The sequence below is a fragment of the Chelonoidis abingdonii genome, chromosome 2 (genome assembly GCF_003597395.2).
Source record: "Chelonoidis abingdonii isolate Lonesome George chromosome 2, CheloAbing_2.0, whole genome shotgun sequence".
Classification (NCBI taxonomy): Eukaryota; Metazoa; Chordata; order Testudines; family Testudinidae; genus Chelonoidis; species Chelonoidis abingdonii.
Window position 1 is genome coordinate 8,525,902 of NC_133770.1, and position 125,147 is coordinate 8,651,048.

Sequence of the window (125,147 nt, forward strand, 5' to 3'; positions counted from 1 at the left end):
GGTTTGGAGCTGGGCTTAAGAACGTCATAGCAGAGGTGATGTGCACTGAGCCCATCCCATTTGCTCTCTCAAATGCTCCTGTTTCTCCTTCCAGCTCTCTTCGATCAAAAGCTTTCCGTGCCTTGTCTCAGCATGTACATTCATTGCACTTTCCAGCAGCCCCTGTTTGAAATGCACCCCTCATCTTCAGGACCTGCTGCACAAAACCATCCTGCCTCAACTCTCCCATGGCTCACAACTTCATGACATTCAGAGCATGCCCTGCTCCTTCTTGGCCCAGCTTTGTCGGTTTTTTGGGAGTCAATCCCAGATTCATAAAAAATTCATGAAAAAATGCAGAGGAGTAATGTTTGAAAAGGCCAGTCCAGTCATCACAACACCTGGTGAAAAGAAAAGAATCTACTCCATTTCCTCCATCTTTCACCCTGTTGGCTTGGTCTGCAACATTTCATCTCCGCGTCAAATGCAGTGTCAGCAGTAGACCATCGGGTGTTAGATGGTTCAAAGGATTGGTAATTGCCTACAAAGCCTTTCACCACTGCATCAGTGGTTTAAGTCCAGCTCAGATCCATCACCGTCAAAAATCTTCAAACACATGATGGCTCCTTTATGGCCTTCATAGAATGAGCTAGGGCATCCTAATCCCAATGGATAAGTAATGAGATCACATGACGTATCTACACTATATACTAAGCCTGGAGTCTGACTCAGGTTTGAGTCCAAGCCCCATTTCTGTCCATACACAAATCAGTTTGACTCAGGATCCAGGACAATGCTAGATGGTTGGTCAGAGCCTGAGTCAGATCCTCACCAACAGACTTTGGTCCATTAAAAGATATTACCTTACCCACTTTGTTTCTGTATGATCCAAGCCCTGTCATTTTGCAGTGTGGATGCAGTTCTAGCTGCAGACCCAAGCCCAGAAGTTCTGAATAGTGCAGCATGGACATAGATCCAGGCATTGTAAAGTCAGGTTTACAATGCAGTGTGGACACTCTAGCATGGGTTTGAAACCACTGAGTCCACAAGCCCGGATCCCATAGACTTGGGTTTACAATGTACTGTAAACATACTGACAGAAACCAATAGGCTCCAGGTGCCCCCCTTAATGGGATCCCAGACAAACAAGCCCATGGCAGAAGAAACCCAACAGAATACACTGCTCCCTCAGCCCCAGAGGTGACCCCTCCACATCAGGGCACACTGCAGAGGACCCTCCCCTTGATGATATTTATGCCACATCCAAGGATTTAAAGCCTCAGTCTAGCACTGTAGAAAAGGTCACAAAGCCCCCAAATATCCCGCAGGCACTAAAGGGGGTTACAGACAGGGAAGCAAGAAAATATCTGTGTGGCCGTCACTCGAGGTCCTGGAGTGCCGTTGTCTCAGGCTTAGATTAATGCATGATCGTTTTGCCTCTTTGCAGTCCAGTCTGGGAGCCTCTTGTTGCTCAGGCTGGAGACAAGCCAGAGGCTGACGTGAAAAAAGACACCTTTCCCATGCGCTGTCAGCTGGAACGTCTGAGGGTTTGCTGGACCTGAGAAGAGTAGAGCAATTCAAGGGATGTCTCCCTCACTAGCACAGTCAATCAGGGGAATGCATTTCAAACTCCTCCTTCTTCTAATGGTCCTTGCCATTGCTGGGCAAAAGTGACAATGAAGACCCAACTCTGATGACCTAACAGCTCATTTTAACTCATTCAAGTCCACAGGCTGGGTACTGTTCATTGCAATACCCCGAGGACATCACCTCCAGGTTCCTGACCAGGGCTGTGGGGAAAACAAAGACAAGGATACCCTAAATAATTTGTGCCAAGTCTCACGTGGAGCCCAGTGCCTGCTAGGGTGGGATTTAGGAAGTTCAGTGTGAATAAATACCCCAGCAGTGCCGCTAGGATCCCCAACACATAGTGCTCGGTATGTTGGTTTCCAGCCTCAGTGCACTGTTCCTGGGACACAAGGTTGACAAAAGTTCTGCTCTCACTTACACACTGGTGTAAATCATGAACAACTCCACTGACGCCAATGGCGTTATGCCAGCATAAACTGGTGTTGATTGGAACGGAATCGGGCATGGAGGCTGAAAGGAAGGTTTACTCTGCCTCAGGACACCCCAATGCATAGATTATCCAATCCAGCCTTTAGCCTTCGTACATACCCTCCTAAAGAAATGCTGGTTTATCTTTTCTGGAAGGTGATAGGAACTGAAATCACCTGACAAATGGGCCATTTAGTCCAGGAGCCAGTCTCTGCTAAGGGATAAACCTGGATATTTCAGTGCAGGCATAAAAACCCTGCTTCTGAATGCAGCCAACCATGCAATTAACAGGCCGGATTGTGCCTTATTGTTATTATTATTTATTACAGCTGGTCAGACATTTTCTGAGCGAAGGCTTTGCGGTGAGAAAATGCTGATTTGATGGAATCAAAACTATCAACGGAAACCAGGCATGCAGGCAGGGTGGCTGGCTGCCAGCCCACCTGGCTTCCTGAGCTCCCAGCCTCCCCTGTGGCCCCCCTGGTGAGCTCCCAAGCTCTCCAGCTGCCCAGCTCCCTGCCTGGCTGACTGGCCAGCCTCCATACTGGCCAAGAAGCCATTTTCATGCATCTCAAACAAAATATTTTGGAATTTCTGTCCTGTGAGAAATGTTGAGATTTTTTTTGATGTTTTCTTCCGATTCCAGATGAGATTTTTGTTTGTTTGTTTAAAACTCTTCATTTTGTGGTGGTTGGAGATTCCATTTCCCAGCCAGCTGTATATTATTTCTATTCCTTAGCAGCTAGAGGACCCATCCAAGATCAGGGCCCCACTGTGGAAAGCACTGCATGGCCATATAGTAAGATGCAGCCATGTGCCCAGGAGCTTACACTCTTAAGGGACACAGGAAACATTTTTCCCATTTTACAGATGGGGAATTAAGGCACAGAGAGATTAAGAGACATGTCCAATATCACTCTGGGCATCCATGGCAGAGGTAGCCACTGAACCCAGGTCAGCTGAGCGCTGGTCCAGGGCCTTAAACTCCCAAGCCAAACTTTCTCTTTTACGTTTGCTGCTCCATGGCTACACAGCCAACAGAACAGCTATAAAGCCTCTTCCAAACAGCCATGCACAATTGCAGCCCCTGTTCTCGAGGGAGAGTAAGGCCTGCTCCTTTCTGCATGACCAAGACTATATACCGCCCCAAAGTGGTGAGGAAAGCCCCCCCGCACACACACACAAACACACACTTCAGAAGAGGTGAGTGGAACAAAACACACTGATCTAAAGAACATAATAGCCTGTGCATGCCCACCTGTGCACTGGGAAAAGGCCCAGCCATTTCGTTACCATATAGGATGGCGCGCTGATAAAGGAAACATGAACCCTGTCAGTCTAGACACACTTCCGCCTCCTAAGCACCAGCCGCGCTGAGTCAGAGCCCTCCAGCAGGGCCTCCCTGCCATCCAAGGTGGCTTCAACAGCTTGGCGTCTCACACTTTCCCACCCTCCTCCCCCGCACGACCCGATTCCCCTTTCTCTCCTGCCTCCCACTTAAGCCTGGTTTGAACCAGAGCCAACACTGTGTTTGATGGGTGAAATGTCAGAGGATTAACTTCTCCCTGACTCGGCAGGGCCAACAAGCAAACAGGAATTCTCACAAGACGGCAGCAGCTTCTCTTCTTATCCTTCCCAGACTCTCAGGAACGAGGCCTAGCAACGTCCACCTCCCAAGCCTGCAGCCTGGGGAGCTCTGGGCTTAGTGAGGCTCTTCGGCTGCCTTCATGGAAACAAGTGGGGTATTTTCCTATCCCTTCCCTTAATTCAGTCAGCAAACATTCCCCACACAAAAACCCCAGGGTGGGAAGAATGGCTGTATGCACCATCCTGCATTTGCCAAATGGATTAGTTACTAAATTGCTGACTCTCTCAAATGCTGAAGAGCTCCTGGGTCTTATGTCTTGGGCGGGATGCTTTTTAATTTTCATTTCCCCCCCTTGTGAGCCCTTGGATCCTGTTCCTAAATCCATCTTGCCTTTTTTTCATTAGCCAAGCAATGGACCTAAAAATGACTTTGGGAACTAAGATCTTAACCTTTAAGGGGCCTAATGCCGCATTACAACACATAATCCTGCATTCCACAGCATGTTAAAAACTTAAAAGGATAGCCTCGAAGAGCAAAGATCACCCCTCGGGCAGAATTTACACTCGCCGAAGGAAACAGAGATCATTTTTAGGGAGGGAGAGTGAGGACAAAACAGAGCTGGGTCAGGCTGTCTAAGCGTGGGACATTCCTAAAGAGCGGAGTGTTGGCTCCGGAGCGGCGTATTGAAATGATCGCTCCCGTACATACACACACACACCAACTACTTCCTCCCCAAACCACTTTGCCACTCAGTATATACTGCTTGTGTGGGGGCAGTGCTACTAACCCCATCAGCGTGAGCAGGGTTCTGTGGCACAGAATCACTGTAGCCTGTTGGCATCACAGAGGATTGAGAATGCATCACAATAAGTAGAACCATCCTTTTGTTCATGTTACCTAGCTGGCTAGCCCCTGGGGACATCTCAGCCAGCTCTATGGCTCTGCCCTGTAATCTCGCCACTTGAATATTTCTTTCCCTGCGTATTGGTGAGGACATCAGAGTCTCCGATTTCATGCAAGTGTGATACACGTATCTGAGCAATAAGGTCATCAGAATGATCCAAGACTTACTTAAAGATATTGCTATGCATCCAGTACACAATAGGAGGGTGGGAGCTGTGAAGAAGTGGGGTGGGGGGTTAGCAAGGGAAAAGCTGAGCAGTAAATTGAACTTTTGTAACAAAGAGAAGAAGAAAAAAGAATCCAGGTTTGAAAGCAACCTTATCTGAACATTAATTCTGCGAAATCACAGGGCACCAGAATCAATGTTCAGATAAGGTTGCTTTCAAACCATCTACAGTTAGGGTGCCCAGGCAGCAAATGTGAAAAATCGAGATGGGGGTGAGGGGTAATAGGAGCCTATATAAGAAAAAGACCCAAAAATCAGCACTGTCCCTATAAAATCAGGACATCTGGTCACCCTATCGACAGTGCAAGGCAGTGGAGAATCAGGCCCAAAGAGTGTCCAGGATCTAGGTTCCTAGATAGCTGGTTGGAAATGTTCAGATGCAATGTTTTTCTGATGGAAAATGACATTTTATCAAAGCTTCCTGAGGCAACATGCCCATTTTGATGATATTTCGTTTCAGAAAAGAAACGGGGAGACTGAAAAGTCAAAACATTGTGTTTTGACATTACCAGACTGGAGCATTTTCATTTTTCATTAATGAAACCCCTTACCTTTTATATTAGCAATTCTTTAAAAATATCAACATTGATTTTGATTTTTTTGTCCAAATGAAATAGTTCAACTGACTCCATTTATTTTTTCCAGAAATGTCACTTCACGGGAAATTTTGAAATTCTTTATTTTCATTCTGATTCAGAGCGAAACAAATTTAAAAATAGCAGAATTTCCCACAGAATGGAAATTCCAGTTCCCACGCTCTAGATTCCTATCTATTGACACATCTGCCTACCATAAATATATTGTCCCATTCCAGTAGCATCTGAGTGCCCGTTGACTGCACTGATTCAAATCAGATACATTGTGAGCTTTACCCATTGCTATAAAATGCCTCTGTGTTCATATTTCTGTGTCTCTTTCACTTAGGGTGACCAGGTGTCCCGATTTTATAGGGACCATCCTGATATTTGGGACTTTTTCTTATATAGTCACCAATTACCCCCACTCCCGGCCAAATTTTTCACACTTGCTATCTGGTCACCCTACTTTCACTTAACTGCTTTCAGTCGACAGGATCCTCCCCTTGTTTGAATGAAAGGGGCCTGACTGTTTATGTACACCTGTTTTAAAGCTGCATAACTCCAAACACTTAACTAGAGTTAGTCCTAATCTACACCAGCGTAAGTGAGAAGAGAATAAGGTCTAGCTGGGACAAAACCGAAGCGATCTCCCTAATGCACTGACCAGGGTTTTCATTTTGCAAAGCCAAAACCAGAAGGCAATTCAGAACCAGGTTCCCTTCTAAACCAAACATTCCAGCCCAGGTGCTGGGTTCTGTTCCAAAGCAAACACTGAATCCGCCAAAGTTCAGATACAAGTTTTCAGTTTTGTTGAACTCTGTTCCACCTCAGATACCAAATCCTCAGCTATTGTAAACTGCTGATTTACACCATCTGGGGATCTTGTACCCTTGCCCTCATTGGAGCTACTCTGATTTATGCCAACTGGTCCTACACGTGTCTCCTGCAATAGATATGCAGCATGGGAAAGTGTGCTAGCAATGCCTTAAAGCGCTTTTCAAAATATCTGTAAGAGCAAGGAGTGGGAGAAGATCATTGCTTTGCTAACGTATGGTTTGCAACAAGTACTCCAGGCAAGCTTTCTGAATGGAACCTGACACTAGCCCTGGAGGGAATCAAACCACAATGGTTTGTGGGGGAACGGGAATGGGTGCCACATGTGAAGAGCCAGGGGTTCACTTAGAAAGAAAAGTGTGGGGAGTGGGTTTGGGATTCCTCCCTTGGAAAATGGTGCAGTACCACGAGCAACTATCCTGAATTTCAGAACATTTTAAAAACATTGCAGATAAAGGTTTATGCCCCAAACGAAAGGACCTGCCTCAATGCTCTTTATCCCAAACTCTCTTCACTGGGAAAACTTGCCGGTGTAATAGGGCTGGGTAATTTTAGATGGCCAGTAGAGTCATAGAGTTTAAAGCCAGAAGGGACCACCAGATCATCTCGGGTGACCTCCTCTATATCACTGGTCACCAGTACCATCCAGCCAATCCTACATCAACAGCCAGAATTAGACCTAACACACACCAAACCCAACCACACCTCAGGAGTTACTTGATTGTACTTGGCAGCAGCTAGGAACCCCCAGACAAGGATCTCCATGCGTGCCAAGTGCTGTACAGCCAAGTAACGGAGAGCTCTCAATCCACACGTCAGACAGGACACACAACAGATGAGTGACAGACGTATGGGAGAGGGGAAGGAGGAGGTAAGGATAACATGAACAGAATTTGGCTAAAAAAACACAACCCATATGGATCTGATCAGACACCTCTGGAAACAGAGGACCAAAGATGCTCATATGCTAAGACGATAGCACCTATGTAAAAACCTAAAGAAGGAGATTGCCAAGGGACTGCCTGGTAGGGTTAAGTCAAAGCAGATTCTGGATCGCAGCGTACAAACACTTTCAAGAAGGTTTGTATGTCTATATACACACATCACATATATATCGATAAGTATCGATATAGATAAATACACACACACACAAAATGTAAAACCAAAGCAGGATTCTCCCTTCCTGTGCACACAAAGACAGATTTCCCTCAGGGCTGCCTGGGGGGGGGGTGAAAGTGGGGCAATTTGCCTCAGGCCCCGCAGGGGACCCCACGAGAACATAGTATTCTATAGTATTGCAACTTTTTTTAATGGAAGGGGCCCCCGAAATTGCTTTGTCCCAGGCCCCCTGAATCCTCTGGGTGGCCCTGGTCTCCCTTGCTAACTTCCCATTCATAACCATGGCTGCCCATTTAAATCCCCATGCTGCAATTCCCCCTTGTCCTGCACAATCTCTTCCACTTCCAAACATTCTACATATATAAAGGCCAGACCCAGCCCATACACTAGAGTCCCAAACCCTTAAAAATCTCTCTGTCCCACATGGGATTCACTGCTACAGCTGGTCAGGAAATGGTTTCTCGTCCTATTAAAAATTTTGAGATTTCAAAAAAATTCCCATTTTGTATCAAGACAAAACTGAGACCTTTTGACATTCTTTGCAAACAGTGTGAAAGCCCCATCCTGAATTAGCCAATAGCTGGGTGCTATTGCACTCCCCTAGCATGTACGAGACCCAAGTTCAAGTCCCTATTGCAAGAGTAAAGATTTGATTCTGGGTCTTCTGCAGTGTTCTCCCCACCGAGAGCCCTAATGAGGGGGCTATTCTGGGGCCTCACTAGCCAGAAATTCCATCCTGGACCTGAAGGACCATCCCAACAAAAGATTTTTTGAAATGGACTCTTTTGCAAAAAGTTTCAACAAATTGGCATTTTCCGACCGAAAAAAAAAAGTCTCAGAGAATTCCCCACTAGCTTCGTTCCCAACCCTGCAGGGTAAATTCCTTGGCCTACCATTGAGTTCTTGCTTCAAACACCCTCCCTTTCTCCAGGAAAGGTGCAATGTTAAAGTTGTATAGATTTGTACTGGACAGGCAGGTCATACCATCTGCAGAGAGACACTGATCAGCTAGATCATGCAAAATCATAGATGTGTGGGACTGGGAGGGGCCTCAGTAGGTCATATGGTCAATCCCCTGCACTCAAATGCCCTAGAATGGAACTTTGTAGTCAGGGTCAGCTCTACTCGAAATGGCATCCCAGGTGAGGCGCGTCTTCTGCACCCACCCCCTTCCATTTATTAAACTTCTGAATACCCTGTTTTTACTGCCTTTGTAGCCCATTTCACAACTTTGATGCACGATTTGCATGCATGATTTATCCCTGTCTTATAAGATGATACATTTGCATGCTAGGATCTGTAAATCTATATTTGTTCATGCCTTATATAAGCAAAATGTAGTTCTCAGAAAATCTGGAAGGTTCCATGAGATTCTACAAAGGTCCAGAACATTCTAGAAGATTAGTGAAAAATGAATCCACATATGGAATACCTGAAACATGTAACTTCAAACATTTTATTTTTCCTTTTATTGCTGACAACAAAAACAGCACCCTGAGCCTGGCATCCCCCAAGCCTGGAACCCCAGGTGTTTGCCTGGGTCACCTGCCCCCAAATCCAGCCCTGGTTGTGGCATGCTCAGAAGCACAGCCAAGCAGCAAAGTAGCAAAATACCCAAGATACATTCTTAACACCTAAAAAAATTGGGAGCGGGAACTCAATGTGATTTACTAGCAGGTGCAATGCACAGAGAACTACCTCTTCTTGCTTTCCAACGGCCAATAATTCATTGGATTCATCTGCTGTCAGGTCTTACTATTTTATATATCAGATTGCCGGCTAATTTATTATCTGCAGCCAGGCACCCATCACACAGGCCCCTTAAAAAACAACAACCCACACAAGACTAAAAGAACCTGCCAACAACTGACAGCAAAGAGATAATCCTGAGATTAATCTCTAACAACCCCCATGATTTAAAGGCCTTCGGAAACACCTTCTTCTATCAGTCATCTGAGTGCTAAGAGTCAAGTTAATTTTCGGGGTAGCTCCACTGAATCCTGTAGAGTTACACTCCAGGGCTGAATTTGGCTCAAGATGTGCCCTTCCTAAATTCTGCCCAAAGGCTTTCTGTAAAGGGATAAGCCATAATGACAGGCTCCAGGGGATTCCTTCACACCAGGGATATGGTTGATGGGATGATACGTCCTGGTAACCATGTGGGGCTGTGCTGACAGAGTTCTGTGGGAACTGCTTGACACCCCTGAGAGCACCGTCTACTGACCTTCCTCTCTTCCATCCGGCTTGGAAGAGCAGACTGGGGTGGGGCGAAAGAAGGCCATACATGGAATCATAGGCCTTGTAATGAGGTATCCCATCAGGCAGCCCCACAGAGGCACGCAGATCTGCTTACTGAAGTCAGTGAGGGCATCTCCATTGACTTCTGCGGACATTAGCTCAAGCTCTAAAAGAACCTGCACCAAAAGCTCCCAGACTTTGGCCTCCAAGAACCTGCACCAGCAGACTGTTCACTGGAGCACTACAGCTGTTTTCAGCTGCCAAGATGGCACATGGGGGAGACAGGGGGTCAAACGCAACCATCCCAAAAGCAAGAGCAGGGCCCACTGATTGGATCAGGAATTGAGCCAGTTTAAGCCAGGTTTGGACTGGATCCCCAGTCTCTAAAGTAGCCAGAATCCAGGCCTTTCTCAGAATATTTCAGCACATCAGATCCCGAATTAACATGTCTAATCAGAGGCACTTGGAAATTATAAGAAGCAACAAAACCAAGTTATCCAAATTGTATTCCCCCCCGCCCCACACACACACACAGACACACACACAACCCTCTTAAACAACTCTAGCTTGGTTTGGGTTGAAGGTGAAGGTTCAAGCCAGTCACTAATTAACAGAGGGTTGTCTGGTTTTCTGGTATTTATGTGCCATGAAAATTAATAGGGGATTTCTTTGGGCAAATAAACGGTGAGTTGGAAGGTGCCATTTTTGGCCTTAATGTTTTTTTCTGTTGAGTCATAACCTCTAAGTGAGGTTTCCTCAGAATTTTGAGTTAGTTTCACCCCAGGAGCCTATACTGGCTTCCCAAAGCCTATGCTTAGAATGGGGAATGACCACAATCTCAGGTATCGTCATGCAGTCACTCTGGGGAAAAGTTAATTCTTTCATGTTGACCTCAATGGGCATTAGTTCCCCAATCCTACAGAAATGGGGAAGGGAGGCACAGGTTTTCCGAAGTGGCCTGTGTCATGTCATAAGGTATAATTCCCAAATCTGAACCTTAGCGTCCAAAATTTGGGTACCTGCATGAATCCTCTAAGCTTAATTACCAGCTTAGATCCTGTAGCGCTGCCACCAACCAGGAATTCCAGTGCCTGGTACACTCTGGTCCCCCCGAAACCTTCCCTGGGGACCCCAAGGATGCCTTGAGGTCAGATGCCTTGAGTCTCACAACAAAGGGAAATAACCCACTTCCCTTCCCCCCTCTTTACCTCCTCCCAGGCTTCCCCTCCCTGGGTTACCCTGGAAGATTACTGTACTTAAACTCCTTGAATTACAAAACAGAGAGGACAATTCACCTTCCCCCCTCCTTCTTTTTCCCCCTCCCAGTCTTTCCCCGAGAGAGACAGTAATCCCGGCAACAGAGATTGCTATCCCCTTGAGCCTCAACTAGAAAAGAAAATCAAACAGGTCTTAAAAAGAAAGCTTTTAATAAAAAGAAAGAAAAGACATAAAAATCATCTCTGTAATCAAGATGAAAATATTACAGGGTCTGTTAACTTATAAAAAATGAATAAACAGCCTTATTCAGAAAAAATATAATTTAAACATTTCCAGCAAACTACACACTTACAAATACAGAAAAACAACGTAAAACCCTATATTGTCTTTCTACCTGTACTTACAAATTGGAAACAGAAGATTAGAGAGTCTGGAGATAGTGTGATCACCCTCAGAGCCCAGAGATACAACAGACCCAGAACAAAGGACCCACACCCAAAACTTCCCTCCACCCAGAGTTGAAAGTATCTTGTTTCCTGATTGGTCCTCTGGTAAAGTGTCATTTGTTAACCCTTTCCAGGTGAATGAGACATTAACCCTTAGCTATCTGTTTATGACAGCCTGTCATTTTGGATGCCTCCATTTTTTTTTGGATACCCAAACTGACACAGCTACAGTCCAGTTTTCAGCAATGCCAACCATGTGCGGAACCCATATTGAAGTCAATGGGTGCTCAGTTCCTCTGAAAACCAGGCCCGGAGGGGTTTAAAGCTGGGCACTCAACAATCAGGCCATGAAAAAATTGAGATCTCTCTCGAAAAAAAATGACCCTATGTGATTTACTTAAGGTCACACAGCCAGTCAGTGATAGAATCAGGGATCTAACCTAAATCCCCTGACTCCCAGCCCTGTGCTTTAGTCCCCAGCACCAATCTTAACTAAGAGTATACCAACTGCTGGGTTTGGGATTCCGTTCCCTTACAGCTACTTTACATTTACATCTGTAATATTCAGCAGCCTCCACCAAAAAACCACCATTAGTTCCATTCTAAGAGTATGGAGTACTCCATACTTTGAATATACTCAGAATTCAGAGAAGGGTAAGCTTCAGAACATCATGAAGAACATCACCGATACTACTCCAAATCCCCCGGTGGAGTAAATGGTCAGCATAGCTCTGTTGATGTCAATGGAGTGACACCAGTTTACATCAGCCAATCCTCTTCCCCTCCACACACACACTGAGTTATGAACCATTCTCCCTAATGAATCCCTTTCCTCTAATAACGTAGCATCGAGAAAGAACTCCTGTTGGATAGAACATTTCTATAGAGCTAGTTCTTCTCTGAGGCCCGAGGAGAGCTGCAGGTGTCTGGCATGAGATGAAAGCAGGCAACTAACAATACTGTTTTATTCCTGACACTAGTCCTGATATTTCACTGGGCTGAAGTATGTCAGTGATGTGTGAGCCAAACCTTAAACTATATATGTAATACAGAACCTTGGGACCGATGTAATGGATTAAAAGGACACGATTATTATGGTTACCTCGACTGCAGTGCCAGCACTACCGAGTCATGTTCAGCCAAGGAAGTATCATGGAGACAAAATTTACTTCTTTATATACTTGAAGGTGGGAGGAGGGAAACAAATGGCTCCAATTTGAAGGATGAAGACACCAGCCAGGCAAAGTTTGCTTCTTGAATGATCCACTTTCTGAAGCAGCAACCACAAAATACAATGTTTAATCCATTAAAAGGGCCAGTCTCCAAGATTCAATATCTGGATTTTGTCAAAGCACCAGACTGCAACTCGCTGGGTGGGCTCTGGCTGGCTAGGTGATACTCTTGCATATGGTTCCTTCAGGAAAGACCAGGGTGCCACTAGCTTTAGTCTGGTTATCCAAAAACCTTCACTGATTGATTGTCATCATGAGCACGATGGGACAACATATCATTATCTTAGAGTAAGTCAGATCAAATCTCTCCTCATCAAAGAGGGACAGGATGCTCTTTCAGCCAATGCAAAAGCCGTAGGCGAAAAGAAATCTGGATTCTCTATACCTGGCTCTGCCAGAGTCTTCCTGTTTTACCTTAGATACGTCACTCAGAGCCTACCGGTGTTCTTAGCGGGAGGAAATAGGGGAGAGCTGAGCTGTTGAGTGGTGAGTGCTTTTGCAACTCTGGCCAAACAAGTACTAAGCACCTCCTGAGAGTGGATAAGTGCCCTCAAATAGCACTGAGGTAAACTGGAATATAGGGTACTCAGCACCTTTCAGGATCAAGCCATGGGCTTCTCCACACCTTGGCGTCCCCCTTCCATAAAATAGGGGGGGATAAAACCAGCATCACGTGATGATTCGGAGGTGTTATTCGTTCCTGAGCAGATCCTGGCCTGGAAGATGCAAGGAAAGGTCAAAATACTACGAGACTAATAGATGTAGCATGAGAAGCAGGACACAGAACCAGAGTTTACATCGCTCTGGTAGCATAGAGAGCCCATGGAGAAATCACATCCAAAGGAAAGTTCTTCTGGCATAGGAGCTATGTGAGGTCAGTGGACATAGTTTTCTGCAACCCCAAGGTAGGAAGCATGTTTTGGGCGGAGTTGGGGCCAGGAAGTGGAGTGGTCATAACCCAGAGCTCTGCACAGCCCACTGATAGGTGTCAGGAGACTGCCATAAGTTATGAGAGCAGGTCTGTACAATCATGGATGGCGTGGCGAAAGTGCATAAGGAAGTGTTAGTTACCCCTTCACATAACACAAAAACTAGGGGGAGTCACCCAATGAAATGAAGAGGCAGCAAGTTTAAAACAAACTCAAGGCAGTACGTCTTCACAACACGCACAGTCACCCTGTGGCACTTGCTGTTAGGGGATGTTGTGAAGGCCAAAAGTACAAATGGCTTCAAAAAAACAAATTAGATGAGTTCAAAGAGCATAGGCCCATCAACGGCTATTAGCCAAGATGGTCAGGGATGCAACTCCATGCTCTAGGTGTCCCTAAACCTCCAAATGCCAGAAACATCTGGCACCGGCCACTGTCAAAGACAGGATACTGGGCTACGTGGACCACTGGTCTGACCCGGTATGGATGTTATATTCTCATAAACTACTCTACTACTTTACTGTGGGAGCCACACAATCCCCCCATGTAGCACAAAGATAGCTTGAAGCCCCCTTCCCCAGCTCCCATCCATACTGGGTCTTGGACAGAGTCTAGTCCATATCTTATTGAGGCTATGATTATAGGAGAGAGCTGAGTTCTCATGGGATGACTTTTAGAATCACAACTCCAGTTGCACAGGAAAGCAAGGTCAGTATAATTGGCAGGACAAAAAATTATAAAATAAATGAGCTTTTTTATGTTTGAAATTTTCTGTGAAATTTTCCATTTTTCAACACAAAACTTCATTTTGTTTTGGTCAGAGTTGGGGAGAGGGGAATTTCCCCCTTTTTCCTCCCCACTGGAAAAAAATTGAGGTCGTAGGAATTAAAAGTAGTGGGGGAAGGATCTGGGGGTCCACCCTGACTTTGCCTGGCTGCCCCTAGCCCAGCCCTAACACATCTCTGGTTTCAGAGACAGGGCCATGGACAGCCATGCCTAATGGTTAGAGCAGGAGTCGGTCATCACTAATCAGATCCCAGGGTCATAGCCAGAGCCGGAGGCCAGATGCCAGCCAAGGGTCAGAGCTGAGTTAAGAATTGGAGTCAAGGGACAGAGGCAGATTACCTAGAATGAGGCAAGGAATAGGCCTTGGTCTGAAGCAGGATCAGGGCTGAAGCAAGACTGGGAACAAACAGGAGATCTCACAGCCAGGGCCGGATTTCCAATCAGGCGCAGTAGGGATGTGCCAAGGGGCGCCAGCTTTCTGAGGGAGCCTAAAAGTTAAAAGTGGGTTAAAAGTTAAAAAGTTCGTACACACGCCAGTGGTTCTCAACCTGTGGGCTGCATGCCGCCCAATAAGCACACAACTGCGGGCGACCCAGCTGCATGCTAAAAAAAATTCAAAGTCTGCTGCTCCCAGGTCCCAGCAAGGGATGGGACTGGCTGAGACGGAGACGGCCCCACACAGCCCTGCTGGAGGGCTACTGCCATCGGGGAAGGCAGAGCAGCTCCTGTGGCAGGGGAAGAGCTCAGAGCAGCCCAACGCGGGAAGCCCTGCTGAGCAAGTGGGTGCTGAGGAGCCCAGCCTGGGCAAGCCCCAGTCCTGCTCCAGCCTGGCTGATCACGCCTCTCCCGAGGGGCCAGACCAATTCCCGACTGGCCCCAGCCACGCTGCCAGCTCAGCCTGGTGGACATGGTCACCTCCCAGTGGGGCCGGGTGCAGGAGAGTGGGTCTCTGGGGGGAGTTGTGGGGGACTGGGCAGCCAGAAGGTGGGAGTGCTGGGAAGTAAGAGGCTTGTGGGGGGTGCTGGACAGTGGGGGAGATCTGTGTGTTTTGGGGCACTGGGCAGTCAGGGAGATCTGTGTGGGACACTGAGTGGTTTGGGTGGTGGGTCTGTGTAGGGGGTGATGGGCAGTAGGGGGTCTGTAGGCCGAGGGGCACTGAAGATGCTGTGCCTAAGGGTGCATAAGGTGTAAATCCGGCCCTGATAGCAGCCCAAGGCAAAGGTTTTGAGCAGCCACCAAACTGCTGCTACTGCCGGGCTACAGAGCTGATCAGCCAGTCAGGCCCTACGGGCAACCAGGCAGCATACTATGGGCCAGCTGCGCTCATGAGGTTGCCCAGAGACTGCTGCTGCTGCAGGCAGACACCTGGTCCTTCCAGGAGTTCCCCGTACACTGGGGGACTCCTGTAAAGGTGGCGCATAGCCAACCGAAGCAATTCCGCACCTGGCACAGGGAATCGGCTTTGCTGGGAGTAGACCCCAGAGGTCCTAACAGCTGCCCGGTAGCCGCTCTGCATCACTGGCACAAAGAAACCATGGGACACTAATTAAGTGGGCCCAAGGAGGGATGAGTTAGTCCTTCATTTACCAAAACCAGGGAGGGTTACCGGGCATCTGGTTTTCAGTGCAGCAGCTCCGGTCAGTGGTGCAGCGGGGATCCAGGCCTCAGGCAGACTCCCTACCTGCCCTAGCTCTGCAAAGCTCCTGGAAGCAGCTGCTAGGTCCCTGAAGCCCCTAGGCACATGGGCAGCCAGGGAGGCTCTATGCACGGTCCATGCCCCGAGTGCCGGCTCCGCAACTCCCATTGGCCAGGAACTGCGATCAATGGATGCTGTGGAGATGATGCAAGGGTAGCGCACAGAGCCTCACTGGCCACCCATGCGCCTAGGAGTTGCAGGGATCTGGCATCCGCTTCCTGGGAGCTACAGTAAGTGATGCTGGGACCCAACACTTCCTGTTGCACCCCAACTCCCTGACCCAGCTCTGATCCCCCTCCTGCACCTCAAGCCCCTCATCCCCAGCCCCATCCCAGAGCCTGCACTCCCAGCTGGAGCCCTCATCCCCTCAAATGCCCCCCTTGTGCCCCAGCCCTGAGCCACCGCCTTCACCCCGAATCCCTCAACCCTGGCCCCACCCCAGAGCCCACATCCCCAGCTGGAGCCTGCATCCCTTCTTGCACCCCAACTCCCTGCCTGGTAGAAGTGAGTGAAGGTGGGGGAGGGCAAATGACAGAGAGAGAGGAGATGGAGTGAGCAGGGGTGGGGCCTCACAGAAGAGGCAGGGCCTCAGGGCAAGTGGGGGCAGGAGTGTGCAGTTTTGTGCAATTAAAAAGTTGGCAACCTTAGAACCAGCCTGTGCACCAGCCCCCTGCCACAAAGGCATAGTGAACAAGTGAAAACGGGGAAATAATGAGGTTTTGAAAATGTCATAGGCAGGAAGTGCCATAGGCAGGAATGTGGAGCTTTTTGTTTGTTTAAAAAAAAAAGTCAGTCTTAGCTAAGGAGGAGTGTTTCAAATGTGTTCTGTTTCCTGAGTAAAATAAAGACAAAATCAGAAAATATCAAAAATGAAAAAATGAGGAGTCCTTATCTTGACATGAAAATATTATTCAGAATCTCTACAGATCGTTTTGCTAATTTCCAGAATGAATGATCAAATAGCGAGGGAGCCTTCTTCGGCTGCCAATATTTTTAATAGGCATCTTAGTCAATGTTAGTACAGCTGCCCTTTCAAATCAACTCTGGTGATGACTCATGCTTGGATTCAGAGGTTTCCCAAGGTTTATCTGCTCTTTTGCTGCTCTTTGGTGGACGCGTCTTTGTGTCCCGTAGCAGGAGAGTGCCATCCAAAACACACAGCCCCACTGGGTAATAAAAAGGACACACACAATGAAAGGAGGTGAGGATGAGCTGTTCTCCAAGAGCTCTGTATTTATACAGAGCACTCAGAATCCAACGCTTCTCCAGCCACTGCTCCAGCCTTACTCACGGCTAGTTCACATCACCTGTTTCCCCTCTGAGTCGACGTTTCCAAGAACTCCGGCTTCCTGACATGTCCTCGGAAAACTAAGAAAGTGAAGTCTTTGGAGTCACAAGAAAATACAGCTGATTGCAGAGCACTGGGAAAAGTGTCAACAGCCAATGCAAACAAAGAAGAGAAGGGAAAAACCTGAATATACACGAGGCATGAGCCTGGTGAAAAACAGCAACAAAGAAAACAATTCATGTTATTTTAGGAACCTGATTTCTCTTTTGTTCTACATTATCTTCATCACACTGGCCTGGTGCTTAATGACATTCAGTGGACTGGCACGATTCAGTAGCAGAGAAGGAAAAGCAATAGAATCAAGGATGCAGCCTTCAGCTGAAAAAGTGATCCTAGGCCCAAAGGTAACATGGGAAAGGCTTTGGTTCATTCAGTGATGTTGTTCCTCCTTACAGACCTGTCTAGATCCTCTGATCCAGGGAAGCAATCTCTGAGCAGAAGAGTCCAGTTTTGGAGCCTCCGGTAGATTGAAATATCTCCAAGTCTATTAAATCCTGAAACCAAAATAAGCATTTTCTCCTCCTTTCATGGAACCATAACAAAGACCCCTTAGGTCAACAACTTGTCCATTTGCCTACCAATAGCAGATTGTGCTCTAGAGTATGTTCTCCGGGTCTTCATCAAACCAACTTTTAAATGTGTAAAACAATGGGAAGTTCTGCCACTTTCCTGGAAAGTCTATTTCAAAATCTTTTTCCTATGCCCTTGTCAAATACGCACCATAAATTAAAGAGACAAAGCAATTGAGGTAATATCTTTTATCAGACGAACTCTCTAATATCTTGGGACTGACACTGCTACAACTACACTGCACAGCCGTCAATTTAAGGCATGTATAAGCTCCGATGTAATATCCAGCTAAGAATTAGCCTTTTGCTTTTGCATTGCTCCAGGGACTTAAGCTACTCCACTATTCATATATTAGGAAATGTGTTTCATAGGAGAGAATGCCTGTAGTGCCACTGAAGGATGCCTTTTTAAATTCAGTACTCCTTATATAGGGCTGGCTCCTTCATTTCTCCTAGGGTTTTATATACTGCCTGTTTTAGGATTTTATATTTGCATCAATATATTATCTAAGGGTGCTGATAGGTTTCCTATGGTCCTTATCCACTCAACAAAACTCTTAGCCATCTGCTAACTGTAAGCAAGTGAGTAGTCAATACATAATTTGGATTACTCAGGTCCTTAAAGTAAGTACGTGGTTAACTGAGTTTCTGAATCTTGGCCAAAAAACCTCACTTGACTTGGAGCCTGACCCAAAGCCTATTGAGGTTAATGGGAATCGTTTCTGCTGACTTCAATGGGCTTTTGATCAGGCCCCGGGTAGGTGGATATCAACACAGAGACACATGTGCTCTGTATTCATCATCTTATCAATGAAACATACATACGTCTGTTTCTAGAACACGTCCTCCTGCCTACGGTCTGGATACTACCATTGAGAACATATTCACTCTGCTATCTCATTGGCTCCTATCTTACGTTAAGGGCCCATTGCACATCTTTTGCAGGCTAAGCTTTCTGGCATTGATTAATAAGTATTCTGCATATAGTAGTTGTTTGCCCTGTCAGCTATTTAGTATTGATTTATAATTGGCCTTCAAGGAAAAACTGGGCAGTTCCAGGTCTTCAAGATGCCAGTGAAAATAAAGCTCACGTTAGCAGTCATCAGTTTTTTTTCTGGTGCTAGGAAGGGAGGGAGGGGCAGGATTTGTGCTCTGTTCACAGAGAAACTGATCCTCAAAGTTACCTAACCACAATCCGAGCAAAGGATCGAGAAAGTGAGGGGAAGGCTAGCTCAGTGAAATACAAACAAGAAAACAAGGCAGACGTTAGACTTTCCAGCATTCTGAAAGGGCAGGTTCTTTCCACAGTCAGGGAGAAAAAAACAGATTTACTAAATAGTGTGACATAACTTGTTTGCACAGCATTTGATGACGTCTATTTTATTACCTACACTACCTCCGTGTTAGCCCCCAGAGCCTTTTCCAGAGGGCTTGGGAAGAATGCATACAGTATGGAAAAGAAATAAAAGCAGTGAGAGACTGGATGGCACAGCTGGGTGAAAGGAAAAAACCACCAGAAGCAACCTGGTTGTGTGTAAATAATACTGATCGGTGGGGGAAGAAATATGGTTCTTTCCCTTACGCTCAGTGTCATTTGCCCACTGGGTATAATTGAGACTGAGGCAGGGCAACCGCAAGCTCTGCTCCTCATTTCTAAGAGGTGCGTGATTGCTGGCACAGCGTGGTACTCCCATGAATGCCCATCTGTTTGCATACTCTGGCTTTCCAAGACCTGTTTGCAAAAAAGGGCCATCGCTAACATGGCAGAAGGAGGGCACCTCGGGGAATGCTTTTTAGCAATTCATTTCAAATCAAGGCTGGGATGAGGCATAGACACTAGAGGCCTAGAGCTGAGCCCCTGAAGTCAAGTGAGATCAGAATCATGGTGCTAATTAAAAAATGACAACAAACAGGTAACATTTTCAAAAGTCTCTCTGACTTGCCATGTCCTTTAGGCATCTAAGTCACTTGGGCTTTTGAAAATTTTACCCTCTATTCCTAAAACTCATAGAAGCAAAGGAAAATTTGAAAACACTGACCTAAAGGTAACTGATGCCTGCCTGAGTTTGCAAAGAGCCTGAAACAATAACTCCAAGAGGTGTGAACTGTCCCATACATCTTAAATCTGAAACCTGCTGTCTCACCAAGAAGGGGTGGGAACACAGCATGGAGAGTGGGATGAGGGGGAGGAGCAGATGTGTTATGTCTAAGTCCTCAGTTGCCTTAATTTTGCTCTGTTTCAAGGAATTCAAAAAAAACATCCAATAAACATTCTCACTGTCTTCTAATAAAATACTGTGTTCAACTGGAGGAGGCTGAGTGGGGGAAGGTGTGGATTTTGCTGCCCTGAGGTTCCTCTCCCTTTAGGGATACTGCTAAACCACTCACTCAGCAATGACTTATCATCCCTTGCTCATCGAGGGTGAAATGCATCTCCCCTGCATGTGGTCTGCCCAAGGTCCAGACACTATTTTCCACATAAGCTCACAAAATATAGATCTTTGGCACAGGATAGAGTTTGCCCACAAATCTTGCTCACTTTGAACAAAGATGGCAATAAACCATTAGCAATACTAGCACTGCCTGAAAATCAGAATGTTGGTCCCCGGGAGGTGGGGCTGGGGGGAAATCCCTAGATTTCAAGATTTTGTCCCAAAATTGGATGAAAAGTCAAAATCTCAGAACTGATCATTTCAACCATTTATATTGTCATGTTTCACATTTTATGTTCTATTACATAACAAACATCAAAATGATGACGTCAGAATGAAAGGGTATCATTGAAACAAAACGTTTCGATGAAATCTGTCCATTCCCACCAAATGCTTCGATTCCTTCTAACCAGCATTTTCCAAAAGCCAGCAGTCATGGTGGAACATTTTCAGCCCTCGCTATTGAATATGAGTTGTTCTGGGGCACTAACACCCTGTTCTGTCCTGCAACATTGAAGAACTCAACAGGCAAGACCAATCAACATTCACATCCAGCCCAGGCGGGATGTTGAGTAGGGTGACCAGATGTCCCAATTTTATAGGGACAGTCCCCATATTTGGGGCCTTTTCTTAAATAGATGCCTCTTACCCCCCCATCCCTGTCCTGACTTTTCACCCTTGCTATCTGGTCACCCTATGTTAGAGACACAGCATGGTCCAGTGGATAGGAAAATGAACTGGAGATCAGGAGAGCTAGGTTCTGTTTCTGGCTCCATCATTGACCTTGAGCAAATCACCTCACCATTCAGTGCCTCTCTTTTCATTGTCTAGTTAGGCTGTAAGCTCTTAGGCCAGGTCTACACGACGCGCGAAAATCGATTTTAGATACGCAATTTCAGCTACGAGAATAGCGTAGCTGAAATCGATTATCTAAAATCGATCTACTCACCCGTCTTCACCGCGCGGGATCGATGTGCGCGGCTCGCCATGTCGATTCCGGAACTCCGTTGGTTTTGGTGGAGTTCCGGAATCGATGTAAGCGCGCTCAGGGATCGATATATCGCGTCTAGATGAGACGCGATATATCGATCCCTGAGCAATCGATTGTAACGCGCCGATACGGGGCGTCGTATAGACGTGGCCTTAGAGGCAGGCACTGTCTCTCACTATATATGCATACAATACCTAGCAGAACAGAGCCTGGATCTTGGTTGGGGCCTGTAGGTGCTGCTTAGAATAAAACTAAGAATAAATAGCTGTAGTTAGAAGATGTAAAGAGGAGAGTTGTGCATGAGCATTTAAGTAACTTTAATCACACGCAGAGCAGCCAAATCTGATTCTGTATTATATTATACCTGAAATGAAATACGAGCACTCTCTTATTACCACCTATGCCGTGTGTGGGTAAAAGGTTCTAAACGCTCTGCCTCAGATTGATCAAAAACAGGCCCACCACTAAACATGGATGGAGACAGTCTAACTCCAGCTATTTATTATTCATTTTATACTAAGCTACACCTACAGGCCCCAACCAAGACTGTCATATTTGATATTTTTCTGAAAGCTGCAGCTCCTGGACACAAGTCATTACCTCAGAATCTCAGTGTTTTTATTTTTTTCCCTAAGTGCGTTTCTAGCCGCCATGGTTCAAAATGGTTGGAATTTTTGTTTTGTGGGAAGTTTTGTGGAAATCTATACAATTTTGCGAAAAATCGACATTTTCTGATGGAAAACTGTTTTGATAATTTTCCGTCCAGTTTTACTTATGGTTGCAGAGAAAAGCTTGAAAACATGCCCCCTAGTGTAACCTAAAGGCTCTGAAATCATGAGGCAAATAAAAAGAACCCAACCGAGACAGGATATTAAACTAACTGGAACCCAGCTCTGATCCATTATGGTATTTCCTGTGTTCCCGAAAGGAATGAGATGGAAAGAACCCAGCCTGATGAGCTGATGTATTTGCAAGGCTGGCAGTGAAGAGAACACAGCTAAGCTCTCCAGGGCTGGCGTTGTCTTTTTGAGATGTGTTTGCGTAGCGCCTAGCTCCACGTGTTCCTGATCTCAACCCCTAGGCACAGCTGCAATGCAAAATATTAAAACCAATGAGCACATACTATCTGGAACTGCTGAGAAACAAAGCAAATACAGAGACACAAAGTTACTTTCCAGACTAAACCCACCCTTCAGAGCTTCGAAACGTCGGCGTTGCCTTTTTTGTTGCTCTTCTCACCCAGAGCATCGGTGAGCAGGAAGGGAGTTGAACAAGTCTTCGAACCAATATAAATATTAAATCTCACTAAAAGTAAAACAAAAGGGAAGCTACTGAATCTTGCTGCAAGGGGAAAAACAGGGAGGGGATTCTTCCGATGAGAGGTGAAAACAAGAGCACATGGGGTGACGTCCTGTTTAAAATAATACCATCACTCCAAGTTGTGTTTGTTACAGGAGAGCGGAGTCTATGCCTTCAGTTCAGCCAGCAGAGTGTAACCTGGGCTGGGAGAACCAGTTTGGATAAGTAAAGATCAAAACCTTTGTCCCCATACTGGAACCAGCCCAAACCAAGCATTAGAAATGAATGTCCCAAGAATGAAGAGCTCCCAGGACGACCCTTGCTGAAGAAATATTTGTTGCAAGTGTTTCTTTGCTGGCAGGGAAAGAAGCACACCCATAGATTGCCCCTAATGGAGGTGGGCTTCACCCAGAAGGAAAAGGCCCTTGTCTGAGGAAGTTCAGGGAGTGGGGGGTGCACTTGTGCTTCCTGATGGGGGCGGGGGAAGAGAAAGCCAAATTCTTTTCTACATCAATGTGAGCAGCAGGAGAGGAGCTTCCTCTGCAGTTTCACCAACTCTCCTGAATCTCACAATATTTGGTGTTTTTCTTAAAGCAGCAATTGTTTAAATCAGGACTTTGTAGGAGAATCTCCACTTTTTTGAAAAAAAAAAAAGTAAATGTCTAGCCCTTGCTGTTGCAAAGAAAAGCTTGAAAGTATGAAGCGAGAGCAACCCAATGGTCAGAGATCAAATAAAAAAACCCATCTTAATTTTTTTTAAATCTCAGGATTGCTAATCCAAGATCATGATCTATGTGTGTGGGGGGGAATCTGACTCACAATCTTTCAGTGCTTGGGGCTGGCACTTCTGTACCCTTTTCCAGTAATAAACAGATGCTGTTCTGTTGTTTACTGGGCTTGTGCCTGTGTCGTTATTCGGAGGACACTGCCTGCTTGTGATGATCCACCCAAGAGAGAGCACGATAATAATAATATTATTCAACATAATAATATTCAACACTACCCTGGCCACTTTCAGAAGCAACTCCAAGCCCAGGTCTTCCCAACTGATGCAAATGTTGCTCTCATACTTATGGTAAAATTACAGGTATTCGATCACTCTTATTGATACCCCAAGAGTCGTATCACGTGTCTAGTTACCAGGGTGATGGGCATAACACCGTTGTTTGCAATAACAAATTAAGTAAATAAAGAACAATGAATAATTATACCTTAGCTGCAGGAAACCTCCCCACCCCCTACCTTCATTTATCTGAACTCCGAACTCGTGCATTATTTTCTTTTCATCAACACGGCCTCAGCTTACCTTACCTGCCATACTTGGCATGAAACCTTCTATCAAATGCACAAAATAAACAGTAATAATAATGTGGCTTTAGCTTTCCCTCCTTGCTGACAGTCTGTCTTTGAAGTTCATGTGGCTTATTTGGTTTCCAAGAGAAGATTTACACCTCAGCTGAACAGAATTGTTTGAAAACAAGACCAAACCTGACGTGTTTTTTTTTCCTAAGATTTTTTCTTATCAAGAAGAAGAAAATGATTTTGCTGGTTTCTCGCAGGCAAGGGTCACTTCAGTGTGGCTGTTTGACAGTCCCTATAATTAACTTCTCAGAGTCAGATACATGGATTTTGTAATTCTCTGAGGACGTAGCGCACTGGCCCTTTAAAAGACAACCATGTCCTTCTCCTGTAACGCCATCTAGTGTTGGACAGGAAAGATACACTTCGGGTTTAGGCACTGAATTGGGTCTCAGGAGATATCAGGGTTCAGTTTCTAGCTCTGCCGCTCCACTTTGGGCCTCAGTTCCTCATCTCTAATATGGGGATAAAAATCCTTCCTTCATCTGTCATGTCTCTTTAGACTGTAAACTCTCTGGGGCAGAGACTGTCTCTTGTTATTTTTCTGTACTGCACCTAGCACAATGGGGCCCTGAGCTCAGCTAGCGCCTCTAGGAGCTATCATGATAATAGCAATGGAGAGGATCAGAGAGTGCTGTGAGACAGCAGGGAGAGTCTGGAGCTGGCTGCCCCTTCTGTGTGCTTCTTCTGTCTAGCCTGAGACCCTCCTGACCTCCAAAGACTATGAGAAAGTCTTCTTAGGCAGTGGTTGGACCTGATGACATGTTCCATGCCCGAAATTTGGGAGACTAATAATCGGATGGCCAAGAAATCTGATAAATGAGGAGGTTAATGGGAGTCTTTCTATATAGACTTCCATAGAAATTGGATCAGGCCCAGTGTTTATCTTATTTGGGGTTGTCACCTGCTTCTCGCAAGTTGGTGGAACAAAATAGACCCTGGTGTCTAATTTGCGTTTTTCTCAGGGGGTGAGCTAGGTACAGAATCGCAGAATCATAGGGCAGGAAGGAACCTTGAGAAGCTATTAAATCCAGCACTCTGTGCTGAGGCAGGACCAAGTAAACTTAGACCATCCCCGACAGGTGTTTGTCCAACTTGGTTTTAAATGCTTCCAATAATAAAGACTCCATAACCTCCCATGGAAGCCTTTTCCAAAGCTTAGCTACTTCTATAGTTAGAACGGTTTTTTCCTAATATCTAACCTACATCTTCCTTGCTGCAGATTAAACCCAATACTTCTTGTCCTATCTTCAGTGGACATAGAAAACAACTGATCACAGTCTTCTTTATAATAGGCCTTACAATACTGGAAGACTGTTGGTTGCCCCTCGTCTTCTTTTCTTAAGGCTAAACATGACCACTTTTTTCAACCTTTTCTCATAGATCAGGTTTTCCAAACCTTTTATCATTTTTGTTGCTCTCCTCTGGATTCTTTCAAATCTGTCTACTTCCTTCCTAAATTGTGGCACCCAGAATTGGACACAGTACTCCAAGTAGGGCCTCATAATCCAGACAAGACAGACCAAGGACATATTGTAGATGGGGATCTACAATTTTAAAACTTAAAAAAAAATTAGACCAGATTTACAGCTGCTTAAAAAAACACAAGAAGAAAATGTTATGGAAAATTCTCTCAATTTTTTTTCTGGATATCAAAATATGAGCAAAAAACTTGACCAGCTCTGGTTGGTAGCTAGCTTGTTAATTACGATGGGGTCAAACCTAAACTTCAAATGCGATGGATTTTTATGTAAAGCTACTTACAAATACCAGCACTGACATTCGTTGTTGCAGAAGATGCTCTCATGAGGGCACATTCAACTCTATTAAGGGCACTTGCCTCACCTTCCAAACACCAGCGTAGATCTGATTCCAAGCATTTGAAACCGGAACACACTGGAGTAGAGGGTACCTGTAGGAGAAGCTTCGAGTCTGGAGGAGGGAAATCTTTGGTGGAAGCTCCATGCACAGCAAACCTGAGGCATCAGACTTCCATAAACGGCCCAAGCACATATTAACAAAAAAGCCAGATCATGCGTGCCTGGAATCTGTTGGCAAACAGGTCAGAAATGTAGATGTTGTCCTAATCTAACCTCCACCCACTAGTAATGTAGTGCCAGTTTGCTGCTGACTGTCCTCCACCCACTGGGGCTGGTCACTTGGGGAATCCAGAGATGACAATGTGAACACTGTGTTTTACTCTACATTTGCCCTTCTTGCTGTGGGGGGGGGGGGAAGGGGAAATCACACAAAGGGCATTTCCAACCAAAAGGGAGTTGTCATCCCCCAACTCCAGAACTAGCTGAAATGCTTGGAAATAAGCTATGTGGAACCAGCACTAACCAATAGAACCTCAGGCACCATAAGATGTGGTCCTGTCACTTCTTACTAGCTAAACAGCCTTTGGCTTGATGTCTGCTAGGAGGGAAGCCTTGCCAGGAAGAGCCTATTATCTTTCCTCTGATATTTAGATTGTAAGCTCTTTGGGGCAGGTACTATGAAAAGTACCTAGGACAATGGGGCCTCAACCTCTCACTGGGGCCTCTTAGTAGTAGTAGTTTTGTGGTGACACTAATAAAACACACGGCCCTTCAGGGAGTGATGGAGATTCAACAGGAGACACGCTTTGCTCTACGCCAGTTCCCCAGCATGGTGCTATCTTTTAGGGATGAGATGGAAAACTGAGGCAGGTAGTCATCAAGGATCTGGAGGGCAGTGGGCAGTTCCAGGGGGTGGAAGGAAAGGTGCTGAAAACAGGATTCCATGCTATTACACAGGGAATCTTTCCAGGACATTGCACATACCAAAATGGAGCCATCGTGAATTAGTCAAACATTTTCCACCAGTGGGAAGTTTGGTTTTCAACTAAATGGCGTTTTTCAAGAACGGAGTCTGTTTTTGCAGCAAATTTTGATTTTTCAGAAAAATTATGAACACCTGGAAAGCCAAATTATTTTAATTTAGATATGTCACCATGGTGCCTCAAGGAAGCTGTAGTTTGAGTGTCTCATGTCCCCGTTCTCCTCTATGGGCTGGGCTTTCCAGCCAAATTTTCTCTCTCATGATGATGAAGGGATTCCCCTGACGCACCAAGATGGACAGTGTGGTGCATCATGGGAGATGTAGTCATCGGAGATGCAAGGAGCCCAGTCTGCAGAGAATAGGATCATTAGGCACACAAACTACAATTCCCATGAGGCACCACAGCTCATATCCAAATTGAAAGAGTTTGGTTTAAAGTTTTTCATAAAAAAAATTAAATTATCGATAGAAGAAAAACTTCATTTTCCAATCAGCTCTGGGAGCTAGCATGACCATCCGATCCATTCTGATAAGATCACCCATCCCCAAGCCTTTTCTGCAACCAAATCTTTACAAAGGTCTAGGAAATTCCAAAACTTCAGAAATAAAATGTTATTTAGTTTCCATTCTTGCAGCCTGAAGCCATAACTGGAAGTGGAATTAAAAAAGTTTCTTCCTTCACATGACTAAAAACTCAGCTTTCCCCCACACTAAGTGCTTACCCAGTCCCGGGATATTAGAGAGACAAGGTGGGTGAGGTAATATCTTTTATTGGACCAACTTCTGTTGAAGGGCTCTGTGTAAACTTGAAAGCTGGTCTCTCTCACCAACAGAGTTGGCCCAATAAAAAATATTACCTCACCCACCTTCTCTCTCTCTCTAAGATCAGTACCAAAAAACTGTTCACTCTTTCCTTTCACATATTCTCTATATCCAGCATTCCCATTTAGCCCAATGTCCACATTAGCACTCCTTTCTGGACCACCCAATTCCAGTCAATCCACCCTCATCTTCCAAACCAAACCAGATGCTATAAAGAGGCTGTGCAATGTCACCCCAAAGTCAAACAATGTGGACATTTCTCCCCTGTTGATACTATGCTATTTATGTTGCATGGAAGGACTTTTCTTCTAACCCTGTAAACCACCCTCACTTCCCCAATGACACAATAAATAAGGATAGTAATAAAGCTTTGAAATCAAAGGAGAGAGGAATCACAAGGCTTCTAAATCAACTTTGAAGACCCAGACGTGTTCAGAAGGGCTCCAGGGCTGACCTCTCCCCACCACACCCTCTATTTTCCTTCTGCGCTTCATCTGTCAGACCTCCCAGGACACCTCTGCAATTCTGCTGGCAGTGACATGGCTTGGAAGAGAAGGGTCCTGTTTTGATGAGATTAATCCTCAGGTGCTTCTCTTTTAAGTAGTGGGAGTGGTGAGGGACAGTTCACAACACGTGTTTCTGTAATTTACACCTCAGAAGATCACACTGACCAGGGAAGCGGACAAGACAACAACCTAAAATGTTGCCAGAGCAGAAACATCATTCTCCTGCTTTCGCAAAAATCCTCAGGGAGCGAACAGAAGTTTGGGAGATGATTAAAGACTGGAAAAAGATGGCTTAGTGGACAAGGCCTCAGCAAACCTGGGCTTCAATTCTGTCTCTGCTCCTGCCCTGTTATGTGGCCTTGGGCAAGTCTGTACCTCTGTCTTCTCTATTTAGGTTGCAGGCTTGGCAGAAGAGGGACTTTTGCTCCTAGCTCCCAGCACAATGGGGCCCTGATCATGTTTGGAGCCTCTAGGTGCTACCGTATAGAAATAATTAGAGACTTGCCTGAGCCCAGAGATCTAGATCTGGAACTGCACTCACTCACCATCCAAAGCCCATGGAGGTCTTTGACTTCAATAGCTGTTAAATCATGCCCTGGGCTTTAGATTCTTACAGTGAAAGCTGTCATCCACAAAAGTCAGATTGGATCCTGATATGGGTTCCACAAACCCCCTTAAACCTGTGGCTGTGGAGATCTGGTGTACATGGGCTGGGGAGAAGGCTGCTGTAGACTAGAGAAAGAAACCCTGTAGCCAGGATAAGACGATACCACCCCGTTCTGTACTCTTCCAACAGCCGCCTCTCCAGTTGTCCAGCTCTGAAGGCAGCACAGAAGCGAGGGTGGCAATACCATGACCCCTCCCTCCCCCCCAAATTACCTCATGACCCCCTTGCAACTTCCTTTTGGGTCAGGACCCTCAATTAGAGAAATGCTGGTCCCCCTGTAAAATCTATATAGTATAGGGTAAAAGCAAACAAAAAACCAGATTTCATGAGGGGATACCAGATTTCCACAGTCCATGATGCGCTTTTCATGGCCGTGAATTTGGTAGGGCCCTAGCAATGGATAATTAGCAAGGCGGATTCCTCCAGACATATCAGGACCTCCGATGGCACTGTGCCTTCTGAAGGAGTTCTGTTAATCTGTTTGCGCCGACGCGGTGTGCATGTTTCATTGTAAGGAGCGACCACAACCGCAGTTTTGCTCTTGTTCTTATTCCAATGGATTGTTGGCTCGGTTGGAATCAAGACCTTTCTGTTTTTAATATTTAGTGAGAGTTGCATGTTGATTTTTTGGTAATTGGTATATGTACCTGTGTGGTGGAGGGGAGGGCATAAACTAGTACAGACACAAAGAAGTAGGGGGAGATCAAATCAGTTTGAGAACCACAGTCGTAGAATCATAGAATCTCAAGGTTGGAAGGGACTTCAGGAGGTATCTAGACCAACCCGCTGCTCAAAGCCAGACCAATCCCCAACTAAATCATCTCAGCCAGGGCATCTTCAAGCCGGGCCTTAAAAACCTCTAAGGAAGGAGATTCCACCACCTTCCTCGGTAACCCATTCCAGTGCTTCACCACACTCCTAGTGAAAAAGTTTTTCCTAATATCCAACCTAAACCTCCCCCACTTGAGACCATTGCTCCTTGTTCTGTCATCTGCTACCACTGAGAGCAGTCTAGATCCATCCTCTTTGGAACCCCCTTTCAGGTAGCTGAAAGCAGCTATCAAATCCCCCCCCATTCTCCTCTTCTGCAGACTAACAATCCCAGTTCCCTCAGCCTCTCCTCATAAGTCATGTGCTCCAGCCCCCAATCATTTTTGTTGCCCTCCGCTGGACTCTTTTCAATTTTTCCACATCCTTCTTGTAGTGTGGGGCCCAAAACTGGACACAATACTCCAGATGAGGCCTCACCAGTGCCGAATAGAGGGGAATGATCATGTCCTCCTAGAAGGCTGCATGGGTAAGAGCGTGTGATGCACCAATGCCAAGACACTGCATTTTAAGTGTCACTTCCAAGTTATATGGGGCTCCACTTTGTTCTCAGAAGATCTGCCACCCTCCACATTAGAGCTCAGTAAAGCCTAAGGGAGGTGGGCTGGGCCTTGGATTTTAATTATTTTATTTTGAGAGAGAGAGAGAGAGAGAGAGAGAGAGAGAGACTGACTGACTGACTAATTCTGTATTTTTTTTTAAATCCCAAATTTTTACAATATGTGTTCTAGCTTCGACTCCTTCCGTTGCTGGAACAGCTGTCAAAACGCGGCTGTATCCGAGGCTACTGCGGCTTTACGACTCACATTAGCAGCTCTTTAAGGGTCTGGCAGAGACTGACTGTGAGGTTTCAGCCTGCAATTTCTCATTACCCAACTGGCAGGAAGTGTAACATAAGGTCAGAAGGGAAGCACCGAAGGTATGTGGCAGGTCTGGGGGGAGGCAGCCCAGAACTAGCCCCATGGGGTCCTAGCTCGGATCGCACCACCTACACCCTTCCCTTCGGAAGGCTGGCCAAACGCCCTCCAGCCACAGCTTGTGCTTCAGTTCCTCAGGACCCTATCACAGCTTCCCCTGGGCCTTCACTTTGTCCTCTTGCTTGGTCAGCCCACTGCACCACAATGCTCTGTTCATTTCTGTCTCTGTGCTCCCGCTGATGCCATGCCTGTGCCCAAATTAGTCTCCTTGACCTGTGTGGCATGCCACCTTGCCCTCAACAATCACTGCTTCCAGTCAGCCTCCTTCCAGTGCCAAGCTCCTGCCACACACACACCCTGGCATGTCCCACAGTCCCTAACTCCAGTGCCTAGCTCCTGAAAAAAACAGAACCCAAGAGGGTCTAACGAGATGAATACATAATGAGCAGTGAAGCTCAGGACCCTCCCATGAAATCCACACCGCATTTGGCATCAGCCTACACTGTGCCAAGTCTAATTTGGGGCTGGTGCAGACAATGGAAAGCCCCAATGTAACTGCATCAGTGTCTGCTCTCCAGGGCCACCAAGCACTGGGAGCCAATGGAGGAAGCAGGGAGCTTCCTTTTTCCTTCCTCAGTTCCCTGCATGGAGCCTGGCAGTGGGTAGGGAAGGGAGAAGAGGTACTGAGATCATAAATGCAACACCCTCTTTCCAGGCACACGGCCCATTGGCATGTGATGTGGTCTCTGGATACTCTCAGGGCCTCTGACATCTGTGCCCCAGTTCCTGGCCATTCCTTCACAGTAAAGGGGAGACACATTTGGGGCCCTTCACTAACCAGGACTGTCCACACCTCCTTTGATGAGAGGAATCTATCACTCATCCTAAAAACATGCACCAGGTCCACCAATACCAGAGAAACCATTGATCATCCAAGAGCTCCCAGAATCCACGGGTCATTATGTGCCACTGTGTTCCACCTCCAGAGCTCTTGCATGGTATTCATATCTATACGAAGCCACTGGGAGAGCTGGTCAGGTTGAAGAGCCAGCAAAGACAACACCCCACTCTACATCTGACATAAAACAGAGCCATCTCCCAGCTCTCTGAATGCCTAGCTGAGACCAACATCTGGATGGAAGGCAGCTGGCTGCAGCTGAAATCCAGGCAGGACTGATGCTGGCAAGAAGAGGGAAGTGTTTCCAAGGATTTGCCATCTTGCCCTTGGAGACATCTGCCCTCAGATTGCTAACTCAGTCCACAGTTTTGAGGGTCTTCCTTGCTATCCCAAATCCTACTGGATGCCCACATAGCCATGGTGGCAAAAAAAACACAACAACCCACTTTCATCTTTGACTAGCCAGATGGGTATCCCCTCCAGCTGTTGGACTCCAGCCTGGTTACTATGATCCATTCATATGAACTCCAGGCTGCACTACTGCAACTCATCATCATCCATGTGCCCTGGAAAACAGTGCAGCTGGTGCACCGCACAGCAAGTCCTTCTGCTGAGCAAGAAAGATCACCATGAGTCCATCCACTCAGGGCTCTGGTCTCTGCCCTGCTCTCCTTGAACTACAGAGTCCAGTTCGAGGTCTCAGCCCTGATATTCAAAACCCTCCATGAAACTAACTGGAGCCATTTGAGTAATAGCCTCTTGCTCTGCAACCCTGGCCTCTGACAATAGCTACATGCCACCAAAACCACGGAATGGTCAATTAGCAAGGGAGTGCAGGACACAGATCTTTCACCAGAGCCTGAGCTAGACTACAGGAATCCTTAGCACATGAAACAAGAATGACTGTGGGCCTAAACCACCTTCAGAAGGAAGGCAAGAACCTCATTTCAGCATAGCTTTCCCTCAGTAAAGAGTCCTCATGCACTCAGACACACAAACACACCCTCTCCCACACAAACTAGAAACATCCAAGCTAGTCCTACTATTTCTCTAGCAGCCAGGTGCATAGCTTCTACAGAGATGGAGGGGGAAAAAAAAGACTAAATTGTTCAGGACTCCCTTACACAGAACCAGCCGGAGCTTAGAAGTCAGGAAGTCTTATCTCAATGCTGTTGCTGTTTCTGTTCACGAAGGAAGTGCAGGGAAAGATGACTGGGCCCCAGCCCGTTAATTAATAACTTGTTATTGACCAATTACTGAACAGGGCTGGCCTTCGCTAACAATCCAATGGATCGCATTGCCAGCCTGGTTTGAAAGAAATGGAAAGTGTGGCTCCATGTGGCTTGTGGGCTAAATGGAATGTTGACCATCTTTCACTGTAGAACCTCCCGTGATATTGCGAGTCACTGTAACAAGGCTCAGAGGAAGGCACCACTAGTGCTAAAGATGGACCAGAGTCAGTTTTGGAATAGCACCAAAGGTGAAATTCACTCCTGTGCAGAGAACAGCAGTCACATTGGTCATGAGACCCAATGCACCAAGGACTGAATCAGGGACCTCTAGAGCAAAGGCACAAGCTGCTACAGCTGGAGATAAAGACCGAGGCTCCATGCCTAGGGGCTGGAACAGCTCATCCCCTTGGTGGTTCGGCGCAGAGGTGGGCCTGTAACCCACACTCAGGGGGTTAGGGCAGCCAGAGGTCCAACCGTCGATCCTTCAACCCTCCAGGGTGAACTGGTGCACAGGGTGTATTTCATCCCCACTGCTTAAATTAGGAAACCATTATCAGGAAAGAGAGTGCAAGATGCATATGAGGCAGTTACCAAGGGAAAACACTAAGATTTTTCCTCCATCCTCCAAGTTACTTTCTACTAAGAATGGCAGGAGAGGTGGCATGAAAGTACTTCCGAGGTTTGCCATAGCGAATAATGGGAGCTGAACAGGTCTGGAGAAAACGGAAAAAAAACCCAAAAAAAAAACCCAAGACACCTCCTCACCCCACCAGCACTCTTGCAGCATCCCTCCCATTAGAGAAGAGATGGAGCTTACTTCTAAAGACAAAAGGGGATCCTTTCTTGAGGCTGCTAGATACACAGGGTATGCCTACGCTACATTGTAAACCTAGCTCAGTGTTCAGGTTTGCCAAGTCCATACTAGAGCGTCCACACTGCATTGGTAACGTGGGTTTACAGTTGCTGGACCCGGATCTCACAGCCATGTAAACACATCCATACTGTATTACACAGACCTTCTGACTCAGATCTGAGGCTTGCCCTGCATCCACACTGCAAAATGACAGGGCTTGTACTTGAGGGCTCTGAGTCTGTTCCTCTCCCAGTAGAGCGTTAGGACCTGAGTCCTGAGTGAGATCAATGTGTGTGGACAGAAGGGGAGCAAGGGCTCAAACCTGAATCAGGCCTGGACTTAGTGTGCAGTGTAAACATACCCTCAGGCCCTATGGTTCTCTCCAGCTCCTAGATGAACACTACCAGTGCTGCCTAGAGTCACAGCACATGGTCTCTCAAAGCTCTGGCCTGGATTAGGAACTCACTGAAGATGTGCTGGCCCAACTCACAGCAACCATGAGTAGGAACTGAATCAAGGTCAAGGTGTCAGTCTTTATCTTCAAGGCACTGACTGGCCTGGACCCAGGATAGCCTAATGCTCTGGGATGAAGAACATGGTCAACAACTTTATTCTTAAGGTAAAATGGAACCATCTACAATAAAGGTAAAAGCTTGTCTGTGCAGGAGACTGAGCTTTCTCGGGGGTTGGAACAAATTTCCCCAGGAATGAAGGGCCATCACACACCTCACTATCTTCCATTTCAAATGTAAGGCACATTTCAGCAACCTGTCTTCTCCAATATAAACACAGAACTGTGTGCAAGTTTGTTATTTCTTTGTTCGTTTTTAAAGAAAAAACCTAGCAAAACAAACCAATCCACTGCACACACAATTCTTCCTTCGGAGAAAGAATAAAAGAAACACGTAACAGATGCTAGTCACATCACTTAAGGCAATACTGGAAGGCATTCAGATACTACTGTGATAAGTGCAGGATAAGAACCTCTTCAGAATAGAAGAGAACAAATTGGTGCTTGAAGACAGAGAAGCTTCACTAACATGCTAGAAGCGTCTCCATGGACCAGCAGTGACTCAGGTAACACAGTTTAAGAATGTCATAAACAGATAGCTAAGGGTTAATGTTTCTTTTACCTGTAAAGGGTTAACAAAGGGAACCAAACACCTGACCAGAGGACCAATCAGGAAACCGGATTTTTCAAAGCTCAGGGAGGGAATTTTTGGTGTGTGTGTTCCTTTGTCTGTTATCTCTGTGCTTCTCTCGGCTTCTGCGAGTGATCTCTCTGTCTCCAGGTTTTAAAATCTTCTGGTTTCCGCAGTTGTAGTACAGGTATAAGACAATATAGGTTTTTATATTGTTTTTGTTTTACATGTCGTATGTTGCTGATGTTTAAATTGTATTTCTTTTTGGAATTAGGCTGTTTATTCATTTTGTTTTCTTTTAAGCCAATGACCCTGTATATTGTCACCTTGATATAAGAGATCTTTTTATGTCTTTTTCTTTTCCTTTTTATATAAAGCTTCTTTTAAAAATGTTGTTTTCTTTTCTAGTTGATGTCAAGGAGATAGAATCTTGGCCAGATACTTGTCTCTCTTCAGGGAGAAGACTGGGAGGGGAAAAAGAGGACTGGGGAAGGTGAATTGTCCTCTCTGTTGTAATTCAAGGAGTTTAAGTACAGTAATCTTCCGGTAACCTGAGAGGCGGAAGACTGGGGAGGAGCGTAAAGAGGGGAGGGAGTGGGTTATTTCCCTTGTAGTGAGACTCAGGCCAAAGGAAGCTCTGATCTAACCTGTTTCTGAGATGGACATGCACCGCAGATGCCAGATAGTGGTAATTTTACCAGATTTAATCGGTTCTGGTCACTGTCCAGTCCTTACAGTGTCTTGCTGGTAACATTAAAAAAAAGTTCTATCAGCCTTGCCAGATGGAGCCACAAGTAGCGTAGGGTTTACATAGTCCAATCCCATGTAGTTGTTGTTGAAACATACTACATAGCATCATGATGCTCTAATTCGTTTATGTAGAAATACTGAGACCCATGGCATTAGATGCATAGACTCTAGGACTGGAATGGGGACTCGAGAGTATCGATCCAGGTCCCCTGCCCTCATGGCAGGACAAATACTGTCTAGACCACCTTGATAGGACATTTATCTAACCTACTCTTAAATATCTCCAGAGATGGAGATTCCACAACCTCCCTAGGCAATTTATTCCAGTGTTTAACTACCCTGACAGTTAGGAACTTTTTCCTAATGTCCAACCTAAACCTCCCTTGCTGCATCGTAGGTTCAAATGTCATTAGGGTCAACTGCATCCTTCAATCTCTTTGCGGGTGCATTAGAATTCAAAAATGACCTTGATAAATTGGAGAATTGGTCTGAAATCAACAAGATGAAATTCAATAAAGGCAAGTGAAAAGTACTTCACTTAGGATGGGGAAAAAAAAATCAAATGCACAGCTGCAAAACCAGGAACAAGTGGCTTGGTGGTAATTCCACTTATGAGGATCTGGGGGTTATAAATTGAGAGGGTCACAAATTGAATATGAGCCAATAATGTGATGTAGTTGCAAAAAAGGCTAATATGATTCTGGGGTGTATTAATAGGAGTGTTGCATGTTAGACATAAGAGGTAGCTATCCAACTCTACTCAGCCCTGGTGAGGTCTCAGTTGGAGTAAGGTTCCAGAATTGGACACCAACACTTCAGGAAAGAGGTGGACAAATTGGAGACAAGCCAGAGGACAGCAACAAATCTGATAAAAGATTTTGAAAACCTGACCTGAGGAAAGGTTAAAAAATGGGCCTATTTAGTCTTGAGAAAAGAAGACTATAGGGAGACCTGATAATGGTCTTCAAAAATGTTAAGGACTTTTATAAAGAGGACTGTAATCAACTGTTCTCCATGTCCACTGAAGGTAGAACAAGAGGATTCTCTGCAGCTTGAGATCTTCAAACCATGATTTGAGGGCTTCAGTAACTCAGACATAGGTTAGGGGTTTGTTACAGGAGTGGGTGGGTGAGATTCTGTGGCCTGCATTGTGCAGGAGGTCAGACTAGATGATCATAATGGTCCTTTCTGACCTTAAAGTCTATGAGTCTATAAGAAGTGATGGGTTTAATCTGCAGCAAGGGAGATGTAGGACAGACATTAAGAAAAACTTTCTATCAGGATAGTAAAGCTCTGGAACAGGCTTCCAAGGGAGGTTGTGGAATCCCCATCATTGGAGGTTTTTAAGAACAGGCTGGTCTAGATTTACCCAATCCTGCCTTTGCATAGAGGGCTGGATTTGATGACTTCTCAAGGTCCCTCCCAGCCCTACATTTCTAGGATTTTGTCCCCCCATGGGAACTGCTGGGTGCTGGAGACGTTTTGTGGTCACCTAACATTTATATTGCAGTAGCACCTAGGGGCCAACCAGATTGGACCCCTCCCCTGTGCTGGGTGCTGTACAGAGTAAACAACAGCTCCTGCCTCAGGGAACTTCACCTGCTGAGAGACTAGATACAACTGATGGATGGCGCACAGGCAGGCTGGGATGAGAGAGACGAGCTAACACAAACAATAGGATGTGCTGCAATTCTTAGCCAAGCAGGAGCTGCAATCACAGCTCATCAGCTGCCTAGATGATACCTTTTGATTATCTGACCTTTATGGAGGTGCCCACCTGAGAGCTGAGCTCTTTAAAAAAAAAAAAAATTAAAAAAAAAAAAGACATCTAGCCCAAAATGAGGATGCTGAGCACATGAGAAACCTCTCCCCTTCCTTTAGAAATTTGTGTGGTGTCCAGTTTTGTATCTGCTAATTAAAAAAATCCTAGAGTGATGGCTTTTACAGAATCCAGTGAGGTTTTTCAGGCTGGAAGAAGCAGGATCCCACCTGAGCACCTGTAGCACTCCCCCCCTCCACCCCGCAGGTGGCCCTGCCCCCAGCACTCACAGTACCCCCCAGACTGCCACCCTCAACATCTGCACTACCACCCCAGCACCTGCAGTTCCCCTCCCCACCATAAGCACCTGCAGCATTCCCAAGTTTTAGTCAGGGGTATATAGTACAAGTCATGGACAGGTCACAGGCCATGAATTTATGTTTTTCCCATGACCTGCCCCAAGACTTATTAAAAATACCTGTGACTAAAACATAGCCTTAGAAATCAGTTATGAAAGTTAAAAAAACGTGGCTTAAAGCACCAGCACCTCTTTCATCACAAACGAAGCCCTGCACACCACAGGTCTGAAAGGAAAATGGCATTTGGAGAAAAATCCTGGGCGAGAACCTGAATTCTTTTCAAAAGCGCTTTTCAAAATGTACAGAGTCCACATGCCTTCTGAGGGCGTGTCACGTCTACACTGCAGTTAGATGCATGCAGGCAGCCCATGTCAGCTGATGCAGGCTTGGGCTACAAGACTATAAAATTGGGGTGCAGGCTCAAACTGGAGCTGAAGCTCTAGGTCACTATGAGCGAGGGAGGGATAGCTCAGTGGTTTGAGCATTGGCCTGCTAAACCCAGGGTTGTGAGTTCAATCTTTGGAGGGGGCCATTTAGGGATCTGGGGCAAAAAATCTGTCTGGGGATTAGTCCTGCTTTGAGCAGGGGGTTGGACTAGATGACCTCCTGTGGTCCCTTCCAACCCTGGCATTCTATGATTCTGGTCTCCAGCCCAAGCCCAAATGTCTACACTGCAATGTCACAGTCCTGTAGCCCAGTGGTTCTCAGGCCTTCCAGGAAGTACATCAACTCATTTAGATATTTGGCTAGTTTTACAACAGACTACACAAAAATCACTAGCAAAGTCAGAACAAACTAAAATTTCATACAGACAGTGACTTGTTTATACTGCTCTATACACTGAAATGAAAGTACAATATTAATATGCCAATTGATTTTTATAGCTATATGGTAAAATGAGAAAGGAAGCAATTTCAGTAAGCACGTGCTGGGATACTTTTGTATTTTATGTCTGATTTTATTAGCAAATAGTTAAGTGAGGTGAAACTTCTGGATACGCAAGACAAATCAGACTCCTGGAAGGGTGACAGTCTGCAGAAGAAAAAAAAAGAGTAAGGGGGGAATTTGATAGCCTTCAACTACCTGAAAGGGGTTCCAAAGAGGATGGATCTAGACTATTCTCAGTGGTGGCAGATGACAGAACAATGAGCAATGGTCTCAAGTTGCAGTGGGGGAGGTTTAGGTTGGATATTAGGAAACACTATTTCACTAGGAGGGTGGTGAAGCACTGGAATGGGTTCCGTAGGGAGGTGGAGGAATCTCCTTCCTTAGAGGTTTAAGGCCCAGCTTGACAAAGCCCTGGCTGGGATGATTTAGTTAGGGTTGGTCCTGCTTTGAGCAGGGGGTTGGACTAGATGACCTCCTGAGGTCTCTTATAACCTTGATATTCTACAATTTATGACTGTGGTTCATACCACCAAAACTAGTATCTCCATTTTAACACCCCATAGCAACCAGTTCACCAGGTGGCATTGTGCTGGAAAGTACCATGAATACAGTCATCCTTCATGCACCTATGAGTCTCAGAACCATTAAAGGTTGAGATCCTCCTCTTGAAGGCCTAAATCCCATTGGGGTGGAAAATTCAGAAGTCGGTATTTAGTGCCAGGCTAGCTTTAGAAGTCTGGTTGAGGAACCCCACAAATAGACAAATACGTAAGGGGAAAGTGGTCATCAGCCATCAGATAATCTGCAAACACAGCAGCAGGATGAGTTACAAGTTCTTTTCCTCGCCTTAATGGGATCAGCTTTTAAAGTCCTTCTCCATTCAGTCGGTCTTGAAGCAGTTCCCTGTAAGTTCTGCAGCTAATCAAATCCTTTTGTATGCCATCTATCCATCTAGTTTTGAATCTTCCAACCCTTCTCAAATTTAAAAGTGGAGGGTAACAACCTGTTTCCAAAATACTCTTCCAAACTCCTTTTCACATGCCCAAACCATCTAAACCCAAATTCCCTCAGGTTCTACAATTGGTACTTCTGTCAACATTTCTTTCATTGTAAACATTTTTATTTCCACTCGATCCCAGAGCTGCTCTTATCTCTTCCTCAGTACCCTGCATTCAGGCCTGCACTCTTGTATGATTCTATCTACAGTCTTGTAGATCTTACTTTTCAGCTGGATAGGCATTCTCCTACAACAGATCACTGCTTGCTTCTCTCCATTTAATCCACAACTTTTCTGTTCTGCTTGCAAGTTCTTGCTTGAGCTCCAGTTTGCCCTGTACTATTGAACCAAGGTACTTTAACTTCTGTACCTTTGGTAGTGGCCAGCCCTCCAGACTTACTCTCATGATCTTCCTGCAAGTTATCATTGAATCCATAGATCATATATACTCTTATTTCTGCTGACTTTTATGCCATTTGTTTCAATTATGCACCTCCATCTCTCTAAATAAAAATGAGGGATTGTTGTGCATTCTTCACTTGGCTGAGGGATTTAGAGCAAGACAAAAGCAAATATGAGAGGGAACCATCTCAGGTGAGGGCTTGGATGGGACTGTATGGAGTATGTGCCTGTATGAGTCTTTGCTGTATTTTAACTTTTGGTAAGATGCATAGGAGATAAACAGAAGTCCAAGCAGATGTGCAAAGCTAATATCACCCAAGGGTCCAACCCTGCACAACCTTAACTCTCAGGGGTTAGCTCAAATGGGTGGGAGGACAGAATTAAACCTTAATGGACCCTTATGTCTTCTGATGTCCTAGGGGAGGGGCATCCAGCCTGTGGCCCTTGACATTATAAATTGTTACCTTTGAGGGCTACCGGATTAAAAAAGTGCTTCCTGAGCCATGCTCCGATTTTTAAACTAAAATGTTTTGCTCAGCCCCATCATTCCAGAAAGGGAGTAGGGCCTTCTAAACTTCATCTCACCCCTCCAGCCCTAAGAGCAGCTTGGACATGAGCTGGGAGCACCACGTAACTACTGCCCCTTCCTTGATATGGCTTTTCAACAGCTCCTCCTGATGGCCATCCATTGCATGGCAAGGGCAGCCTGAAATGAGTGGGAAACAGGACAGAATCTGCCCCCAAAGGATGGGTTGTGGCCACTTGACCTCTTTTGAAAGGCTCCGACATCACTGCATCAGCAGAGATGATATCAGACACCAGCCAGCCCAGGCAAAGAAAGGGGAACAGATGTCATGTATAATTTAAAATACATTTATTGTTTCATTTGTTCTGGCTTGTTATACAAAGATGTTAAATAACTTAAATACATTCTCAACAGTCACTCAGAATCAGATTTTATACCTACAAGCTGTACATATGAGGTAGAGAAAAATAACTTAGGCTCCCATAAGACATTAAAAAAACTCAAAGAAAATACTAATCCTTCATATGTTAGTGTTCAGTCCCCCATCTCCCTTGCAAAAGGAAATGCCATTCTCAAGTGCACAAAACAAATCCTAGACTCCACATTCAGACCTCACAGGGAACCGTAGCAAAATGGGAAGTGGAGGAGGGAGGGTCATGTGCAGCGTATGAAAAGGCTAGTTCGGGTTGGGTTCATTTATATTAAAAAAGACAGGAGAGCTGGCAAGGCTGGGATAAACCTAACAGGCAACCCAGCTTCCTCTTCATACCTCTTTGCAAATTCTAAGTGCATTTCTCCAACTCCTTGAGACTAAGTGCTTCTACACTCATTACTGAACGGAGGCCAGCCCAGCATAACCCTACAAATACAGGATGCGCAACGGGAGAGCGGGTCGTGGTAAGAAAGTGACTTTTCAAAGCTTGGCTCTCGGGAAACATTGAGCTGTGTGCATTTGAACACAGAGGGTGGGGGAATGCATTTAAACTGTATTTCCATGTATTGCATTAACTTAGGTTTTTCACTTAAACTGTAGAGAAAGAATGATCCCTTTAAAATAAGAGCTAGCATAAAATGGCACCCAAGTTAGGTGCTGTCTACATTTCTATTCTACTCTTCTCTACAAGCTTTGGAGCTATACAACTTCCCATCCAAGATACTCTTTCAGCTTTAACCTTTAGCGTTAGGCTGAGAAGCGACTGGAGGTCCAAGTGTTCCGTATTATGGACCCTTTTCCCTCTAGGGAGCTGGTCCAAATCTAGCCCCACGTTGTACTCTAAATCCAGTCACCAATTCAGCGATCTGGTAACCTACATGGAAGTAAATTACTGTCTCAGCCCAGGTCCTCATAGACAGATGCCTACAGGCTCAATCCTGCAAGGTGCCGAGCATCCTCCACCTCACACTGACATCAAGAGGAGAGGAAGGCACTCAGCACCTCACAGGTGAAGCCCATTTTACAAAGCCACCCACCATGCATAGGCCAAGGACTGAATGGGTGAGGGAAACAAGAGACTTGCTGCATTAGCTATGTAGTTGCTGGAGATGAACAAGCAGGGAAAGAAGCTAGCAATGGCATTGCCGGGCTGCAGCTGTTCTGTGGGCTACTGAAAGGCCTCAACTCTCCTGGGAACATTTCACAAAAACTACAAAGTAGTGTTTGCAAGTGACCAATACCCTCTAAATGCTCCCTTCCAAGCGATGGCCTTTAGACATCATCTTTTCCCTCATCAAGCTTGTACTCTGATACTTGGCAAAAAGGTGGAGAAATGGCTAATGCCCGTGGCAAAAGTGGAGCAAATGAAAATAAATTTGCAGGCCATCACTCTCCTGGTATTTCCTTACAGGAAGGAGTGTAGATGGCCCGCTGAGGACATACTAGGTGTTAAGTCTCCCTCATCCATGTTCCTTTCCAAAGGAGCTGACTATGGTAAGTCATGGCTTTTGACAACAGGTCCCTGACTCTATCCTTTGCCTCCAAGGAGGACTGCCAAGCAGCCTTAGCTGCAATGGACAATTCCAGCCTCACATGCATGCAGCAACTACTGAACTGAAGTTGGTGAGAGGGGTGTATGTTGGAGGCCAGAATTGGGTCCTGCACGTTTAAACCCTTCCATGGCTTCGCATTCTCCCCCCGCCCCACCCCAACTGCTTTCATAATAGCCACCACTGCTGCTCCAACTGAAAAAAAAGAGTCGCAGGCAAAAGCCTCATTCATTTCAGGGACAGTGGTATTGGCCCTGAAATCATTATATTCCACCCGCTACAGCACAGATCTTAGAAGTTCAGTTGACAAATTTTAGGTGTGGGCATCTGTAAACTTCTGCTTCCCTCCACCTCCTATCAGAAATGCTCGTTTCAGTTTGAGGGAAGGAACAGATGAACAAACATGGTCATCACCTTAAGGTAAATACTACTCTGTTTGCCAAGGTAAGGCCTCTGAAGTCGGAAGAGAACAGTATTGTAACATTTAGGATTTGTTTTGTACTTCACATCCAATATATGGAAGTCAGTCGCAGAGTTCAGAAGCTTGTTAAAGAGATGATGGGTGCAACAATTATTTGTGTGGGATTTTTTATTTTTAGTAGAAAAATCTAAGATAAAACAGCAAACCTTTTCAGTTTGCCTGGTTTACAAAAATATTTATCTTTCTGACAGCTAAATGCACAGCTCAAAAAAATATTTTTCCATCAGCTAACTTCTCTATGATAAAAAATTAAAATAAAGTTATATAAATAATGGTTGCACCCTTCCATTACCTTCCATGTCTTGCTGGATCAGATAAGGAGAACCAGCCCTTAAACACTGGAAGGGGGAAGGGAAGAGGAAAGCAGAAAGCTGCCCATACACACCTTGCCGTCCCTTTCCAGTTATATCTGCTGCAAGGGTCCATTTTAGCAAGAAAAAAGCTTAAACTTTGCTTTCCTTTTAAAATGGCACCATGGCAGAGACAGGGTCCAATTCCGCTCTCATACTAGTTTTATAGAATGAGTCATTGCAATGGAGTTACACTGGCATTGGCATAAGTGACAGCAAAACCAGCCCTTATGGAAAAGTAGAACTTAATATGGATGAAGCCAATAGATTCTCTAGAGGTTACTCTAAAAACCTTATCTTTATGTCCTATATAGGTGTTTTTTTTGGGCTTCCCTATAGAGCAGCAGGGATATAAAATTCTCTGACAAGTTCCATAAGATCATTTAAAAAAAAAACCTACAGAGAAGGGTCAGGAACTATTAATTATCTTTAGAGTTCAGAGGAATTTCTGTAAAGACACTACTGCATCCATCCTAATTAAGTTCTATAGGATCTTCCCATAAGGGAGAGACCTAATCCCCCGCCGCCCCCACACCCCCGAATCCATTTGTTTTCCAAAAATAAGGCAAACATTGGAAAACCCTGGAATTTTAAAAAAAACCACCACAAGTGTGTATGTTATACCTCCTTAGGTCAAAAAGGCAAGTTCTCCTGATTTCAGGGTGTTAGTATATTTTATACACTGCCTATACATTTAATGCATGTGCCTCGCTACTATTTTAGTTATTTATAGTTTTGCTTAACCACAGGAGAATAAACCTTACTATTTACAATATATAACAGGAAAGTAATATATCCAAATTAACATAAATACAATTTGTTTTTAAATACTTACAGAAAGCATCCAGGCTTCAGTGCGTGAATTATAATACACAGAAGAGCTCTTTCACTCAGTAGTTCATTCACTCTTTGCCTTTTACCTCTCGGTGATCGTTTAGTTTGCCTTATTGCCCCAGCCTCTCTCTCCCCCCATTGTCAAACACATTGCTTGGAAATCTACGCCATGTGCAAGCTACCCCCAAACACAACCCCCAAACACGGTGTCAATTCCACACCCTCTCCATACATATAGGGCCTCATTGTCCTCTGGCATTGATGAAAGCATGGTGTTACCCCCGACAGGTCAATGCAGATGATGGATACACAGGTTAAAAAGGAGGGGAAAAAATCAGGCCTCAGTTACAAAAAATAAATGAAATCCAGCATGTAACTGTCCCGCTTTTTAAGATTGTAGATAGGGGTCTGGACCCAGCAGCTCAGATCTAAAATTTCTCAAGTTTAGGGTATGTTTGGATGTGGGTTTAAGCCCCTTTGGAAAAAAAGTAATATGAAAAAATTACTGCAATGAGTTTGAATCTGAGAGAGAGAGAGAGAGATTGGACATAATACCACATTGAAACCACAAGGTCCTTCTGAAAGGCTTTACAATAAATAAATGTTCATTCAATATTTATATATAGTTATGCATATATATCCACACTGAATATGTTTCTGTTCAGTCTATTTAAAAAAACCACCAGGTAAACTGCTTGTGTGCGACTTTCGAACTGGTGCATCTGGCAGAAGCTGCAGAATCCTCCTTATACCTTGCATTCAATGCGTCGATGTGCATTTGCTATGCAGAGTCACCAGAAATGACAGGTGGTGCCCCAGAACTGTCTCCCCCCCTCCACACCACCCTCCCCAGTGCACCCAATCTCCAGAAGTGTACAAAAAAAAAGCACTACTATGTTTTGCTTTGCAGGATTGTAAAGCTATTTTTTTTAAAAAAAGGGAAAAAAACAAAACAAAAAAAACTTTCCCTCCCACACTCTTCCCCACCCCACCACTCACCCACCCAGAAGAAAGTATGCCAACAGGCCAGGCTGGACTGCAGTTATCTATTGATTAGGAAAAGAGATCCTCTCCCAGTAGATGCACATGAACAGCTTAAATATTAGTGGCTACTATTTGAGAAGATGCTCCAATGATAGTCCCTCTTGGAAGGTCATATGGCTCGTTATGCAACCAACCATCTACTTTTCCTTGAAAAACAAGAAATTTTTTTTGCCAGTCAGCCTTCTTCCCTTGAAAGCCAGATATGAGTTACAAACTAGTGACAATCACTACTAGTGCTGGACAAAGACTGCTACCTCCCCTCCCCCCGCCCCAAAAAGCCCTCCACTCTCCAGTGTTTCCTTAAAGCTTTGTTAAGGCATTTGCCAGCCGCGTCTGATCTCAGCAGTGTTATATGACCAAAGAACATTGCCACATCAAGTACTACATTGTAAATATCCTCTTTAAAAAAAAAAATGGCGGTTGTCATTAGTTCACAGCATTGGAGCTCTCTGCCATTGCATTTGGCTTTTCTTTCTCTGTCCACCCTTGGGTAGAACCATATGTTGACTAGGCATTTGGAATCCCATGGTTTGTTACCTTTAAAAATATGGTTCTCAATCTAGTGGTTAAAAAAAGCTTAAGGTCATAGGGTCTACATTTAGCTTATGCCATGTTCTAGAATAAATGGAATGCTGACTAGTAAAATAAAATCTTTTCCTCTAAAAAGGTCCGATCCAGTCCAGAACAGCTGCTATTCAACATGAGCATCAAGTCAGCCTCGCCTTCCAAGAGGCAACGGAATTGATATGGTCATATGCCAACTCATGGTACAGTCATATGCCATATCAAAAAAAAAAAGATACACATTTGAATTCAGCCTAGATAAGGCTAAAGAGCCCTCGTTTGGGTTTTTGAAGCAGCTGCCACAGGGTGATTCTAATCAACAAGAGATGAAAGAAATTAACCCTATACAAAACAAAAAGTGAAAGGTCTTCTAGTGGTTTTATTTAAGACAGTGATCACGCTAAAAAAAACCTGCATCTGACGAACATGTGAAGATGAGTGTCCAATCAGGCTGAAGGGGGGCAGGGGTGTCTTTGAACTCTTCCTAATCTTTGTTGTCTGCAGCATGGCAAGCTGGAGGGACCCCCAACATTGCTGAAGCAATGTCCATGGATCCAAAAAAATACAAACAAACAAAAAAAAAAAAAAACCACACTAATTTTTGAGGGTAGCCCTTTGTCAGAGCTTTTTAGGCTAGATCTGCAGAAATTCCACTAGAGGAACAATTGGTGCTCTATGCTTAACCCACCCCCTATCTTTAGGGAGCCACAAAGTTTCAAGGCAAAAAGATCCTAAGTCAGTTTCTCTCATTCATTTGCTTGGCTGTCTGGACAGTCAGGATTGGTGAAATAATCAAAACCTCATGAGAAGTGAGTGATCTATCAAGCTGATGGGTTCATGGATGGCTTTGGTGAGGGTCTACTGGTACCTAACCCCAATGTGACAGGCACTTATTTCCACACGATTGGACCTCATGGTTAAAATTCAGTCTACAGAAAAAAAACAAAACAAAAAAAGCAACACAGCTGGGTCACCTGTACCCTACAAAGTGCTTATGTCTCAACATAGCTTTCAGATCCTAGAATGTCAGTCAAACCCTGTTTGTCTCCATGTGTAGTTCTCAGATCATAATCTCCCACCACCAAGGATCTCCATTAGACAGAGCATGCATTAGTCTTTGCAGGTATAAACTTCTTCTCTTTGAGTACACTGCTTGCACTCTACGTAGCAGCACCAGCGAACCTGGCACTGGCACGGCCGTGTGACCACCCTGCTCTGTGTGTTGTGACCTCGGCCGCAGCAAATGCTCTCGCAGTTCTTGTCCTTGTAACATTTCCTTCCTGAAGTCCCAGGCGAATACCTGCTCATCAGGCAGAAACTAGGGGAATCGTCAATGTAGACAAGATCTGTAGTCCTTGGGATTTGATCGCTGTGGCCAGGGGCGGATTTCTTGGGTGGCGAGATGTCCCCTTCCCCTGTGGCTTCATTCGTGGTGCTGCCCACTTTGAGTGACGTCTCATATTTCTGCTTCAGCTGCTTGCCGATCTCATGGAACGGAGAGAGCTGCCGCCAACAGGTTCGGACAGTGCAGGATCCGGACACACCATGGCACTTACAAGTAGTCTCCACACCAGCTTTGATGACCTGCAATTAGAAGAACAAAGCCTAAGAGAGGCACTTATGGGAGTAAGAGAAATTTAACCACAGAGCAAACAGTCTACCCTGTGAGATCAGGAAATCAAGGCAATGCAGAAACTGATCTCCTGGCTGGAGCAGGAACGTGGGGTGTGTACAGTTCTTTTCCTGGCTCTCTCTCACTGATTTTAGCCAAGTCATTTAACTTCTGTATCTCAGTTTCCCTGGCCTCCCCAGGGGAGTTGCAATGAATATCTGAAGTGGTTAGCGTTCCTGTGGTACTAACCTGGAGTTTATTGTTACCCATTATATTTGCACAAGTAGATTTTTGAAGCTGGGATGAATCAGGAGTTGTATATTGCAGTGGAATCATTCCTGTGTTGACGGTTAATATAATGTTCACCTTGCTTATTGTTACCATTCGCCCTTCTGGGGTAAGTTACCAGAAGCTACCAATGGCTAAGCAAAAAAAGTATTTAAGACTCTTCATTTGGGTGGGTTAAATGTAATCCTTTGTTACAAGTCTTAGATTCGTACCTTAGTAGCCCTCTGTTGGGTCGGAGTTCAGTTTTTCTACAGTGGTGGTCCACGGACCACCAGTGGTTTGCACATCACTCAATGGTCACATTGTGCAGGCTTTCCTCCAATTCCAGTAACTACATTGCATTAGAGACAGCTAAAAACACTCTCTACCATCTAATCACAGGCAGATAAGCAATCATGAATAGAGGGGGAGCACCTACAGGAGTTGAGGGCTACACTTCAAAAGAGTTTGAGCCTATAGTGCCAATTTCAGATGTGTCACTTACAGTAAATTTAGTGCGACAATGCCCATTTTGAGACAGACAGCCCAAATAGGCAGCATCTGGGAACACCAGAGAAGCAGCTCACTAGGTTTCAGACCATACTACACACTGTCCTACTGGTAGGCACGAGGTTCTGGAGGGATTTAAGACCTAGTGCAATGTCCTGTTCTCAGGAGGAGCATACGGAGAATGAGTTACTGTGTTTTGAAGCATGAGATGTAAAATCTGTAGCCCTCTCATTACGCTCCATGCTGAGGCCACTCAAAACTTCACGACTGGAATTCTGCCTCTGCCACAACCTTCCTACTCCAGAAGCATAGGGTCCTCATCACTTGAGTGCACAGAACCCGCATTAGCAGGCAGCACCTATGGAAACACAGCTGAGCAGTTCAGACTTCAGTGAGCAGACGCCAATAGTATACAGACACCTGTCAGGTGAATGCGTCAAAGAACACCTTTGCATACAACTAACGTCAGAGGGTTCCTTTCAGTTCATGATCCTATTTTAGAGGTCGACAGCTCATCCAAAGAGCTGCCAAAACTTACAGCAAGAGGTCATGAGTGCATATGTTCTCACAAAGTATCACTGCTTACAGACCAAGTGCAGGCTTAATGAACCATGCCGTAATTTGCTATGAAACTGCAGGACGCCCCTTTGTTCTTGCCTCTCGAAAAGGAGAGGTTCAGGTGGGAAAGGATGGAATACATTCGTCTATGTGAACACAATGATCTCACTGTCAGCCACAGAGCTGGGTGAATAACTGATTTTTTGGTTCACTGGCAGTTAAAGTTTGCTTCAAGTCAAGCAGAAACCAAAAACTGGGGGGAAGGAAGCAAAGGGCTAGATTCACAGGGGATGGCCCCCATCCTCATACCCAAGATCCCAGTGGTTAAGGCATTCACCTGGGATGCAAGACCCAATTTGAATCCCCACTCTGTAGTCAGAATTCGAAACTGTTAACCACTGGGCTGGATTGTGGAAAGGACTAAAATGAACCATTTCAAGTTTTCTGAACCTGCCCCCTTTCCCGAAGGGATTTTCCAAAAGAGACACCAATTGGCAAAATGTTTTGGTCAACCTAAATCAGCAATTTTCAGTGCAAAAAAGATTTCACCCAGCTCTAGTCAGCACATGGGGCTAATAATTCCCATAGCCAATGCTACAGGCAAGGACCATGTTGTTAAAAACCTAGAACCTTTAGAAGCAATTCTGCATGTGTCACCAGGCTCTATGTCGTTACCTGTGCAGGGTCAGAGTCCCTCCCAATTATACAACATATGGTACTCCACAGACCTCAATGGTGTTCTCAAAATCCAGTTGTGTAAGAGGCCTATGGGTCCAAGCCTCAGTTTGAGTGATCCCAAATAGCAGGAACTATGAGGGAGTCGAGTAGGGTAAGAACAAAGGCCTTGCCTTTAATCCAGAAGCCAGTGGCTTCATATAAGAGACATATTAATGGAGACAGCTACTTGTTCACTATGCACATTGCGGTCATGTGGAAAGAGCCATTGTGATGAGAACCTCCATTCCTATCCCATAGCACAGAGAGGCCCACTTCAGATCTCAGTGGGATGCAGGATACACAGGGCGTATACCAGAGGTTCTCAGGACAAATTTTTTGGTGGCCTCATAGTGCAGCCACCAACTCTGCCTGGTGGTCACTCCCTCTTTTTCTCCTAAAAAGATTTAATTAGCTTTAGGGAAAAAACAAACAAGTATGCACATCAAAATCATTGTATTTTAATTTACTGCTCGCCAGTAAGTCTGCTTTGAGAAGTGATATTAGCAAACATACAAATATCACTTCTCAAAGCAGACTTATTCAGCCCTGGCAAGTCTGGGGACAAATTAAGCCCTGGGGGAGGGCCAGGGGAGATGGGGTGGGGGAGTTAGCGAGAGCTGGAGCCCGAAGCCCTGAGGCCAGAGCCCAAAGCCCTGCAGCCAGAGCCCAAAGCCAGAGCCCGCTGTCCTGCCGCTCCTGAGCGGAAGCCCAAAGCCTGAACCCCACTGCCCCTAGGAAAGTAGGGGACTCACTAGCTGCCTGCTCCACCAGCACTGTGCCTCAGGTGACTCCAGGGGAGCAGGGGCAATCCCTCCTGGCAGACCCAGCAATCAACACTAAGGCAGAAAAGCGGGGGGGAGAGGGGAGGAGGAGAAAGAGGAAACTACTTTGCCCTCCCAATCACAGCCTCAGCTGTGGCCAGAAGAAAAGCCACTGGTGGCCGCATTAGACAAACACTGGCCTATATGGTGTTTGGCCTCCACTCCACAGTAGAACCACAGTTTAAGCTCTTCTGGCCCTTCCAGGGGTAGGATCTGACCCAGAGCATGATGGCAAGTGAGGCCAACAATCAAAGGTCACTAGTTTGCAAAGGGTCTATGACTGAGTGGCAGAGCCATGAGCCTGCCATGCAGGTCTGCTGAAGACTTCAGTGCACCAGTGACTTGCCTTGCCTCTTTTGTCCTCCCTTTCATCTCCCACTCCCCTCCAGGGCATGCTAGTTGGGCAAATCTTGGCGCCTCGTCCCACATAGTGGGTTAGAGTGAGCCTATACAATCTTGTGACCAAAAGGTCAGGATCATCACCATAATTATCCCCATTGTAGAGATGGGGAAACTGGGGCAGAGACATGAGATTACTTATCCAAGTCGCTCAGCGGGCCATTGGCAGAGCCAGGAACAACCCAGGTCTCCTCAGTTGGAGTCCACTGCTCTACCCAGTGGGTCACAACCCTTGGGGAGAAGGGGAAACCAACTGCTTTTGAAAGAGGCCACAATTGCATGATTTCAATCCCCACAAAGGAGGGACAGTTCCACCTGAGTCCTTCAAACTTAAAGTTGGGGGTGGGAAGGAGAAGGAGGGTTAGATTTAGTTGGGAATTGGTCCTGCTTTGAGCAGGGAGTTGGACTAGATGACCTCCTGAGGTCCCTTCCAACCCTGAGATTCTATGATTCTAGACGCCCTGCAAATTGAAACCAAAATGGACACCTTTGTATAGGGGGTTTCGTGTCAGATTCTTCCCTTGTTTAAGCCTACTGACTTCCGTAGGGATGCAACAGTAGCATTTGGCCTGGAGGAAAGTTTTTTGGTTTTTTTCTTTACTCTAGTGTCCCAATCTTCCACCATCACGTTCTGTTGCTGCAGAACGGCAGAGGTCAGAGAACGGAGACATCGGATGCAGAATATGATTTCTAAGCAGGGCTGGGAGGGAGCAGAAAGACAAAGACAGTTTGGATCTATTTCCAAGGTGTATGCACGCCTGTTAAACTAGGGTGTTCTTCCTGTTACAGCTTTAATTTGTACATGGGTTGTTCTTACTTCCTGCATGTCAAAATAATTCAGAGCTCAGTAGGAGTAGGGGTTGGGCAATGGAAGGAATGTGTTTTCATTGGAGATGGAGTTGGGGGGGGGGAAGATGGCAAGATGCAGGTGCTGCTGCATGAGTGGCCTGGTTTAACGGAGGAAGCCAGGAGGCAGCTGGTGCTAGGTGAACGCAAGGAGAGAAGAATAAGGGCCAAGTTCTCAGCTGGAACAAAGTGCCATCGCTCCACTGACTGATTTATACAAGCGGAGGATTTGGGCCAATATGAAGGCATTATTTACTAAACTGTCCCAGAGAGACTTCCTGTTACTGGAGCCCATTCACCTTAGAAAGGGCTCACTAACCTGCTCCTCCACCCATCCTTCTCCACAGAGGGGCTGAGCCCTGCAACTTCTTTGTGGCTGCTGGGAAAGCCAAGTGGGCACCTTAATTGGACAGTCGTGGGCAGCCTGTACTTTTCATAGTTTGTAATATTATATTTTTATAGTTCTAGTTCTGCCCCCACACCCCAGAGGGCAATAACGCCAACACCACATTTTCCACTAGAGAGACTGTTTACCCTAAACGGACAAGCTATAACCATCCCTTAAAATAGCAAAGCAAAACAGTCTGTTTTATAAGCTCCCTCCCGTGAAGGTACCACTGCAAAGCACTCTTCCTTTGGGCCATCTGGCTTTATTCAGTATCTTGAAATCCACCTTCACATCCCCCTCCCACCCATTATGGTGTCAGCCTACGTTCCGGTCCCACAACAGCAGATGACTGGCTCAAATCCATTTCCCCGACCAACAGGTTCTTAGTTACTTGGCAGCATGAATCCCAAGCACCACATGCAAATTTGCAATAGGTCATGGACTTGGGAGCTGGGGCCTGGCCCAATCCTGATATTACAGTCATTTTTAGAAAGATGCTCTGCATCATACGGCCTTAAGTAAACCCCAGCCAACGGTCACACTTCATTCCTGTGACAGCCAAGATCTTCTCAAATGCAATCCAATAATACACAGTAGCATTCAAACAAGCGACAGGTTACAGAGAGTGATGTGTTACTGCTTACAGTGCTCAGCTGGGCCAGCTTGGTTAGAAGCTGTTACATGCTATGTGCCAAACTGTCTAGCCAACTCTGCAAGAAATCCCACAATGTTAGACAAGAGCACACAGAACACATTTCAAAACACTAAGAGACCCTATGCTTACTCTTCTGCAGTCACAAACTGGTTCTCCCCCGCACCCCACTCCACCAGTGAAAACTGAAACAAGTTCTTATGCCTGACTTCATGCCCAGACCACCAGAGTGCCGGGCAAAGCCAACAAGAGAGACTTCATAAGGTCCACACTGCAGTCACTTCGTGCTCCTGGATCAAACTCCTGAGGCTGCTGGTTCTCCTCCTCGCTCCTACAACCCACTCCCTAGTGCTCCGGCAAGCTACCCAGTGTATGAAACGATTACCTCCGGCAGCACCTCACTGTTGACTCGGCTGGTGCCTAGGATCTTGTATAAAAAGGTGGCCATGCCAGCTGTATTTAGAGCCATTTCAAAAATGCTTGTTATGACACTCTGTCCATCCTGTCTGATACTGCAAATTTGACCACCTTGGCTCATCTGCCAGCGGCACTTGAGGAAATGCAAGACTCCAGGGTGCCCCCTAGAGGACAGACAAGTGCATAGTACTGCTCACAGGCTGCAAGCCTTCACTGCAGTGCCCAAAGGTGGGAGGAGATTTATTATGTCTGGGTGAGGTTTTTTGTTTGATGGGGGTGGGGGCTGTTGGAGAAGGAACATGGCCGTTTATGAGCCATAAGTCTTAAAACCACCAGACAAACCTGGCAACACTGTCCTGATCTCCCTGCCAGCTCCACGGTTACCCACAGCCAGAACTACTCAGCCCTGGCACAGGGTAGAAGTGAGCATCAAGTTTCCACTCCCCTGCTTTTAACGAGCACACCAGTTCCTCTGTTCCAGAACGGTGCATTTACACTGCCGGGGCATAAACAGGGACACATACTGAGCTCCCCATAAAAACTCCTCTTCTGGGGCTTGTGAAGACTCAAGAATCTTACAAGGTGGCTACAGTGAAAATCCTAGTGAGCTTCCTCCCGCAGCCACCCTCCTTCACTGCCATCAGTCACAATTCAGCTGCTCATGGAAGCCTTCTATGGAAAACCATTGTTTAGAGGTCTCACCACACCACGAGAGGTGGCCAGGAGAGAGAATCTGCTGGTGGACAGGTCTGTGTGGTGCTGGAGAATGCTTCATATATACTAGCTAGTCGAGCGGAAGCCCTGAGTCACCCACTTTGCCCCCATCCCGCACACAGACTTACTCTGATCTTGCATCTATCACTGGGGTCCTTTTACATCAGAAATATTTCAGCTGTGACACTACGGTGATGCAAGTTCACACAGCAGGTCAGAGCAAAACCAGGAACAGAAGCCCAGCCGCTCTATGCCCAGGCCTTTGCTTGACCCATTTGACCATGCTGCCTTCAACACCACTGGATTTACTTGTTTGGTGGGGTTCAGGGGAGAAGAGACAAAAAGAAGTTTAATAGAGCTTTATCTCCTTCCTCTAAATCAGAGATAGTCACAGTTGGAGATAGGACACTAGGCAGGGCAGAGGTGGCAAAGCATTCTCGCTCTCTCTCTCCAGATCTCGGCTGGCTGGTTCTTGCCCACATGCTCAGGGTCTAATTGATCACCTTATGTGGGATCAGGGAGAAATTTTCTCCCAGCTCAGACTGGAGCGGCCCTGGGACTTTTGCCTTCCTCTGCAGCGTATGGTTGCAGGTCACTTGCCTGTATCAACTCGGCATCTCACTTAATCCCCTTTAAGGACGCACGGGAAGCTGATTAGGGTACAACACTTCAAGAATTTAGAGCATCTCTGTTGCTCTGTGAACAGAGCAAAGCCAAACTGATTAGCTAGCACTGGAGGACCCCACTTCCAACATACTCGGGGAGAGGGATCACAGCAGAGCATCACTATGCAGTGCAGCAGCATAATCCTTCCCCACAACAGCAGCAACTGTAGCCTGTGCTTGGTAGCCAGCTAACGCCCAGTCTAAAAAATTAAATAAATCAGTTTGGGACACTCTACAAACACTCTCAGTTTTAGCCAAAACAGTGAGCGCAGATCCCCATTCACTCCCCACTGGGCAATCAACCATTCAATGGTTTTAAGCCAGTTCCTGGAATTGTCTAAACTCAGGAGCTAGACACAGTCATGGGAATTCATAGACAGTTATATTCTTCGAACCCACCCTGCAGCTCCCTTAACTCAGATCAATAACCTGCTCCTCACTTTTTTCCAGGTGCAGATTCAGACTTGTGTTCAGAGCAGGAAAAGGAAAATCCAAGTGGTATATGCTAACAGTACAGAACCTCCCCTTAGATGGTCGTTCTAGAAATAACTGCATACGTTCCCCCCTCCCTTTTTTTTTAAAAAAAAATCCAAACACATTCAATTTGAGACTTATAAGAACGTAATCCAGCTTTAAAGCTGTGTTTTGCAGGGAAAGTTTAGCTTCAAGATTCTTCCTGGTTTGGTTAACTTTTGTAAGCACTTCTGAAGAGGAAAAGCGCTATGTAAGAGCTAAGTACTTTTCCTGATGGGATAACTTGGAAAGAATTCCAGTGGCAAGTTCATTTACAGGCCTTCCTTTTCAGAATGTTTTTTGCAACGCAAATCTGAACTTGGAAAAAGAAAATGTGTGCTTGTATCTTTCTGCCTGCAGTTGCCTTGCTAGCAGTTTGATTTGTAGGTATAGGTCAGGTAATTAACCCTCCAGATGCCAGTATTTTGCATGAGCGATTTGTTGTGGATGGAAGAATGCAGGTACAATTTCCAGCCATATGTACCCCTAAAGAATTGGATATGCAATATGCTCGTGTCTTATGCCTTGACTTGTTGAAAGGAGGGATCATTACATATCCTTGTGTGTGTTTACCATTAGAAGCCCTGCCTGACAGCTCTGGAGATGAAATCTCCTTGTCTGCAAGGAATAGAGACAGGTAGAAACAGGAAGGATTATGCAGCGATCTGGGTTGTAGGAGCCCTGGTTCAAGTCCCTGCTCTATCAGACGTCCTATGTGACCTTGGATATGTCACTTAGTCTCTCCGCCTCAGTTATCTTACAGATGGGGACATTAGCACTTCGCCCCCTCAAAATGCAGTCTGATCAGATAGATGCTCAGTGATTGGGGCCAGGGACAGTACCCCATAGAAGGACAGGCTAGACTTCCACTGCATGCCTGATATGGAGAGGGCACCTCCAGGGGCAGGAAAGCTGACCAGCCCAACCATTCAGTCCTAGAGCTCCCTTCTGATACTGACCCAATTCCTCTTTTTTGGCAGTTACAATGGGGCCCAAACAGACCCTTCATACTGAAAGCCAAAGCACAGCTATCCTTAGTTGTTACCAGCTGGGGTCTGATGAACCCTGTGGGCCTCAAGTGGAAATGGTGACCTGCTGCTAAAGCTGCTTCTTCTAGTACAGCAGTCCCCCAAACTTTTCATGGTCATGCACCCCCACCCTTACACTGATTGTGTACCCGCCAGGAACAGGGCCACAGCTCTTTGGGGTGGGCCTGCATGGACACGGGTAACTGGGCCAAGGCTGGGACCACAAATGGGCTGGTCTGGGGTCAGGAACCGAACCGTGGCCAGGGGCTGAGGCCAGGAGCAGAACTGTGGCTGGGTGATGCTCCTGTCCTGATCTCTTGCTGCCCACCCCACCCCCCTTCATGTTCCTTCCATGCCTCCTAGGGGATATGCCCCACAGTTTGTGAGCCACTGCTCTGGTAGGATTCTCCCACTCATTCCTGCCCTTACAAACATGAGCTGGTGTGGGGGGAAGTGATGCAAAGACCTGAAATAAGCTGGATCCATTTTATAGCCTTACAGTGGCTGGCTTGGGAAACAAGCCTTTAGTAGTCTTATATAATCTCACTAGGTCAAAATCCCTGAACGGGCCTTTCAGGTTACTCCAAAATAAATTGAGGAAAAAAAAAAACTTAAAATTACTGCATGAGGGGGAACAAGTTCTTATAGATTTATTGTCTAAAGAGACTGGTCAGGGAGAATTCACTGCTTTGCTGTTTTTTCTTCTGCCTCCTTTGCTCTCTACACTCTCATCCTCCCTGGTGGAACAGGCCTTTGAATGCACCACATTCAGAGCAGAGGCAACTGACCATCACCCACAGTCCTGCACTCCTCAGCTCCTTGGGAGGCAGGGAGAGAGGGCTGGGAACAATGGTCCTCCTCGGCTAGCTGCATCCCCTCTAATAGTGCCCCTTAGACTGGTAAGGCATGCTTGACCAAACATGCCTCAGGAAAAAGGTCAGGCCTTTGTGGGATTACAGGAATTTAGCAATGCTCCAGAGAGAGAGTTGCAAAGTCATGTTTAATGATACTTTGCTGAGAAACATGGACAAAATTTAATTAAAACATCACTTACTCAAGCCCAGTGGAACTAATTGAGTGCTCTAACATTGACTTTTCATTAATGGGTTGCAAAAGAGGGGGTGAAGAGAGTGGTGGAAGAGCGTCCAGCCTCGCTTTGTAATAGAACTGAGCGGCTTCCACTTCGCTGCCAGCCATAGAGCTTTATTGAGTTGACTTCTTTTGGCAGGGGGTGGTGGGTGGGGAGAATAGCTGAGTGAGCTCGAGTAGATTTGGCAGAGGAAGGGAAATTGCTTTTTTAATAAGTAGGCTATTCAGAGCTCATGCTTCACAATAAAAGAGGATGCTGGAGAGGTCTGAAGTCTAATTACCTCATCCTCACGCCAGACAAGCTTGCCTTTTCACTAGCAATTGAGGTCATATGGGAAGCACTTTGCAAGGCCGAACGGGCATAACCAGCTCAGTGATGAGTTCAGCATTTGCGGGAAGTTAGTCGACTCATCGAGGGTGTCAAAAAGTGAAGTCAGAACTTCTACCAAGAGACAAACTAGGATTTTTGTTTTTTTAAATGGAGTGACAGAATACCACCAGCTAGAGCTACATGGCACATTTGATAGCTTCTGTCCATGGAGAAGTTGCTCTGTTGACTGGAAGGAGGCTAGAGTTTGTTGCCAGCCCAGTTCCCTTCTGCTGTATCTTGGGGCACTCATACATTCTGCCAGGACTGGGGAGTAACGTGCGGGGTGAGAGGGGGCAATCCATGCTGCTGAGAAGTGGAGAAAGACCACCAAAAATTGTGCTTCACCTTTAACAGATTGTTCCAGTGCTGGTCCATACTGGGGGCGGGGGGAAGAGTGTCTGGGTAGGTCTATCTAAGGCAAGCTATTGGGGGAAGGAGTCTTCTTGCCCACCTCAAGCCAACCCAAAGCAGGCTCTATGGTGCACTGCACTGATGCATTTGGTCTACACTGGTTTAACTAAACTGATGCCTTTAAGCCAGGGTAACCCCTAGTGTGAACAGTTGTGGCCCAGTGTTTAGGGCCCTAGCCTAGGACTTGGAGACCGAAGTTGAATTCCTGCTCAGCCATAGACTTCCTATGTGACCCTGGGCAAGTCACTGGCTTTCCAATCTGTAAAATGGGCATAACACCTCATACAAGTGTTGTGAGGGGATAACTACATTAAAGACTGGGAGATGCTCAGATACTGCAGTAACAGATCCTACATGTACCTTAGATATTAAAAGGAAGCTTTATTGCAGTGTCTCAGGTTGGTTTGCACTAATTCAGATGAAGAGTTCCCTATTTTGAAACACAGGAGGATTCCCCCATTTAGTTAAATTGGTTTAGTTAAAAGTCAAGATGCCAACTGCTTTTCAAGCCACCCTCCCCTCACAGCTATCGATTTAGCTTTCAGTGCTAGTCCGTGGTTGGAGAATCTGGAGCACAAAAAGCCACTTCCAGTTTCTTTAGGAAGAGACAAAAAGGAGGTTGCCAAGAAATGTGACCTTGAACTGGATTGATTAACCCTTCATCCTGCTACTTTCAGAGGGGAATGTCAATAGAGAGGTTGCCAAAGCAGAAGGTTCCCATACTTCCCTCAATATGCACACCTAGCACTCCTTGTTATCCCTGGGAATTAATGTTCAGCTCTGCATACAAGTGACAAACTGGACGCACGGAAAAAAAACAAAAACAACAAAAAAAAAAAAACACCACACCACAGGTTACAGAGAACGCTCCTTATTCTACCTGAAAGAATATCTACAGCCACCACACCAGTGGGTTCAGCCACCAGGTTTTAAGCACAATTTGGCTCTTATTGTGGCCAGAACAGGGGTAGCATTGCTTCGCCAACCAGAGTGAACAAAACCAGGTCAAACACAACAGCCTCTTGTCTACATCTTTAGTTATCCCTGAATGATGGTGGGGCAAACTATCCTGGCCACGTTAAGCTACATGCTTAATTATAGAGACGTAGGGCTGGAAGGGACCTCAAGGGGCCATCTGGTCCAGCCCCTTCTGTGGGGCAGGACCAAGTAAACCTAGACAATCCCCGACAGGTTTGTCCAAACTGATCTTAAAAACCCTCCATTAATGGGGATTCCAACCCTCCCTTGGAAGCCTATTCCAGAGTTTTATAGAGAGTTTAGCCTAATAGCTAAGCTAAAATCTGCCTTGTTGTAGAAGGTGGGAAGCTTCTCACAAGAGCTCTGCAGGGATCATCTTAGTCTTGACAACAACACCGTGCAATTCTGTTCCCCCTGAGGGGAGGCGCTCATGCACCCTGGCAGTGGCCATGCTATTAACATCAAGAGATAGCCAGATGTTATCAAGTCCAGAAGATGGGAAAGGGAGACCTCCTCTGATTCCAATTTAGACCCAGCTCTAGGGAGGTGAAAGGCAAAGTGAATTAACCCAGACCATCCCTTCATTCCCCTAAGAGTTGATTTCCACATGACCCAGATCGGGCAGCTGGAAGGAGCACTCTCTCACCTTCATGCCCACAAGGTTATTGTGAAAGTCCACCCTGGCTCGCAGGTCCTTGTTGGATTTCTTCCCTAGGAACTCCTTGACAAACTTGTTGCTGTACTTGAGGTTGTCACCACAGCCTCCCCACTGCCAGGCCTCTCGGTTTTCTAGATCGGGGGCCTCGTCGCAGGTGCAGCGCTCCATGCGCCCAGCACTGCAGGCCTTGGCCATGGCGTGGGTGAGCCCGGCCGAGGAAATGGCATAAAGGAAGGCTGTCTCCTTAAAACCTAGGAAGGAAGAGAGAGGATGGTGTTAACTGTGTCCAGCAAAGCAGTCCTGCCACAAAGCATCTCCAAGGGACTGGACTGAAGGGATTAAGTCATGCCAAAAGCATTACTCCATTTATACAACATGGGGAGAAATACTGGAGCATAGAACAGAGAACAATCTCTTTCCATGGCAGAGAAATGAGGAGACAGGACAGATCAGAACTCAACCTGCAGCTCTCATCCTGTGTGGAGCTAGGGCTTTGTCTACACGTGAGAACTTTTGCTGGGGTAGCCATTCCAGCAAACCCTCCTAGTGCAGATGCAGTTTAATAGGGGCATAAAAAAAAAAGGGTGGGGGGGCCTTCTGCTGGTATAGCTCACTCCAGTTCCCTAAGAAACAAGCTATGCTGACAAAGACTTTTATACGGTATAAGCTATCTACAGTAGGGCTTATATTGGCATAAGTACGTCAGTTAAAAAACAAACAAAAAACTGCTCATACCAGCATAATAGTTAGAAATTTCTAAGTTTAGACCAGCCCTATGACTGAGTCAGAGGAAGGAGGAGGGAAAGAATTTGTGGGGGAGCATCTGTGAAGATCCCCAGCCTCCAAACCAGCAGAGGAACAAGTCAAAGCCATCATCATCATCATCATCAAGTAATCTACATACAACAAATTTGAGGTCAGCAAGAGCTTCATGGTCATGACTGTGTTGCACAGCAGAACCACTTGCAGTTAAATGGTTACAGTCGGGAATAGGAACAAGACTTTCTGCTCCAGAAGCACATGAGCTCAAGAAAACAATGAACTAGGTATATGTGAAAAGTGACAAAGAGTCCTGTGGCACCTTCTAGACTAAGGTAGTACTGGAGCATGAGTTTTCGTGGGTTATTCTTTGTTATAAATATCCAAGACACAGTTGAGCAGGGAGGACAGTGACCTACACAGTAGCCAGCCCATTACCAAAAGCACTGCCACATTTGAAAAGAAGTCTCTCGTAAGTCTTGTATGCATGCACGCCTCCCCCCGCCCACCCACCCACCCACCCACACAATGTAGAGACTATCCATTTTACAGTTAAACTGAGGCACAGATTAAGTGACCTGGCTTGAAATTACACAAGCTGATGAAGACAGAAATGGTTCCTAGGTCCCCTGCTATCAAGACAAAGCTACTAGTTCCCTGAAGCTGTAGTAGCAGGAGAAGGCTCCAGGGAGACCAGTCGGGAAGGAGGAAACTCGGGGGGTGGGGGGAAAGAAGAATGAGCCCTGGAAGGAGGGTCAACCCCAGAGGAATTGTGAGGAAAGAACGCCTGAGAAGGCAGAGTAGGAAGAAGCCCAGGGAAACAGCAGTAAGGAAGGAGACTGTAGGGGTTGGCTGCTGGTTATAGGGTCCCTGGGCTGGAACCCAGTGTAGAGTGGGCCTGTGATTCCCCTACCAGCCACTGGAAAGTTACACAGGACTGTTGGAGGTGCCCTCCATATGGTTGGTCCTGAGAAACTGATATTCTGGAAGTGGGGACCAGGCAGTGGTGAGCTGAAGCTAGTTCTCACCGGTTTGCAGGAACCGGTTGTTAAATTTAAAAGCCCTTTTTGAACCAGTTGTCCCAAAAGCTCCAGCAGCTCCCTGCCCTTCCCCCAGCCCCAGCTCACCTCACTCTGCCTCCTCCCCCAAACGCTCCCCTGGCTTCTCCTCGTCCTCATCCCCCTCCCCGGCTTCCCGTGAATCAGCTAGTCGCACGAGAAGCCGAGTAGGGATGAGAAGGAAGCAGTAGCTTCCCGCAGGTGAGCTGGAGCTGGGGCTGGGGCACGAAGACGACTCGAGGCACTACACGGCTCCGACCTGGCCCCCAACCCCAATCCCAGGCCCCGGCCAGCCAAACGCCCTGGGCCCCCGGGCCCTGCTCCAGCCCCAGCTGGGTGGCGCAGCTCTGGCACTGGCTGGCCAAACGCCCCGGCTCTGCCTGAGCGGCTCCAATCCCGGCTGAGCGGCCCAGCCCAGCCCTGGCTGAGCAGCTCAGGCCCGGCCCCCAGGCAGCACGGTAAGGGGGCAGGGAGCAGGTGTTGGATAGAAGGCAGGGAAGCAGATTAGTGTCGGGGCAGTCAGAGGGCAGGGAACAGGGGGACTGAATGGGGGCAGGGTCCCAGGGGGGCCATCAGGAATGAGAGGAGGGGTGGTTGGATGGGGGCATCAGGAATGAGAGGAGGGGTTGGATGGGGCAGCAGGGGGCAGGCAGGGGATGAATGGGGCAGGAGTCCTGGCGGGGGCATGACCCCCTCGTGGGGTGAGGAGGGAACCGGTTGTTAATATTTTGGCAGCTCGTCACTGGTACCATGTATGACCTAGCCAGAGGGCTGGGCTGTGAAGAGAGCCCTGAATTATGGGAAGAGAGCAGCACAGTAGAGTGGCCATCAGCAGGAGGCACCACATGGCTAGGCATGACACAGCAGCTTTCATGCTAAGAGATGCTCTTGTGGTGGGTGAACCTCATCACCCCCGCCCCCATTTATTGCAGCCCACACAGAGCTAGACATCTTGACACAGGGCCATCCCCACCCCATATGAATGGGGGAGGGGCATGGCACCTACTGAAACCCCTAGTTCCACACACTGGAAAATTCACTTGTACCAGGCAGGCTAGACTCTAGATGTGTTACAATACCAACGTTCAAAAGGTTGGTGGCTGTCACTCATGCCACAATCATCACACAACCCCATGATTTTCCCCCCATGTCAAGCAGGCTAACCTGTATTCAAGTCACAGACTCGCTCAAATCATGCCAGGGGTGCTCTTCACACAGGAAAGATCGCGTATTACAGAACGGCCACTGACAAATGTAAAAAATAAATCAGTGGGAGCATTCAACACTCCATTATAGGTTTGTGGCAGCTTTGTCCTGCTCACATTCAGATGGGACCAGGTCAGAAGATAATCTGGATTTGGCAGAGAGATTATTAGGTTTGTAGGGTGAAGCAGTGTGCTCCACCAGAGGGATTCCAGACTGCTCAGGTGCATGTCAGAGGCTCTATATAGCTAGAAGTGGTTTTCTTTAGATATACAAATAGAGGTGAGGTGAGGGCTTTTGGAGTAAGACATTGTGGTCTCTCTGCAATGAGTGCTATTGTAACCCACACATCGCCTGGGTGTGGTGCTCTGTCCCACCTAGTGACATTGAGACCACTTAGAGATTAATGAGTTTGCAACAGCCTTCGCTAAGGACCATGTGGCTTTTATGCTCATGCAGTAGAGACTCACGCGTTTAGCTCCAGAGGTCCCAGGTTCGATCCAGAGGTTTGTAGGTGTTACACTCTAAAGTAGTGAGAATTTGCAACAGTATTGTAACCCTTCTGCCAAGTGATGCCAGCAGCAACCGGGGCTGGATTCAGTAACTAGGGGCTCCTTTCCATTGATACAACACAGAAATGACTTGAGCTCCCACCCAGTAACCTGGGAAAATTACACACCACCCCTGGATGCCTCTGAGAGGCAATAATGCCCCACTCACAAACACAGATTGAGTGTAGAAAAGAAACTTAGTACAAGGAGGGAAGTAACTCAGCATTAATTTGGGGAACCACCACAAACAGGGTTCATAAACACAAGCCATGAGTCAGAGACCCACCCCACCAAGTAAGTTGGGCAGTGTCCTTTTCTTCTCAGGTTCTTAACTCCATCAACCCAGAAGTCCCTTCCACATGCTTGACTCTTCTCTGCACCCCACCTCACAGTTGCTGTCCTTGGCCAGTGCAGACCCAGAATTCAGAAATGCATCTGCAGAGTTCACCTCCTGCCCCGCCCCCAGGCATGGAGGGTAAAGAGACATCTGACTTGCTCTGCTGGTCGGGCCGCTCACTGGTCACTTTTGTCATGCCCCTCCACCAGCCAGTTGCTCATTCACCTTCTGCCATTCTGCTATGATCTCTGCACATCAGTCTCTCGGGTGATTTTCAAATCTTTTGCAGGCTGGGCAGAAACATTGCCCCATTTCAAGTGACTTCAGTTCTGATTCAACAATTAAAAACAAAACTCCTAATTTAAAAGAAGCCTATTTAGCTGTATTCTTTTAAGGGGAAAAAATACATTAAACCAGTCTAGAGAGAACCCCTAGGTGGGGTTGTGCAGTTTCCTGACCAGAACACCAGAATGCCTGTCTTCACCCCTTTTACTTTCCCTGGGCTCTGAGAGTCGAACCCCTGCTTAATGAGGTTCTTTGAACTGAGGGTGCACCCCCTCATTTGGGACAGGTTAAGCAGTCCCGCTTTCCTGTATTCCTACAATAATTATAATATCGATAACCATATTTCAGCACCCCTGCATTCAGTACTAAGGTCATTTGTACCCAACACCAGCCAAAGTTGATCCTATGACAGCTGTCAATGATAATATGTAAACAGAGCAGGAGCAAACTATTTACATAAAACACACGCACAGTCTCTTCCCCTCCCAGTTAGCTATCAGGGAAGCATTCATTCAGACCCTGCAATAAGGCGTGAAGCCCTTATTGGAACAGGAGATAAAAATACATTCTGTGGCTAGAGTTCCTGAAGGAAACACCATCAGCCATCAATGTGAAACAGCCAGCAACAGACGTGCTAGAAAGGCAGGCATTTTTGCATCTGGGTTCTTGGCCTTGTCAATACAATGCTACCCTGGATACACAGCGAGCGCAACAGGCCCCAGATAAAATAGCCCGGGCTCTGTGCACTGCATGAGGTGTATCAAAATGCTGCCTGAAAATGAAATTTGTGAGAAGAGATAGTTTGTCTGGCATGCTGCCATGACAGTGCTTAGTGGCAAAACTTCAGCGTAAGCTTGCTCCTCTTAGGTTGATTTCACAACCAGTCATCAGGTATAACAGCTCATTCTCCACTTCTCCCTCCTCCATCCTTCGAGACTCAGATTCCCAATGCCCACCAGCCTGCGTATCATCTCACTCTCCGGCAGCTCAGCTAGTTCATGTGACATTTGGCTCTGGCCAGAATTAGAGCCATCTCGGCAGTGCACTATTTGATTGCACCAAGATATTTTGTAACAAGATAGACTCTAAATCAATGCAGGCATTCTAACCTCAAGTGTCTGGAGAGCCGGCCATCCACACGGCGATCCAGTTTCAGCCATTTCCAGATCACTTGCAAGTCTCCAAAAAGGGCATCCAAAGAGGATAACAAATACACAGTTAAAGGGATTTTTTTTTATTGTTAAAAAAGGAGCACTTATTTGGAAGTTACAACTCAGTGATCAGGCATTTTTGGTGACTGAATGCAAGATACAGAGAAGACAGGCAAGTTTCTCTCCTCCTTCAAAGGTGAAGTAGTTCCAACAAAGTGCACACACGCAAAAAAAATCCCCATGCTTGCACATTTGAGTAACTGCAGATCACTGGATAACACACCTTCCCCTTTGCCCCAGGGTAATGGCTCTTGCAACATGGAGAGGAACCAAGAACTCCCCTTGTGGAGAAGTGAAAGATTCAAAGAGCAGCATGTTATGCTACAGGCACAACATCTGCAGGATTTATAGCCTCTGTGGAGGGCAGAGAACTCCAAAGAAATAAAACATGGAACAAGGCAGCAGGCAGGCTACTGGAACCTGCAGGGTTGTCATTTGTTATGCCAAGCCATATTTTTAGGCAGGTAAAATTGAAGCACCTTTAATGTATTCATGGCTGTCCAATAAGCCAGCCCTCAGCTAGAAGGAACAGGCTGTGGCCTCCAGGTGTCAGTATAAGAAAGAGCTTGTGTTCTGTAAGCTCCATTAACCAGGGGTAGTTCTGGCAAGTGGAGATGTTTTTAAAGATCTTATAGCTCAGGTTTAGCGTCTAGGGTTTCATAGGACTTTCCTCATTCCACACAGGCAAGGACAGACCATCAGTTTAGACCCAATGCTTCAGCTGATTACATGAAGATGGTACAGAGAAAAAGGAGTGTCTCATAGTTAGAACAGAGGCAATGCTGTGCCGTTTGTGTATGCATGGCACGTCGTATGCCCCACAGTTGGCCAGACCTGCAGAACGATTCCATTTAGTCCCTGAACACGACGACATCCTCTGCACAGAGTGACCTCACATGCCCTGTATGTGCAAGGCCATGCTGCATGGAGGATGTCATTTTGCAAGCAAGTGTACTCAAAATGTCACAGCATGCCCAGGGGCAGCTCCAGGCACCAGCGCTCCAAGCACATGCTTGGGGCAGCAAGCCATGGGGGGTGGGGGTGCACTCTGCCAGTTGCTGCTAGGGTGGCAGGCAGGGTGCCTTCAGAGGCTTGCCTGCAGAGGGTCCACTGGGCCTACGGCTTTGGCTGAGGCCGTGGGACCAGCGGACCCTCCGTGCTTGGGGCGGCAAAATGTCTAGAGCCGCCCCGAGCATGCCACTGAGCCAGTGTTGAGTCAGGATGCCTGGGTTCCATTCCTAGCTCTCTCATTGACAGGATGACTTTCCCTTAATGTCTCTTGGGTCTCAATTGAGAAGATGGGTATAGCGTTACTCGGCCACCTCAAAGGCGATACTGAGAGTCTAAAGTTAGTTTTTGCCTTTCCAGAGCCCCACTTTTCACCCAGGGATCTCTAAGCACTCTGCCAAAACACCATCTTATTTTCCATTAGGGAAACAGGAAGAGGGTTTTTGCCTCTCCCAACTAGCTTCACTTGTATGGAATATTACAGTCAGACTTGGTTCCCGCCCTTCACACAGTGTTAGGTGAGTTACACGACTCATCACCAATATTCACTCCCCTCTTCTGCTTTACAGAGCAGCTCAGACAGTGTAAAGTAACCATCCATATTGTCCTCGACCTAGAACCATTCCAGGCCAGGGCAATTAGAACTCATTGAAATGAAGCTTTTTCATCTTACTTTGCACTAGGGACCTGGCAAACTCTGAGACTCTGCATATCCTCTGTCCCTTCATTAGCACTTTGTTTCCCTTTCACAAAATAAAGCAGTTGGGCACATCCTGCTCTTACACCTTCATTTTAAGGAGAAGATTCAAAGCATTTTGGTCTGAAAGTTGAGTACTCTTTAGGCACCGCTCCAGGTTTCACGGTTTATTAAGAGTGTTTCTTCCCTTAAGGAGAAGTCTAGGGGCAGATTGGGGCAAATTCTACCCTCTGTTAAAACTCATGGGTTTTGAGACAGAATATGGTGGGTCACCAGACTGCTGTACCTCTTTCAGGAGTCTGATTTTTCTTGTGTACTGCTAAGTGTCACCTCACTTCAAAATGACGTGCTCACAAAATCAGGCATAAGAACTACAGACGTGTTCCTGTACACTACTGAAAAATTGCTGACTCATTTTTACCATACAATTATAAAATAATCAGTTAGAATGTAAATATTGTACTTACTTTTCATAGTATGGTATATAGAGCAGTACAAACAAGTCATTGTCTGTATGAAATTGATTTGTACTGACTTTGCTAATGCTTTTTGTTGACCTAGTTTTACAATAGGCTACATATCTAGAGGAGTTGATGTACCACAGGGGGCTTGCGGAGGTCTTCTATGGGTACATGGACCCCTGATTGAAAACTATTGCTCCAGAAGGCCGAGCAAATCCCGCACTGGTCCCCCTTGCTTACCTCTCTTCAGCAGACTGGCTCTGTAGCGCCCCTCGAGGGTGCAGTTCCACCGTTCAAAGCGGAACTGGTACTGGCACTCCAGGGCACTCATGCTGATGGCCTCCACGAGGGTCTCGGCCACCCCTGGATCCCGCCTGCACATCCTGCGCTGCTTCTTCTCCAGCTTCAGGCGGTCGCACACTTTGTAATGGGCCTTGACGGCAGCTTCCTCCATTTCCGAAGTCAGAGGGAGGATGGTCAGAGGTTCATTCCCAGTCAGCCTGTGAAGAGACCGAGGGCACAGGGTTGGGGATGGGGAGGGGGCGGGGGCGGGGAAAAAGAAAAAAGAAAAAAAGACTAGTCAGAAAACAGCTACCTTGCTCACAAACTACATTCTAGCATCTCTAGCCGGTGCCAGCCACTGGCTGGAGACGCCCGGCCTCAGAGTCAGGGCTGAAAAAACCAATGAAAAAAACGAGGACTACATTATGGCTCTGCAATCATCGAGTTCTATGCAATGAACCAACTCCTCTCATAACTCACCTACCTTTAGGCCTAGGTTCAGGTGATGCAGCCAAGAGGCTTTAGTTTTCAGGTTCGTTACAATAAAATATATGAAGATATACATCTCTCAGAACTGGAAGGGACCTTGAAAGGTCATTGAGTCCAGTCCCCTGCTTGCCTTCACTAGCAGGACCAAGTACTGATTTTGCCTCAGATCCCTAAATGGCCCCTTGAGAACTGGGCTTACAACCCTGGTTTTAGCAGGCCAATGCTCAAACCATGAGCTATCCCGCCCTCTGCCCCCCGCCCCCCAGTTCCTCTAAGTTAAAAGATTTGAGAGCTTTAAAAGGAGGGGTGAGGGGGAAGTCTAGGTGTCCCATCCTCTTCAAGCATAAGGTCCTTGACTCATACAATGTGCAACAAAAGAAGCCAGCATACCGTTCCCGGTGTCGAGTGACTGGCTGCTGACCAAGCTGGCACCAGCCCTAGGGAGTAAAGAAGCTGCAGGAACATCTGCTGGAAGCATGCGCCGTTTACTGGTAGAAAAGCCAAAGGCCAGCTCTCCTGGCTCTGCCATTTTCTGGCCAGGTGCCAGCGCAGCCAGTCAATGGGAATCACTATATGGGGTTTTAAGGGACCTGAAGATGCATTTCCCCCAGCCAAGAAGGACGAATTGCTAAAGCCAGAATGAAAGAAAAAATACTGGAATGTTTCAGCCATGCACAGACACACAGAGTGCAGGGCTGGGCGTTTTTACTCTGTTGGTTTCAGAACTTGCACAGACTTCTAACAGGGCCAAAAATAGGGAGAGGGCAGCAAAGACAGGGCAAGAAGAAAAAATGATCACTTCCAGAATTAAAAATAAGGTTCTAGAACCTTAAAAAAAAAGGTTACATTTTTAATTTTAGGAGGAATTGTGTTATACACAGGGATTCTCCCTACCAAGCAGGCAATCAACCCCTAGCCAATAGCTGGAACTCAAGGAAAGCGTGGGCCCTTTACTGAATGAGGGAGGCAACCTAGTGACAGAGCATGTGGAAAAAGCTAATGTACTCAATGATTTTTGCCTGTCTTCACAAACAAGGTCAGATCCCAGACTGCTGCACTGGACAGCACAGTATGGGGAGAAGGTGACCAGCCCTCTGTGGAGAAAGAAGTGGTTCGGGACTATTTAGAAAAACTGGATGAGCACAAGTCCATGGGGCCGATGCGCTGCATCCAGGGGTGCTAAAGGAGTTGGAGGATGTGATTGCAGAGCCATTGGCAATCATCTTTGAAAACTCACGGCGACCGGGGGAGGTCCCAGATGACTGGAAAAAGGCTAATGTAGTGCCCATCTTTAAAAAAAGGGAAGGAGGAGGATCCGGGGAACTACAGGCCAGTCAGCTTCACCTCAGTCCCTGGAAAAATCATGGTGCAGGTCCTCAAGGAATCAATTCTGAAGCACTTAGGAGAGAAAGGTGATCAGGAACAGTTAGCATGGATTCTCCAAGGGCAAGTCATGCCTGACTAACCTAATTGCCTTCTATGCTGAGATAACTGGGTCTGTGGATGAGTGGAAAGCAGTGGACGTGTTATTCCTTGACTTTAGCAAAAACTTTTGATACGGTCTCCCACAGTATTCTTGTCAGCAAGTTAAAGATGGCTGGATGCTGGCTAGGTGATGAAGCTGTTAGATTGTGGCTCATAGGTAGTGCTCAATAGCTCCATGTCTAGTTGGCCTGGTTTCAAGTTGGTCCTCAAGGGTCGGTCCTGGGCCGGTTTGTTCAATATCTTCATTAATGACTGGAGACGTGTGGACTGCACCCTCAGCAATTTGCAGATGACACTAAGGGAGGAATGGAGGTATGCTAGAGGGTAGGACAGGATACAGGGGACCTAGACAAGTTAAGAACTGGCAGAAATCTGATGAAGTTCACAACGGACAAGTGCAGAGTCCTGCACTTAGGAAGAAGAATCCCCATTCACTGTTACAGACTAGGGACCGAATGGTAGAAGCAGAAAAGGCCTAGGGATTACAGGACGAGAAGCTGGATATGAGTCAGTGTGCCTGTTGCCAAGAAAGCTAATGGCATTTGGGCTATATAAGTAGGGGCATTGCCAGCAGATCAAGGACGTGATCATTCCCCTCTATTCACATTGTGAGGCCTTATCTGGAGTATTGTGTTCAGATGGGCCCCCCACTACAAGAAGGATGTGGAAAAATTGGAAAAAAAAGTCAAGGGAGGGCAACAAAAGATTAGGGGGGGAGACATGATTATGAGGAGAGGCTGAGGGAATGGATTGTTAGCTGCAGAAGAGAAGAATGAGGGGGGATTTGATAGCTGCTTTCAACTACCTGAAAGGGGGTTCCAAAGAGGATGGATCTAGACTGTTCTCAGTGGTACCTGACAACAGAACAAGGAGTAATGGGTTCAAGTTGCAGTGGGAGAGGTTTAGTTTGGATATTAGGAAAAACTGTTTCACTAGGGGAGTGGTGAAGCACTGGAATGGGTTCCCTAGGGAGGTGGTGGAATCTCCTTCCTTAGAGGTTTAAGGTCAGGCTTGACAAAGCCATGGCTGGGCTGATTTAGTTGGGAATTGGTCCTGCTTTGAGCAGGGGGTTGGACTAGATGACCTCCTGAGGTCCCTTCCAACCTTGATATTCTATGTTTTTACAAATAGATTTGTATTCCAAGTCCTGATCTGAGCCCCCACACCCAGCAGAGTCGACTGAAACATTAAATGCCACTTCATAGAAGTCAATGTTTCTGTAATTCAAAAATGGACCCATTTTGTTTTAATTGTTTTGATGATTTTTTATGGTTCTCCCCCCAAACTCTGGGGCACTTTTGAAGCATTGGGATTTTTTTTAATGGCTAAAGGAAAAAGGAGACAAAGAAATAAGGTGGCACTGATAATTGTTTTTAATCACTTTGATATTTTTCACTGAAATGTGAAAGTATTCAACAAAAGAAAAGCAGTTTTTCCCACAGACACTTTAAAAAAAAAAAAAAAAAAAACAAAGGTTTTTTTTAAACCATTTTGTTTGGAAAGTTGACATCAGCTCTACTGCCACAGCTCATTAATTTGGATAAAACATGTGCTCAGGGCCCTTTACTTACCAAGGAAAAGGGGCATCTGACCTAACTGAGGCAGGGCTAGTTTACATGAACACTTGAATATGCAATATTTAAGCGCTGTAACAAATTCTATGGGCCATTCACCGCGTGTACTCATCAGCACGCTTGCCCAAATGGTTTGTTCCTTGACATTTCTATAGTGAACTATTTCGGAGGCATGCACAAATTTAAGAGAAAAGAAAAATATGGGAGTGAGGGAGTATTTTCTAAATCCACAGTCAGTCTCCATTTCCTCATCTACTTGATCTGGAATCAGTGCAATATTCCAGAAGATGTACATTGCAAGGATTGTGCAGCAGTTGGATACTACAGTGATGGGGGGGACACACATATACACGGACTCTACAGCTAAGATTTTGTAAAGTGACTGGTGATTTCTGGTGCCTCAGTTTTCCAGTGCCCAACTTGACACCTTAATGAAAACAGATTTTTGAGAGCTAGTGCTCAGCATCTTCTGAAAATGAGGCCCATTCAAGGTGGCTAGCTGAGCAAAAATAAAGATCCAGGCTCCTGAAATTTGAGCTTTTTGAAAAGCTCAGACTTTAAAGAAAGTACTGAGATAGCAACACTCCAAACCTTCAGAGTCCGTTCAAGCCTTTAGCAGTTGCTTGGGATTAGTGTCTGGAAAGCCACAGAAATGCTAATTGCAAAGCATTAAGTGGATCAGTTGTAACCTGACTGTTTTAGCTGCTCTGTGCAAAGAGGCTATGCAAGATGCTGTCAGAATTGACTATGAGGGCTTACAGGTGATAGCCAAGGTGATAGGACAACTCTCGTTCATAGGTTTCCAGCATTGCCACTGGTTCCTGCTCACCCCCTTAATATTTTAAAGAAAGGTGCCAGATTGACACCTCAGAAGATGGAAACTGTCCACCATGAAAGTATAACAGCTCATTAGCTCAGAGTCCTGACCATGGAAAGACTGGCTTTAGTGAGGAGTAGGAAAAAAAATATTCGAGTCCACTGTGATTTCAGCCTGCTTGCTGGCCCTTCTCTTTGCTCAGTAGCCCAGGCTTCGGCATCACTTCCTGCCATACCCTTCAGAAGTTACTTCTGACCTTAAGGGCTTGTCTACACTACAGAGGCTACAGCAGCACCATAGCTATAACCCTGCAGCATGCATGCTTCTTTCCAGCACTGGAGTAACTCCACCTCCTTAAGCAATGGTAGCTAGGCCAAGGGAACCTAGGTCTACACCTGGGGTTAGTTGGGCAGAGCCATGGGGTTTTGGGATATAGATTTTTCTCCACATCCTTGAGCTATGCCAACTTAAAATGTAAGTAGCGACCAGGCCTAGGCTTCAGGAAAAAAAAAAAATCCTCCCCCTTGCCCCATTATGCTCAGTTCAGCAAGCTGAGACTCATCCAACAAGCATGATAAGCAAGTAATGGACATTTGTCACTCAACCCAGCTTCATGGCTTTTTTGGTTCAGGTCTGCTTGAGGCCAAAGCAAGAGAACAGGTTATAAAACCAAAGCACATTTACAGGGTCAGTAGCAGTTGCTGCTTCTTGGCTAACAAAGGCCTCTCCCATTCAGGCAAAAGAGGGGGGGGGAGGGGAGAAAAGTAAAATGAAGTGTGCCTCTCCCAGCTATCAAACAGAATCCTTCTTCCAGATGAAGAATTCCTGTGAAGCAAATGATGCAGAGTAATATGCATCTGTGGCACAAGATCTATGCCCATTCCAGAAGGGGCACCAACCTAGTGGTATCAGGACTTTACTGTGACAATTCAAAGGGCCGAGATGGCATTTTCAAAAGACACACCCCCGCCAGGGAGAGTCCGTGCCTGTGCCTGAAATGCTGGCTTAGAGCTGCCACGGCATGGAACCCTTATAATCCATCAAACCCTTTTATGCAACCTAGGCTGAGTGAGGTCTTGTGAGGCCATGGTATCAGAGTCCAATGCCCTCTCAGCTTCGCACACAGAGCTGAGCTGTTCCTGCCAAGGAGTCCAGGGCTCTGTAGGGGTGAGGGAAGTGCAATTATCCTACCCTGCAAATCCTTGGCTTTGGTGATGAAACTGCCACCTAGGAGGTTACATGTGATTGTGTTCTTTTGGCTTGAGGGGACTGAGAGGGGAAGATGCCCATCCACTGAGAACTGCATTGAGTCCCACTGCTTGTTTATCAATCAGGGACAAGCAGTAATTTTCTTAGAGCCACCTAAGGGGCAGAGTGGAACAGTGGATCAGGCACTGGACTGGGAGTCAGACCTAGGTTCTATTCCCCACTGCCTGCTGTGACATTGAGCAAGTCACTTCACTCTACTATGTCCCATTGCCAATTGTGTCTTTTTAGACACGACTTTTACTGTGCCCCTCTCTCAGCACCTGGCACAATGCCCCCCCCCCCCCCCCAATTTTGGTTGGGGCCTCTGAACAATAGAGATAATTCTAGCAAACAGTTTAAGGTGATTTTGATGGTGGAGGCGTTCCCTGAGCAAGCCCTCTCCTCCCACGAGGTGGTATTGTTGGCGGGAATGGTTTCTAACACTGAAGGTGGACTTATATTAGTCATGTTTCACCATTCAGTCTGCATCCGACTGCAAAATGGAGCTCTTAGTTGGGAGCCATTAAAACTAGTCTCTTCCCTTTTGAAAGGGATACCGGCATTATACCTACTTTAAATATTGCAATAAACTGCTGGCAAGTGGTACTACCCTGGATGCTCAGTTGTGCCCAGCCCTATGAGGCAAAAAAGTTTCCCTCCAAGATAAAATTGCAGTGATCCATGCTTTAATAGTCAAGATCCTGCCCTGCTCTCACTCAATCTTCCAGCTTAATTTAGCGTGCCCCACACGTACAGCACCGAAATTCCTAGGCAGCTCTGTGTTTGTGGCAATATGGATTTGCCTGAACCTCTAGACAGATGCTACCCCTCAATGAGCCCTGGTTTTAGTCAGGCCAAACCTTTAGTTCCCTACCTAGCAAGTTTTTTGGGGCAGGTTTTTTTTTTTGGTGATCAGTTTGAGCAGGATGAGAGGGTCAAGGTCTCTGCAGAAGCCAGCACATGCACTCCCAGTTTGACAAAAATCAGGAGTTGCCTAAGCCCTGCCAGAGCCAAGCAGAGCCACATCACTGCAAGAAAATTGCTGCACTACATCTGCCTGGAATGCCAGGCCTGGTGAAATCCAGCATGCTGCTCTCCTCTTCCAAAGGATTTCTCAACGGTAAATCTGTACAACACTCCCCAATTGATATCTTCCCTTTTTACATGGCTACTTTGCCTGCAGTTCTACTGCCTACACCAGCCCCTCTTTTCCTTCTAACCTTCTTTCTTCCAAAAATGCTTTGAGGTGCGAATCTACTGTATCCAGTATGAGCGTATGTCATGGCCCAAGGCATATGCCAATGATTCAAGTGAAGGAAGCCAGATAATAGTTCCACAGAGTACAGTCTGAACATCATAGCTGATGTCCTTTTCCTTCCAGATTTCTGGTAAGTCCAAACTGGGATTTTCCCCAACTTGGGCCCACATCATGCCCCCTTCTACAAAGCAGAAACACCATGTGGAGCATAATGGGTCCAATTCCTCTCTGGGACAATTCCACAGACTTCAGTGGAGATTAATCTGGACATCGGTTTAATGCCTGGTGTAGTCTTTGAAGGCCAGTAATTCATGAAGCAGACATCACACTTTCACTGGTCCAGTGCTTACAGAAAATATGACAGTGAATTGTAACCAGTTGGCTATTTAGAATCCATAAAGAGGAATCCAACATATAGCTCTGTAGTAGAACTCAAAGATCCACGGAAGGTTTTTCATTTTACCAATACAAGTCATGGGGAACCTCCCACTAAGTTATTTCAGATTTCCAGAAGAATCCATGCTACTAGTGTGTTCAATAGATTCCAACTTACAGAACAGGAGATGCGGATACCAGACTATCGATGCTCGGTTGAACTTGGACCAAAAAGCCACCAAGAAATCCATCAACACAAAAAGCAAGTCAAGCTTCCACCATTCTCTGAACTTCAGCATAAGACTGAAGTCCCTGCTCCCCCCTTTGGCTACCACAAAACCCCACCCACCGCTTACCCCCATGCTACAATAAGATTCCCTCTAAACCCCAGCCCAAATTTGTTGGCCTTCTGGGTATCTCAGTGCAAGTCAAGCACCATGCTTCATGAGCATCCTCTCAACATCTCCCTCAGTTATAAATTAAGGGAGAGCTACGTGGAAAGTCCCTGCTGATTTCTCCCTGTGCCACACTACCACAGAAGGGGACATTGCAGGTGGAGAGATTCTAGGCTACTTAGAGTTTATGGTGTTTGGTTCAGACCTCTAAAGCACCTATCTGGAAACTGACAGGTGCTGGTCTTTTCAACATTCTCTTGTCTCTAGTATGGCCCATACCAGAGGTTGACCAGTTCCCTGCCACATGTCAGCTTTGGAACCACTGCCGCAGTCTTCTGTTTTGCGATGATTACATTCACTTCTTTTGGGAGCTTCTGGGTAGCTTGGCACCCTGAGCTCCCAGTGACCTAATTCCCCTAGAACAGCCCATTTTGTTTGTAAGTGAGCTGGGTTTTGCCCCCCACCCCCCCTTCATCTTCTCAGGAATGAGACAAACCATCAGCTAGATTTATGGAGGATTTTTACTCAACTTAAAACCTGCTGGTGAACTCTGGTGCCAGTGGAATGCGTGGGCCAGGGAGCTTTCACTCACAAATTTAAGACAGCATTAGCTTCGCCCTCCACAGTTAGTGCCAGGAGTTCTTCTCGCCTCAGCCTTTCCTTTCTCACCCGCATTGGCTGCACAGCTTCATGGATAACCCCCTCTCCACCCTCCCGGAGAATTCTTAGCAACCCAGGACCGTTAATTATTCTACTGACTACTTTCTTTGGCTTCATGTCATTCCTTCTGGCATGGGTCCCACTAGATCGTAGGCAAAGCGTAGCTGTGGAGTGTTGGTACAGGGAGGCATGAGAAGAAAACAGTGGAAGGAAAGAAAAAAGGCTGGGGAGTTTAACCCCTTCAGTGCCCCACTGTTGGGGACAGAAGCTCCAGAATTCACTGCTATTTTCAGCCGATCACGAAGGGGTGGGAAATAGCTGCAGCAGAAGCTAGGACAAGAGACCGCTACAAGTTCTGCCAGTTTAAGTAATGGACATCCCCTTCTTTCCCCCTTTGAATCAGCAAGAGAAGGCGAGGCTGATGTGAGGATTGTGGCCAGAAATCTTATGCACAAGAATGAGTAATCACAGCAGCAGCAATAGTGTACAGCCATGGGCTAGGTTATCTGTTGGTGTATGCCAGTGCCTCTGCATTGACAATAGAATTACATCAATATAGTCCACTCAAGATTTTAGTTCAAGAGCTTTCCATACTTAGTAATTTCATGTGTAAAGTAAAGGCACTTGAAATTTCAGTTCTCCTCCAAAAGTGGCTATGCAGGACACAGCGGATACAAAGGACATGAGCAAGGGTCCTTTAAAGACAGGCTAAAATCCAACCCTCACCCTATCCAGATCTGTACCTGGCATCTCTGGCCTACCCTCTACTTCACAAGACAGTGTGGATACACAAGGCACAGTGGAATGCCACAAGCTTGTCCAGAGCTATGTGGACTTTACTGTTATAAAAAAGTCTCTACCCTCCTTAGCCCTGCTGAGTGAGAGACTTACCCACAGATGCTTTACGATTCCCTTCTGACTCCCAATCCTCTCTTCACACACAGGAAGACCTAGATTCTGTTTTTAACCTTTGCTACCTATTCACTAAGTGTCCTCGGATAAGCCACCTCATCTGTAAGTGAGTTGCCCCCACTTTAGTCACCTGTTGAGGTGCTAGGTATTGCCTATGGTTATTTTCACATTGCCCTCCTGTTAATAAGCAATATCAAGGACACAACCAAAGGGTTTTTGGTTATTAGGACCCGGTTGCTACTGAGACATTAGTTTCTAGGGGAGTGACTTCCACTTGGATTACAGAATCCACTGGATTTAGGCACTATAATGGTGGCAGTTCTGCTCTAATTTCCAAAATATTTCTCTACGAATTAAGCTAGCCCTCAATTCTTCAGGACATGGGCACCTGTGGCACAGTGCCAATAATCCACGCAGCATGCCATGTGTTAAAGTCAGTCTTGTCTGTCCACTCCAGTGCCAAAGAACACATCTGACTTTGTAATGAATCACTCATTTGTCTCCCCAACACCTCAGCCAGCCTTTTGTTAAGCCTCGCCTCCCAAATCTAACAGCTCTGTGATGGATGTTATGCAAAGCACTGGCCTCTCCCTCTCCCCCAGTCCTGCACATCCAATAAATCCTGCTTTCGTTCAGATGCAGAGAGTTATATAGCCCTGAATAAGCCAAAGATTTGCAGAGGCAAGACTCCTTGTGGCAAAAAGGCAGTTTCTTTAATCGCCCAGAGATATTAAGTATTGTGTTTAAAGCACAAGATAAGGGTTTATGGTAATATGGAAGTCTCAAGCTTTGGCTCTTGTTGCTTATTCGAATCTTCCACAAAAGCAAAGTTAGACACAGGAGCTTTCTAAGCTAGTACCCCTGGTTTTGGTGGGGCAAGAAATACTTCGAGAACAGCCTCTTCTTTATTTGGCACTTGCGTTTCACAAGCGGAGATGAGAGATAAGACTGAATAGGGTTCATCCCAACATTTCATAACTGTCAGACAATGTTTTAGCCTTTGTGTGCACAGCTGAGCAGAAGGTGCGTTAGTTCCCATCCCACCCCAGCTCCTCCAAACAGTTCACCCATCCCCATTTTACAGTCCACAGCTATCACATTGTAGATTATTCTGGTGGTCGGGCAGCTTGACACATCTGCTCTATTTTGGGAGCAGTTTACAGCTCTGCAATTCCTCTGCTGCGCAGCAGTGATAGCTATTTCACTCACTCAGCTACTGGCTTTAGTGTCATATTATCCTGGAGGCAGGTTTAAAAATGGAACAGGTGAAAAAACAAACCTATCGGGCACTGGAGAAATCAGGATGCATGAACGGGGATTATGCCTCTGGGATAGTTTTCTTACTGAACCGGAGAAGGGAATGAGTTACAAATGCAGTGGCTGGTTCTGTCCTTAGTTGGGAGATGAGGAAATTAAGAGGCTCTGATATACCAGTCTCCCTTGAAGGGATATTTACATGCTTTTGAAGCTAATCAGTGGAAGCATTATTACTAACAATTGTATATAAGTGATAAGCACCCTACTATTTCTGGGCAAGCGCTGCATAAGCAAAGCCGATTTAGTCAATGGAGCTACAGATTAACAACTGAAGACCTGGCCCACTGCTCTAAGGCCTTGGCTACACTGGCACGCTACAGCGCTGCAACTTTCTCGCTCAGGGGTGTGAAAAAACACCCCCCTGAGCGCAGCAAGTTACAGCGCTGTAAAGCACCAGTGTGAGCCGCGCTCCCAGCGCTGTAAGCTAATCCCCACGGGGAGGTGGAGTACCTGCAGCGCTGGCGTCGCAACTACACTCGCACTTCAAAGTGCTGCCGCAGGAGTGCTCCCATGGCAGTGCTGTACAGCTGCAAGTGTAACCATACCCTAAGATTCCCTCATTAGGTTAAGTAGCTGCAGGAGTTTTCTTGGGGGCCAGTCCTGGATTATGGAATGAACTCACTAAGGAACTAAGGACCATTGGAGCCCTCACAAATTTTGGCTTCGAGTGTAAGATGTATTTAAACCTGACTTCTCTAACAAAGAGCAGCATTACACTAAAAAACCCTATCAAGGCACCACTTCCGTGTACACACAATCCTCCACATAGAAAGATAAGTACAAACTCTGACAGACTAGAGAGAGAAGGTGGGCAAGGTTCTCTCTTATGAGACCAACTTCTGTTGGTGAAAGACAAGCTTGAGCTATACAGAGCTGAAGGGCTCCATCAAAAGCATGTCTTTCGCCAACAGAAGTTGGTCCAGTAAAAAAATTCTTACCCACCATGTCTAGCAAGCATCCTAGGACTGACAGCTACAGCCACACTGCAAACATGACAAGATATTCACCACAGTTAATCCACTACTGGAAGGTGCTCACCAACTTTGGTCATGAGGGTGGTATAAACCTATATATGAATCCATTCGCAGCCTTCTGGAGAAGTAGCAGGGGAGTTAATCTGAGCCAGGGAGGAGAGCAATGGATAAGTGGCTCTTGAACTGCCCTGTGGTTTAACTTTTGGTCTTGACACCTCTTGGGTTGAAGGAGGAAGGCAAGTGCTTTGTGTTGCGTGCAGTCTTCCTTCCTAATGAAGGATGTGGAGTTCAGCAGGGAGTCTTAGCTAGGGCTCCCAATCCTAAGGCCTGGTCTACATGGGGCAGGGGGAACCTAAGTTACACAACTTCAGCTATGTGAACAACATAGCTGAAGTCAACGTATCTTAGATCTACTCGCTGCGGTGAGTCGACAGCCGACGCTCCCCCATCGACTCTGCCTCTCACTCCAGTGGAGTACCAGAGTCAACAGGAGAGCACTCGATTTATTGCGTCTAGACTGGATATGATAAACTGACCCCTGCTGGATTGACTGCTGCCTGCCGATTCGGCAGGCAGCATAAACAAGCCCTAAGTAGCAGCAAAATGTAGGAGGACATCCCAGCCCATGACCTGCCCACCCCGCCATGAGCATGATGGAATTGAACACTTACAAGAACCACATGTGCAACTTTAACAGGGACAGTCACCTGTGTAGAGGGGCAGTGATATTTGAATAGATGCACACTGATGGAGTTAGAGAAACAGATTGCTGTGGGGTTGGGTGTACCCATGGCGGGTGGGGGGGGGGGGGAAGAGAGAGAAAGAGGGAGAGAGAGAGTGTGTGTACATGTACTCACTAACGGGATCATGGCAACTAGAGTGAGATCAAATCAGATCCAGACCTAAGCTTATGTTGAGTCCTGTGCAGCCAAACAGATGGATGCAAGGCACCATCAAGACCCTGATTTAGCCAAGGTGCTTGAGCACATGCCCTGCTTTAAGCATGCCAGTAGCTCCACTGACTGGACCGAGTTCCATGCCTGAAAGGAAAAGGGAAATGAAAGTTGGCCAAGACCCCTCCATCAAGTCCATGGTAAAGCTTGGTACTGAAGAGGGGAGTCCTCCTGACCCCGGGATACTGGCTGTCACCACAAGAAACCACTCCTGCCCTTCTTACCTGAGGAGGCCAATGAAAGTAAGGAATGTGGTTGACATGTTAAGATATTCCCTGTGCAACCTTGGGCACGTCACCTATGGTAGGACTTTCAAGAGGGCAAGTGCTTCCAGCTGGACTGGTCATAGACTTCAATGGAGCTGCTGTGCTCAGCATGTTGGGAGGGGAGAAAAAATAAATAATCAGGTTGATCTGTGCATCATTTCCCCCACACCCATCTGTAAAATAGGGGTAACACTCCCTTTTGTCTCTCAAAGATCTAAACAGGGATCTCTTTGGGGGCAGGGGCTGTCACTTATTGGTAGGTTTGTGAGAAGAGCCCCAGTTTCAATTGGGGCCCATGAGCAGAATGAACAAATTGAGGCTGATGAGTGTCTCAGGCCACATCTAGACTACGTGCCATATCGGCACGTTAAAATTGATTGCTCTGGGATCGATATATCGCGTCTAATCTAGACGGGATATATCAATCCCTGAGTGCACTTATATCGATTCCGGAACTCCACCAACCCCAACGGAGTTCCGGAATCGAAATGGCGAGCCGCAGACATCGATCCCGCACGGTGAAGACGGGTGAGTATATCGATTTTAGATATTTGACTTCAGCTACGTTATTCACGTAGCTGAAATTGCGTATCTAAAATCGATTTTATCCCATAGTGTAGACCAGCCCTCAGTGCTTATCAGTTGCTCAGTACTTTATAGGCTCACAGCACTTTACACAGATTAGTCAAAATAAAAAGATCCATTATCCAAAATCATGCAGACCAGTGTATTAAGACAAGCATTTCCTTCCTGTATTGATTATATATCCAGTGTATTAAGTTACCTCCACCTCATAAAAAAAGAAAGAATCAACCGAGTGTTAAACATAGCAAGTTCCAATCAGATTAGGGAAAACTAAGATCTTAACAAGTGGACAGTGGACAATTACATAATGAGCTTGCTACTTGTAAATTCCTTCAGTGGTGCCAATGGCAGATTTTCACCACTTAAAATAGCCCAAAGTTGTTGATTCAGGAACTGTTGCCATCCCAAATTAGATCAACCCAAATACAGAGGCCACAAGGTGGTTGTGTTACATCAAGATTAGGAGTTGAATGGGCTGTGTGTGTCAATTGGAAGGGGTGAGACTGCAGATGAGAAAGCCCTATCGCAATGTTACCCATGATCCACCCCAGCACAGGACTGTTCCTTATAGTTGTCTGAAACTATTTACAGTACGGTCCATCTGCCACTGCTTACAGTGAGGTTCCACCTTACAGAACCCATCCCTCCCCGCTCCCCTCCCCCGGAGGAAAAAATAAGCCAGCAACATGCATTGTGGGAGTTTTGCTCTCACTCACTTTGCAAGAATTTGCCTGTGCAGTTGCCAGCCCCATAAATACACCAAGTTGTGTCCCTTCCATCACACCTCCATCTAGAGGTGCTCGGCAGGCCAAACCAGGCCTCTGGCTACACCCATGTTACCTCATTGCCTTCAAGTCATGCCTTCCAGGACACCTGTGCAGACATATCTTGGGCCCACAGGTCACATGATCATTGACCGATTAGATTAAACAAAACCAAACCACTTGCACATGGATTTCTAAATCAAAATTCTACATGCACAATGAGATCCAATGAACATGAAACAACCCAATGCCATTTCTACAGACTTTTTTTTTTTTTTTTTTTTTTTTTAAAAGTGTCCAGTACAACAGCTTTCTTGACAAGTGTCCTCAGTCCCACACAGGGCTTCTGTTTTAGTTATAGCCCTGGGGAACAAATCTAGAACATTCTTAAATACCCCCCCCCCCTCCACCCATTTAGAAGGTGAGCCAAAACGCTGTAGTAGGATTTCAAGGAGTGGCCATGTCAAAGGAAGAGGGGATCTATACACCTGGAGTCAGATTCTGAACCTCAGTACGGGTGTGCAACTCCCAGTGAAGTCACTGGAGTTGTACACTCTTACAGAAGGTTAGAATTTGGCCCACTGTTGACAAGAGACCTCCTGAGCTAGTTAATCCAATTTTCTGCATAAAATGAGAACTCCTCCTTCCTGAACCTGACCAGGGCATCATTGCCCATAGGACGTTTGTAGAGACTGAGGACTGTGGATATAAAAGCATGAGCTTCTACTGCTTCAGCAAATGGTTATACAGCTCAAGAGACGTAGCAAATGTAAATTTGCGGCTCAGCTGCTAGAGGGAGACAAGGAACTAAGAACTAATCCACATAGAGTCCAATGATGCCGTTTCTCCAATACCCAGCTCTACAACAGATACCATGTACAGCTAGAGTAGTCCAGTCAGCTACTGCAATCTGATATGGCATTTCACTTGCCTTCTGCACTTGTCACTGCTGCGTGCTGTTGGACAGCTACCAACATTCCCCCTTCTTTCAGTGGTGTGGAAGACAGAATTCTCCCACCCCTCCCCCAAGCTAGTAAGGGACAAATGACAAGGAATCTAGGCAGGCTGGAGACAGTGGCAGGAATTCAGATTTGAATTTGTACCTAGATGCATGATAGAATCTAAAGAGGGTAAAACCTGCAAAGCCGTAATGCCGAAAAGGAATAAGTCAGAAGCCCTAACAAACTGAAAGCAGTGAAACAATCCACCTCCTAAAAACAAATCCACGAAATCTATCCTCCTGCATGGACTAGGATGACAAGACCTGGAACATAGCATTCAGTTCAGAGGAAAGAGGACAAGGGGCTGGAGGTATGCAGGGAAGGCTGAACTATATGTATAGCCGGCTAACTGATGAGTTAGGAGAGAGAGTGTTGATGCATAATGGTAGAGCAAGGGTGTAAATACAGATTGAGGGAGAAAATTAGAAATTGAACAAAATTTTAGCTAAACAAAAACCAGGTGGAGGATACTGTGAGTTTATAAAAAGGCCACAAGTGGTGGAAGCTTCACTGTTTTACGACAAAGTGCTAGAAAGTAGTGCACCTATTTAATTCAAGAAGTTGATGCTCCAGAGTTCCATTACAATGCTCCTTTAGCTCCAAGGCCCTCTTCTCTGGCTATATCCATCACTAGTCGCCTTCTGGCTACGCTTTGGAGTCCAACTGGTGTTCAGTGAGTCTGCCCCATCTGTGTTTCTCCTTCCTGTAGCTGTTCTTCGAATTGGAGTTGCTCAGGTCTTCCAAGGACCATAACTCATTAGGTGCCTCTTAGCCTCAGTGTAAGAAGTCCAACATTCTTTACCCTGCTCCCCAAGCTAGAGAGAGTTAAGTTGCAAGTCTGACCACCTCAAAGAGAGAGGGGCTGGGAACAGGTATCTGTACCTGGTGGTGTAGGCTCCTTGTGTCAGCCAGAAGCACCAGTTCCACCTACTCCTCTCTCCACTGTGGAATATCAGAGTTGATTTTTGATTCCCTTAAGAATCTAGATACAGGTTACTGAGCTGAACTTACTTTGGGCTAATGGTGCAATAGCACTGGTGCTCCCCTACTGTGAGCTGAAGTCACTAAGAGCTGAAATCACTAAAGAGCTGGAATTGCTGAGCTGAGAGCACTGAGTACTGTGTTAACTAGTGGGGGAGCCTGAAGCTATACTGCGGAGCAGAGCAGCTGGCAGAGCGGAGTGGAGCAGTAGTGGAACCACGGAGTGAGTGGAGCTGAGCAGTTTTGGGGACAGCTGGAGCGGATCATGGGACAGCTGGTGGAGCAGAGCAGCTGGCAGAGCGGAGCAGCTGTAGGACGGGTGGAGCGGCCCACAGAGTGAGTGGAGCCGAGCAGTTTGCGGGGATGGCTGGAGTGGATCACGGGATGGCTGGTGGAGCAAAAAAAAATGTTGTGTTTTTTTTTTTAACGGGGAGGGATAGCTCAGTGGTTTGAACATTGGCCTGCTAAACCCAGGGTTGTGAGTTCAATCCTTGAGGGGGCCACTGGGGGATTGATCCTGCTTTGAGCAGTGGGTTGGACTAGATCTCCTGAGGTCCCTTCCAACCCTAATGATCTATGATTCTATGAAAGCACTGGACATATACCCCACCCTTGCAATCACAGATCAAGCACAGCAGCTCCTCAACCAACCACTTTGCCAATTTTCTATCTGCCAGAGTGATGTTGGTTTTCCAGGTGGAGAAAGGGACCCATCAGAGCAGAAGCTTACTGATATTAGATCACCATCCACACATCTGCTGAATCCATAGCAAGTCTACACAAATCTATTCCTCCAGTCAATTCAGGCACAAAACAAAAATAGCCCCTTAGACTTGTGATTTCCCAGCCCACCTCAGTTTCTGGTGAAGGATATCCAAGTTTTAGTGTTTACATTTTCAACCATGGACCTGCGATTCTCTTTTCACTTGTCCTGATGAGAAGTGGGAACAACTTCACTGAACTAATGTGGGTTTAATAAAGGAGAATCGGGCCACCTAACTCTAGAGGTGAAAGGAGCCATCTATTCTAGCATCTTCCGAGTTAAGCAAGAACATAGCCAAGTTGGAGAACTTGGCAAGTTAAAAGAACCTTTTTTTTTTATTTAGCTGAAAGTGTCTCCATTTCCAGAAACAGGAGTACCTGTGGCACCTTAGAGATAAAGGAATTTGAGCATAAGCTTTCATGGACTAAGACCCATGCAGTGGAAGATACAGTAGGAATATCCATTTTTTGTTTGGGTGTTGCCATACCAATTAATCACCCTTGTTACAGTTGGTATGGCAACACCCATTTTTTCATGTTCTCTCTATATTTTTTCCTACTGTATCTTCCACTGCATGCATCTGATGAAATGGGTTTTAGCCCACAAAAGCTTATGCTCAAATAAATGTTAGTCTAAGGTGCCACAAATACTCCTGTTCTTTTTGCCTGCTACTGAAGTCAGGCTTATTGGCCTGTAATTGCTGGGTCACCTCTGGAGCTCTTTTTAAAAATTGGCATCATATTAGCTATCCTCTAGCCATTTGCTACAGAAGCAGATTTAAAGTAATAGGTTATCTACAGTTAGCAGTCCTGCAATTTCATATTTCAGTTCCTTCAGAACTCTTGGCTGAATACAATCTGGTCCTGGTAACTTACTGTTTAGTTTATCAATTTTATTTCAAAACCACCCCTAATGACACCTCAATCTGGGACAGTTCCTCAGATTGAGACATATATAGAATTAGTAGCTTTTTTTAAAAAAGTGGGTGGGAGAAAGGTAGAATCTATTGAGGACAAATTCCTATAATTCCTAATGTCAGTCTAGCTTGATATGACCCACTGAGAATTCAAAACAGCTATGAAAGGGCCCTGTACAACTAGGAAATACACTAGTCTGCAGCCTGCATGTTGCCAAGCCAAAAAAAGTCAGTAGGATTTACACAGTGGTTGCCAATTAATTCTACTGTTCTGAATTGACATCAAGGAACTGTTACAGGACCTTGGCCTAAGTAAGCCTCCAGAAGTCAATCTCCAGAAAGAGGTAAATGGTAGAAAATAAGTTGCGTTATTGAAACTGAAGGTAGGTTGACACTAAGTCCTGGTCTTCACTCAAGAGTCAGGCTGACCAATCTGCATCGCTCAGGGGTGTGAAAAATCTACACCCTTGAGGTGCAGTTAAGCAGATTGAACCCCTGGTGTAAACAGAGCTAAGGAGATGGAAGGATCCCTCTGTCAACCTAGCCACCACATCTCAGGGAGCTGGATTCTCTACAGAGTGGAAGAACCCCTCCTATTGGCATAGTGAATGTCTACATTGAAGTACTACATTGGCACAGCTGCAGCATTTCAAGTGTAGACAAGCCCAAAAAGGCAAAAGGTTTAATGTTCACCAGTGGTCTTGCTATTATCCATTTAAATTGCAGAATCTGAAAGTCCCACTCCAGAAGCCCTTCTGCAAGAAGACTGTTGCTGCCATAAGCTTGTTCTTCAGAAAGCTCAGTAGTGATAGAGATTACCACTTTGTCATTCTTCAGTGTCATCTTATTCCAGTGCATGACAAGGGTGAGGGTCACATACTCCAGAGAGCAAACCAAATCGTTTACAGGGTGTTCCCCCTCACCACATCTCCCAAGGTGGGGACAGGTCTAGATCCTGGGATGAAAGGATCTGAATGGGGTCCGGCTTTCCTCTCACTCACTAAGCCATTACAGAGTCCCCACCTCAACTCTATGGATTCCAGCCAGCTCCTTTCTTACAAAAGCAGGTCATTATGCAGCTGGAGTTGAGGTCAGTAGTGGGACAACAGGACAAACCTCATGAAGTAAGGGGAGCCACAGTTTAATGTTCCCAGTCAGATTGTAGCTTCATCTCCAAGTACAAGTGGATCTCTCTCCCTTCACCCTCATTGGATTCCTTTTTGTACTAGATGCTAGGTGAATCACTCAATTAGTTCAGTGCTTGTAATCGTAACACTCCAACTCAATGGAGATTCTATTCCCCTTTTTTTCCCCCCCACCCCACCCACCATAGTCAAGGCTATTTCACAGCAGTCCCTATGGAGCTGGGTTGGTGACAGGTGTTAAAGGTAATAAGGAGGGGATGGGGGGCGGGGAGTCAGGAGGAGTGATGATTGCTACTTTGTTACCCATTAGGTTTCTCTGGAGTTAGGGAGTGGAGAGAGAGAAAAAAAAAAAAAAAAAAAAAAAAAAAAAAAAGTCTTACTTCAGCTACAGTCAGGAGGGAACCTCAAGATCACACAGACCACTTCTGTGCATGCACATCCCAAGGGGTCATAGGAATCAGCCGCTGCCTACAGAGGTAACATCAGGAAGACAGTAAATAGAGTTCTTAAAAAGATGTTAGCTTAGGGTACATCTTCCGGCCGGTAGCAATCAGGGAATTGATTTATCACATCAATCGTAGACGTGGAAAAAAAAAAAAGAAAAAAAAAGAAAAAAAGAAAAAAAAAACCGATCCCCAATCGCTCTCCCATCGACTGCTGAACTCCAACTCAGCAAGAGGCGGATGCAAAAGTTGACAGGGGAGCGGTGGCTGTTGATCCCATGCCATGAGGACACGAAGAAAGTGATTCTAAGTCGATCTAAGATATGCAACTTCAGCTACAAGAACAGCATAGCTGAAGTCAACATATCTTAAATTGATTCCCCCCCAAGTGCAGGCCAGCTGCAGCTAGGAATTTGTGTGTTTGCTCAAAGGTATTGGGAAAAGTTTTCAACTAGCAATAATCGCACCTCATACTACTATCCAGTCCTGACTACCTAACAGAACAGATCTGTGCAAAGAGCCAAGAAAGTCCCCGCTCTAACCAGATTTCACCCTTTCATAAGGCAGGATCCCAAGACAGAGGGTATATTACATCGCAATAGAAAACCTACCGCACCAAGTCTCAGACTACAGCCCAGGCTGTGGAGTGAAGAACAGCAGTGGAACTACCAAGCAGATGTTTTGATCCTTTGTAACCATGATCCAGGTGAGGTGACTGGAGCCCAGGAAGCAACTCATCTCTCCCAGCACTCGTGTGCCCACTTCAGTTTTACCACCTCATTTGCTTTAGCAAGTGTTCAGACAATGATGCATCTCCCTCAACCATGTAACACATATGCTGTTGCATGTTAATGTAACCAGAACACAGCACACTAGTGAGCAGCTCCTAGAGTGTCTCAGCCTGCAGATGACAGCCTTTTACCACCTCTAGTGGGAGCAGCAGAAACAAGCTTTTGTGTGCTTAAGCAGTGAATTAGCATGCCCTCGTACAATGTATTCTGATCCACTCAACTCAACCCCATGCCATTAGTGCAGGAGTCAGCTGCAGGGCTCTGTTCTGTATCACTCCTGTCCTGCACAGTAGATACTGGTGCTTAAGATGCCCCCATACTGCTCCACTTCAGTTCTGGAAGGGCCACCTCCAGACACAAGCGGTTCAGTTTTCTCCCTGCTATGCAATGAGTAGCAATTAAAATGGCTGTATCTCCCTTCATATGCTCTCAAGTATCATACAGAGGACTTGGCTCAAGAGGGAACTGGAGGCTGACTGCATTGCTAAGACCAGACAACTTGGGAGCTGGGAATGACAGGCCAAGCAGCAGTTTGTTGCTGGCAAGGGGTGCCAATCTTTGCCCCTGGGTTTCCACCTATTGTGGCTGCCTATAGGTAGGAGATCCATGTAAATGTAGCCACATGGGACAGACTAGAGGCACTGAGTGCTGTGGTGCTCAGAAGTTTGTCTTTGACTGAGAAGTTGGTCCAGTAAGAGATTACTTCACCCACCTGGTCCCAGCATATGAAAGACACAGCTACAACAATGCTGCAAAATGAACATTTATGGCACTATTATTTTATTAACTGAAGAGCTTCAGAAGCTTTGAGCACAAACAAAAATAGTCACCCTGGCAACTGTGTGTGAACGTGATCATATTTACCCACCCATTTCTGTACTGCCTAGTCCCACCAAGGAATTTCAACCCCTGAAGCCAAAAGCTTCTTAAATCACGCTATACACGTTGTCAAGAAAGAGTTGACAAAGTTACAAGAACTTCAATAGCAAGAGGTTGGCAAGAATCAGAACAATTCTTGAAGCCTGAATAAAGAGCCCACAAAATGTAACCTCATCCACCCCTCTGCCCCCATTCAAGAATACGCAACACCTCAATGGTGGTCATGTGGCAGATGCCTCAAGAGATTAGGTAATACTTTGCAACAATCACCATGTAGAGGCGATTCAAGGCTCCAGGAGAGGGCAACAATGGAATGTTTGATTTACTTGTTCCCAAGGTCTGTTACCGTCTCTCTGGCATGTCATGCCCACAGCGGGCTCTTTAGAAAGATGAAAAGTTTGAGCGAAGCAAACTGTAGGTTTGTTCCCAGAAAAAGCCTGTGAACTGCCAGCTGCTCTTATGACCACCCAAACGGTCCATGTATTTCTTAAACGGTGCTGAATTAAGTACAGGAATTGAGATATCGTGAGGGAAGAGATGGGAGATTGGAAAGCGAGAACTACTGGCCAAAGAAACCTCAGTTCTGGCGAGGGTGACAGTATTTCCCCCATGCTGAATACAGGACACCTGGCAAAATTACTCCCATTCAAGCAACTTCAACAGCAATCAGAACTATGCAGTACAAACATTCAGATAAATATTAAGTTCACTGAGCTGGTGTTAAAAAGAAACACTATGTAGTTGGATTCATTTTATTTGCCTTCTTATCTTTAAGGCTTTAGGGTTCACATAGGGATAAGTGAGAGACACAGCAGAGGTGACCAACTGACCTGATCCTGCCTGGTGCTCTCCACCCTCCATGCCTGGCTGGGCCCCTGGGACAGACTCACCTGTCCTGGTACCACATCTTCCCAAGCCAAAATGTGGGGGGGGGGGGTCACATAGCTGTGGTCAGCAGCTGCCTTTCAGCACAGCGCAGGAGGGAAGGGACAGGCACTGCTTCCAGCTTCAGGAGAGGAATGACCTGGCCAGTCTCTTTGCAGAGCTCCTCTCTTCCCCCCCACCCACTCCCCTGTGGCTGGAAGCAGCTTGTCCCTTCCTGCCTGCACAATGTCAAAAGGCAGCTAACTCCAGGCTGCAGGCGGCCACAGGCATAACCCAGCCACCTCCTGTCCCCTGGCTATGGTATGGACAGGAAGGGGTTAAGCCCTAAGGATGCATTGTGCACCAGGGCCCACAGAATCTGACTGCAGGGGCTTCAGAGAACCAGCCAGAGAGGTGGCTCAGCAAGGGAGGGTGCCTCGGGGACGGAGTAGTCCTATGCTTCTTGGGGGCAGGACCTAGGGTGGGGGAAGAGAGGTAGGTGAAGGAGCACAAACAGGCTGGAAATAGCTTCCCCCACCCCCACCACTCCAGAGCATAGCCAAGGGGCAGAAAGACTTCCTGCGAGGCTTTGGCACATGCAGGGCTCAGCTCCCTCTAGTTAGCCCCCAGGCTGGAGGGTCTTGGGCTTTTCCAGGGTGCCAGCCAGGACCGGCGCTAGGGTTTCTGGCGCCCTAGGCGCCGGGACATTTCGCCGCCCCGCGGGCGGGTCTCGTGGCTCCGGCGGAGCTGCCGCAGGCATGCCTGCGGCAGGTCCACCGTACGCCGCGGCTCCCTGCCCTGGGGGCTGGGGGGTGCCCTGGGCTGCCGGGTCGCGGCGGCGACTCCCTGACCCTGGGGGGGGCATGCCCTGGGCTGCCGGGTCGCGGCGGCGACGGCTCCCTGACCCTGGGTGGGGGAGAGGCGCGCCCTGGGCTGCGGCGGCGGCTCCTCACCCCGGGGCGGGGGGGCGCCCTGGGCTGCCGGGTTCGCGGCGGCTCCCTGACCCGGGGGGCGCCCTGGGCTGCGGCGGGGTCCCTGACGCGGGGGGGCCCTGGCTGCTCGGCTGCAGCGGGGGGCGCACTGACTCGGGGAAACACCTTGGGCTGCCGGCTGCAGGCAGCTGCTGCCGCCGGCAGCTCAGCCCCTCCAGCAGCAGCGGCTGCAACCATTTAAAAAAATTTTGAGGGGTGCCACTTTTTGGTGCCCCCAAATCTTGGCACCCTAGGCAACCACCTAGTTGGCCTAAATGGTTGCACCGGCCCTGGTGCCAGCCCAGCCAGAGGCAGTGGGTGAGGAAGGAGCCTGCCGGCCATGCTATGGTGAGCAGAGCACTCTGACCAGTGGCTGGTTCGCCAGACAGTGCTGGGAGCAGGATGCGCCTTGTGGGGTGGGTGAGGTGAAGGGGCTGCATGTAGAGGGCCAGTGTGGGGGCAGCAGAGGTGACACATAAGCAGCTGTTGCCTGGCACTTGCCCACACACTTACCAGCCACTGCAGCTCGCAGCCAGTGCCAGTTGAGGCCCTGCTGACCAAGAGCCAGCATGCAGCGGGGACTATGCTGACGGACCAGCACGGGGAGCGGCTGGCCCTGTGTGCTGCAGCTTTGCCTCTCCACCTGCCTTGCACATCCACCCTTATCCTCGGTCACTGGACCTCTGCCATTCACCGGTGGTAGGTGGGCCACTGGTGAGCAGGGATCCAGCCAGTAGCAGGATCTGCCAGTACTGATGTCAGGGGAGACAAAAAAATATGGTTCAATTTCCCCCTTTTTAAAACAAAGGCAGGACACCTGCAGGAGGACTTAAACACAGGACTGTCCCTTTAAAAAATAGGACATCTGGCCATTCTAGTTTGACAGGCTGAAGCAGCAGTAGCAAGGAGGATTGCAGACATTTCAGTCACAGGTTTTAACACTGTTTCTCAACGGCTTTGCTGCCACCTACCCTTTGAACATCGAAACAAGGCCAAGTGCTACTGAATAACCTCACTGTCTGTTCTGGTGACAGCCCACCTGCAAGGAATTTTGAACGTTGTTAAGAAGCAGGCTGTTCTACCCAGGCAGCTGTCTCTAGAGCACAGCGGAGGTGGGTGGCTGAATTTTTCAGTAAGATCCCATCTGCTGCAATGAGACATCAGGAAGAGGGCTGCTCTGAAAACCTCAGTCTTTTCATTCTTGCCCCCTCGCATTGCAGCCATCGTCTTAGGGGACATGGTATGTCTCTAGTGAGACTTCAGACCTGCATCTCAGAACATGCTTCTGAATTTAAACCCCTGTCAAGATTAGGAAGAGAAAAGTCTCCCACAGTATCACATGCCAACCCCTCTCCCAGATTTAGAGTTGAGGTTTCCACAGGCATTGTTCCATGAAAATGGTTTAGCTGTTTTTTTTTTGTTTTTGTTTGGGGGGGAAGGGGGGAGTATGCTGGAGGCTGATTTTGTAAGAAACAGCTGAAGTTTAAGTTAGACCCCATACCTGACAGGATTCTCCCCACTCCCCTTAAAACATCTTACTGAAAGACAGAAGAGGAATGAAGTCCCATTCTCTCACTCCAGCCGTCTGAAGCAAAGAGCCAGAGCTGGTGTCACCAGTACTTTGAATGTGTAAGTCACAACAAGGGCTAAACACTAAACAAATGAGGAGGGTCTTTTTTTGTGGCATCTCCACTTGCAGTTTATTTGGGATACCTGGCTTGCGAGGGGCCCAGTGCAGTTATTGGAGCACTTTTACTTTACTCCAGTGAGTTAAAGCAGCAGAGAAGAGTGAAACTGTCCCTGCTGCCCCTGATTTAAGACTAAGTGACAAAGCAAGTAGCATGGTCAGAAGGATGCATGCAGGATTAGGGGGGAAGAGATGGACAAAAATAGCACGGGAATGCAGGAGAGACACTGAGCACCTCCCCTCCAAAAAACCCACAATACCCCCCCAGTTAAATGTTAGGCACTGCTTCAGTATGGGGGCTTGGAAATTTCTACAAATGTACCTGTGTGACTACATTGTCCACACCTAGATGTGCATGAACAGCTGAGGTGGGGGAGCTGGGAAATCTCCTGAACTTGCAGTAGGCAGATTACTGCCTATAATGTTTTATACAAGTCTGCTTGGGGGTTAGGAACTGCATGGGAGCTTATTTCTCTACTGCTTTAGCTTCTCCATGCTTGCTATACAGCCTTAGGTAGGTCATCTCCCTCTGCGAGGGTAGCCGTAGTTATATAGGATGATAACTCCCTACCCACAAAAAAACCAAACACCACACAACTTAATGTGTTACACAGACTCCAGTAGATGGAAAACTCAGCACTTGCAGAGTACATATATTATTCTCCGCACTACTGGCCAGTCATTTTGACCATAGATTTGTACCAACTGGTTTTCTTTCAGAGAAATTCCCATCTTTTTAATCCCTCATGCCTGACTCCTCTACCAATCAAATTTGTGACAAATTGAAGATTGGTCCAAATTTCAGATAATGCCAGCTGCTTTTGTATGATTGCAGTTTCCACCTACAGTCTTTAAAATGACGCAAGGATCAAGCCTTCTGACAAAACCTGACCCAAAACTGTTTGTAATGGAACTGGAAAGATTCAGCCCTGCACATACCCAATGTGTTTCTAGAGCATTCCCTATTTACTGGGCATTCCTGCCTGGCAGTGGAGGAGCATGGAGGCAAGATAAAACAGGATGCTTCATCTTTATGGCCACCAAAAGTGCTTTTAAAGTCCCAGCTCTACAATGCTGGGCTGGAAATACTGTCCAGATGGACCTAAACTGCAAAATCCAATTTAGACCACCACCAAGTTAGTAAAACTTTGTGCCAGAAAACTTGTTATGTAAAGCCTCTTGCTGGTCATTAGGGCCTGGGGTGGCTCCATGCACCAGCATACCAAGCGTGTGCCTTGGGCAGCAAGCCAAGGGGGGTGCTCTGCTGGTCGCCGCAAGGGTGACAGGCAGGTTGCCTTCAGTGACTTGCCTGCAAAGGGTCCGCTTGTCCTGTGGCTTTGGTGAACCTCCCACAGGGGTGCTGCTGAAGCCGGTGGCTTGCCTGCAGGAGGTCCAGGTCCCCGGTCCTGCGAAGGCAGCCTGCCTACCGTGCTTGGGGCAACAAAATACCTAAAGCCGCTCCTGATTATGGTCCTTCTGGTTCTAGATGGAATTTGGCAAGTACAGTAGCATGAAGCTGGAAGGTTACAAAACTAGAAGCAGAATCAAAACTCTGTCTAGAGTGTGCTTTCAAGCCCTTCTCATTTTGATCAGAACTAGTTCTTCCACTACTAAGAATCCACATAGCTGCTGTTTGATCTACGTATTGCCATGCCAGCCCAGTGGTTTTATCTGGTAGATATAAAAGGAAAGGAGGAGTACATCTGTGTGTGTTCATGCTAGTTAAGGTTTCCTGTGTGGTTCAGCCAGTTGTGCCTACAGGTATGTTTATTTCACTACTTTAGCAAAGCAGCAGACTTTTTAATGGAACTGTTGATATTTTTCCTGGCTGGAATTCCTGGCTAGGCTAGGCAGCGTACAACTGAAGTTCATTCCTAGCTACAGTCTGAAACTATTATTCTCCTCGTGGGACTGAAGAGAATTGAATTGAAGGTTTCCATTGCATCGGTCAGATTTCTTCCTTCTTCATCCTTCACATTTAAGATATCTAAATAAAGGATCTCAGGCAGTTGACAGTAGCTCTTGCATAGGCCAAGGCTCGCTTTAACACCAGGCACACTGGACATTCATCTCCATCATTGCAGCCATATGTGGCACCATAACTAGGTACACCCCAGCAGATGAAGCTCTAAGCATAAGGCTTGATGCAAGGCCAAACACCTTGGGACAAGGCTAGTGGGGGAAGATTCCAGCTTTGTTAGCTTAGGCCACATGATCAATAGATCATTCTTTTGGTATTTTTTTTGGCATTCCTTTTGATACTGCAATGGGAACAGTAGCTCCAGTCTGCAAGCAGCATGCTTCTGTTTTGCAGAGTATAGAGAGAGTACTACTACCAGCAAGACATTTATATTCCAGTATCACTCAGAGATCTCAAAGATCAGAGACCTATGCAAGCTACATTAGATATGCATAATACAAGTTCCTGATCCTGAGAGCTTAAAGACTTCAGTGCACAAGAGAATTCTCCTTTACAAGAGATTAAGTAACTTGCCAGAGGTCTCACAGATTGTGGCAGAGCCAGGAACTAAACCCAGATCTCCAGAGTCCCATTGCAGGGTCTTAAGTGAGGAAGGATAGTCTGATCTAAACTTGTCTTCCCTGAAACAAAGTGAGACGAGATCTCTCGGTTAGCTTTTGACCAAGCACAACCTATCAGCGACAGTCTCTTAAAAAGGTCAACAGGGCATGCATGCACATATCCTCTGGGGTCTTAGAGAGCGGCACCTGGTGAGACAGTAGGATGGCTCAAGCAGTCCGATTGCGTGCCTTTGTTGAGAACAAAAAAAGGAGAGCTGGTGCAAAGCAGTAACAGGCTGAGACAATGTGATCCTACAGAACAAGTGCTGGATTTGTTCTTGCTGCAGGAGGTGGGTTTTGCTCTAGCCTGCAGTACCTTCATGCCAAGTAGCGCATAGAACCATAGATCAGGCTTCCAATGGGTATAGGTCTTGGAATTCTTTACTGATTCTGGGGGAAACTTCAAAGCGAAGTCTACCCCTGCTCCCATCCTAGACCTCTAGGAGTTAGGTATTTGCCTGCTCCTCATTCTATAGCCACGATGTCATGAGGTGCTTCATTGAAGGTCCAGGCCACAAGAGCAGCACCTGGCCAGGAATGCAGACAATGGCTGGGGGTTTCTGCACTCATTGCTGAGAAGAGGCTGGTTTCATACACTTGGTGACACCACGCTGGTCTTGCAATTATACACGTTTAAAGACAAAGTTCTAACCTTGGCTACACCTACAACTCCCATTGACATAGGTGGGAGCTGCATGGACATATGGTAGATAAGGGCAGAATTTACCCCTCAGAATACCAAGACCCTAAAGCTTCAGGTACCAGTAGAGTTGATGTGTACAACAAGCAGCAGTCACTAATGTAGGCATTTGCTCAAAGTAAGTGCCTATAAGATCAGTGTCAGATTCCTTTAGACACACACACTTGCTATGTGCCTGAGTTTTGAGACCAGTCTCTGCAAGAATGCAAGTTGCAGCCTGCTCCTCTTCCCTAGCTCTGAGAACCTCTCCTCCACCCAAGCCTGTGGGCTAGTACATAACCAGTCAAGAGACATTTCTCAAGGGCACATGCTCACTCATTGGATTCTTCACCCTGGGCAATTCATAGTGCACTGGACTGTGAGGACTATTTGGGGAGAAATGGAAAAGGTGCAGTTATGCTGCACTGCCAGACCAACCACTCAAACCTTTGTTTGGTCCAGGCTTTGAAGCTGTGCTCCGGCTCTGCTCCAGAGCCCTGGTTTGGTCTATCTTATGCTCCCCCTAGAAGGGTTCTTTCACCTCTGTCCTGGCCCACACAGACCCAGTCTAATGAGATTTTGGATCCCTAGGGCCAACATACAAGATTGATTGGAGCTGGTAGTACCTATTCAAGCAAAGCCAGGGAAGAACTTGCTAACTTGACTGCATGCTACCTTTGAGCCCAAATGCAACAGCTGTTTCTTATAGAAGAGATCTCGTTGGGCCAAGCTAGGGTGGTGTATTGGGAGGGGTTATGTTGCCTGTTGGCTGTCTGGGATCTGCCTGCAATTATGCAAGGCACGCACTGTGGGGAGGAGGGTGGTGGGGAGAAAGACTCTCCAGGTAGCTCCCAGCAGTTTTGCCACAGAGCTTGTGCCCCAGAGGAGATTTCCCCATTGACAGTGGCTAGAAAACCTTTGATTGTAGGGGTGTGCAGAGGACTGTGGGAATAGAATCAAGCTGGTGAGTTTGCTGTGTCTTTAGAGACCTGGCCTTTTGAGCATTAGGATAGATTGTGCCCCTACTTCAGGCACAACCAGTGAGTTTTTAAAGGCAGCTTTGTTTTAAATGTCACACTTGTTTGCATGGAGCACCCACCCCTTCAAGGCATGGCTGAGTAATCAGAAACTGCACTAGAGGGGTTCACAGGGCAGAATCAACACCTTGAATGGCACATGGAAGTATATGGAAGATAGTAAAAGCAGTGGAGGCCAGAGAGACTTGCAGCAGCTCACACTAAGTTCAGCATCTTGCAAATATCAGGCTGTAAAGCAACTCAGTACAACTTGTTGGATTAAGTGTGCCCAAGTCCAGGAGAGGTGGACAACTAAGCACTCTTCTGGGGAATAGTCTTGTATATTTTCCTACTCTAGTTCCTGCTCAGGCATCAGCTACCACTCATTCATTTCAACAAATGCACCATAAGAATGGCCATACTGGGTCAGACCAAATGTCCATCTAGCCCAATATCCAGTCTTTGACAGTGGCTTTGTAGGAAATGAACAGAACAGGTAATCAAGTGATCCATCCCCGTCACCCATTCCCAGCTTCTAGCAAACAGAGGCTAGGGACACCATCCCTGCCCATCCTGACTAATAGCCATTGATAGACCTATCCTCCATGAACCTAGTTCCTTTTTGCACTCAGTTATAATCTTGGCCTTCACAATGCCCTATAGCAATGAGTTCCACAGATTGACTATGCTTTGTATGATGAAATACTTCCTTTTGTTTTAAGCCTGCTGCCTATTAGTTTCATTGGGTGACCTCTAGTTCTTGTGTGATAAGGAGTAACAAATACTTCATTTACTTTCTCCACACCAGTTATGATTTTATAGACCTCTATATCATATCCCCTCTTAGTCTCCTCTTTTCCAAGATGAAGTCCCAGCCTTATGTTCTCCTCATATGGTCTCAGACAGAGCTGGGGGTGAAATATTAAACTCAAGAATCTTTTATACACCTGATCAGCAACAGAAACAGCCATAAATAAGGCACCTCATGAAGATGGAACTGGAACTGTTGAGTGGTGCTTAGCCTAACAGGTGTCCCTATGAAAGGTTTGAGTTGAGTCAACTTACCCCAGACAAAGTTAACAGCTAAAAATCAGTGGGAGCCTCTACTTCTGCCAGGTTAGAATGACCAACAGATTGAGGTGGGGGATACTGACTTGGGGCAGATATTTCAGGAATGTCTAAGATACAGGAGCACAAATTCCAACCATTCACAAGAGGACTTGTGGCTAAATCACTGAGGCACTTTAGAAAGTCTCTTCCCCCCGCCCCCTCCCAAAAGAAAAAAGATGAACAAAAAGTCTTCTCCAAGTAGTGAGATAGTCAATAGATGAGAATTAGTAACTCAAGTGGACTAAGGTACCCAATTGGTAACCTCATTGGGACTTCATGGAACAGCCAAGGATTATGTGGGTGGAATCAGAGGAGGGAAGTCATTTAATTCATCCGCTGCTGCTAGTGCAAGTGCTCTCAGATTTTTCTAGTCCAGAATGTCAGAACCCCATGACTTAGTCTACTTCCCTTGGAAGATGTGCTATAGTACACATTCTACAGTTCTTTGAAGGACGTAGGAGACAATTTAGTCCTGCTCAGCTCCTGAATGACCTTGAGGCAGAACCTCCAAGGATGGAGCAACGCGCATAGTTCCTCATATCCCTCCACAAGAGTGGTGGCACAGTCATTACATAACCATCCAATAGGTCTAGTGTAACTTCAGTTTTTGGAGTTTTCTGGTACAGCCTTCCCCCCCCCAGTTTAAGGAAGCATTTTTGCAGCAGCTACTCATTTATCAAAATGAGTTTTTAATTCCAGTCTTCCCTAGATATTTACCCATTCAGCACAGCTACAAGATCATTGTTAAGTCAATGAAAACAGACCAACATGACTTTTCTTCCAGTCTCTTCCTGTAAGTGCTGATGAATGAGCAATCTAGACTTCTAATGAAGACTTGCTACACTTAATATAAAGAAAGTTGACTTGGGATCTGTCTAGTAATACTGTAAGGTTTACTAGTATGGATCTGTCCCATCATGGAAGGTGATGCAGTGGGTGCATTCCAAGTCAGTACAAACTATGAGTTTTAACACCAGATCTATTCCAGTTTCACAGAATTGCAGATTATTAGGATTGAAGGGATCTCAGGAGATCTAGTCCAACCCCCTGCTCAAAGCAGGACCAATCCCCACTTCCCTAGATTGCCCTCCTCAAGGATTGAACTCATAGCCCTGGGTTTAGCAGGCCAATGCTCATACAAGAGTTATTATGTATTTTATGCAGTACAGTGTTGCCCATTTGCAACCTATGGGAAAGCTGAAGTATATTTAAAATATTCCCCTCACCTGTCAAGTTTTTGTAAAGCTAGCTCCCCACCCTTGACTCTTCTGGAAGAATGATTTAATATTAGAAGCAAAAGCAAAGAACCACAAGTCAGAAAGTTGTTTTGATCATTTCAAATATGAAGTTGTTTGCAACAGCTATATAAAAAGCTACTCTGATTTTTTCATCTGGCAGAGCAAGTCCCTCGAGTTTAGCCAATATGTTTATCTATGTAAAGTCATGAAATAGTCCCTGTTCTAGTTAGTACTTTGCTCTGTGCTACCATAAGGAGTAGAGCTTACTGTGGTAGATTAAACAAGTTTGAGATTTTAACCAAGATCAGCTTTTCATCCAGCAGGGGTCAGATTCTGGATCTAGATTGCACTTGGACTGCATGAGTATGAAGTCAAGTAGTTTGTTTTTTTTTTTATTTTGCAGTCTCAATTTTAGAAGCAAAAGGGAGTTCTGTAACAGAACTACATTTTGTAGAGACATGATAGCTCATTTTGCAGCATCTTTGACATTAAAAAAAGGATGAGAGATGCAGACCTAAATGATTTCTGACTAGGGTATCTTGATCTATTTTAGACACTGGAATAGTTCATTAGCACTTGGCTTTTATCACTTTCTTGTGATCTATATTAAAAAAAACACACACACACAAAGCTATCTAAAGAGAGAGAAACTTATGAGGACTTTGTCAGGATTTCCAAACCAGTCTAGTTCCTATAGATTCCCTTGAAAATCCTGGGATAAAAAAATATGTAGGTTAACACTTTACCCCTTCCATTGAAGATCAAAAGTCAGCCTTGAAGCTTTTATCCTCCTACTCCCCAGCCTCCCAAATAAAGGTTTGTTTTAAACCAAGACAGTTGTATTTAAGATCTTTAGCTTCTCCCCCACACTCCACTGGCTTGGGTTCTGTTTGAATTGGACTAGTTGTCCAGCAGTGGGATCTGACAGATCAGGATGTGGACGTGTGTGTGTATTGGCTGGTTGTAACCAGGACTACCGAATGCTCTTTATTTGGCAGGGGTACAGTCAAAGCACATCACAAGGTCTCTGCCACCATGTGGTCTAAGATGTAGCTTTAGACCACAAGCTTCTAGATACTGTATTTTCCTACTGTGCCTGACCCAGCTGCCCAACTTAGGGTACCTCTATACTACCCACCAGACCGGCGGGTAGTGTTTGATGTATCGAGGATTGATTTATTGCATCCAGACGAGACACGATAATGGATCCACTAAGTGATGCCTATACTCCACCTCAGCAGGAGAAGCAAGTGGAGTTGACGGGGGAGCCGCAGCAGTCGACTTGCCACCATGAGGTTGGCCAGATAAGTCAAACTAAGATACTTTGACCCTGCCACAGAGGGGGAATAGTTAAAAGCTGCTTCCTGAATTCACCCAGGTCAAGGCCAACAATTTAGGAACTGGAGATCATGGTTTGTTGATCATAGCCATTAAAGCCCACGCATGTGCACCCTACTCACTTTAAAGGGATTAACTACTATTCCAGCTCAGGACCAAACCAAAAGCTTCCTCATTTACTCCCATGAAGTGTGAGAAGAAAAGCAGTCTTGAACTGATGTCCCATGTAGAAAAAGGGACTAGAAACTCTCGCCCTTCCCCAGTTCCCTCTTCTGCTACTTTTGATTGTGGTCATTATTTAGCTTCCAAGACCACACATTTGAGTCTGGAAGACTGAGACCTCTATGGACCATGGGGACCATTAAAGGGTGCCATGGGAGTGTTAAACAGCATAGTGGGATGTTAGACCCACACTCCTGGCCAGATTTCAATTTCAGGAATTTCACTCTACCTATGTAAATTCCAGCTGTAGATTCAACTGGATACAGTATTCTTCACAGCTAATTTTTCTATACAGCTGCTGCGTTTCACTCTGGAGAAAAATGAAACAAGTACCATAGTCTATAGCACAGTCAGACCTGTACTTTTGACTAGTCTATAGCCTATACCACAGTTGAAGAACCTGCAGCATAGACAACACCTTGAGTTTATGCACCACTTTCCCCTATATCACACTAGCATCCAATGTCAGCTGCAGAAATTCCCTACATGGAAAGGCAATATTAGGATAGTATTTAAAGTATGTTTCCATTGTGTCTCCAGTTGCCAAAGTCAAACAAAACTAAAGATTCTATTTCTTTATAGCACCTTGGGTAATAATGAAGAGAATTATGCAAGTATCCAGACCAGGGGTAGGCAACGTATGGCACACATGCCGAAGACGGCACGTGAGTGGATTTTCAGTGGCACTCACACTGCCTGGGTCCTGGCCACCAGTGTGGGGGCTCTACATTTTAATTTAATGTTAAAGGAAGCTTCTTAAATATTTTAAAAAATGTTATTTACTTTGCAAACAATAGTTTAGTTATTATAGAGACTTATAGAAAGACCTTCTAAAAATGTTAATGTATTACTAGCTCGCAAAACCTTAAATTAGAGTGAATAAATGAAGACTCAGCACAGCACTTCTGAAAGGTGGCCGACCCCTGATCCAGACAGTAGTCTCTTATCAAGTGGTCCCACAGAAGTCATGAGTACCAGTATCAGGCAATACCCAAAACAAAATGGCACATGTTTCATGGCCAGCCAGGACAAAAATACTTATGGACCAGTAAGTGGTTCTGAGCACTGGAGTGGACCCTGAGGGAAAAAAGTCACTCCACATTGCTGCTTGCAGGAGAAGCACCAAAGGGGAGCTTAGGACATCCCTGGGATGTGGAAGGAGAGTCAGCCTGCATCTGGGACAAGAAAAGGCATTTGTGAGTGGAAAGTGCTTGTTGCACTGGCTTGTGACCCAGCCATCCTGCCCTGACTCCAGAGGTAGCTATAATCCACGTGTAGAGTACAGATCGGCAAGGTTTATGAAAAACATTGGGGGTCTGTCAAGATGGCCCACCACTAACAGCTGTTACATAATGTTACTACCTTGTCTTGTTGAGTGTTTGCAATGGGGTGCACACACACACTCCTACTCACCTGCAGTAGTGTCGCACACATGACTGGCCTTAATGATCTGTCACCCAAACAGGACACTGCTAATTGTTACTTTGGAGGCCAATCAAGCAAAGTGCACAGGAACGCCTTGAATCTTATCCTAAGATCTGCCCTACAAAGAAAAGTGGAGGAGCAAAATAACTGAAAGCTTTTAAGCTACAAGAAAAACGGAATGGGAAAATGAAGTGCAATGTCTTCTTGAGGATTTTCCTCTTAGCTTTGGGCTGCTCCAAGCTACCCCCCGGCTCCACTATCAAAAAACGTTTGAGAAAAGTTTGGCACATCCTATGCAGCTCGTCTAAGTGCTCTTTGTATTTAGGAAGCAAATATCTTTAACAATCACTCACGGAAAAGAAGCCAATCTGTAGTAGATGCCTTCATATAGCATGCACCACTGTCTGCAGGGCTGGCTCTAGCCATTTTGCCACCCCAAGCACGGCAGCACACCACAGGGGGCACTCTGCCGCTCGCCGGTCCCACGGCTCCGGTAGACCTCCCGCAGACGTGGCTGCGGAGGGTCCGCCGGTCCCGTGGCTCCGTAGACCCTCCGCAGGCATGCCTGCCGGAGGTCCACCAGAGCCGCCTGTTGCCCTCCCGGCAATCGGCACAGCGCCCCCAGCGGCATGCCACCCCAAACACGCGCTTGGCACGCTGGGGCCTGGAGCCGGCCCTGACTGTCTGTAGTTGTGTTTTGCCTTACAATGCCCTCTGCCCTAGCAGTTGTGTTGTCCTTTCATCAAGGTGTGTCCCAAATCACTGAAAAATCTAGGTTCTTAATAAGAGAACAAGGCCTGTCTCACACTAGCAGAGAATGCCTGTTAGATCAGTTTGGGAGACTCTGGTACTACAGTGATTCAGGCTAATTAACAGCCTAGATCAGGGTTCAGCAACCTTTCAGAAGTGATGTGCCAAGTCTTCGTTTATTCACTCTGATTTAAGGTTTTGCGTGCCAGTAATACATGTTAACGTTTAGAAGGTCTCTTTCTATAAGTCTATAATAGAGAATTAAACTATGGTTGTATGTAAAGTAAATAATTTTAAATTAAACTTAAACATTTACACCTTAACATAAAATGCAGAGCCCCCCAGACTGGTGGCCAGCACCCAGGCAGTGTGAGTGCCACTGAAAATCAGCTCACATGCTGCCTTTGGCACATGTGCCATAGGTTGCCTATTCCTGGCCTAGGTTGATCTAGTCACCTGGTTTACTCTAAGGGGCTAGTATAGGATTGTTTCCTATAGCATGTTCCCTAGACCAGGAGTTCTCACAATCTCTCTTTCTGACCCATCCAACAGGCCATAAAAACTTCACAGCCCATCTACGCCACAACATATAAAAGGCAGGACCAGCATTAAGGGGTAGCAAGCAGTGCAATTGCCTGAGGCCCCATACCACAGGGGGCCCCAGGAAGATAAGTTTCTCAGGCATTGGCTTCAGTCCCAAGTGAAAGGGCTCAGGGCCCCAGCTTCAGACCAATGCGGTGGGACTTTAGCTTTCTGTCCTGGACCTAAGCAAGTCTAACACTGGCCCTGCTTGGCAGACCCCCTAAAACCTGCTTGCAAGCACCCAGGAGTCCCCAGACCACTGGGCGAGAGCCACTGCTCTAGACTTTATGAAGTCAGTCATCAGAACTGGCTTTTTTGTCAACCCAAGCAGTAGGGGGGAAAAAAGCTGCAATTGCGATCAGTGGCAGGTCCACTGCACTGCTTCAGTTGGCAGCAGGTCCTTCCGTCTAAGAGGGACTAAGGGACCCTGCTGCCGAAGAGCCGAACATGCCATCCTTCTTCATTGGCCGCCCCAACGCCTGCTTGCTGCACTGGTCCCTGGAGCCGGCCCTGTCATACAGATAACAAGGGAGGAAGACTTCCCCTCCCTCCCCCCGCTTCCCTTGGCAGACTGCTCTTCTGTCATCACAGGTCTTTCTCCCCTACCCAGTGTTCAGAGAACCACAGGACTGGAAAGGACCTGGGAGGTCATGAAGTCCAGTCTCCTGCTCTCATGGCAGGACTAAGTACTATCCAGACCATCCCTGACAGGTGGTTATCTAACCTGCTCTTAAAAACCTCCAGTGACAGATTCCACAGCCTCCCTAAGCAATTTGTTCCAGTGCTTAATCACCCTGACAGTTGGGAACTTTTTCTAATGTCCAACCAAAACCTCCCTTGCTGCAATTTAAGCTCATTGCTTCTTGTTCTATCCTCAGAGGTTAAGAACAATTTTTCACCCACCTCCTTGGAGCAGCCTTTTATGTACTTGAAAAGCACTAGCATGTCCCCCCTCAGTCTTCTCTGCTCTAGGCTAAAAACCCATTGTTTCCAATCTTGAAAGATAGAGATCTTGCTAGGTCATTTTTCTAGACTTAACCATTTTTGTTCTCCTCCTCTGGACTTCCTCCAGTTTGTCCACAACTTTCCTGAAAGGTGGCACCCAGAACTGGACACAACACTCCAGCTGAGTCCCTATCAGCACAGAGTAGAGTATTCTGTTTAAAGACAGTTTCGTACGCTTGGAATAAACTTTAGGCTTCCTTGGGCCCTCACCAGATATTCTTTCCATCTCTAATGTCTCAGTTCAGACTTGTTCTTCGAATGGTGGTGGTGGGGTGCCCAAACAAGGTTTGTGATCAGTCACTTCCCATCTAATCTCACACTGAGCACAGCAGTTGACAAACACCTGCTTTTCCTCCCACAAGTGGAAGAGATTTGGGATAAAAGGGACAGGAGTCACGAGATCCAAGTTCCAATCTGCTACAGATCTGTCTGACTTCAGGCAAATCAACAGCTTATGCCTTTTCCTTCTGTTACGTGATAATGTTGACCCGCCTTTGTAAAGCACTTTGAGTTTCATGGACAGAGCACTGTCTAACAAGGGGACTACAAATTGCTAGAATTGCCAAGACAGTGTTAAGATTCTTCTACAGCATGTACGCTAAGCAAGAAATTGCGATGAACAAAGATTAGGAAAAGACAGGCTATATTTTTCTTCTCTCCTTTCTTCCCTTCCCCCTCATGCCATCACTGTTCAACTACTCTACAATTCGACGGATTGTCTCATGGATCCAGAGAAGAAAATTAAGGAGCTCCCTGTATTGTGTTCCCACCATCAACCTACTGCATTCTAGAGGGACACTCATCCTTGGTAGACCAGCCTGCTACTTCTGCAGTCTCTCCTTTGCAGGTGGGCAGACACTAGTGTTACTGCATGCTGACACAATCTCGTTAACATGTAACCATGAACAATTCCTGTCCCAGTGGTGCTAATTACTGGGAAGGCCACCCATTTGGAAACACCAAATTCTTTCCCTGAAACAATTAGTTTGGGTGGAATGTGGGGGGTGGGGGGAGGAGAGAAGGCATCATCCACAGCTGTCTCAATTCCTTTTCGGACTGCAGAACAGAGTAGCCAAGTTTGGAGCTCCAGCGTGACATCTGTTTAACACGGCCGCCAGCAGTTCACCCCTCTTTGCATGGAGGCTTTAAAGAGTCACTACAGAGATGTTTAAAGCTCCTAGGAAAGGATCCACAGAGAAGTGAAGTCTGTTTTAACAGCCAAAAGAGGGGTATTGCCATGCTAGATTCGCACTAGACACCTTGGCGCTTTAAAAGCAGCTGCTGTTGACAGGACGAGGCAGATTCTGCTCTGCTACACTTGTGTAAATTCCAGGTACGCTGAAAGAGTGTATAAATTGGTTAGTCCAGTACAGATCTAGGAGCAGTATTTGACCTACAGAAGTTCCCCTGGAGATTAGGGCCATAGTGCAGTTTTCACTTTAGTCTCGTACCCAAGTGAGGAGTCTCACAGGAGATCTTTGCAAGGGAGCTGATCAACTTTCTGACTTGGGCCAAGGGGAATCAGCACAGCCCATGCTGCCTAGCAGGGGAAAAGAAATCACATGCATGTTTGTAAGAGCCACCTAGAGCCCTGCTGGGTGTCTTTTCACCCAGGCTCTGGTTTGTAAGCCAGGAAGTGCTTCCTTTCTCAACAGCAGGGGTGCCTGCACTAAAGAGCGCAGTGCACCCAAGTACACCTTCCACGCACACTCTGTAAGTCAGGCATTGTTGTGGATAACAAGGACCATGAATCCAGTTATTGAATATTCTTCTTTGTGTAAGAAGCCTCGGTGAGCATGATCTCTGCTTTAGTCCTCTTAGAGAACAATGAAGAGACTAGCAGCAGATGCTAATCATTTGCAGGGCTCTAATCAAGACAGAAAAGATGCTTAATTCACGTAAGCAAACTTCATTTTGCACAGCAAAATCCCCAGGACCTGGGATGCTCACTGAGCATGATGGAACAGCTGGCATTCCTCCCCTGCCCCCACCTCCCAAGATGCTTAATAATCAAGCCCAAGTCTGGAGAATTCAAGTAGCAATACAAACAGCCCCTCTGCTCAGCAATGCAAGAATTTCCTGAGATCAAGAAGGGAATCTGGAATGAAGTCGGACACAGTGGACACCACACCTCTCTCTTGACCCAGGTTATTAGTTTTGAAGTGCCTATAATCTAAACTGACCGTTGGTGGCTGGCTTTAGGAAAGACTACTCCTAACAGCTGCAGTAGACTACCTGTTCCACTATAGCATTGGCACTGTCTGGTTTAAACAGATCTCGGAACAATCCCCATCCAACAGAGAGTAGAGCCAGAATGCAAATGCTTAGTGTCATCTGCTTTTTTAGATGATGCACAAAGTAGTTTGCAGAAGGCACAAATTTCTGTGCGCTCACGGGACTGCAGGAACCTTACCACAAAACCCTCACAAAATGAGAGGTCTTCTCTCACGAAGCTAGCCCAGGAGAGGAGAGCTAAACAGCATGGGTTTGGGAAGGAAACATGCAAGCTGCAGTGTTTTGAGAAATTTGCCAGACCACAGAGCAAGACAATAGACATGTCTTACTGGAAGAAGAAACCTCAGCTCCCCAGTGAGTGGTTTACTAATGGATTGTGTGGCTCAAGGTGCTGGAGTATACAAATCCCAGAGACTGAACCTAGATTCGCTATTAGATTTCAAGTTTTTACTGGACTGGCTCTCCCGATCCCACTCCACCCTGCTCCCTCTACCCATTACAAGCTGATCCCATTTCAAACAGCTTCTTTGAGAAAGACAAGAAATAATCCCACAATGCTTCCCCCAGCCACTGGGAGTGGAACTACACCACGATTAACAGAGCATGAAAGACAAGTTGCCCAGACTGCTTCAGTGTCTGAACTCAAATCTACCAAGATCAGTTGATCTTGCCACTATGAGGTTTTAGCCCAGTGACTGATACGGAAGCAAAGCCAGCAGCAATTATAGATAGGTCTATTGATAAAAGGGAAAGCCAGGTCTTCAGTAGGATGCAGAGGTAAAGCAGGAGAAGAAACCAAGTTAGAGAGGGGGAAAAAATGCACTTTCCTCCTTTCATATGTTTAGCTTTAGACTCCAATTAAGAATATTGAGAGAATGGATCCTCCCAGAGAAGAGGACAAAAAAAGAACTCCCACACAAAAAAAAGCAAACTTTCCCATGAAAATATTCTATTTTCTTTGAGAACAGGATACACCTGCACGTCTCCTCCAGTCAATTCCCCTCCACTCCACAGGCTTCATTAATGGGTTGACGGAACCCTCTGCTGGTGCAACTGTGAAACTGCAGGCAAAGCACCGTCTTCAGACTTGGGGAAGACGTAACAGGTGACAAGATGCAGGCAAGTCGTGAGTGGACCCAGGCTAGCAGCACACCAAATCCATACTGCAAGAGAGAGGACCAAGAGTCTTGGTCCAAGAGGCGCAATGTAGCCAAGTATCAGAGGGGTAGCCGTGTTAGTCTGGATCTGTAAAAGCAGCAGAGAATCCTGTGGCACCTTATAGACTAACAGACGTTTTGGAGCGTGAGCTTTCGTGGGTGAATACCCACTTCGTCAGACGCAGGCCAAGGAAAGGGTGTATTCCAGGAGAGCAGTGAAGAAAGCACACGCCAGAAAAGCCATGCGCTTGCTGCAGAACAGGAACCAGTCTTGTGCATTGTGCGCATTAAGCAAACTAAGCTGCATGCAAGAAGTTGTCAACTGGGGAGGGGTAGCTCAGTAGTTTGAGCATTGGCCTGCTAAACCCAGGGCTGTGAGTTCAATCCTTGAAGGAGTGATATGGGGCAAAAATCTGTTGGATGATTTAATTGGGGATTGGTCCTGCTTTGAGTAAGGGATTGGACTAGATGATCTCTTAAGGACCCTTCCAACCCTGATATTCTATGAACATCAAACCAAAACCCCATGCTTCTTGTCTCACTTCTCTTTTACCTGCAGACTAGAACAGGTTTTGCTACCACGGGAAAGCTTAGTGATCCTTGGTATGTGCTAAAGAGAAGAATTGTCAATACATTTCCTTTAAGAGAGAAAGCTAAGAAACTAGAGCCAGAATTGAACCAGGCGAATCTGGTGTGTTTAAACCAGAAAACTATACCAATTCAAAAGCTACATTAAAAGCCCACATGCACACTGTGAGATTAGAGAGTCCTGAAATTGGGAGGGGGAGAGAATACTTGTTCTTGCTGTTCTTTCATTTCCTGTCCAAAAAGCAAAGTTATAGGAGGTGCATAATAGCAATGATCTGACACTTTCAATAGAAGATCGAGACGGGGGGGGGGAAATCGAGGATTTGAGTTATTGTTCTATAAAACAGTTTGTAAACATCTGGATTTTGCAAGTGTGTTTTATGGTCATTAACCTGGTGGGGGAGAGCTATGGTTTCTTGGGGGCGAGAGGAGAACAGAGGAGAATTTATCCCTTAAGGAGGCTTCCCATGATGTACTGCAAGTTTAGACAACTGAACAACAAAACCACACCTAGCAGAGTGTGCAAATCCCTTTACCATCCTCCAGATTCCAAAGCACTCACTCCCTCTCACACAGACAGACATTCGATTTTCCCGACTGCCAATTTTCTTAAGTCACGTTTTGTTTGTGAAAATAAAGAGTAACCTGATTTCAAAGATACATGGCCCCTACACAGAACAGCTATGGAGACAGGAACAGCAGGATCCCTAGGACAGACATACAAACGTGCCTTTTGCCATTGTATAATGTGCCCTTAAGTTGCACTGTATGCAGAAAGAGGGAAGGGGGTGGGGGAGGGTGGACCACAAACATAAGAAAAATATCAGCTTGGAGACTACACTGTTCCCCACCGCTAAACATTACAGGAAAGACAAAATAAGACTCCAGAATCAGCACAATTTTTTTTTTTAAATAAACCCCAGTTAAAATGATCTCAGTCTGCCTGCCCAGGCTACAGGGAGAGATTCAAAGCAGACGCCAAATACAAGAGCCATGAATACAGAGCTGCAATTACTATAAGAAATAGGGAATGTGGAGGGGGGGGTGAAATCCCACTGAACACACAAACAAACAGCTCCCAAGCAACAACCTGCAGCTTCTAGACTCCCAGTGATTAATGACAACGTGGAATTCAAGAGCAGAAGCAACGTCCTGCGCCCGGTTTCCAGAGGCTTGACAACAAGCAAGGTTACTGGGGCCGAGTGACTCCACCAGAAACAGAGTCTGGAAGCAGCCAACACTACATTGCGGTGAGGGGGGGGGGGGAGAAGGAGGAGGCGAGGTCTGATTTGGGTCCCTTGTACGCACCCCTATTTCTCTCTCCGCTGCTCTGTGCGGACTGATCACGCAGCCACACTCCGCCGGCTCCCAGGGCTGGCCCCCGGCTCGCGCCCGCCAGCTGAGCTCAGTTCCTAGAACTCGCAGAGTGGGTCAACCACAGTAAAGTGTTAGGAGAACTGGCTCCCAAGCGCCTCAGCATCTCGGCGGGGGGTGCCCAGATGTGGGCTAGATCGCTGGCCTTGACCCACCCCAGGCAGTCAGGAAGAGGGGGGCACTGACACCGTCCTTGCACCGGGCCAGAGAAGGAGCATCCTCGCCCTCGAGGGGCAGAGGTGGGGGCTACCTCCGTATGATCAGCACAAGCCAAGCACTTTGCGGACAGCCCCAGCACGCCCAGGGCAGCGCGCCCCCACCCTGGTACAGGGGGCAGCTGCAGGCGCAGAGGAATCAACTATGGAGGGAGGTGCCCCAGCTCACCGGCCCGAAGGAGAAGACGGGAGGGTTCCGGGGCGCCCCTGGGGGGGGGGGGCAGGTGCAGCGAGGGGAGTTCACGGCGCACACGGGCTATGTGCGAGACGCGCAGGGCTGCGAGCGAGAGGGTGTGGGGAGGGGTGACTGAGTGGCAGCCGGGCGGGGGGGGAGGGCGCGGGGGTGCTGGGCTCACTGAGGTGAGGGTGCAGGGGGAGATGCTTTGGGAGCGGACTGCGGTGGGAGAAGTAGGGGTGCAGGGTAAGCTGCCTTGGGGTACCGGGTGAAGCTGCCTGGGGGGAAGCGGGGGTGCAGGGCGCACTGAGGTGGGGGTGCAGGGGGAGCTGCCTGGGGGAAGCTATATGGGGGTGCCGGATGAAGCTGACTTGGGTGAAGTGGGGGAACTACATAGGGGTGCAGAGGGAGCTACCTTGGGGGAAGTGGGGGTGTAGGGCGCACTGAGGTAGAGTGGCAGAAGAAGCTGCCTCGGGGGAAGGGCGAAGCTATATGGGGGTGAAGGGGAGCTGCCTTGGCTGAAATAGGAGTGCAGAGAGCACTGAGGTGGGGTGCCGGATGAAGCTGCCTTGGGGGAATGGGGGAAGCTGCAGGGGGAGCTGCCTTGGGGGGAAGGAGGGTGCAGGGCGCACTGAGGTGCGGTGCCGGATGAAGTTGCCTTAGGGGAAGGGGGAGCTACATGGGGATGCAGGAGGAGCTGCCTTGGGGAAAAAGGGGGCGCAGGGGGCGCTGAGGTGGGGGTGCAGAATGAAACTGCCTTGGGGGGAAGAGGGAAGCTGCCTTAGAGGGAAGGGGGTGCAGGGCGCACTGAGATGGGGTGCTGGATGAAGCCGCCTTGGGGGGAAAGAGAGGAGCCGCTTCGGGGCCGGGGCGCCCGGCGGACTTACCCGAAGTAGGCGGCGGAGGGTCCCGGGGCGCCGCCCAGCAGCACTAGGAGCGCGCAGGAGGAGAGCCATCCCAGAAGGAGGTGTCCATCCAGCATTTTGCTGCAGCACTAGGGCTGATCATCTCGTTTCCCCGCAGAGCCCGATGAGGCTCCTGCTGCCTGAGCAGTCTTCTTATAGCCTGGGAGGCAGCGAGCGCCCAGCCGGGAGCGGGGCGGGACCGCTCCCACAGGCCACGCCCACACGCCTTGAGGGCTCTGCGGGGAGGGGCGGGGACGACAGGGGAGGGGGCGTGGTTAGGAACTCAGGCTCCGCCCTCATCAGAGGCCGGCACATGGGCCTCTGACGGGGGTGGGGGGGGGAGCAGCTGCAACGGGGCAGGCTGGAACTCAAAGGGAAAGAGGCAGGCGGCTATAGCGAAGGAGACACGGAGTGTGTGTGTGTAAGAAGAGAGAGCCTGTGCATGAGTGTAAGAATCAGCTGTGTGAGCGTATCAGAGGGGTAGCTGTGTTAGTTTGGATCTGTAAAAGCAGCAAAGAATCCTGTGGCACCTTATAGACTAACAGACGTTTTGGAGCATGGGCTTTCGTGCACACGAGCATGAGAATGTCATGGCTGCGATTGTGTGCATGAGAATCAGCTGCATGAGCATAATTGTGCGCATGAGAGTGTGGAGTGTGCATGTGTGCTTGATTGTGACTGCAGGAGTGAGTGAGACATGTGAAAGTGACTGGGCTTGCATGCATGACTGAGCATGTGGAACTTGTGCAGGCGCTTCACTGTGCTTGTGTGTCTGTCGTGCCTGAATGAATGGGGTATGTGAGTTTGTGGACATGCAAGTGTATAGCGTGTGTGTGAATAAGTGAGAGTCAGAGGAAATGTGCATATGTGAATAAGCATGAATGACCAGGAGTGTGTAGTGGATGAGTGTGAATGAGAGGCAAAGAATGAACACGTGTATGCGAATGAATGTTTTGGTGTAGTAAGAAGTATAAGGTCCAGGGACATGGGGGTTATACTTCAGTGGGTTTATTTTTCCATGTGTAAAATGCACTTCTTGCAATCTCCAGGTGCATATGATATAAAAACTATCAAAATAAAATAATCATATAATTGTCAACATGTCAATTAAAAAGAAATTCCTTGAGACCTAGATAGAAAAATCTTTCTGGCATTCCCAACTTTTTTGGGCAACTAGACCTATTTAACCAGACTAAAATCTTGATCCAATATAGATTCATAGAGTACAAAGCCAGAAGGGACCATTGTGATCATCTAGTCTGTCCTCCTATATTACACAGGCCAGAGAACTTCCCCAAAATAATTCCTAGAGTAGATCATTTAGAAAAACATCCAAGCTTGATTTAAGAATCTACCACAACCCTAGCTCAATTGTGCCAATGGTTCATTACTTTCATTGTTTAAAATGTACACCTTATTTCCAGTGTGAATTGGTCTGTCTTCAGCTTCCGGCTCCTGGATCGTGTTATATCTTTCTCTGCTAGATTGAAGAGCCCATTATTAAATATTTGTTCCCCTTGTAGATACTAATAGATTATAATCAAGTCACCTCTTAATCTTCTCTTTGTTATGCTAACTAGATTGAGCTCTTGGAGTCTATCACTGTAAAGCATGTTTTCTAATCCTTTAATCATTCTGCAGGTCTTCTCTGAACCCTCTCCAATATATCAACCTCCTTCTTGAATTGTGAGCACCAGCACTGGACACAATATTCCAGCAGCCGTCACTCCAGTGCCAAATACAGAGGTAAAGTAACCTCTCTACTCCTACTCTAGAGTCTCCTGTATGTGCATCCCAGGATCACATTAGCTCTTTAGGCTACAGAGTTACGCTGGGAACTCATGTTCCACTGATTATCCACCATGACCCCCAAATCTTTTACAGAGCCACTGTTTCCCAGGATAGAGTCCCCCAACCCTGTAAGTATGGCCTGCATTCCTTGTGCCTAGAGGTATGCATTTACATTTAGCTGGTTTAAAAGACATGTAGTTTCCTTTCGCCCAGTTTATCAAGTGATACAGATCAGACCTAGCCTCTTTATTATTTACCGCTTCCCCAATTTTTGTGTCATCTGAAAACTTTACCACGGATGAATTTGTGTTTATGAGTGTATATGAGAGAGCATGCACACAAAGAAGTGCGTATGTGCACAAACAGCTATATTGTAAAGGAGCGGGAAACGTTTTAGGAAATTGTATAGATCTACATTAAATACTTGCTGTGCCAGCTAATGCCCACCTCATATCCAATAGTGTTGAGCAGTTTAACCAGCCCCTTCATGTCCAGACTGTTTGCAGTTAACCTGAAAAACAGAAGACAGACAAAACTTCCAAACCCTGAGATTTATCTGTCATGAGATTTCTGAATTGGAGCTCCCCTGAGAAAAGTTTTGCTTCTTCTCCCATGCCCTGGGAGCATGTATGTTTCAGTTGGTTGATTCACAGCTGAGTGAGGGGCTCCATGCACAGCTACTGGCAAGAGGATTCCACTCTGTCCCTTTCCTGTGCCTGTCATGCCTCAGCCACTCTCCCTGGGCAAATCTGGACCCCCAAGCCTGCACTGTTTACCCTTGACCTTAGTTCTTCTCTGGAGCGTCCTTCGGGGGTGTTACCATGAAGACAGGTGCTTTGAAAAGGGAGCTGGCCGAGTGTGAGCCTAGAGGGAAGCATTTCCAAGCAAACAGCACATACTAACGGCCAGCCAAATCCTGCCTCCACAGGGACTCAAGAAGAGGGCTCTTAAGGAGCAAGCAGCATGAGCATAGCATTGACCACAGCAACCAAGCCTTGCCTCCATTTACAGCTTTTTGTAGGGATCACATGATAGCCACCACTTTGGATAACATACCAAGGACTGAACCAGGGACCTCCAGAGCTGAAAACACACATCTCTATAGCTTGAGCTAAAGACCTCGGGGGTGGGGGTGGGGGTGGGGGGGCATTTCCAAGCTCTACCCACAAAATGAGCTCCACCCACAATATACAACCTCCAGTAGATGATACAGATGTTCAGGCTATGATTATGCATGCTCTTGTATAGATTTTCAGACTATAATCCTCAATTCTCCTTCTTTACATGCTTGGATGAGCAGTAAAATAGTTAATCTCTTAAGAGTCAGCATCACATATCCGAGTTGGAACTCACTGAGATGAAGGGTGCAGGTCACGCTTCTCAGTTATTGTTTCAGGTTCTTCAAACACCGGCAGATGTCTCTGTGTCAGTTACACTCAGCTCGTGTTTTCAAGGCTCTTTCAGCAGCTAGATACTTTTTAGTGCAATGAAAGGTTAAATACTGGAGAATAAAAAGGCAATATGGAAAAGATACCAGTATGCCATATCAGCTGCATATGACCCATATCGTCTGTGGATCAGACACAGATGAGGACATGTAATATACTGGCCAAGATTACATACCTCCTCTGGATGAAGGAAGCTTGTCCCCAGCAGTTCAAACCCTGGACAAATCCCCATGTGACATGCTGCCATCTTAACTGTGATTGACCCACACAGACCTCCAGAGGTGAAGGCATGGGTGTCTACACAACTTGAGTAAAAAACCCAAGCTGTCAAGCTAAGAGCTGAAACAGACCTATCTCTTGGGATTGAGCACAGAGCTGGACACTAACACTCTGACTCTGACCAGTAGATTACACTCATACATGACAAAACGTCCAAAATCACAAAGCTTGCATCTAATTCATGAGTTCTGGGATGGCTGTGTTTGTGCAACCTCCCTGACCCTGGATACTTTGTGGACAGGCTAGGTCAGAACCTCATCCACTCAGAGGTAGATAAGTGGGGAAAGTCTTCAGGGGCACTTCAATCCGAAGCCAGTCCCCTTGGCAGAGTCAGGAGCTAGTTGGGCTCACTCTCCCTTCCTATTGATTATGCACCCATTTGTCATTTCCACCTGGGAATCTATACATACACACCTTGCAGGTTTTGAGCTTTTCCTAACACCAGCCCTGCTTTGCAGATCTCAGCTGGTTTTCCAGTGTATTTCAGAGAAGATCAAGTTCAGATGGCATTTCACCTAGCTGGAGACACCACAGAGAGCAAAAAATATTTCCGAAGTGTCATGGAACCTTCCATGACCCAGTGTTCCATCTCCCCTAGTTAATTAAATAAACTCAAGACAGTTGCCACCCAGCTGAGCTCTACCTGTCTCCCATTCTACATGGACAAGTTCAGGGCAGCCTAGGTTCCCTGGACAATTGCAACATGCAGAACCAGCAGGAGTGCCACCAGCTTTTTTGCTGTCCTAAGCAACAGAAGGTCCCACCTCTGAAATACCACCAACTACCAGGGCAGCTGAAGATCCAGCCACCGCCCCCCAAATGTTAGTTCCCTAGGTCACCTAATGGATTGTACCAGCCCTGAGAACCAGGCAGCAGTTTCATCCCCTGGGCCCCAGCAGAGAGTCATTTCTTAAGGAAAGCCAGTGCTGGTGGCACCCATAGAATAGAATATCCAGGTTGGAAGGAACCATATCTAGTCCAACCTCCTACTTAAAGCAGGACTAATCCCCAGATCCCTAAATGGCCCCCTGAAGGATTGAGCTTATAACCCTAGATTTAGCAGGCCAATGCTCAAACCACTATACTGCATGAGCTTCTGCTTCCACAGTGCTGCTGACCTCTCACCATTTAAATGAGTGAGATCTGCACAAAATAACTGACATTTAAAAAAACTACAACTGGGGTTGCAAATGTGTCTTTGGAGGGGTTGGCACAAATCCTTCAACTGATGGACAAGATGCTTTAAAAACCATCCTCCATCTTCATCCCAAATAAGAGCAAGAATAAGGCAACAGGCTTGTGTGTTTGAGAGAGATTCCAATAGTGGAGAGGAACGATAATCTACAGGGCCAGTCAGTGCAAATAGCAAGAATGCTTGGAAAGGTGGAGTGGCCTTAACGTCTCGCTCTTGAAGCTGAGTAAGGAAATGAAGCTGATTCACTTTGAAGTCCAGACTGCATGTGATTCTTTTATGAATGAGACAACACAGGGCATTTTCAGGAGTTGCAAAACAGGGGCTGACAACAAGATTCCTTCTTTCGGGAGGCAGATGAAAAGCACATGCAAGGAAGGTGTCTACAACTTTGCCCAAACTAATGTCTTTCCTCACTGAACACTCTGCTGAATGCTTAGGTGGTGGATTTACATTGTTCTCATGATCACTTGCTGATCTAAGCCATCTATTGGATCCCTTTCCTGTATTAAAAAAGGAAGTATATAATGATTTCAATATAGCACATAACAGTGTCACAACATTATATTTGGTGAGTGTAACCACTGATGAATACAGTTAGGGTGCATTGTATGCATCACACATACAGAGAGCATGAATTGTGCTATTCTGAAACAGACCTGTGGCTAGCCAGGTTTTTCTAAGTATCACTGCCCTAGGAAGTCACAGTCCAAAGTGAAATGCAGGTCTTCCTGTTCCCGGCTCAGCATCTATCGGACACTCATTTGAGCAGGTCTGACATTCCACCCAGCAGAGGGCACCGCTGCATAGACTTATGACAGGTCATTAATAGAGGTGTTACCAGCAGTTAAAACAACCAACAGCCATTTTTTTAAAGCCTTTTAATTGATAGTGTTTTGCAGAATTTCAGTGGGTGTGCAACAGTCTGCCTGAAACAAATAGACGGAGCAAACAACCGCTCTGCATTTCAAGAAACAGTATTTTAAGAAAAAAACGTACACCCTTACAACCACATCTAACCCGTGAATAGGGCTGCTAAGGAATTAAAAGAATAAATAGCCAATACTTCATCATTGGAATAATGGACTGGAGCTAGAAGGCTCTGTGGAGAATGACTGAGACAAAGGCATGGAACTTGGTCGACTCACCAGTGGTGAATTCAATTATTTGTAATGTGCTAGCTAGTGTGTGTGTGTATATACATACTTCCGCCTGTCATATGACAATGGTGAAGAATCACAGAGTCACTTTCTTCTAACACTGAACAAGGAACTTTATTAGAAAAAAGGAAACAGTCCTATCTGGGAAGCTACCCTGTTCCCAGTCTACTTCAGTGTAGTTCGAGCTTCTACCTAGAATCTTCCCCACCCACCCCTTTGGTCTCACCTCCTACTTCACAGAGCACATAGCCTCCAGCCCTCCACTGGATGGAACAGCAGCTCTTTTCAATTATTTGTGATCACTGTTTAGAGGTCTGCCCCGAAGAGGATAAGCCATTGTCCCACCTGCCCCTTGCAGGCCAGACTTCACCTTCCAAAATGGGGGGTGATATTTGATCTCTGCAGCCAGGTCCTTACACAACAACAGCAGCTGCTTCACAGCCTATAGGAGCCCCATTAGATCACAGGGAATGACCAGGGTGACTTCAAGTTTTCCCTCTCTATGACTCGTGAGTCAGTTCTTAGGCTCCTGACTCAGCCAGTGCAGAGCCAGTTGCAGGATCGAAGCGATTTTTTCTTTGTATCTTGCCTCTTTTACTAAATGAACCCTTGACTTGCTCCATTTTACTGCATGAAACTTGAGCTGATCTACCATTTTTAAACACTATCTTGAACTTCCATCCTTTTATTTTCCTTTCCTGTTTTGTTCCTTTCCCCTTGGTTTATTTTTCATCGAGCTCCCCAAAACATTTTCTCTTTCTGAAGGCATTTCCTGGCAGAAACCAAAGTGCCAACCACTCAGCTCTTACCAGTGGCCACTCAGCCAGATCTCTGACAGCCTGAACCAAACCTCACTGATTCAATGACTAAAGCTCAATGTAGCGGGGGTTGAGTCATAAAAGTCAGAGCAAAGGGAAATACCTATGAAGTCACGTCGTTCATCCCCTGTTGCCAGTCCAGTATGATTTCCTACAGTATATTTAGTATTAGGTTCCAGTTTGCAATGACTTTAGCGGTGCAATCTAGTGAGGGGTGGAGAGGGCTAGTTACCCCAAGAAGCCCTGAACTGCCAGCTCCTGCCCTGACACAGATTCCCTCTGAGGCTTATCACTCACACTTCCCTTCCTCAGTTTCCCCAGCTGGAAAATAGAGATTATTTATCATGCTGTGTTTGAGGTGTCAATGAGCCCATGCGTGCCAAATGAGGAATTATTTTAAAGTTATTAGTGTTTATTCCACAATCTAATGGAGCTTAATGGCTATTAGCCAGGATGGGTAAGGAATGGTGTCCCTACTCTCTGTTTGTCAGAGGGTGGTGGTGGAGGGCAGGAGAGAGATCACTTGATCATTACCTGTTAAGTTCACTCCCTCTGGGGCACCTGGTATTGGCCGCTGTCAGCAGACAGGATACTGGGCGGAATGGACCTTTGCTCTGACCCAGTACAGCCGTTCTTATGTTCACTGTTAGGAATTTTCTCCCTGATCTTCATCCTATATCTGTTTGCTTATTTTCACCCCGTGATGCCTGCTCACACCCGTGAACAATTGCTCCCTCCAGGGTGTTTCCACTATTCAAATATTCATAGACAGGTATTGATGGGGGAAAGGTTCTCTGTTCTTTTCCAGCAGCAATCAGCCAGATCTGCATAGCTAAGAATTCCCCCAGTGCTGAGAACTCTGAGCTGGCGCAAAGCCAGCATATCATACTTCTGGGTTACACCTCCCTGTATACGCACTCAGTGCCAAGGGTAGGGAGGTTTGAGGAGGGACCCAGTGAGAATGTACTGTGCTCCAGTTATACCCACCTGGTGTACAGTCCCTAAGGGACCACTGCCAGTTGGGGTAAGTTAGAGTAGTAGCCAGACTTTTCTAGGCTATGCCCAGGCTGAAGATGGTGCATGTCTGCCCTGAGAATCAGGGAGCTGTAAGTGGCTACCTTGCATCACCTTCCTCAGATGCTCCAACGTCTTCAATCCCAGCTCTCACTCCTCCCATCTGCCCGCCCCAGCTCCCATTGAAATTCACCATCATGAAGCCCTTAAAACCTCCTATTTTAAGGACTTTCAGTGGTGCATTGGGTTTTGTGCAAGCCCTCCACACAGGAGCGAATGTCACCTTCTGTGCAAATTCCAGGATCCCCCACCCTCTTTACGCCTGGGAACCCTGCCAAAGCCGATCCAGAGGGCACAATCTGATACTCCAGTTGTGTCAATCCAGCTTTTTGGGTTGTTCTTCTGGCGCCAGTAACAACACACAGAGCTTGAGCTGATCTCACCTGCACAGGGGTAAGTGGGATCAGGCCTATCCGGTGTACATAACATGGACAAAGCAACATGGAGTCTAAGTCATTTTGCAAGCGCCTCATTCCCACAACCTCAAAGCACAAGAGGTTTGGCCATCCCTAACGTGCACCATGGAACCCGCTTTCTCTCTCCTTACCAGCCTTAAGAGCAGCTGTTACTGGGTGAATATTAGGCCATATCCAAAGAGGCTTAACAACTGGGTGGTGCTCCTAAATGAGTGTCTGTTCCACGGTTGTTAAACCTCATTAAATGTTGCTGACAAGCAATCACTATTCCTAGCCCACCATAATGGACTATCTCAGATCCCTTCCCAGTACTGCAAGCTCTTTTCAGTCTACCCCAAATATCCCGAAAATTAGGGTTTTTCTTAAAGCCTCAGTTCCTGGAGTCGGACAGTGAGGTGAGGTTTCTGGGGTTTCTTTTAGAGTCTGAAATTTCTCCCTCTCATGATTCCAGAGAAAGGCTTGGAAATGTGAACCAGGAGGCAAACAGAGAGAACTCAAAAGTTTTTAGGCTCATGATTTTTAAGCCAATCTCATTTTAGAGGGGTGAGGGGCAATGGTCCGACTCATGATTTGTGAACAGCTGTTTACAGTGTTGTTTTCCTGATGCACCACAGAGAGGGGCTGAGAGAGGGATGTTACTGGGTTCCCCAAAGATGCTCTGGAATGGCTCACACCTTTGCATTCATGGAGTCTGGGGTGAGGGGAGTATGACCTTTGAGAACTCTCAGCTTCTCCATCCTGGTTTCTAACCTTTCATATCAGCTATATCTCAGGCCTTGTCTACACGGCAGAAGTAAATCGAAGTTATCTAAATCGAATTTATAAAACCGAATTTATAAATTCGAATTAGAGCGTCCACACCACGAATCTCAAATCGAAGTTGTGCGTCCATGGCCCATGTCTTACTTCGATTTCAGGAGCAGTGCACTGTGGGTAGCTGTGACACAGCTATCCCATAGTTCCCACTTCCTGGTTTTCAGCCCAGTGCCTGCTGGGACCAAAAACATTGTCCCGGGTGCTGCTGGGTACAGCCTCACCCCCCCCTTTGTGAAAGCAGCAGCCAACCATTCCGCGCCGTTTTTCCTGGGTGAAGAGAGCAAACGCCATAGCACAGCAAGCATGGACCCTGCTGAGACCATGGACCCTGCTGAGACCATGGACCATGATGAGACCAGTAATGCAATCGTGCAAGTTTTAAACAGCTCGCGCACTCTCGTGCTGTCTATGCTGAGCCATGACCTGAAAATTCAGGAGGAGAGGGGGAGGAGGAGGTGGAGGAGGAGGGACAGGAGGAGGACTTGGAGTTTGAGGAGGCAGCTGCGCACCGACAGGAGCGATGTTAATGATGGTGATGATGACGACATAGAGAGTGATCTCTCCCTAACCGCAGGACCCAGCATTTTGGAGCTACTGCTGGTAATGGGTCAGCTTCTGCCCATTGAACGCCGATTTTGGGCACGGGAAACAAGCACAGACTGGTGGGACCGCATAGTTTTGCAGGTGTGGGACGATTCCCAGTGGCTGCATAACTTTCGCATGCGTAAGAGCACTTTCTTTGAACTTTGTGACTTGCTTTCCCCTGCCCTGAAACGCCATAATACTGACATGAGAGCAGCTCTCACTGTGGAGAAGCGAGTGGCAATAGCCCTCTGGAAGCTTGCAACTCCAGACAGCTACCGGTCAGTCGCGAATCAATTTGGAGTGGGAAAATCTACCGTGGGGGCTGCTGTGATGCAAGTAGCCAAAGCAATCGTTAGGCTGCTGCTACGAAAGTTTGTGACTCTGGGAAACGTGCAGGTCATAGTGGATGGCTTTGCTGCAATGGGATTCCCTAACTGTGGAGGGGCCATAGATGGAACCCATATCCCTATCTTGGCCCCAGAGCACCAGGGCGCCGAGTACGTGAACCGCAAGGGGTACTTTTCCATGGTGCTGCAAGCACTGGTGGATCACAAGGGACGTTTCACCAGCATCCACGTGGGATGGCCAGGAAGGGTTCATGACGCGCGCGTCTTCAGAAACAGTACTCTCTTTAAACGACTGCATCAAGGAAATTACTTCCCAGACCAGAAAATAACAGTGGGCGATGTTGAGATGCCTGTCGTTATCCTGGGTGACCCAGCCTACCCCTTGATGCCGTGGCTCATGAAGCCATACACAGGCAGCCTGGACAGTGCTCAGGAGCTGTTCAACTACAGGCTGAGCAAGTGCAGGATGGTGGTAGAGTGTGCATTTGGGCGTTTAAAGGGGCGCTTTCGATCATTACTCACTCGCTCAGACCTCAGCCCAAAGAATGTCCCCGTAGCTATTGCTGCTTGCTGTGTGCTCCACAATCTCTGTGAGAGTAAGGGGGATACCTTTATGGCGGGGTGGGAGGCTGAGGCTAATCGCCTGGCCGCTGACTACGAGCAGCCAGACACCAGGGCGATTAGAAGAGCACACCAGGAGGCGGTGCGCATCAGAGAAGCCCTGAAAATGTGTTTTGTCGCGGGCCAGGGTATGGTGTGATTGCAGTGCTTCTTTGCCCTTGATGAACACTCCCGCCTCTATTGACTCCCTGTAAGCAACCCACCGTCCCCCTTTACTTACAGCTTGCTGCAGGACTTTCAAAATCAACCCCCCACCCTTTCATTACATGTGGCTGAAGGAAAGAAAGCCAGTATGTTTTAAAAATCATTTAATCTTTATTAAAACTCATTTGTTATTGCTTTAAAAACATGCGTTCATTTTTAAAGGATCATTCCCTGTAATAAAAGCACCCTCCCCCCTTTGGATGTATGTCTGATTAGAAAGGAACTATATTCAGAGGCACAGATTTATCTAGGTATCCCTGAAAGCTGTGCTTTGGGAGGAGGATCACAGGTAAGGAAAAGCCCATGAAATACATTTCAGCTTCATTACAGCCTTTTGGTTGGGCTCTCCATGGGGGTGGAGTGTGCTGGTGCAGGAAGCCTTCCCCCACGCGTTCTAACACGTCTGCGTGAGGGAGATATGGAACCTGGGGAGCTTGGAGGGTGATTAAACATGGACTGCAGTGGCACTCTGTAACCCCGCTGCTGTTCCTGAACAATCAACATGCGTCTGAGGATATCAGTGTGATCACGCAGCAGCTCCAGCGTTCCATCACGCCAGCGCCTATCTTCCTCCCTGCTCCTCTGATCTTCCTGCCTGTCTTCCTTGCGCCACCTCTCTTCTACCTGCCGGTCTTCCTCTCGCCACCTCTCATCTCGAGCGTCTCTCCTGTCCTCCCGGTCACTGGCATCTTTCTTGTATTTTGCTATCAGTTCCTTCAAATCACTATGATGAGCTGTGTTACTGTGGCTGACTTCCATGACTTCGGAAAACATTTCGTCTCTCGTTCTCTTTTTCCTCTGTCTCTTGGGTAGCCTGGCAGATGGGGTAGTGAGTAAAGAACACTGCACAGCTGTATGGTGGAGGTAAGAGAGAGAAGTATGTAAAAAGATACATTTCTTAGAACAATGATTCCACTCACTCACACAGCACAAAACTATGCACCTTACGCAGGACATGTGATTTCACTCCAAGGTCACATTTTTCATCTTTTAATACTGGGAGACTCTGTCCCTGGGCTCAGAGCACAGTACAGATGCAGCTTGCTGGTACTACCATTATAAATTTGCTTCCAAGCAGCCATGGTAAGTCTTTATGTTTGTCTCACCCCTCCCTGCTAAAGCATCATCGCAGCACAAGTCCCCTCCACCCAGCTACATGGAGTGGCATTACAGTAGCATAATGGCCATGTTTGCTCTCCTAATTACAAATAAATTACTTATTTCAACCAGGTCACAATGAACGATAGAACTCTGGTGAGAGTTACAGCAGAAGAGGCAGAGCGAATGTTTCATGCCTGTGATCAGAGTCCTGGCGCTTATGCATCTATGCTTTGTGAAGCAATGATTCCAAATTACGTCATGCATGCCTGGAGGGGCAAAGCATCTTTCATTGGAGGACCGGCTAAGGCAGCATTGCCCCAAAATTTACTGAAAAGGCTCTTTGATTTCCTGCAATATCAATTCATGGAGATTTCTTGGGAGGATTTTCATTGCATCCCCAGACATGTTAAGGAACTTTTCATGTAACTGTAATGGCTAAAAAGAAATGACAACGCATGCTTAAAAATTGATAATTAAAAAACGCTACTTTTTAAATATGACTGATTTAAACATTTACTCACCGCTGGTCCCTTCCATGGCTTCACTTTCTGTGATAGTGGCTTGATTAGCCTGCTGCAAGGTTAAATCTTGGGTCAGAAACAACTCCTGGCTGCTGTTGGTAATTGAGAGCTGTGTGGTATCAGCAATGTCTCCCTCATGTACCTCTTCCTGATCTTCCCCCTCTGCAGAATCCTCAGCCACAGTTGAAACTGAAATCAGGTCATCTGAATCCACGATTAAGGATGGGCGACTGGTAGCCAAGCCCCCAAAAATTGCATGTAGCTCTGCATAGAACCTGCATGTTTTAGGAGCAACTCCAGAGATCCAAAAGCTCTTCTGTGGTCCATGCTGGAGCTCTTTTTCTATTCTCAGGAGACTGCATTTTTAAAGGTGCAGCGTGATTAACTGCTGCTCAGAGCCCCACGGTGGACAAACAGGAAACTGATTCAAACCTCCACGGGTCTTTTCCTGTTTACCTGGCCAGTGCATAGGAGTTTTGAGTGCTGTCCAGAGTGGTCAGTGGTGATCTGTGGGATAGCTCCTGGAGGCCATTAACTTCGATTTCCGTCCACACTGCACTAAATTCGAATTAGTAAATTCGATTTTAGGGTTACTCCTGTGGTTTAGTAGGAGTACTAAAATCGATTTAAATAGCCCTTTAATTCGAATTAGAGGGCTGCGTCATGTGGATGGGTGCTCCATAAATTCGAATTAAAGCCGTTTAATTCGAATTTAAGGCCTCGTGTAGACATGGCCTCAGAAAGGGCAGTTCTCCGCCTTAAGGCTAGTCATGTGCATCACGTGTCTTAAAATGAGACCATCGGCTTGAAAATTTATCGGTTGGGTTTTTGGCTTTTTTAATGAGTTCAGGGTAATCCTGCATCTTTCCCTGGGTGTACACAGACTCCAAAGGAAGGAACACAAAATCCATCCCAAGGTTTAGCTGCTTCTAGGGGTCCTCCTCAAGGACCGCTCAGCTCACACTCTAGGTCCTCTCCTTCTAGAGAGCTATTCCCCATCTCCTTTATAATCAAGTGGGGAAATTGAGCTATCTGCAATTGTGAGCCAGCAGTATACACTTAATGCTTCCCAGAAAGGTCAACACCTGCTGAAAGGGCCAGGAACCAGACAAACACTGATGGCCTGTCACATGCGCAAAGTAAACAGTTAAAAAAAGGAAGGATAGATTTTTTTTCTCTAATACTTATCAGTTATTATAAGCCCTGATCCTCCATGAGATCCACTAGCATGGGCCCCTGTGCTCATGCAGAGCCACAATTCAGTCAATTGAACTTCACACTTCTACAGGAGTTTATGCTATCAAGCCCAGCTACAGGATCAGGGCCTTTTGCAGGACTGGTAACAGAGGAAGGCAAGATATTTTGACACAGAAGTTTGATTTTAGTGTGTCCTGTTAACTGTTATTACAATGTATTACTAGGAACCTTAGTTTACTAAAAGCAAATAGATTTTAAAGCCCTGGTTACTTTTCACCATTACTCTGGTTTACAGTACATATGCATTCAGGGTGCAGGCTGATCTGCAGTAATAAGCCTAACAGTACTTTACCCCTATATAGATCAAAGTGAATTACAAACCTTAACTTGTTTAGTCTGTGATGATCTCTAGCCAGTTTCACTTCTGATCCTTGTGACCTGCCACAAGCCGCTGCCCTGCCGCGCTGTCCTCCCAGCCCAGCAAAGAACCAGTCTGTATGGGCCACTTCTTTAATATCCCAACAGTTTTCAGCCAAACTCCAAAATAAAACAGTTCAACGTCGATCCAACAGCTAAACAATCCTCCTGCCCCGGGGCTTCCTTGCCAGAGCCTTCGTGGTTCTTAACAGCTCTTCCCCTCTCTTGAGCTTTCAGCCTTTATAGGAATCCGTCGCTCAGCACTCGACCCCTTGCAAACCACCAGTCCCCAACCTATTCTTAACAGGGCTTTCTATCTCTGAACAGGGCAGACTGGCTCCAGGCTCCTCCAGCGTCAGCCCCATGTCACACAGCACTGCAGCACACGCTCAGAGTTAAGCATCTGCCTAAAACACCTTACTGAATCCTGGCCTTTGGGGTCAGCCACTGCAGGAGGGCATTTGGTTTGGTTTATACAAGCTGCTTTCAGTGTTTCTTTAATAAATCACAAAAACCTAAACTCAAGCCCTAAGCTACCGGACACCCCTTGGAAAAGCAACGCTTCCTGCTGGTGCATAACAAAAGCTGGACCTCGGTTCTTCGGCTCAGATCTACGTCCCACAGAAGCAGGGCCGGCTCCAGGCACCAGCAAAGAAAACAAGTGCCTGGGGCGGCCAATAGAAAGGGGTGGCAGTCCATCCGTGATTGGGGTGAAACGTCCGGCCCTTTGGTGGCAATTCAGCAGTGAGTCCTTCACTCTCCTTTTTCTTCCTCAGCAGCACTTTGGCGACGGGCCCTTCACTCCCCCTCTTCTTCTTCAGCTGCACTTCGGGGACGGTCCCTTCACTCCCCCTCTTCTTCAACAGCACTTTGGCGACGGGCCCTTCACTCCCCCTCTTCTTCGGCAGCACTTCGGTGATGGGCCCTTCACTCCCCCTCTTCTTCTTCGGCAGCACTTCAGCGATGGGCCCTTCACTCCCCCTCTTCTTCTTCAGCAGCACTTCAGTGACGGGCCCTTCACTCCCCCTCTTCTTCTGTAGCAGCAGCACTTCGGTGATGGGCCCTTCACTCTCCCTCTTCTTCTGCGGCACTTCGGTGACGGGCCCTTCACTCCCCCTCTTCTTCTTCAGCAGCACTTCGGTGATGGGCCCTTCAC

General features: G+C 46.7%; 1 protein-coding gene across 1 annotated transcript; it reads right to left on the minus strand.

Annotated features, from left to right (window-relative positions):
* Positions 1 to 43,645: 43,645 nt before the first annotated feature.
* Positions 43,646 to 110,137, minus strand: WNT9A (Wnt family member 9A). Its single transcript, XM_032765417.2, has 4 exons — positions 109,987 to 110,137; positions 66,856 to 67,115; positions 59,034 to 59,296; positions 43,646 to 47,016 (listed from the first exon to the last, which is right to left on the minus strand). The coding sequence occupies exons 1-4, from the start codon at positions 110,079 to 110,081 to the stop codon at positions 46,543 to 46,545; spliced, it is 1,092 nt and encodes a 363-aa protein (XP_032621308.1). The 5' UTR covers positions 110,082 to 110,137; the 3' UTR covers positions 43,646 to 46,542.
* Between the last annotated feature and the right edge of the window lie 15,010 nt (positions 110,138 to 125,147).

Bases quoted from the DNA above. Each gene is read 5' to 3' on its own strand.
- WNT9A (XM_032765417.2), bottom strand. From the start codon at position 110,081: ATGCTGGATGGACACCTCCTTCTGGGATGGCTCTCCTCCTGCGCGCTC. The intron at 67,116-109,986 runs GTAAGTCCGCCG...GTCTCTTCACAG, and splicing joins CCCTCCGCCGCCTACTTCGG to GCTGACTGGGAATGAACCTC. The intron at 59,297-66,855 runs GTAAGCAAGGGG...CTTCCTTCCTAG, and splicing joins AGCCAGTCTGCTGAAGAGAG to GTTTTAAGGAGACAGCCTTC.